The 141,873-nt window shown below is 42.8% G+C and overlaps 7 protein-coding genes across 14 annotated transcripts; 4 read left to right on the top strand and 3 right to left on the bottom strand.

Annotated features, from left to right (window-relative positions):
- Positions 1-17,364: 17,364 nt before the first annotated feature.
- smim20 (small integral membrane protein 20) lies at positions 17,365-19,227 on the bottom strand. Of its 2 annotated transcripts, XM_085266808.1 has the most exons (4): positions 19,095-19,227; positions 18,495-18,551; positions 17,791-17,878; positions 17,365-17,642 (listed from the first exon to the last, which is right to left on the bottom strand). In XM_085266808.1, the coding sequence occupies exons 1-3, from the start codon at positions 19,201-19,203 to the stop codon at positions 17,835-17,837; spliced, it is 210 nt and encodes a 69-aa protein (XP_085122934.1). In that variant the 5' UTR covers positions 19,204-19,227; the 3' UTR covers positions 17,365-17,642; positions 17,791-17,834. The 2 variants fall into 2 exon arrangements, with proteins under 2 accessions (XP_085122934.1, XP_085122933.1); XM_085266807.1 differs by lacking the exon at positions 17,365-17,642 and having other exon boundaries at positions 17,680-17,878.
- A 41-nt stretch (positions 19,228-19,268) lies between these two features.
- On the top strand, positions 19,269-25,828 carry man2b2 (mannosidase, alpha, class 2B, member 2). 2 transcript variants are annotated; one of them, XM_085266806.1, is made up of 19 exons: positions 19,269-19,567; positions 19,662-19,808; positions 19,944-20,049; positions 20,388-20,560; positions 20,652-20,767; positions 20,871-21,048; positions 21,601-21,799; positions 21,929-22,119; positions 22,270-22,441; positions 22,602-22,738; positions 23,309-23,562; positions 23,669-23,860; positions 24,005-24,248; positions 24,328-24,438; positions 24,526-24,718; positions 24,872-25,018; positions 25,107-25,219; positions 25,324-25,441; positions 25,539-25,828. In XM_085266806.1, the coding sequence occupies exons 1-19, from the start codon at positions 19,433-19,435 to the stop codon at positions 25,637-25,639; spliced, it is 3,027 nt and encodes a 1,008-aa protein (XP_085122932.1). In that variant the 5' UTR covers positions 19,269-19,432; the 3' UTR covers positions 25,640-25,828. The 2 variants fall into 2 exon arrangements, with proteins under 2 accessions (XP_085122932.1, XP_085122931.1); XM_085266805.1 differs by having other exon boundaries at positions 22,599-22,738.
- Positions 25,829-26,231: 403 nt separating this feature from the next.
- Positions 26,232-31,463, top strand: LOC146580192 (uncharacterized). Of its 2 annotated transcripts, XM_085266802.1 has the most exons (8): positions 26,232-26,455; positions 26,776-26,847; positions 26,926-26,997; positions 27,996-28,189; positions 28,445-28,514; positions 28,630-28,795; positions 29,061-29,258; positions 29,432-31,463. In XM_085266802.1, exons 1-8 carry the CDS (start codon positions 26,441-26,443, stop codon positions 29,545-29,547), a joined length of 903 nt encoding a protein of 300 aa, XP_085122928.1. In that variant the 5' UTR covers positions 26,232-26,440; the 3' UTR covers positions 29,548-31,463. The 2 variants fall into 2 exon arrangements, with proteins under 2 accessions (XP_085122928.1, XP_085122929.1); XM_085266803.1 differs by lacking the exon at positions 26,776-26,847.
- LOC146580191 (protein FAM43B) lies at positions 30,280-34,839 on the bottom strand. Its single transcript, XM_085266804.1, has 3 exons — positions 34,607-34,839; positions 32,268-32,978; positions 30,280-32,056 (listed from the first exon to the last, which is right to left on the bottom strand). The coding sequence occupies exons 1-3, from the start codon at positions 34,620-34,622 to the stop codon at positions 31,971-31,973; spliced, it is 813 nt and encodes a 270-aa protein (XP_085122930.1). The 5' UTR covers positions 34,623-34,839; the 3' UTR covers positions 30,280-31,970.
- A 17,406-nt stretch (positions 34,840-52,245) lies between these two features.
- On the top strand, positions 52,246-62,673 carry sat2a.1 (spermidine/spermine N1-acetyltransferase family member 2a, tandem duplicate 1). The gene is made up of 6 exons (XM_085266801.1): positions 52,246-52,623; positions 52,914-52,965; positions 56,219-56,302; positions 57,341-57,442; positions 57,534-57,574; positions 57,745-62,673. Exons 1-6 carry the CDS (start codon positions 52,561-52,563, stop codon positions 57,910-57,912), a joined length of 510 nt encoding a protein of 169 aa, XP_085122927.1. The 5' UTR covers positions 52,246-52,560; the 3' UTR covers positions 57,913-62,673.
- Positions 62,674-65,275: 2,602 nt separating this feature from the next.
- Positions 65,276-76,938, top strand: tnfsf12 (TNF superfamily member 12). The gene is made up of 6 exons (XM_085266799.1): positions 65,276-66,046; positions 67,455-67,536; positions 69,699-69,758; positions 69,908-69,931; positions 70,025-70,152; positions 72,778-76,938. Exons 1-6 carry the CDS (start codon positions 65,795-65,797, stop codon positions 73,051-73,053), a joined length of 822 nt encoding a protein of 273 aa, XP_085122925.1. The 5' UTR covers positions 65,276-65,794; the 3' UTR covers positions 73,054-76,938.
- A 6,222-nt stretch (positions 76,939-83,160) lies between these two features.
- On the bottom strand, positions 83,161-137,278 carry chd3 (chromodomain helicase DNA binding protein 3). 5 transcript variants are annotated; one of them, XM_085266795.1, is made up of 41 exons: positions 137,159-137,278; positions 136,418-136,604; positions 133,771-133,898; positions 133,478-133,666; positions 133,253-133,380; positions 131,314-131,552; positions 129,945-130,084; positions 129,670-129,799; positions 127,534-127,703; positions 125,633-125,902; positions 125,322-125,525; positions 123,698-123,921; positions 123,487-123,618; positions 122,724-122,823; positions 121,517-121,708; positions 121,226-121,426; positions 121,000-121,137; positions 120,472-120,593; positions 119,625-119,798; positions 118,483-118,624; positions 118,145-118,276; positions 117,814-117,931; positions 113,650-113,774; positions 113,325-113,556; positions 112,790-112,974; positions 112,455-112,632; positions 112,110-112,196; positions 111,686-111,771; positions 111,120-111,253; positions 110,811-110,955; positions 109,909-110,071; positions 109,642-109,799; positions 107,788-107,998; positions 107,535-107,651; positions 107,310-107,444; positions 105,716-105,824; positions 103,810-103,942; positions 100,884-101,079; positions 99,883-100,046; positions 99,390-99,516; positions 93,578-94,232 (listed from the first exon to the last, which is right to left on the bottom strand). In XM_085266795.1, the coding sequence occupies exons 2-41, from the start codon at positions 136,578-136,580 to the stop codon at positions 93,964-93,966; spliced, it is 6,390 nt and encodes a 2,129-aa protein (XP_085122921.1). In that variant the 5' UTR covers positions 136,581-136,604; positions 137,159-137,278; the 3' UTR covers positions 93,578-93,963. The 5 variants fall into 5 exon arrangements, with proteins under 5 accessions (XP_085122922.1, XP_085122921.1, XP_085122920.1 ...); XM_085266796.1 differs by lacking the exons at positions 93,578-94,232; positions 137,159-137,278 and adding an exon at positions 83,161-85,436; XM_085266794.1 differs by lacking the exon at positions 137,159-137,278 and having other exon boundaries at positions 136,418-136,875.
- Positions 137,279-141,873: the final 4,595 nt, after the last annotated feature.

Here is a 141,873-nt window from a genome sequence, read left to right as displayed (position 1 = left end):
AACTGATGCTCGACTTCCTTGTAAATTTTTCTGTCAGACATGAATACAAGGTTTGTTGGACATCCATATGCCAGGTTTTTTTTAGGAACTATGCACACCTACTGCTACTATTCTTCAAGTAAAATTGAATAAAGCATAAGAAGGATGACTGCTTATCCATCACGTGTCCATGTGATCTCTACCTTATGCTACATTGGGAATTATCTCATGTTTTGATTGTACTTTTATTTTTCTTCTTCCCAAAGACTCCATATCGATGTAAGAAGGGCAAAAGAAAAAGCTGACACGTGACAAAGGTGTCAACAGCACCAAGTGTGAAATATTTGTTGTCTCTCTGCTGTTGCTCTCACCCTGCTTTCCTGTAGTGCAGAAAATGGCAGAGAAGAGGTTCAGCAAGACAGGCAGGCTGACGGAGAGACAGAAAGAAAGCGTGAGACAGAGAGAGAGAGAAAGAAAGAACGTCTGTGTCGGTGCCAGAGTGCAGTATAAGGTTTCCTGAGGGTTGTTTTCCTGACTTAGCCGTTCCGTAAGCCCTCCATCCACCTCCCCTGTTACACACACACACACACACACACACACACACACACACACACACACACACACACACACACACACACACACAGCTCACTTCTCCTCAAATCACGCTACATATCGCAGGAGATAGAGGCTTTTGGAAAAGTGAGCCTAGTTCCCTTGGGCTATTCCCAAACCAGTGCTCGGGTTACACCACCACCTTCCAGAGCGCAGTTCCTCAGTGTTAGGCTGAGTTTACTTAGGCAGACGCCTCTCTCCTCAAAAACGCTGCACAATCACCCCCAGAGCACTTAATCTCTGTTATTGGAACTCTGCTCCTATCAGTCCCCTTCCATCTAAATATTATTGGAGGCAGAGATAATAAAAAGTTGCAATAAATATGTGAAATAACACTGAGAGTGCACAGCAAGTCCACTTCCTTAGCCGTTTACATTTGAAATGAATGTGCTAATACGAGAGGGGTACATATGTAACCGCTGGCTCAGTGGAGCGGCTTAAAAATGTTAGTGTAAAAGTGAAGTTCCTGGTTCAAAAGCCACAGTTGGCTGTGAGTACTGGTAAAGCTGGTCAACGAAAGTGCGCTTCACAGTAAGGATGTGTAAGTAAGGCCAACGTCAAGTTGGCCTTGACGTTAAATTGTCTGCGCTCCATTTACGGTTAATCTGATTGCTCGCTCTGAAAGATGGCTCAGAGTCAAAAGATGCATCATCCTTATGCAGCAATGACGTGGTTTCCCTGCAAAAGCAACTGACAACTGTAGTAACAACAAAGGTGAACAGATAAGTCTACTGCTGGGCATAGCTGGACTGGCCATCGGGCATGGGGATTTTTTGTTGTTATGGGCCGATGATTTTTTATTTTTTTGGGTAACGGTATAAACAATGAAAGGTGGTGGATTGGCCAGATGCTGGCCGGTGTGTAAAAATAACTCGGTTGTTTGGTGGTGGCATCGTGGAGCTTCCACAGATTCAGTAACATTAGCAAGTGGTGGAGGCCAGATGAGGGAGAGGGGAGGCAGGAGGAGGAGAGACCCGAGGCGGTGAACTGAACTTCAGGTAAGAAGTTATGACCTGCAGTCTATCTGGGTCAGATATAAACCAAGTTTAGGTGGAGTTTATTTTCGTTATGCTGACTTTTTACAGCCAGTTACAATAATTCATACTGCGTATTAGCTAGCATGACAGAGTTTCTATACAGCTGGGTCGGTGCTATGATGTTACTGATAGTGAACATTATTTTATTCATAAGGTTAGTCCGTAGAGTTGCCAACCGTCCCGTAAAAAGACGGAATCGTCCCGCATTCAGAGAAAATATTACGCGTTTCGTATTGAGCTGAAAAGGAACACAGTTTGTCCCATACTTCAGCTAGGATGGAAAAAGACACAAAGCTGGATTTATTCTATCTTTACGCTGTCAGCTGCCTCTTCTTTGCTCATTCTCTCCCCCTCCCTCTCCTGTTGCTACTTCAATCATGAAACTGATCAATGATCAGCTGATCGGCTTTTCTCTCTTGTTTGTTTATCGCCCACTTTGCGCCAGAAAGAAGAAACCAGCGGATGTCACGCTAAACAGGTTAGAATTTATTTAATATTAATTTCTAGGATCAGCTGATGTTTGCTGGAGCCACAGCTGCAAAGCTGCTGGTCATGATATCGGTTTGTATATCTGGTGAGAGGGAAACGTGAAGATGAAACCAGGAGATGTCCTTACTGAATCATCAGAGCTGAACAGGTGATGGAGAAACAGGTTTACCTTTTAGGTGACATGAATGAGTTGAAGGGAAGTTATGAACTGTTTCTGAGAGACAAATAACACCAAGATCCTTTTCTAAGTAGCTGACAGCTGGTAACTGTGCAGGGGCGGGTCTAGCAAAGTTTTGCCAGGGGGCCAGGTAGGGCATTAACAGGGAAAGGGGGGCACAAAGAAATGCGTTCTTATTCTCATTTAAAATGTCTGGCTGTTATTAAATAATTATCTGAATCTTACAACCAAAGTTTTTATCTGACGTAAAATGTATAGAAATCATACATATACCAACAAGACTGTACATCACTGTCACAACAGCGTCTGTTTCATTCAAAGGCTTTTCCTATAATACCTGGGGGGCCGGTCTCTAGTCAAAATGCCCAGGCCGATTTTTTGTCCCAGTCCAGCCCTACTGCTGGGGAAAAGAGGATAGTCATTTGATTTATTTCACAGAAAAACTAGCCTGCAGGGGCTTAACGTGTTTAGCAAAACTTATTTACAAACAATGTACACGTAACATACATGTAATGTTAACAACATGCACGTAATGTAGACGTATCGCAGGTGTAACGTTCACAATGTACATATACATGTAAGGTAGGCGCCATGTCAACAAAGTACACTTATAATGCACATAATGTCAACAACATTCGCATACGTAACGTACATAAATCCATTTTCAGATCTGTTTCTACATTAAATTTATAAATATAGAGCCTAAAAGCTATAAAGATGTTAATAATCATTGTACCCTAGGGAGTTTATATACTGAGTTTCATCAAGACTGATTAATGTGTCTAGGAAGAGTTAGGAAACACACATAGAGAATTTCAGCTTACTTAGAAATATTTTGAAATTTTGAGTAAAAATATTTAAGATAACTTGAAATTTGGATTTATTTTTCCAGTGGTGGAACGCTTCCATATTTATCTGCATTTATAATGGCGGATAATTCAAAACAACAAATAACAGTGCTATATGTATAAATAGTAGACCTTAGTCATGGACCAATTTTAGCTATGTACAAGTCCGTTGGTATTGTATAAATAAACATAAGGCTTTCAGATATAAGTCTGAAAAGTATTGGCCTTACATTTTTTAAATGTCGAGCAGACTCAGTGTGCCCGCAGATTCAGACCAAACAGAAAGAGGCTGATTGAGCTGTTGCATCCATGGATGTTGCAATTCCACTTGAATGAAACACTTTCCTGGGGGATGGGGCATGACTCAAACTGTTTTTGCCCCACAGACTTTACTCTAAAATAATCAAATTCAGAGTTCTTGGCTTGGCAAAAAATGAAATAATAAACATTTATAATCGAAAGTAAAAACTGACTGTGCTCAGAGTTGGAGGTCAACTAGAGAAAAAAAAATAGAGAAAGAACTTACATCCCTGTTGTTCATGTTTGAATAGATGTTACGCTGAAAACATTTGTACTTTTTCATTCCGGGGTAATATTAACTGTCCATCAGTGTCGTCAGGTGAAATTTTGAGGCTATGGCTATTTAGAAGCTGTCACAGTCTGGCAGAGGCAAACTGTAGGGAGTGAAGAAGTTGGACCCAAGTGCGTACACGCAAAATAACAAGACTTACTATTAACTGAAAACGAGCCGTTTATTGAAGGCTGATTTGAGCAATGAAAAACTAAAGCAAAGAAAAAACTAAATCATAACCTAAACTGGGTGAGCTAAACATAACAAAAAACTGACCGAAAACTGACCAAAGCCAGAGCAAAAGAGAACATGGAGCTCACAAAAAAGTCCAAAACAAAAGTCCACAAAAGACACTGGAGCTCAGGGAGCAGTTCATAAACATTTCAGGGGCCGACCCAGAGGCCGACAGCACAGGAGTTCATGACCGAACAGTTCAGGCGGCCAGCCACGGGTCCAGCAAAGGCGATGGAGCAGATCAGGGGGCCGGCCACGTGGAAAGTGGCGGTGGTGAAGCAGGCATGGATGACCAAACTTTGATGACTTCGCTGATGGTCGACGGCGGTGTGGATGTGGATATGACCCCTTGGGTGGATTGGTGCGTTTCCATGGACAGGCTGTTTTGACAGGCCTTGGAAACAGCCATGCTGGAGCACAGGACGTGGGGAGCGTTGGACATGGCTTGGCGGCGGACGTGGGGAGCGCTGGACGTGGCGCGTCGGCAGGACCGGGCGTCGGCAGGACCGGGCGTCGGCAGGACCGGGCGTCGGCGCTGCAGGCAACTGCGTGGAGGCCACAGGTGGTGGCCCAGGTGGCTGGACGGCCGCTTCGGACCCCCCAGCTGATGAGACATGATGCTGGACGGGTCCCTCGGACCCTCCAGCTGACGCGCCAGGACATTCCAGCACATAAATTTTTTTTTTTGTGTTTACACTCACTCTTTCAAATAGATGCAAGTAAAACACAGCAGAAAATAAATAAAGTCAAAGACTAGAGGTCCTGTTGCTCTACTTTCACCTGTAAAGCAGGAGTAGAGTAGGCGGAGGTTTACGCTGGTGCAGGTGTGCCGCGGTCAGTTGAAGAATCCGCGAGTTTCTCTGTGAGTTTCCCATTACGTCGTTGCGCACTCGGTGCTTGCTTGGAAGTTTAGGGTTTTTTTCGCTGTAAAAAGAAGTTTTCTTCCCACGCATGATGGACACTAATGTTTTTGTCACTTTTTATGGAATCAAACTCAAAATAAGGTCAATACTTCCACGCTTTAAACGCTGCACGCTCATACTCTCTCCCACAGTCGATATATGATGCACTGTTGATCTGCACACAGCTGTTGTCACCAACGGCGCACTCGCTTACGTCACTGTCATGAGACATTCTCGCAAAAAAATCACGGTTTTAGTAACGCAGTAACGCAGCGTTCCTACGGGAAAGTAACGGTAATCTAATTACCGATTTTGCAATAGTAATGCTGTTGCCGCACAGCAAGAAGGTCCTGAGTTCAATTCCAACACCAGGCCGGGGTCTTTCTGTGTGGAGTTTGCATGTTCTCCCCGTGTTTGCGTGGGTTCCCTCCGGGTACTCCGGCTTCCTCCCACCGTCCAAAGACATGCAGCTTGTGGGGATAGGTTAATTGGATAATCCAAATTGTCACTAGGTGTGAATGTGCGAATGAATGTGAGTGCAAATGGTTGTTTGTCCCTGTGTGTTAGCCCTGCGACAGACTGGCGACCTGTCCAGGGTGTACCCTGCCTCTCGCCCTATGACAGCTGGGATAGGCTCCAGCACCCCCCGCGACCCTGAAAAGGATAAGCGGAAGCGAATGGATGGATGGATGGATGGATGCAATAGTAATCCCTTACTTTACTCGTTACTTGAAAAAAGTAATCAGATTACAGTAACGTGTAACGCGTTACTGCCCATCTCTGCTCACCACATGACCCTGGCAGAGTGTCAGACTTTGAATGACTTAGTTCAGGTACATGAAAAATGCCAATAATATCATTGTCTATGGAAGCATTGCCTAGCAGTTCATAATCAAGGCCATTAACACTGGAGCTGGCCACAGGATTAATGTTCATGGATTCAGTCTCAAAAAATACATTATTTGGTTCCACATCCCACAAGGATGTGGGATCTGAAGGCAATTGTCTATGGTGTGAAGATACGAAATGTGCAGCACCTGAAACTACGGATACTGGATGCCTGTGCTGGCATTTCTCCTGCGGTGTTGCTATCAGTGTGTGATGAGTGGAAGAAGAGGGTTGCATTGTCAATCCAACACAATGGGCAGCACATTGAACACATTTTATAAGTGGTCAGAAACTTGTAAATAACTCATGAAAGAATAAAGCTATGTTGAAACCAAGCACACCATTGTTTTTCTTGTGACATTACCAATAAGTTTGATGTGTCACATGGCCCTCTTCCTATTAAAAAAAACAAAAGTTGTATCCAAGATGGCCGACTTCTAAATGGCCACCATGGTCACCACCCATCTTGAGGAGTTTGCCCCCTCAGATATACTAATGTGCCACAAACAGGACTTTAATATCACCAACCATTCCCATGTTATTACGGTGTATCCATATAAATAGCCCACCCTGTATTAAGGCCTTAGCTGCACAGGCCTGGTTAGCAACCATCATGGCACCATTGGTCACATGGGAAAAATGTGTATTCCCTAAGTCGTTGTGAGTGATCGCTGGCTGACTCTTGATTAAATTGGTGGCAAAGAGGGTGCTGTACCAAAAACCTTCTTGTGATCGCTTAAGGTGCTAGCAGATTGTTGCGGCCACCCATAGCTTACATGGAAGACGCCGACTTGTCTTCAAACACTCTGCATTTGATCTCTATGCAATAGTCAAACTTGGGGGGGGGGGAAGCAAAATGTGTCATGCAAACCAGAAACGTACAACATTCGAGGTCAAAGTACAAGTTTTGCCTTACTGCTGCAACCAACACATTTCAAAAAGTGGAGCTTTTACTTTGAAGGCAAGGAGTCTTGCTTGCGGTCTGAATCTGCAGTTCTTTAGAAATGGGCCATTAAACCTCTGGAATGGTCTTCCCAAAGCCCCAACCTTAAACCTATTAAAGAAATTGTGGATTACGCTTATAATCTATCTGTGCCAGAAAACCAACCAATTAAAATGAACTCTACCAATTCTGCCAAGAAGAGCGGTCAAACATCCAGCCAGAATTATTCCAGAAGCTTGTCGATGACTACCGAAAGTGGAACAAATATTAGTGGGGGTGTATGTATATCCTTGAGACTGTGTGGATTAGAGAAAATCCAGAATATATTCAAATTTGTGCACTCAATTCTTGTTTTTTAAAGTCATTAAAGATGTATGTCGTACAATCATTCCATCCTGGAAAAAGAACAATTCAAAAAATCTTTAAAAGCCCCAAATTACCACCGACGATGGGTGGGTGTAAACTTTTCACCTTAACTGTAACTAATATATGATGGCTAACTGGATAGGAGACGTTCATTTTTCTTAATTAAAAAAGTACTCTACTGAGGTACTTCTCCCAGTAACGCACTATCGCAATAAATTGCCTCTAACATAACAAGTTTCATATAAAGTTAACATTGGCCAACACTGTTAACCATTATACTTGCACAGAAATGCTTTGCATAATTAGTTTCAGTCTTTGCTGTCTGTGGTTTGTGTGATACGTTCCACACGACATGCAGTAGGTAGCGGGAGGCAGACACACATCACTGTGCAGTAGTGCACATTAGGACTCCAGAAGCCACAAGTACAAGTTGGTTTTCCTTCTCTCTTGTCTCCCCCTTTCTCCCCCAGAGCCAAACCACACTTTCTGATACCTCAGCCTCTGTCCAAATGATTCATTCAACCATCCGCCCACTAAAGAAACACTGAAACAAAGAACGAATGCAACATAAAACAGCCTATACTTTTCCAACCGCATGCTTTTGCACACACAGAGTAGCAAAAACACACACACACGCACACAACATGCACACACTTGCGTGCCCGCAATACAGAAAAAGACACACATTCACTCAGATACAGATCAAATACACACATATCAAATTACACAGTCTTGTTCTCCATATTCCACATCATTCCATCTCCATCCACGCAGACAAATGCGGCATCTTTTCCTGCATTGGAGCCCAAAGACAACACCGATCCTGCCGCCGCAGGTCTCAACCCACTTCCAGCCCCGACCTGAGGTGACATCATTCCTCTGTTTCCCCTCTCTGCACCCATCCTGCTCTAATAAAGGGCTGCGTTCCAACACAAATCATCCAGCCTTGTCCTTAATGACAGGGTAGAACTAAGTGATGCCAGGGGGCAGGAGAACTGGAGGTACTTTGGCCTGGGATGCTGCCCGTTGAGGATTCCTCCCTGAAACATGTGGTTTGCTTCTCTCTCTGAATGGAGCTCAGACGGAGGCATGGATGGATGAAGAGAACAGGGAGCAGGGAAATGGGAGACCACAAAGTAAGCTCATAGCCCAAAGGGAGAGATCATTTGTAGCTCAGGTGGGATATGATTCTGCTTTCATGTCAGGGTGGCTTTCTTCTGTGGATGGCATTAAATAGCAGAAGTATACCCTTTGGACAGAATATGAGGATGAGGTTTACACATGCAATTCAATCGTTTTTGCAAATTTCCTACTGACATCAGGACATATGGGTGCTATTTAATCTTGTGGTTGGGTTTAGGGTTATGCACATGACATGACCATGGTTTATTTTTGACCCTCCGTTGCACGTACAGGCGAACAAATGAAGGAAATAATGAAGTTCTTCGGCAGTTGTGGAAAGTGAAGCCTTTCCAAGGCTTTAAAGTGATTTGAAAGGATCCAATAATAGGATTTCCACAGGCTTGAATTAAAATTTATGAACCTGTCCTTGGTGGCTTGACTATTGGGAAAACATAACATGCAGAGTCTCTCTGAAGGTCTCCTCTAATAGCACATCCTAAAAGAACTCTTTATTAAAAAAAAAGCCTTCAAGTACTGTCTGGACTCATCTGAGATAAGTCCGAAGTGTCTAGTTTTGTGAAGTCAGTCTTCTACTTAGGACTAAAATTAAAACTAAACTAAAATCAAAGTCCAAGACAAGCCTCAAGTCATATCTATGTTATGAATCACTTCTCTGCAGTCTCAAATACGTATGAACCGCATCAAGTCATAGGTGGTTGCGGCCAAGAACAAGTCATATTCAATTTAAAAACGATTTGGGACGAGCCGAAGCTAAAGTTACTCATGAAGAGTTTGAGACGAGCGTCAAGCCCAGCAATAATCTTTCTGCTTTTACATCGCGAATCCCCGATGACAAAATCATTCAAGCTGCAGCTCTTGCAACGGCAACACTCAAGTCGAGTCTCAAGGCTTTCAAGTCCCGACAGATACGTTCACATTAAGTCACCGCAATTAAGGACGGGTCCGAGATGAGTCTCATCTTCCCCTTTTCTAGAAAAGCCGTAGCGCTGCAGAATCTGAACGCTGTTAAATGCCTTTCTGCTGAAGACGCCGATGCCAAACCGCCAGCACACGCCGCAAATTTGCTGGAAACTGATGACATCAGTGGCTCCGGGAGGGGCTACGACGAGACAGCCGGAGAGTATTCGCAGATGCAGCCCACAGATTCTGCCCATCATGATTATAATGCACGATATCTTACCAATAACACAGAATCATACTGCGACCAATACGTAACAAACAACTCTCTAAACCTGACAAAAAACTATGCTGGTTCTTAAGGCATGGAGTTCCTGGAAAACACATATTAATACAAGACATAGTCTCCGGCCTTTGGGCTTTAAGGACAACAGAAGGACTTTCACAGCACTCAGCTGAAACGTCCTTAGTTTTGTGACTTCAGTTTGACTTCTCAAATGAACTTTCAGGTCTAAAGCCCTACAAGCACAGATGTGAAACTTAAAGTCACACTTTATTTTTAGTTGTCAAGTGAAAGATACAAACGGAGGTGCTACAGAAGTTTCCGTGTCACCACAGGGCAGAATGTGCAACAATGACATTTAGAAATTTATTTCATGGCGTGCCAGAATGACAACTGGGCACAAATTAGGACACGCACTCGGTGGATTGACGACTTTAAAACAAGGGCCTAACTGCATTCAGCGATGTACACAGTTTTGACACTTCGGTATCTATCAATAAAGATGTTGGTTGACAAGCATAAGACTATTTTCTAGGTGTTTCCAAGTGTAGCTGCATAGGCAGAGACCACTCTCATTAACTAGTGACGCAAACACATCGACTTTGTTCTGACAGCAGGACTGAAATATGACAGAAACCACTCGTGTCAGAACAGAGATTCAAGAGTTATTCCTAGTAGGCTTTCAAGAGGTAAAGAGTTAAGCCTGAGGTCCCTCGTGGTTTGACTGTTGTCTAATCATTATTAGACTTCAGTTGTGCTTTTATTTTTATATCTTTTCAAATGTTATTTGTATTATGTTGTCTCTTTATGTGAGTCCCATATTTGTAATTGGGTTCTTGGTGACCTGGCTTTACAAATGAGTGTCCCTGTAAACCACTTAAAATGCACCATATAAATAAAATGTGACTTGACTTGGAAAACTGAAGTAGTTAAAAATCTAAATCATGGTTGTTCCAAAATTTAAGAGACTGTGTGAATCCTTAGAGATGGAAGATTGTCTTTTTACGAGGCTTGCAGATTTTTGTGACTAAAGGAAGATAAATGCATTAAACAGACAGAGTAGATCCTGTACCTGGGCAGTAATACAGATCACCGGCCTTTCTAATCATCATCGGGATGATCGACTTGGTTGCGTCAGCGCGTTCCTGCTCTTTGTTTGATATCAGCCACATGTGGGCCTGCTGCTTGGTGCTGTGCTGTAAACCTGTCATTATTCTGGGTCAGCTCCATAAGGATCTCCTTCAGGGCCACCGTATATGTGCACAAGGACGCAAACGCACACTGCAGAAGGATTCCTCCTCTTTCCTCCATCTCCACAAGGGAATGGGCCAAGACCTGTGTGCCTGTGTTCCGTCAAGACGTCCAAAATTCCATGACTTTCCCAGAATTCCCATACGAAGCCAAGTCATATATTCTGTTGTCATCCACAAGGCCCTAATAAAAACCCACGGGGAGCACAGGGGCAGGATCTTGTCTGCTCACCCACACGCCATTTACACTAAAATGAAAATACACTCCAAATATGACTCACCGCACGCCCCTGCGGTTATTTAATATCCATTAAAACGATTTAATTCACTTTAATACAGTGACTTGTATGCATAGAAGTTTGACTCCTTGAATTAATTAACATTGTGTGTAAACCACTAATAATAAGACCCAGTTCCTGTAGCTGAATATTAAGAAAAAATAAGAGGGTATTGTGAATATTTTCAGCACTATGAATCACTCGGTCCCGTTGCACGGCATCTCCAACTAAAGACTCAGTGGTTATATTAGATCATAATATTACACATTTTTAATCGAGCTTTATTGCATTACATGCTGTTAAGCGGGCTCTGGGAAACGGCATACCTTCTGTATTGTTCACAATATAATTTTTAAATGCCGTCTCGGGGTTAAGCTGTTTATTTTGATATAGTCCCTCAGATGGAGAGGGAGTAAAGTGCCGTGCCAGGAAATATGAATGAAAACTGGCCTGCCCAGTTAAAAAAAACAACAAAAGTAGTTTCAAAAGAGCTTTCCATGGGTTTTTTAATGTAAGCGATGGCTTTGATAGGCTGCAGACTTATTTTCACAAATGAGTGTGTCAAATATTGAGGTTCCTAATAAATCACCCTCCCTCTTTTCTCTTTTCCAAACCTTTCCGAGAGGCTTGGAAGAACAGCATGATTGCTCACAGCTCTGACCCTCTTTGTCAGTAACCTTGCCTAAGTCAACAGTGGCCCCGCTGCTTTACTGCATAAGAAATACTGAATATCATATTTGGGACTCAAAGACGGAAACCTGCTATATGCCTTGATTGACGGCCGAGCCTCACACGGGCTCAGACTGCGATGCCGTAATGGTGTGTGTTTAGGATGGGTGACAGTAACGTTTCAAGCGGTGTGTGCGTGTGTGCGGTTTTCTGTTAATCAGACAGTTTGACTGATTTAAATGTAATTGTGGTTTTCAGCGTTTTGCTTCCACATCAACAGAGGGAACATGGGGCTACAAAAGAGGAAAAGATGGCCTGCGATGATGAGGTCTGTCCATAACAAAAATTTTCCTCTCCTCTGCAAAAAAAAGATGTTATAAAAGAAATTTGCGTATTTTTTCCAACCTTAAACGTATAATTAATTGCTTAAACATTTCCTCCACTGATCCATATGTTAACAGGAGCCAAAGCGGCGGGCTTTTGGCTCTCTTTGAGCCGCATTTGAGAATTTCCTACTTACCTCATTTCAGAGGTGTTGCTCAATCACATTCACTGCCTGTCTGAATAGCCATGAAGAAAGAAGACCCAAATGAGTTAAACTATGAGGATTATGAAGTTCAACTGGTGTTTCTTTAACCCCCGGAGACCCACAGTAAGTTAGCAATCTTTGCAGGCTTTCGTGTTTTGTCATTTTTACAGTTTTACACATCCAAGAACAAGCAAAACATCAGCTAATTGTATACGACTGGACTTGCATACACTTGCAACAGGGGATATTAGCCAATAAAAGAAAAACGTACATTCACAGTCACTTTATTAAGGACATCTGTTCAACTGCTTGTTTATGCAACTATCTAATCAGCCAATCACATGGCAGGAACTCAGGGCAGGCAGGGAGACACGGTCATGAAAACCTGCTGAAGTTCAAACTGAACATCAGAATGAGGAAGAAGCATAATTTAAGTGAATTTAAACGTAGCATGGTTGTTAGTGTAAGTATTTCAGAAACTGCTGATCTGCAGGGATTTTCCCACGTGTACATGTTTACACAGAATGGTGTGAAAAAGAGAAATATCCAGTGCGTGGCAGTTAAAATGCTGATTAAAGGAGGATGGACAGACTAGGAATAGGAAGGCAACAGTAGCAAAATAGCCACTCATTGCAATCAAGGTCTGCAGAAGAGCATCTCTGAACGCACAGCACATTGAACCTTGAAGCAGATGAGCTACAGCAGCAGAGGACCACACTGGGTGCGAGTCCTGTCAGCTCAGAACAGGAAACTAACGCTACAGTTCAAACAGGATCATTAACACTGGACAATAGAAGACTGGAAAAACGTTGCCTGGTCAGATGAGTCTCGATTTCTGCTGCAACATTCAGATGGTAGAGTCAGACTTTGGGATAAACAACATGAAAACTTGGATCCATGCTGCCTTGTATCAACAGTTCAGGCTGCTGGTAGCGCGATGGTGTGGGGGATATTTTCTTGGCACACTTTAGACCTCTTAGTGCCAACTGAGCGTTTAAACAACGCGGCCTCCCTGAGTATCGCTGCTGACCATGTTACATTATGAGAAAATATTTTTTTTGTGATGTTATGTTCTAAGTTGAAGGCGTTGTATACGTTTTTGTTGTTTAAATTTAGATGATGAGGATGTAAACCTGAGGGGGTAGGGCTAAATAAGTATATACTTCTGCCTACTCCTTTTCAAACAACTGCATGGAATGGTTTTATGAAACGTTGGTGAATGTATATGTTTGAAATAAAAAAGAACTGAACTGAACATTAAATTACAGCAGTAAAGCAGCCTTTATTACCACCATATTACCATCTTCTTGAGCTTGTTTAATGTAACATGTGGTATAAAAGTGGCATGAATATAATTCACAGTAATGTCAGTTTATGTTTGCAAATTCTTTGTGAACCCTAAATCTCATAAACAGTTAAGAAAATAAATGGGTGGATGGATCACAGGTTTATGCAGATTCATACTCTAGGGAGCATTGTTTAGACAAGTTAGCTATCCCCACATGGTGAAAGGTACCCTCGAAGCTTTGCTCCAAAATACTTTTTGAAGTCGTCATTGGTGAATTATTGGATAAGAGATCATCCCAGATATTGAATTAGTGCAGTTTTGCCATTGAAACTGTTATTCATCCAATGATACTGATGCTCAAAGCTGGTCCATCCATCCATCGAGCCAGTTTCTTCCACTTATACAATGGGCGGAGAAGCGGGGTACACCCTGGAGAGGTCACCAGTCTGTTGCAGGACTAACACACAACACATTCACACCTTTTGGCAATTTAAAATCACAAATTAACCTAACCCTACTAAGTGTACTGTGAGAGGAAGCTGGAGTACCCGGAGAAAACCCACACAAACACAGGGAAAATATGCAAACTCCACATAGAAATTACACGTGAAGATAGTGGATTCAAACCTACGACCTTCTTGCTGATTACAGAAAAACAAAAAAAAGTTCTGAAAAAAAAACAACAAGATTTCTTGCTTTGGACTGTGACAGTTAAAGTGGATGTAAAATTGATTTGGTTGCAGTTTGTAGCAGAGCTGAGAAACTGTGAGCTCTGAAAATGTCATGCCTCAACACTCATGTACGTTACGAGGCCTCAAAAACTTGCTGGAAACAATAAGACAAATCAAAAGCACCAGATTTCCACCAACCCTTATGTACTTTTCAGGCCTGTCACTGATACAAAGATTAAATTGCGCATGGCTTCATTAAATATATTGAAGTTAAAAATGGTGTCTTTCTAAGGAGGGGTCAGGTTGGAGGCGCACACTGTTTTTAAACATGGCTAAAACTATGTTTAAAAAAAAAGCTCAGGATGACTGAAGTGCATTTAAGTTGAAAGCATGAATTGTGCTAATGACTACTCTGAATAATGTGAAAATTACCATGCCACAAAATGTAACTGTTACTAATTACTACATGAATGTTTGTAATGAGTTCGGCTAATAACAGACTGCAAGTGGCAAAAACCACAGAACATGTTTTCACACGTGCACTGCTGGGTGGCCAAACGGCCATGCAGTCTGTTTATAACCAGTTCCTGTAAGATTGCAGCAGGAAACAAGAAGCACACATGATGCAAAGACAATGCATCTTTGCATCATCTCTATTTTACCATTGGCTCTCTGCGCACAACCCCACCGTCCCCTTTTAACTAAGAACTGACACACCGCAGCAATGAACTGCAATGCCTTCACGACTGGGCAAAGGGGATGCAACCTAAAACAAACCATAATTATCGATTTGTGGTCCTGCTTGGGGCAAAAAAGAACATAATACAAAAGCACACACAAGATGTTTAGAGTTCCAGTAAGTTCCACAACCACAGTTTAGTCTCGGGGGGATTCTGGGTTCCTCTTAGCTGAACTTCTTCGCTTTCTTTCTTGAAAGATGCATGCACACACATACATATACACTCCTGCATGCAATAAACGTAACACTAGCTCACAGGTCTTGGTGTCCATGGGACAGTTTGCTCTGCCGGCCTGCTGTGGGCCGGGCCTGCGTCTTTTGCCCTAGACGTTGCTTCAGACTTACTATCTGTTTCCACAGCCGTGCGCCTGCTGACCCAAGAATGCGGACAGCACTCGGGTACATTGTTTTACGAGGCTTAGCGGCATATGCGAGATGTGAAATGTAGATGCTGTTAATTTTTTGCGATAAAGCTAACTGTGGGGGTATTTTTGTACCAGTGTGTGATACATTTATTTTTAAGTGATAATCTGACAAGGAGATTCTTGTCCTTTCACATTTGGCATCATCTTTGGTGAAATTTAGTAACTGCTCAACTGATCTGTATGCACCATTACCATTACCAACATATGGAAAGTTAGCTACGTTGCTAACTAATCAAGTCAAGTTGCAGACAAACTCAGACTGATCGCAATGTGTTGGCAATCTAATTTATGAATTAAAAAGCAATTACTGGCAATCATTTACCAGTCTGTCTGAGAGTGATAACAGTCAGTCCAACTTGGACTCCAATTGTTTGGAGACAGGTTGCCTCCCACCAGTTAACCTCTTCCAAAAATGGTCATCCAGAGGTTGAGGCAGTTGCGTGCTCAACCTTTGGACAGTCAGTTGGGTGCTGCAGCTATTTGCAATTTGCCGAACCTGAACAAATTCAAGCAATCACTGTGCAACCACCGATTTTTCCTAGTTGCAAGGAGGTTCGACTGAGTTGTAAGCGTCTTTGTTTACTCGTGTACTGCATAAACTGCGAAACATTTAACAGGAGTCATCTTCCCAAAATGTCACACTTCCTGAAAGAGAAACAAATACCACAGTTGTGTCGTCATATGTGCCAGCGCAACGCTCTGAGAGCTTTCTGATGTTCTCGCTCCGGTTTTCCACACTCGATATAGTACGAGGTGTTCGCTGCTCGTATTTTACATACTTCTCCACCCTTTCCCGAACACTGCTGCTGCCGCTGCAACCCCTTGACCTGTCTGTCGACCCTTGTTCCCATGGCAATTAGTTAGAAACCTTTGCCAATTATCGGCCGCTCTCAAACTCGGGCTTAACAAAGTGCTCAGAGCGGCCGACGGCGTGCCACCACTTTCCTAAACCCCCTCAATAGCTGAGAGAGATTTGTGTGATGGGTTAATAGCGGGATAGTAAAAGCACTGCAGAGGCGACATTGTTGAGTTCATGTTGGTTTATAGTGCGCTGTGACCCTGCTGAACGTTTTATAGAGAAGGGTGTCTATCATGGGATAAGGGCAGCATAAAGAGGACTCCACAACTAGCAGCCATAAAAGCCTGGTACATGCTGCACAACCTGTTACACACTGCCAGGCGAGAAACAGAGATAGAGTGTCTTTCTATCCTGCGTGTAGGTGACGCGTCCCCTCAAGAATGTGGTTCTCTTCCTCTCGCCGTTTGCTTCAATTTCCCCCTCTGCCTGCTTACTTCACTCGCACAGCCGAGGAGCTGTCGCTTGAGGAATCTGGAAAACACCAGTGGGGAATGAGAGGAATTTCTGCTTTTCGTTTTTCCTTAACCACCCCCTCACTCCTTTCGCTCTCTTTACTTTGGACGCCTCTGCACAGCCGGGCTCTTGAGTTTTCTCTTGTTTCTGAATGCAGCCCAACAATAACAACCTCTCATAAACAATGGGGCTTGTTGATTTGGGGGTTGTGAAGGAGAGTGGCCGTTGCTGGCCTGCGCTGTCAGTTTTGCTGGCAGCGGGCCTCGCGAATGGCCCTAAAAGCTCGAAAGTACAGGCTACATCGAGGACTGTGAAAGATTTAAGGGCAACTTTAAATATGCCCCATCTCTGAAGGACCATAAACACATGCTTTAGTTCTTTCTTAATCTATCTTTCTTCCAGAAGGACTTTGATGGACCAAACTCTGAAAGGGGGAAGCTGGTCAATGTCAGGAAACCACAAAAGTACAGGAGGGGGAAAAAAATGGCAGTTTTGGAATTCTCTGCTTTTACAGCACCCGTGGACTCGTAAAGCCAGTCTGGATCACATCGAGTAGGATTTGAACAAGAGGATGGTGGAGCCGTGCCCCGTCCTTTCAGCCTATGGGCAAAACATAGCCGGTCACATGTCATTTAAACAGCAACAGTTAAACCCCGCCTGCGTGACAGGGAAATGATAATACAGCGATGTGTCCTGGAATAACTCTGTCTCTACTGTTTCCATTTTGGAAGATGATACCGCACATTTCTGGACATTGTCCCTCATCTGCTGAACCGATTTAATGACTCTCACATCAACTAAATCAAAATAAAATGTCAAAAGGGATTCCTGTGAATGAGATGGGTAAACAAACCACTGCATTTTATTATAATTTCCTACAGGCTGCATACCAGAGCAAAGCTTTTTTGGAAATACAATGGTTTTTCCAAAATATCTCAGATGCACAAACAAGACATTACACAGTCCACTGCCTTTAGCGGGAACACACAGGAGTGGTGCACCCTCATGTGGGCAACAGGAGACCAGCAGGTGGCTCTAGGTTGAATTTAGGGTAAAAACAAAACAGCCATTGTTTTGTATCTGTGCTTCTGTGTAGTTAGCCGTCCTCCATCTAAACACAATATAATAAAAAGATATCCACGTTTGGGTTCTTAAGTAGTTGATTATAGTTTATTTAACAGGTAACTTAACACTCAACAGTCATTCACTCACACACACACACACACACACCAAGCACATATCAAAAAGACACTCTGTACTCAGAGTCTGCAGCAGCGTCTCAGTGAAGGGGTCACTGTGGTCATCATTTGCTTGCAGCCTTGAATGGATCAGACCATATCTTCATACCTTCAGACAAAAAAAGAGACACAGAGACAGAGAGCTCTCATTAATAATAATCAGTCTATCAGTCATGGATTGGCCTCTCCAGATGCTGGACCTCAACATCGTTGAAGCAGTGTGAGATCATCTTAACAGACAACAGAACAAAAGGCAGAAACATCCAAAGAAGAGCTTTAAATGTCCTTCAAGAAGCCTGGAGAACTATTCTTGAAGACTACTTAAAGAAACGACAAGAAAGCTAACTTGAGGCAACTGCTGTTGTGATTTAGCGCTATATAAATAAAATTGAATTGCGTAAGAGTGTTCAGGCTGTGATGAAGAATAAAGGTGGTCATACCAAATAGTGACTTTCAAACTCATTAGGATTGTACAAACTCTGTTTTTGCCTTTATATACTGTAATTCCATGTATGTTTGCACAATAACTTACTGAAGCCGTTTCCCATTTTCGTTGCAAAATATAAAGAAATGAGGAGTGTTTTAAGACCGTTGCACAGTACTGTACTAGAGAGAAAATATAACAATAGCGATCCCCTTTACTCTTAAGATATATGTTGTAATTCATGAATTTGTATGTACAGTATGCAAGCTGTACAAACAAGCTGATAACAGCTCACACTTACCCGCAGGCTGCACATCTGCCTGGTTGATCCCTGCCCGGTTCACCTTTTGGACTTCTCCTAGCAAGGACAGAATAACAGAGCAATTTGGGTAAATCTGTTAAAAAAAACAAAAAACAAAACAAAACAACAACAACTTGCAGCTAAAGTCACTGATATAAACAATTTCCTTTGTTTTTTTAAACACTACAGCTGGTTATTACCAGTCTTTACTGTCTTCATGTCCCATGTATGTCAGGACGACAGCTCTCCATGTACCTGATAAGGACTATATTTGTCTTAGCTGACATAACTTCCTTTAAAACAGGGAAGAAATGTAGCAGTATTAATGTAGTAGCTGGATTTATTCAAGTCAAATAATGTTCATAATCACCTTTGACTCTTAACGGGCGCTCTAACTGAATGTATGTGTTAGATTACATGAGTTACCTCAATGGCACTCTTTATGCTAGCTAAGCTAAACAAACCTACACGGACTGCTTATCATTTGTGGAGTAAAATGACATTTAGCTCAGCCGTAACTAAGGAGAATTGTAAACGACATTAGGCCAGGCTTTCTAAACTAATTGTGTAACTAAATGAAAGCAAAGAAAGACAACTTACTGTACTCGTCTTTGTGTGTGAGGGGGTAAAAAAATATGGGGTAAAACGCAGCAGCAACGGCCGTCACAAACCCTCCAAACACCAACATTATTTTCGTGTTTTTAGACATTTTCTCTGCTGGGTAGAAAAATATCGCTCTCACCTCCAAATGTGCGCACTGTTTACACTGACTGCTTCCGGTGAAAAGGTCACTGGTGCCTTTAAAAAAAAGGCGACACGACAAGTCGGCGGTTTGGCCTGTCTGGGCTTCCGTCGTCACAGTCACATGCCGTAGCACAACAATAATAAGGAAGTCAGCCAAGTTATCTAAGCCGTCTTCTCTCGTATGGGATTCAAAGATGGGATTTGTAACGGCTGTCGTGTTTGCTGTTTGCTGCTGGTTCTCGCATGGAGTGGCAGGGCAAGAAGAGCCGATTCAGACGTTTGTGATCCCTCACAGTCACATGGATGTTGGCTGGGTGTACACTATCCAGGTAGGTGTCTTTAACCCGGCTAAAAAGTTGAGATGCATATAACGCGCAGATTGGGCTTTAATCTGGGTAAATGTGTTTATAAATGTGAGTGCAGGAGAGTATGCACGCCTATGCAGCTAATGTGTACAGCAGTGTGACTGAGGAGCTGTCAAAGGTTAAAGAGCGCAGGTTCATCGCTGTGGAGCAGGAGTTTTTCCGTCTCTGGTGGGACACCGTGGCCTCGGTCACACAAAAGAAACAGGTGAGGATATATATTCACGGCTACGTGACTATGGAGGGTACACGATAACGCCCCAGAAATTAAACATCCCAGCTGTTTTCTCTTAGATTAACCCTGCTGTGGTTTTTGTGCAAACTCCTCTCTCTTTCTCTCCAGGTACGACAGCTTATCAAAGAAGGTCGTCTTGAGTTCATCATCGGAGGTCAAGTGATGCACGATGAGGCTGTAACTGACCTGGACGATGACATCTTGCAGATGATGGGTAACGCCACACACTTCCTGCTCCTTCAGTCCACAGCTGCAGCAATAACATACAGTGGTTCTAAAGATGTGAACAATTCCTGTTAAAATATCAGGTTTCTGTTGTTAAAATAAAAATAAGACCACAATAAACCACACATGTGCACAGTTTAGTTTTATTTATTTATATAACACCACAGTCACAACAACAGTCACCTCAAGGTGCCTTATATTGTAAGGTAACAACCCTAGAGTAATAGTGAGAAAACCCCAATGATCAAGTGACAGCATATAAGTAAGCGCTTGGTGACAGCGGGAAGGAAAAATCCACAGTAACTGAGAACCTCCCTGCTGTTTCAGAGGGTCACGGCTTCCTGTATGAGACGTTTGGGGTGCGTCCTCAGTTCTCATGGCATGTGGATCCTTTCGGAGCCTCTGCCACCACCCCTGTACTGTTTGCCCTGGCTGGATTCAATGCGCATCTCATCTCTCGCATTGACTATGACCTTAAGGATACCATGCAGAAAAACAAGGTAGCGCAGCATAAAAACAACAGTCACATGGTCGTCTCAATCTGTGCTCCAAATATTTATAGCTAATCTAGTTTTATGTTTTCCAACACAGAAACTGCAGTTTGTATGGCGAGGCTCTCCCTCTTTGAAATCACAGCAAGAGATCTTCACTCACACCATGGACCAGTTCAGCTATTGCACTCCATCCTACCTGCCATTCTCCAACCGGTGCTTCATTTTTAGCTTCTCTGGTGCCTTATGTTACATTTGTGGTCGTCATTAATACGGTATATCTTTAATAACTATTCTTGTTCTTCCTCTTATGTCTCAGGTCTGGTTTCTATTGGAATGGAGTTGCCTTGTTTCCGGACCCACCTAAAGATGGAATTTACCCCAACATGAGCCTACCTGTGACCAAGGAGACAGTCCATGCTTACGCCAAGACTATGGTGGAGAACATCAAGCAGAGAGCAGCGTGGTTTAGAACTCATCATGTGCTTTGGCCATGGGTAAGTCAAAAAGAACTGTAAATCATCCACCCGCCCATCCATCCATCTTGTATCAAATCCAAGTAACAATCTTAAGGGATGAAATGCAGTTCGTCTAAAGCCCCCAAAAAAGGCAAGCTCCAAAAAGTGAGAACCTCTTTGTAGAAATGTTAAACTTTGGGTTAGAAGCATATTTAAAGCTTGCAATACAAAACTAAAGAACTTCTTTTCTTGTTTTTAAAGATGTTATCTGACAAATAATGTTGCTTGGTGTGGGTAACGGCACCAATAAACCATAAAAGAAGCAATCTTTTATTTGTTCAGAGAGACTATGACCCTAATCAAGCTAGATATTGTTAGCTGATGACTTACCACTTCACTCTCTTTTCCAAATATGATCTGTTACAAAGAAAAAATGGGAAACTTCAAAACAAAGTTTCAAAGTGGGACTCTACTGTGGAAGTGTCCATCTTTTATATACAGTCTATGGTAAACGTATCTAAGGTTCGGGACAAAATGTAGGAGTTAGTTTTGTGAAACAGCCTACTCACATGTGCGATCGTCCCGTTTTAGGGCTGTGACAAGCAGTTCTACAACTCATCAGTACAGTTTAACAACATGGACCCTCTGATGAAGTACATCAACCAGAACAGCAAAGAGTTTGGGGTAACAGTCCAGTACGCCACTCTGAGTGAATACTTCCAAGCCATCTACCAATCAAATCTAACCTGGGAGGTGCGTGGGAGTGAAGACTTCCTGCCATATTCAACTGGTAACAAATCGATATCCTAACACGAAACGGTGAAGAGGTCCTCTTCACATAAAGTACTGTGTATTTGAAAACACGACACGCTGTCTCGTACAAACTTCATGTAAATTGGAAATGTGTCGCACTTTTTAGAGCCCTACCAGGCGTGGACGGGGTTTTACGCCTCCAGAAACGTCCTGAAAGGCGTGGCGCGACATGCCAGCTCAAAGCTGTACGCAGCAGAGACCCTCTTCGCCCGCTACCGAATCAGTTTCCCAGATGGACCTGTGGCCAAGGACTGGGCCCTGGACAAACTCGGAGCGCTGCGCTGGGCTGTTTCCGAGGTACTCCTGAAAAATAGTGAAATAACAAATACTGCAAGACTTTGAAGGTCCAATAAATATATACGGATTAGAAGGCAAAGCAATCATCATGCTAAATACTTCTCTGTAATTAAGTTTGAACATTCAGTTTGGAGTGGTTTGGTATTCCAGGTGCAGCATCACGATGGCATCACTGGCACGGAGTCTCCCAAAGTGGCTGACATGTACCAGCAGCATCTCCTGCAGGCCATGATGGGAGCAGAGGAGCTCCTAGCTGCTCTCTTTCTGTTGCCCCACAACCTCATGAGTCCCAGCACCCTTGGCGAGCACTACCCTACAAAAGGTTTCAATAATCTGATATTTCTGCAGTGCTTCCACTTTAAAAAAAAGAAAAAGTTTTTATAGTAATTAACTGAGCTAAACAGAGCACTTTAGCCAGTGCATGTCTTCGCATGTAAAAGTCGAAAAGGAAGTAAACTGCTCATCGATTTGCTCTGTAGCAGATGTTGATCAGGCTTTGGAGCAGCATGTCATCGTTTATAACCCTTTGGCGTGGAACATCACCACAATCGTCAACGTAACCGTGACGCAGCCGAGCGCTGCCGTGTTTGATGATGATGGACAGCCCGTCCCTGCGCAGGTACTGTTGTTTTGATGGTTTCTTTATATGTTGATAGGTGAATGGGAAATATGTGCAGAGATTTACAGAAATGTGCAAACATGCATGAAAATGCAGTATATGATGGGGGGTATCATCACTTTTACAATAGATGGAGTACATACTGGTCCTGATGCATCTCTCGGGTGCTCTAAAAGGTCTTTACTGGGGTTTTTGCATATTTCTTAAGGATGTAATTTCCAGATACTCTTCATCTTGCTGAAAGCTTTTAAGGCCTTTGTCCTGCATTTATTAGTTTCCTCACATTCTTTAAGATATCAGGTTGAGATGTGCCAAGTTTTCTGCTAATATCTCTTTGAGGAGTCACGCAACACTTTTGCACAGTACCGTATGTTGATAGTAAACAATGCTAAAGCAGAGTGTATCAGTACCTATAGAAGCATCTGCATAGCTAAAGCTGGCAGCATCAGCCATCAAGTCCTCTTTAATTATATCAGACCAACTAAGAGTCAAGTGATTAATTTTTCCTAAATGAGCAGTTTTATCTGCATTTGTATGTATTAATCTCAACTCTTCCCCTCTCTCTTTCAGATCCAGGGGTCAGCACACTCCAATGCGACCTACGACCTTTTCATCGTAGTGGAACTTGGAGGCCTTCAGTACAGGAAATACTTAATTAAATTCCCAGAGAATTCCAAGGCTTTTGAAGCTAAGGCCGCTTCGTTCGAGAGACGCAGCGTGAAGGACCGGGCGAAAGCAGGGAGGCGACTACTTCCTGTTCTCAGCGAATGTTACGAACTCTTGTTCGACCAGGACACCAATCTACTGCACAGCATCACCTATCTGTAAGGGTTTAAGCCTCCATCAGTTCATAACTCTTGTTCAGCTGTCATACTTCAATGAACAGAAGTTGTTTTCACACATTTCTGCAACTCTTTTCATACACGGCAGTGAGGAGAAAAGGAGAGTAACGATCACACAGGATTTCTGGGAATATGATGCCAATGGAGACGTAAAAGCAGGGCCAATTTCTGATAACTACATCTTCAGCGCTAATGGTTCAGCTGTGCGGGCCTACAAGGCTGTGGAAATGGAGATAATCCCAGGGAAGATTGTCACTGAGATCAGGCAGTACTTCTACAGGTGAGCAACAGTGACGAGTAGTTTATCATCTATTTACGTAGGTTATATTTTTTGTTATGGGAGTTATCTTGCTCTTCTCTTACTGCTAAAAGTACCACTAGTTGTTATGATCATGCTCACATTTTGAAATCTTCCGTGTTCTAGAGAGGAGAGCGATAAAGACTACGCCTACTCCATTACCACTCGTGTCCCAGAATGCTTTGGGACCAAGCTGCCGTGCCACAGGCTGGAGCAGACCTACTCTCTGGGCCCACTCAGCCTCAACACAGAGGTCGTACTCAGGACCAGCACCTCAGTGAAGAACAACAGGACTCTGTACTCGGACGACAATGGCTATCAGATGATGAAGAGGACATACAGGAAATTCACAAACAACACTTTAGCACGAGTAGGTGTTTTCAGGAATGCCTTTCTTGAGACATTCTAGCACAACATGTCGAATAATCTATATATGTCACGTTTTGCAGAACTACTTCCCTATGGTGCGCACGGCTTACATTGAGGATGACCTCAGCAGGCTGGTGCTCGTCAGCGACAGAGCTCACGGTGTGTCGAGCCAAACTGACGGACAGCTGGAGGTATAGAAAACAAAAAGACGTGCAAACAAGCTGGCCGTGCAGCCCCTTCACCCAGAAGGCAACCTAACATCTCCTCTTCTGCTCCAGGTCATGCTCCATCGGCGGCTTTGGAACAACTTGCAGTGGAACCTCGGGTACAACCTGACTCTAAATGACAGCTCTGTTGTGAGGCCCACGCTGTGGATGATGCTGGGCTCTGTGAGTGCCACCTCAAAGCTGTACCAAAGGGAGGCAGTGCAGCTGCAGCACAGACCTGTCGTCATGCCCATAGACCAGCCTCGTAAGTGCTTACCACATGCAGTGGTGGGCCACTAGTACAACCCTGCGAGTCATCATCCTCATCTGTGGTTTTCATTGTCACGTCAGTAAAATGTCCATACAAGCAGCTTAATTTCAACCTTTCACACCACTTCTCAAACTCTTGTACACTCAGAGAAGCCCTGGCAGGTGAAGGAGCCCAAGCGTGGTTCTCTGTTGCGTTCGGTTGTTCTGCCGCCCAACCTCCACCTGCTCAGCCTCAGCGTCCCCGGGTGGAACTACTGCTCCAATCACAGCGTTCACCTCAGCCACATACAGTCAGGTCAGCTGTGAGAAACTGTGGGCTAGTATTTATTACCGTTTTGCAGATTTCCACTGTTTGATTTAATTTCCGTGTGGCCTGCATCCAGGTAAAGATTTGCACTCGCAGCCAGACTATGATCGGATCCTGTTGAGAATTATGCATCTCTTCGAAGAGGGAGAGGACCCCGAGCTTTCGAAGCCGGTCACCATAAACTTAAAGGTGCAGATAAAAAGAAAATTTAATACTGACAAATGAAAAAAGTTGAGATTTTCATTTTTTTTTTTTTACTCTTGTTTATTTTGTTTTTTTACAACGGTGAACAGGAAGCTCTGCAAGGCATGGGCGAAGTGAAGGGTGTGGAGGAGCGTTCTCTGACAGGGACCTGGGATGTCACCAGTCTGCAGAGGTGGAAGTGGAAAACTGCAGATAACTTGGAAAACGGTGAGAAACACAGAATATATCTGAACTGATTCAGTTTTTATAAAAAAACAAAACAAAAATAATCCCTTCACCCATTTTTGCTTTCTCTCTCCTTCAGACAACAAACAGCAGCGGACGCGGGATGACAATTTCACTGTGACCATCTCCCCCAAAGAGATCAGGACCTTCTTTGTTCACTTTGTCTCCAGGAACTTTTAGGCTGAGCTTTCCTTTGTCTTCTGTGAAGATCACCAAGCTTTAGCTAAATCACAGCAGCACAATATAAAGCCTCTTTATCCTTTGCTGCACTGTTCACTAATGCTCTTTTTGCACATGTGTTGATTTGTTGATCAGATGTGAATTTGCTGTGCCTGTTGAATCAGAATAAAATGATTGTTTTGGTTCAAATGTCTGACTTCACTCTTACATAAGTCCTGTAGCCCATGTGTAGTGCCTTTGTGCGTTTTCCTCTGACTTCTGGCATCAACAAAATATTTCCTTCCAGAGAAAATGTCCAGTGCTTCTGCAGATCAGCAGTTCTGACCAACAACCGTGACTTTTTAGAGTCACTTAAATCCCCTTTAGATTCTCAGTTTGAACTTCAGCAGCTCACCATGACCATAACTGCATGTCTAAACCTATTCTGTTGCTGCCATGTGATTGGCTAATTAGATACTTACATATTAACAATCAGTCGAAAGGGTGTACCTAATGAACTGACCACTGAGTTAAGTTATTTTTGTGTGTTTCAAGCATCAGTTCTATAAAGTTATAGCTTACTTGCAGTACGCAGATACGGCCGCTAGGGGCTTCGTTTCCCCCAAATTGATGCTACTGACAGACCAAGAAAGGCAACACCCGCTGAAAGCCGAGGCTCTTTGTGCAAATCTAAGCGTTCATCCAGAAACGAAGTGGCGTTAAGCAGCAGAATACACGGCTCAATGCTGACATGCAGCAGCTTATAGAAACACAGCGTGCGCGCCTGTGAGGGAGACGACGACGTCCGCAGTTTGGCCTAAGATGAGCAGCTCCGGTGTGAGTATCGTTTACCTCACGATGAGCTGTGAGGGGTTTGTGAATCGGTGCGATTTTAGAGCAGCCCGATCCATTTTTATATCAGCATGCCACTCTTTGTTCTCAGCATGTGTCCGTGCTTTGACTCATTTCACAAACGGAGGGTTTATTGTCACTAATATTGATGGGGGTGCAGGGTGCTCCTGCAGGGTGAGGAGGAGGCGTTGCAAGTGTTGCTATGATACCAGGCAGGGAGAGGGTGCTGATGCCCGCTGGAGTGGTGCCGTCGTTTTTATCGTTATGTTCAGATCGCTGTGCTGTCTGTGTGCATGTGTGAACAGAAACGAGAGAGGGAGCAGAAGAGGAAACTGCAGCACTTCCTCGGTGACCTTGCTTTGCTCGGATCCTTGCAGGTTTGGCCACACCAGCATGCGCGTGCACGCTCGGCTCACCTCTCGCAAAATCACAAAATCACATTGCTTCCTTTGCAGGGTTTTAAATACTTCCAGCCTTGGCTCAGGGGGAAAGAGGAGTTGCTGCTGACAGTTGTTAATGAGGATCTGGTGAGTTTCTGTAGAGAAACTGGGTGATTATATAGACTATACTGCCAAAAGGTATTTGCTCATCTGTCTTCACAGGCATATGAGCTTGAGTGTCATCCTGTTCTAAAGCCCTAGCATTTAAAATGATGTCAATCCACCCTTTGCAGCTATAAAAACTTCAACTCTTCTGGGAAGGCTTTCCACAAGGTTCAGGAGTGTTTATGGGAATTTTTGACAGTTCTTCCTGATGCACATTTGTGAGGTCAGACACTGCCTGGCTCACAGTCTCCTCTCTGATTAACCCCAACGGTATTCAGTCGGGTTAAGGTCAGGACTCTGTGCAGGCCAGTCAAGTTCTTCCACACCAAACTCTCTCATCCATGTCTTTATGGACCTTGCTTCATGCACTGGTGTGCAGTCATGTTGGGACAGGAAGGGGCCATCCTCAAACTGTTCCCACAAAGTTGGAAGCATGAAATTGTCCCCTCCACCAAACTTTAAATTTGGCACAGTGCAGTCAGACACCATCGAGTACCATCTCCTGGCAATCACCAGCCCCAGACTCATCCATCAGATTGCCAGACGGAGAAGCGTGAATCGCCACTCCACAGAACGCGTCTTAACTCTGCAGAAAGTTGGTGTGCAGAGGTCATTCGTTGAACCCGCTCTTCCACTTCCACTTTGTTATAATACCACTAACACTTGACTGTGGAATGTTTAGTAGTGTGGAAATATCACAACTGGCCTGGTTGCACAGGTGACATCCTATCACAGTACCAAGCTGGAATTCACTGATCTGAGAGTGACCCATTCTTTCACAGATGTTTGTAGAAGCAATCTGCATGCCTAGGTGCTCGATTTTTACAAAATTCAATGGTTTGGATGGGTGAGTGAATACTTTTGGCAGTACAGTCCAAGTGAAACATTCACACACCTCCCCAGTCTCACTGTCTTATCTAGGGCACATCTATGATTTCTACAGCAGCTTTCTCTCCCTTTCCCTTTATTTTTGTTCGCAGGGTTGGCGTTCCCCAGGCTTTATGGTGTCCAGAGCCTCCTCCTACTCCTCCACCAGCAGCTGTAACAGCAGTGATGTCTCTCCCAGCAGCAGCTCTCCCAGTCTGACCAGCCGTAGCAGCTCCCCCCTGCCCGGGGAGCCTCCGGGCCCACGAGGCTCCCGGTCACATACCAAGACACAGCCACAGACTGCCAGGTGATTGACTGCAAGTTTGTGTGTGCGTGTGGATAGTAACACATATGTGCTTGGGTTCAGAGGGCAGCTTGGGTTGTTTGAGGCATTTTAAGAATTGCAATATTTTTTATTGTGCATCGTGGAAAGTAATCTCCTCCTAACTGGGTAAAAAATGATACATGTAAGAGGATTTAGATGTGGAAGTATGAGTAGAAACTTCCTACTGGCTCTCCAGGTTTGCATGAAACTGATAAATCATTGGAGCTCTTTCTGCAGTCACAGGGAGGCCTGCATCGAGGAGCATCTTCTCCCAGCATCTCCCAGTGAAAGGGAGATAGCAGTACCCGTAAGTACCTGCAAGGAGGCGAAGTGCAGAAGCCAGTATAAGCGTTCTTCTCTTGCCTCTGTTATTTAAATTGCTCACTCAGCCTCGCAGCCCACACTTTGTCCCCCTCTAACAGGAGGTCAACTGCACTCTGTTTCTATTGGCCGGCTACGTCAAATACGGACGCCCCTACGCGTGGATACGCTCCAATCACGAGCGCCTAGTCAACATCGGTGGCACAGATTCGATGGTCAAAGACACGCCCATGAAACTCAAGTCCATTGCAGACTGGCAGACGCGAGGTATGGAAACAATGTGTGGAATCCTAACAGGAGAAAGTTATTGTTTTAGTGCACTGATTCAATAATTACACCATTTTCCATGAGCTAAATCAGATGCAGATGTGTCTGTGCTGCAGCTCGAGCCTCGCGGAGATCAGTATTTACGGTGGATTAGGGCCGTGGAAAAAGGCTCCTAGTGCTTTGGTTAATGCATATATGTTTATGTGCAGTGCATGACATCTCACAATAAAAACATCAAACTTTTCTTTCTTTTGTCCTTCGTCAGCAATTCGTGTGTGGGACGTTGTCAGTGAGCTGGTGTGCCTCTGCACCGTTCCCTCTCCGTCCAACCCGTTCGCCCTGGACATGCGTTACATCAAAAGTCTTCCTCTCGCCGAACGCTTTCTTGTCACGGGAGCTCTCCTTAACTTCCTGGAGATGTACGTGGTTTACGGCAACCGGGACGAGTTGCATTATGATAAAGGTGCGAACCTTTATCACTCTTGGTTTACTATACCAGCAGGTGGTGCTGTTTAGCTATATTTTAAAGGCATGAAACCTGAAGCCTTTCTCCTAACATACTTAGCTTGGATACATAATCATTTAAGAGCATTGCTGAGTGTCCGTGATGATGTTTTGTTTTGTTCTTCCTTTCAGTGGTGGAAGAGGTGAAGCCTCTCAGGCGTCTTCATGTACACTCCCTGCTCGAGTTGCAGCGACTTAGAGAGAGCTCCGGCAGCGCCGCGGTGCACGGCTCTTCTGCAGAAGAGTGATTCTGATTGTTTGCATATACTGTGAGCTACATCAAGCTGGCCTTTTATTAATGTAGGAACAAAAACAAAACTAAACAAAACAAAAAACTAGTAATCCTTGTGAGCCAAAAGCTCAGAAATCAGAGTGCTCTATGTGCTTGGTGCTTCTGTTTGCAAGGGGCAGCCAATCAAGAGAAAGATGGCTTAAAGGGGGAGGGGCTAAAGTATCTTGTTGGTGCAGAGGATGAGGTGAGGGGCTGCACGAAGCCTAGTATGAGAGAAATAAGGATTATTTTGAACTGTAAATCATGCCATGGTACAAAATAGGAAGGAAGCAGAAGCAGGCTATCGGGGAGCTCCGTATCATTAGGAAAATTAACTCCAAAATATATGGACTTCTTCACTTTTCCTCCAAAGTGAGGCATGAAATTCTCAAACGCTGCAGTAACCCATGCAGATGGAGATGAATCACCTTTGGTTGCAGGTGTCAGATATTAACAATTTTAAAGAACTAGAGAAATAACCCTGGGAAATGAGTCACATGACTAAAATTCTAAATAAATCCCAGGACATCTGAACGTGCTGCCCCGTAACCCCTAAAACCTTCAATCTCTTCCTCTCCACCCACTCCCACATACTTAAATCGGTTTTCATCAGACCAAATATAGCATTTTAAAACTGGAAGCCTGGAAACAGAATGATTAATCGAGGGTCAGAGTAGTAAGAGTACAAAATGCACAGGCAAACAAATGCTTTATAAAAAACTTTTAATATTCCATAAAATACATATTTAAATATGTACGACAACATAAAAACAGAACACTCGTTAAATACATCTTAAAAGCGGGCACATCGACGCCTTTTCTGAGATGAGGCTTGTGCCGTTTGTAATTAAAAAGTCAGGTACATCATGTTAAAATTAACCGATAACAACCTGGTTGCACATCAGTCAGGAAAAAAAAAAAAAACCTTCCCTGTTTAAAAAGAAAAGACATTTTTAGCTTCGTTTTGGTCAGAAAACAGAAAATGGAGTTAACAGTAACCTCTGGCTTCATCAACAATCCTCCTGTCTCTCATGTTTGTAAACCTAGAGATAAAAAAATTACCATCATGGCACAAGTTACGCAACACGGCACACGTGTGTGACCAGAACGGTCACTCTAGATGGACTCCGGCACCTTTTATGGCTTTTATTGATGTGAAGGAGCAATTTAAAAAAAAAAGCACGGCGTGCTGTTTACCGACAAGGCTGCTCAATATGCAAAGTCACGGGTGGACAAGAAGAATTTGGGGTTTTTCTAGGAAAGAAAGGCGCCGCCACCCTTCATCTCAAGTTTCCCCCCCTATTTGGAATGCAGGTGCATGGCCCGGCATTCCTCACGCAGGCTTCACACAGGAACACAGTGTTCCCAGTGTGGGACACAAACAACCAGCAAGTCACTGCTGAGGCTTCCCCACCCCTCACATAAATGCTAATTATTTATTGCTAAAGACAATTAGGACCTTTTTTTGTTTTGCAGGTTAAGCAGAGACTTTTTAAAATTATTATTATTATTAACACCTCTATTCTGATAATGTCCATTTTCCCTCCGGCATGCATTACACTGAGAACTGACCTCATATCAATAAAACTTCAATTTCCTGAGTGAGATCATCTTAAAAAGGACTCAAATGTGCTCAGACTAATTATGCATATCACAGACTTGGTGGGGAAAGGAAAAAACAAACTAAACTTTACTTTGGTATGACATGCCCGCATTGTCTTAGTCGTCTTAAATTTGTTCATCCAACTACAAAAGTAGGGAAAAAAAACAAAAACAAAAAAAAGAAATGCTCATTAATGGAACAGGCTGAAAAAGAAAATAACTACTTCATGACTCTGTCACATGTGTCACTTAAATATAAATAAATCTCGAAAAAGAAAAAAAAAAAAAGGACTTCCAGGTTCTCGTGGTGCTTTTCCAGTTTTGCCGAGGGACTGTTTGGCCAAGAGCAGGTACTTGGTTGGTTTAACTGTCTCTTTCCAGCAGATCAAAGTCTTTGGTGGCTTCAGCATCAAACAGAACATCAAACAAGCCCAAAAACAAAATTAAAAACCCATGACAGACAGTTTGGGTATGTCCCAGTCTAGTCCTCACACAGCCTTGCGGCCTGTCACAGTTCAGTATCTTGTGCCCGGTTGGACTCTGCGCTTGCAAAAGTCCAAAGGCAACTCTGCCCAGTCAAAAAGAAAAAAATCTCCTATCTCCAAGTCCTCACTGATTACGGCAGCATCCACCCATGACCAGTCCTTATATCCAAATATGGACCTTTCTCATGTCTCATTAACATCCACTGTGGTCTTCATTGTATTTTTCAATCAGTCGCTTCCCTTCAGCGAGGTTGTCAATAAAGTGGTCCCACATCTGACCACAACAACAAAAAAAAAGAAAAAAGAACAGGTTTCAGTTCAAGCTGTCAGAGGACGATCCTCTCCTGGTGATTGTTCTCATGGGGCTGCGGGATACAGAGCCTCTCTTCCTCCAGCGAACTGTGAAGGAAAAGGACAGAGTCAGGGATGTTGGCTTGGCTGCTGCAGCTGAATTATCAACAGTGAAAGCCAGCCTCTAGACAGGCCTAGGTTGTCATTATCTGAGAGAAGCACACTGTGTGATTGTTTGGGTAAGTTGGCACCAAATAAGGCTAGCTTGAGTTTAAAGTCTTCCTGGTTCAACTTTTATGTGGCAGTGCTGAATTCTCACCTTTTCCCAGACCGGCTGGCAGCGTGGAGCTCTTTGCTTTGACTTGAGAATTGGACGAGTCCTCTGCAAGTTTTCCTTTCACCTCTCCCGACGGCATCGTGGCCACGCCGGTCTGCTGCCAGTCGCTCATCGCCCGCTGGAAGGAGAGTCCCAGACAGGCGGTCATGTCCCGCGCTCGCTCCGCACGGCTGCACCAGAACACCCGACACTGCAGCTGCTGCCCCCGGTGCTTGCAGATGTACAAGAAGACGTTGGGCCGGTTGGTGTCGGCGGCGCAGTACGCAATGTCCTGCAGGTAGGTCTTCGTGAGCTGCCGACCCGTGCTCAGCTCTTTGACCTCGACGTATCTGGGCCGCACGACAAGGGCGTGGTCCTTCCTGAGCTTCTTCCCGTTCGCGATACCCTCCAGCAAGTGAGAAATGGCCTCCTCTGCTTGCTCCCGGTCCAGAGAAAAGATCTTTTCCGTCCCCAGGTAGTGCACTTTGAACAGAGGGTCGCCGTGGGACAAGGACTCCGTCTGGTCGCGGCGGAATCTGCGCCGCAGCTCGGCGGGCGAGTTCTTCAGGGTCTGCATGAGGTGGAAGGTGCTGAGGGACATGATGCGTTTCAGGCTGGGCTTGGAACTTTTAGTCGTAACCGGGTTCTCGTCAGCGCGTCTCCCAATCTTCCACCCTCCTTTAAATGGAGCGTGGCTGCATCCACTGCTTTTATCTGAAATGAGGCAGACGAAGACGGTGACGTTAGCAAATCCAGAGACGACCGATAAGCCGAGCAGGGGGTAAATCAGGCAAAATGAGAGGCTATGTACTTTCTAATAAATTAAGTAACAAAAACAAGGTTGCACTTATGATGCAAAAAGAGACAAGTCATCACAACTCGCAAATGGGAAAGAGACAAAGTCACCAAACAGGTTTGGTTACAGAAGTTGCACAGTCAGTGAAGTATTCAGTCCCTACAGACAGACAGCACCCATTAAATATTTACAGACAGGTTTGCCTTGGGCTTTGCTGTCACTGTACTCTTAAGAAACAAACACAATGATGGAACTGGAAACGTGCCAGAACAAATGGAAGATTACTGTAAAAAGCTAAAGTGACACAGGCAAACACTAGGGCCATGTTCAAAACGAACTGTGCATTGCAAACTCAATTACACCACTTCTGGAGGACATAAAGGCTTTTGTGATCTTGCAGAGAAATAAAAAATAAAAAAGTCTTATGCAACCACATCTGGCCACCCATTGTCTCTCCTATCCTACATACCGACAGAGCTGCCTGCTCTCCATTGTGTTGCTCCTTATATTTTTTCCTCTCCCTTTTCTTGGCCATTCTTTCAACATCCTAGCTCCCTCCTCAGAAGTGACTCGCACAGAGAACCGCCAACTGTTCTAAGGTGGTGGCCATTGTTGCTCAAACCCCTGCGCAGGAAACAGCTTTGCATCCCCCCCCCACCCCCACCTAAGCATTTTTCCCGCAACACAATGACATGCTTATGAAAAGTGTGTCATCTCATGAAAGAGCTGCAGGTTCAGCCTACAGCACAGCAAAGGTAGAGCCCAAACCTGCAGGTTTTGGTACAGTTACATATGACCAGTGCACACATGGACAGGTACAGTTAATTGTGTGGGTCCACACACACACACACACACACACACACACACACACACACACACACACACACACACACACACTTTTGCATTTAACCGAAGTCTCTGACGCACAATCAGAGAAATGTAATCCCAAATTTCCATCCAGGTAACACTTTACGTGCATCAGAATACACTGTCGTTTTCTCGTGCACGCAAATATAAAACTAGCTCATGCAAATATCTACAATCTCTGGAAGTGGAAAGAACATTTTGTTTACATTTACCCCGAGCATGTGAGCCTGTTTATTTCACGCAGAACACGTTCATAGATGCCCGGAATAACCCTCCATCCAAAATAAGTGGCACGTACGCTTTGTGATGCTTTCGTTTGTAGAAAATAAGAACAGAAGACTGTCAGTAAGCAGTTGCTTCAGTTCCTCGCTCAATACATCCAAGCCGAATTGACAACCAAAATCTAAAAGATGATTGAAAATAACTCAAAGTTAGCGTGCGAAGTGAATATTATTAGAAAAAACGAGATAACTCTAAAAGAGCTGATTTTGCTGCGGGGTTCGGCTAGACCCGACGTGTCTCCAAACTTGGGCTTAAAACTTGCTGAGAAAACCCTCCTATATTTGCTCAGCAGATATTCCCAGCAGAGTTTCAACACCTATCAAACTGTTGTTGTTTTCTATACATCGTTTAGAGCGCTACACGACAACCAAATTACTTGTTAGGACGTGAAACTTACCTGGCTTCAGTTTCATGCAAACGACGTTTTGGTGCCGCTCAGGTGAACCGTAGCGTCCCGTGATCTCGGGCAGGTGAAACTCTGCAATCCTGCACAGAACTGTGCGGCTGTCTGTAACCGCAAAGCAACTCCGAAGCTCCTCTCTGTGTGAACTCTGTGCGGTTAGAGAACTGACTGACTGACTGACTCGCACCTCTCTTCTCTGCTCTCTGAAACGTTGGATGAGGCGAGCGCCCGTGGGACCGCCGTTTTTAAACAGCGCAGGCGCGAGCACGTCACACGCGAACGAGCGTTTGCGTCCGAGCAGAGCGGGGGTGCTGTGGTGGGGGCCACAGGGCAGTAGCGATGATTTATAAGAGAGGGATTTACAGGCAAGACGGGGCGGGCAACAATAGACCCGCTTTCACTTACTGGAACTGTTGTCTTAATTTATGACTTATTTACATTTTCACTGTAGTATCAGGGCGGTCAAGTACCCTGGATTTTCTTTTATATTTTTCTCACAACGGGAAGCATTGTCATTTTTACACACACTTCTCCAGAAATAATAATATTTTCACATTATATAGAATATGGGTGACAACAATAAAAAAAAAAAAGCTCTACAGTGCACAGAGTAATCAAAAGCAGCGTTATTTAACCAGGCAACCTGATCCACTGACCCAGTTTGTTATCATGCAAATATAATCCTGCACATTTAGTCACGAAATGTGGAAATTAATGATCTGATGATCTAAATTTCCCTTTTTTGGTCCAGGTTCTCACTTTTAGAGAGCTCCTTTCGTCCAAGTAAAGGTCAAACATCCATAGATATTCAGTTTGAAATAGGTATTTCACACAGCTTGTTTTTAATTTTAATTTTATTTCTGTCAGTCTTGCCTTTTTCATTTGCTGGAATCTAGAGGAAGTGAATGAGGACACGCAGACGGCTGGTGTGACAGCGGTTGATATGGAGCTAGATGATCCAAGGAGAAGAAGAAGATTAAGACTTGCTATATTTCTTGTCATTCTCCAAAAGTAGGTGAAACTAAAAAAAGAAAAAGTTGTGATATTTTGTGTCACCGTGCTCCTCCAGCAGTTTCACATTTCTTTATTTAACCACATGTGCAATACCACACTGAGCAAACATCTGAAACCCACTAACTTTCGTTACCATCGCATTGCGTCACAGCCTCTCTAATGAGGATCGTTGGCCTTGCTGGTTCAGATCTGCTCTGGGTGTTTATTCTGGGGGCATTTCGAACAGTGGCAGAGGAAAACTTTAAACGGTTCCATGTGTCCGTACATTTGTGCGTGTGTGTGTGCGGCTGGGTGTGCCTGACGCTGTGAAACAGTAGGGCCTCTGTTTCTGCTGGGTTTGGCCCAACAACAGCTAAGTTCTGGACGTCACACTTGCCTCAGTACCTTAGCGGGACACACAGAAACTATTCTTAGGGCTCTGGTGACATAATGGATCATCTCAGACATGCACCCACCCACCTACGTATGTTACACCGGGAGGCAAGAACAGACTCAGCATCCATCCAAGACGTCCCGTAGGAAGGGGTGCAGCTGCAGTCCTTGAGCATGTAAAGGCATGTTGCACCATGTTGCATTGGAGAGACTGCTTCTTTGTTCCCCCAGTTGAGAGGATGGGGCAGCACACAAAGCATGACAATCCCCAGCAGTCAAAGACAAATTATTCTTTAGATTTTACAATTAGCCACATAATTACCAGGGGCTCTGGTGGATACAGGCACACCCAGTTCTTCAAAAACCAGTTGGCGCCTCTTATTTCAAATCCCCCGACTCCTGCTTGTGACTGAAACCAATTAGCGAGTCTTTGAAGGAGTAATTATAAGTAATTGTTGGCAAACAAAGGCATCCTCAGGAGAACGGGCAGTCCAAGATACTGCAACACTTCACTAACAAAACAGCTGCTCGAATGGTCAAAGTCAGCACTCTTCACAGCTGAGCCAAGACAGGATTCAGGAATTTGCACTTCCAATAAGACAGTCAAAGGAGCTTGCAAAGAAAAGCGTCTGGACTTCTTTAAATTACTTGAAGACGTTTCACCTCTCATCCGAGAAGCTTCTTCAGTTCTAAGGTCAAATGGTGGAGAGTCCCAGATATAAACCTAGTGGGAGTAACCCCCCACAGAGGGACAAAAGGACCCCCTGATGATCCTCTAATCGCCTGAGCCAAGGTGTGGAAGCTATAGAAATGGATAATGAGTGACCCAGACCTGAAGGCCATTCCAGTTCCAGTGAACCTGAAACTTGAAATTAGGCTTTGTTCCAAAGAACAGGTTTCTGTGGTCACTGGGAACAAATTGTTATGAGAGTTGCCCTCTTATTTACAGGATTTTTTGTAACCTCTGTCCTGGTTGTCATGCAGCCTCATAAAAACGATAGATGGACCATCTCTGTAGTTGGAAACTCAGTAAGCAGAAAACTTTTAAGGAAGTAAAATTACACTGTAAACTTGAATCCATTCATGGTAGAGCTGTGTTATGGCCAGTTCTCCTTTTTCCAAGTGCTCTAAATCAAATGCCATTTATTGATGCCTATCTGCAGCGCTCAACAATGAAGGCTGCATTCCAGTTTGCTATCTGTGAGTCCCATTGAAGCGATAGCGGTTCCTCCAGCCTCTATCGCAGCAAGCACTATAAAAAGAACGCTAAAAAGAATGCTGTGAACTTTTACCTTAAAACGATCCTTGTCAGATGCCGAGCATCACATTGGCCTGAAGTAACCTACCTGTTAGTCTGGCGTCAAGGCTGAAACCCTCCAGGTACAAGAAACAGAATAACGTGCTGACGTGACCCAGAGATATGAAAAATGATGCTCAGTGACTCAGTGTTTCAAGTTTTGCTTTAAGAATTCCATAAAGCTGCTGAATAGATTTCTATGAAATTTACTGAGGACAGATTTTTATTTAATACCTTCAAGTTCATGCGGAGGATATGCACAAAATCACTGGGCCACCTGCAAATTACAAATATAAGAACTGCTCAGGCATGAAAACCCATTACAAGAAGCTCCCGGTGGACACCTTTAATGCTGATGTTTGACATGCTAATACTCCTATGAAGGCCCACAGAGCCGTTATTATGGTGGTAGACTCTAAGTCTTTTTAAAAATACTTCACTAAAGCGATCAATAGTAGACTCAGAACATGAAAACAAGCATAGAGCACAGAAGGTACCACTGACGTCTTTTTACTGGGGGAGTAATTCAAAATATGGTTGCAGAGAATTTTAATTAGCCTACCAAATTATTTGTTTATTTATTTATTTGGTTGTTTCAAAAGTCTATATAAGACAAAATGTCAATGCCATTAATACATTTAACTTAGAGCTTCTGTATTTACGTTATACTTACATTTAAGGAAATATATTGTACCTTGTATCTGTTACTTTGTATCACATTTGTCGTTTGCAACTTGTTGCTAAGTCCTTGACCAGGAATCGCATCATATGCTTCCAAAAAACCTTCGAAATCCATTTTATCCAAATGCGAGCATCATGTCAGTGTGACAGCAGTGCCTTTTTCTGCCCGCTTTCTTACTCGAGCGCCACACGCATTGGTAAACTGTGTTCAGTGATAAACAAGTTCACCTGTAAGGGGAAGTTGGTTGAGGCGTGGAGTTATGAAAACAGGAATGGTAACTATAGATTTATGGGTCGTCTGTTGTGTTGCGAAACATCTGCTACAATAGACAACATGATAGGGGTAGATTTTTTGTCCATGTATGGTATGACAAGTGTCCCGTTTGACGAGTGCGATCAAGTAAGGCACAGTGATGTTTTGTAATTGCATCAGAGACGCCTTACATAACTTTGTCATTCTTGAGTTGTTTTGAGAATGGACTGGGTCATGGCACGGAGAAAAACAACAACTTGTGTTCCTTGATGTTAGAATAGCTGCTCTAAATGATGTGCCTGTGAAGTGGAGGGTTATAGCAAGCATGCTACTACATAATGGACTCAAAAAGGAATCAACACATTCAAATCTTTTAACGCTGCCGACTGTCTTTGGCACTTTACTGCAACCATTTGCATCACTGCCATTCCTGCTGCTGTTGGTCGTTTCCACTACTGTCCATGCAAATGTCTGCTACTGCACTTGCACTACTGCCACTATTGTACATAGATTTGATTTTTATATATTCCCTTAAACATCATTTATCTTTTCTTAAGTCTTCTTTTTATATTAAGGTGAGAGAGAAGCTGAATTTCAATTATCTTGTACTTTCTGTACATGGAGCCAATAACAATAAAACATATCTTTCTAAAAGCAAACAATAACAAAACTAAAGCTAGGTATGGAAAGGTGAGGTGTTGGTTCTAACCTTCGCTCATTTGGTGAGAACTGACTGCAACAAGCATGACTAGACATTAATACTGGCACGTTAAGACATGATCAGCAATTTGTAGACACTGATAAGACTGTGATTATTTCAGATTTCTTCATGCACACCATCACACACACCATTCGTTTACATTGTTATAGGAAGGAGTTTAAGGAAAGGAAATAGAAATGGTAATTTATATATTCTGTGTAAATGTACTGTTAGCTCGGACATATGCTTTGATAGGCTAATACATAAACAGTACGACCAGTTGTCCCCTTATGTTTTGCTACTCTCAGAAGTCCTGGTTGGTATAAAATTAAACCATAAAAGATTAATATAACGTAAAAGATACAAACCTAAAACCTATGTAGGTCACAACGCAATGCAATGCAATAACAACAACAAAACCATAAATTAAATACAAATATTAAATACATTTTTTATTACAAAACTACAGTGATCACATATTTGGAAAGGTAATTAGTATCAGTAACATGGCCTAACTTTACTCATGAAAAATATAAATAACACAGAATTTCTGTGGTGGCGCAATAAAAGTGAAGCAATTAGTCCAACAGTTATTTACATACTTTTATGGGTTTGACACATTTAAGTGACGAGAGGTGGTCTTTCACTCAGAGTGATTTAATCAGGAGGTAAAAAAAATCCTTTATCTGCTTCAGGTCACACCTTCCCGGACAAGTGAAACAGGCCTCTGGTTTCAGAAGGAAGTGACTCTGTTTTTCAAAAGAAGTTACTGGTGGGGCTTTGTTTTACAGTCTGGCTTCACAGTCAGGTTTTACTGTTATTTAACCAAAACTAAAGGAAATGGTTTAAGAAGAAGGAAGAGAAGAAATGAGGTGTTTCAGCATATGACAAGGATTGAAACATCACAAATGTATAGTCTGAGGAGGCTAAAATACTGTATATTTGTTGTATAGCCAGTTGAAAATCTATTTAACCTCACACAAATCCCTTTTCTTTGTTTAGTTCTTTCTTTTTTTGTGGCCTGAAGCTAACACCCATACTGTAGGTTTTAAGGGAGAGGTAATTTCCTCAGGATGTTACTTAGCTTATGTAAGTCAGTGTGTTTGTAGTTAAGATATGCCTCATGCAAGCTTTAATGGAAATGCAGGATGTTTATGGAGCTGATGTTTACTGTTTGTAGTCTGTGAAAATAGCAGGGTATTTGCTAGGTTAATACCACAATGCAATAAAATATAGTTTTTATGTAGCATAACATCAGAGAAATGTCTAAAGACTCACATGTCATTATAACAGCCAGGAGGAAAAGTCTTCTTAAAATCGTATTTTGGGACAGCGCTAGCAAAGTATGGATCATATTTGACTGGTCAGTCTCTACAAGTTGTTCCATGTCCTACTAACCAATGAAATTTAAATAAGAATTAAAAAGAGCTGCCCAAATAAAATAAAGACATTACCAAGATGGCTACCAATGTGGCTAAAAGGACTATTATAATATCCAAGTACTGAATAACCTGCAGACATTGTTAAGACAGGTGAACAATAAATTACAATATGTAGAATGGCAAAATAAAGGCACAAATAACAGTTTTTCCATTTCAGAGCAAGATACAATAGAGCTCAAGCAATAGTGTTTACCCCAAATTCCTTAAAGAAGATTTAGCAAACGTAGCAAGGAGAACAAGATTAAGGCATAATTCATTTGGGATCACAAACATTGACTTCTGTTTTCTCTTTATTAAGCAGGAGATAGTTATCAGCCACATAACTTTTAATAGAGTCAAAGCACATCTTGGGACTTAAAAAAGATATACAATCGAATGTCATCTGCACAGCAGTGATAAAAAATGTCTCTAAAAGCACTCCAAATATGCTGAAGAAGGAGCAGATGTAACAGAGAGAGTAGAGGCCCCAAAACAGAAGCTTGTGGCACACCGTAGACGAGGGAAGTGGAAGAGAACTTAGGAGTAGCTACAGGAAAAAATTGTGAGGCAGATATGATTAGAACCACTCAAAAGCTAACGCTGATACACCCAGTACGTCAGTCAATTGAGCACAGTTTAATGATCAAACGCTGGGGTCCAGTCTCAGCAGAGCTGATTGGAAACCATAAGAAGAGCTGTTTCATTGGAGTGAGCTCTATAAAAGCCAGATTGAAATGTATTAACTTATTGCAGCTTGTTTATCCAATAACCAAGTCATATATCTCACATAGTCGTTGATAATAAAGATGTGCAGATGCTTCAAAACCATTAAATCTAGCTGTTTCATTATTAAATCCAAGCTCTAAAATCATCTTATTCTACTACATGCTACTCTGTGATGTAGCACTTGTGCTATTTAGCAAATGTTAGCATGCTAACAAACATAACTAAGATAGTTAGAAACGGTAAACATTATTGCTAAATATCAGTATGTTAACTCTTTCATTGTGAGAACTGTGCCTATATGTAGAACTACACTCTCACCTAAAACACAGTAGTGCTTTGAGACAAATGCTAACACGACATGCTAATTTTAAATGTTAGACCCAGAAGTTCTGTGTAAACGTCTTAAAAAGCATCAAGCCTTTAAAAAAAAAAGAGGCTGGGGGCTTACACTATTTCAGGCAAGTGGTTTAAATGCTGTGGCCTGCTATATTTTTATTCGTGGGCATTTTTAGTGCACTGTAAAAGCTGCATAAATTAGCAACAACACACAAATTCAGAGAGTTTGTTGTTTCAAAGTTTTATCAGGTTTACCTTTGTGTGCAAACATGAGAGACTGCTTAACATTTTTGACAGCAGGGCCAGTTTGCATGTTTGCATTAGCAATACATTTTTACGTATGCTGCTGTTGACTGTAAACTTTGTAGACCTCGGTTTTGACTATTAATTAAGAATGAAACGGTGACAGGAAATGTACCTCTTGACAGACCTGGGATCAGAAAGGGAAGCTGGGAGGTTTAAAGAAGAGTTATCACTGGACTAGACATATGAGACTCAGGTCTATAAATAACACTTAGTTGTTTGTGTTGGGACTGAAAGCTGTAATTTATCCCAGACTAACAGCACAGATTTAGGGTTTGCCAGGAGCTTACCATGTGAAACCCGGAGCTATAATTGCATCTTTACCTGGACACTGGCATGGAGGCACGCCAGAGTAATAAATCCCTTTCTTTCTCTGATTTACAGGAAAGCTAGTTGTCTATTTATCATTTCCCGAAAATGAACCTGCAGGGCTATTGTTTAATCTTCTACCGAACATCCCACTAGGCGAGAGTCCCATGGCGAGAAAGTAGCCAAGTCGCCTGACCTTCACAGGAATCACATGACTCAGGGCTGTGTGAGGGATGTTAGGAAAGATAGGCTGACCGAAAAAAAACAAGTGACAACAAAAACCAACATCTGCCAGCTGACCGCTCCGACACAGATGTCCTAATAAGGCATTTTAATGGGCCCGTGTGGAGCAGAAGGAATGACACCATGTCTGCTTTTTACTCACCTAGTAATCTTTTACATGAGGGTTACATCAGTCTGCTGATGATGTCATTTCCTTTTTCTTCCCTGCTCAGTCTGAAAAAACTCGTGCAGATTAAGCCTAACTCCCCTAGGTCAGACAGGAAGATGGGTTTGTCTGGGGGAATTCCTCATATCATGAGGTGTATTTTCAAGACTTTCTTGTGCATTTTGGTCCACCATGAAACTTTATACCAAAAAGAGAGATTGGCCAATTATGTAACATCCCGGAAAAAATAAAACTTGAGACACTTCTCAGTTACCTGTTCATGATAAGCACCACAAAAGACACTGAGCCACTTGAATAGATTTTATCACAATACTTTCCCTGAACTTGGCTTTGCTTTCCTTCTCATGAGCTTATTATTGAGGGCACTTATTTTGAAAACACACACACAAAAAGTCCAAAAATGGAGTTTATGGAAGCTGAAGGAGGCATGTTTAATCTCTGGTTCCTCTTTTGTTTTGTCTTTATTTCAGCCGCATCCGTTGCTTATTTTTCTCTTTTTTAGAACTTGAAGAATATGGTGTTGACTGCTTTGTTATGGAAATGCTCTTAAACTCAGGGACCAATCAGAATTTAGACTAAACAGGAAGAGGAGGTGGCTTCCTGTTCTGGCTACCGTTATTTGTGAGTGGAGTGTAACTGAATTCCAGTGTACTGGGACAATTTGATTTCATCAAGCTATTGTTTGTCTTACTGTTTGAAACGTAATCCAGGTCACATGGTTAAGACCCACGTTTGAACTGTTAAAGTAAACATTTTTGAACGAGCTTCACTTCCTTCCTTAGAGCTGAATTAAAAGATCAATTCCAGATCTGAAGTCCCAGATATGAAGATGGGGGAGGACGGGGGAAACAGCTAGTATTGACAGGCAATTATGATGTTTAGTTCATAAGGCCTGTGTGTGTGTGTGTGATTGGGCTTGATCTTGTGCAGGAAGAACTCTTTGCCCTTTTCTCAAGATCCACCCATCCAAACCACATGAGTGAGCAATGAAGTCATTGGTCACCGGAAACAGGAAACAAAATGTGAGCACATTTATAGAAAAACACGTCCAGCTATCTTTGTAATAACCATTTTGAATTCTAGACCATCAGACCGATTACGTTTTTGCGAAAGTTACCATGTTTATCACAACTCGTTGAGGCTTAAAGCGTTATACGTATACAGTCATGGAAAAAAGAAAGTACAACCTCCTTCAGTTATAAGGTTTTATTTAAAAAAAAAAAATCGTCTGATCCTGAAATTAGGTCAATATAAAGTCAGTGGAACAAAACGTGACAGAATTTAACCAAAGCTAAACCAAAATGCAGAAGCAGTGCCATAAAATAATTGAACCTCACGAGTCACGGTCTGAAAATTCTCAAAATATCAGTAAGACAGGGATGAAGCTGGTGAGAATGAAGATGGGATTATTACACAATGCCATACTTTTGCCCTTAAAGCCACATCTACACAGCGAACGATTCATTTGTTGCGTTTATCTTTAAAGCTGATGGTTGGACACTAGCGGATATGCAAGTTCCAGTTGCCTAGGCAACCCTAGGAAAGTACTACCATGTCATATGTCAATAACCCTCCTGTATCCTGCACCCTCATTGCTTCAGTCGCTACCTCAAAGCCAAGAATAGTTTCTGTCAAAGCCCACCTGCTTGTAGATTTTTAGCTGTAGCCTGTCCTGGCTACTATCACTGAAAGGTGTTGTTCCACCCTGAACAGGATACTGTCTGAGTTCATGACATCTTTAAACAACTTACAACATATTCAATGTCCCATTAGAAATCATTTTTAATGTTTCCCTTCCTCTTAAAACGGTTGCGTAATGACACTAACAGGACTTGACTGTAAAGCTTTTTCCATATTGACCTTCTGAAGTTGGCATAAAAATGCCATCAATTCTCTTTTTATTCAGGGGTGTGAATAATGCCAGTGTTATGTATGACGTCTTCTATTCATTATTCTAAACAGAAGACCTTGGGTTCTTCTAGTGCTTGTGACTGCTGGATGACAGCGAGTGACGGTTAACACCATCACTTTGCATCATGTCCTTATTAAAAATGGTACAATTTTACCAGTTAAAAAGAATGAAAGTTTTTAACTGTCTCAAAAGGTGTATTTGCCATAAAAGATGGTACTTTTCCACAGTAATCACTTTGGAGAAGTACATACAGCGCATCAGGAAAGTATAGTATAGTATTCACTTGTTACAGACTTATTCAACAATGGATTAAATTTATTTTTCACCTCAGAATTTTACACACAATACCCCATAATGTGATAAAAGTTGGCATAACATTCTTGTAAATTTATTAAAAGTATAAAACAAGATATAACATGTACATAAGTATTTACACCCTTTGCTATGGCACTCAAAAGTCAGCTCAGGGGCTTCCTGTTTCCCCTCACCATCGGTCAGATGTTTCCACATCTTGATTAGAGTCCACCTGTAATAAATTATAATGTTTGGAAATTATTTAAAAAGGCAAACGTCTGTCTATACAAGGTCTCATAGCTGGCAGTGAATGTTAGAGCACATGAAGTTGAGCCATGAAGTCCAAGGGATTGTCTGTGGATCTCCAAGACAGGATTGTATTGAGGCACAGATCTGTGGAAGGGTAGAGAAAAGTTTCTGCAGCACTGAAGGTGGCCAATTAGCACCGTGGCCTCAGTGGAAGAGTTTGGAAGCACCACTCAGCCAATCTGAGCATCGAGGTAGACGGCTCTTAGTCAGAGAGGTGACTAAGAACCCGATGGTCACTCTGACAGAGCTCCAGCGTTGCTCTGCGGAGAGAGGAGAACCTTCCAGAAGGACAACCATGTCTGCAGCACTCCAACAATCAAGCCTGTATGGTAGAGTGGCCAGACGGATGCTGGATGCACTATAACTATTATAATTACATTGTTCCAATATGAAATTGTACCTCAGCATCACTTGTTTAAAATGAGGTCATAAGAGATCAAAACCCTTATTGTAGCTTGGCGCCAGCTATTATGATAGACATGTTCTGGATATCGCCCAAATTAAACAACTTCCCGGAAATGTGTCTTTGACACTTTATCTAAAAATATCTGCAAAATCAATGCAACCATCTCTATTTATGTCATTGTTTCTAAAGGACTGTTTGGCATAATGTGGCACAATGTAACACAATATGGCAGTAATATGTCAGTAGAAGGATTTCGTTGAAGAGGAAGGAGCTTTCAGTGAGTGCTCATTGTGTTTTGGTGCATTACATCCCTTTGATGATCCATCAGCAGATCAGTTATGAAATTCTGTGCAGCCGCTGTTTTTTTTTTTTTTTTAATTGGTCATTCACTGGTCATAACCAAAAATGTTCCTCTTTTTGTTCCTTTTTTTGATTGACCTTTTCGTATGACATCATTTTTAGATTTGCTTGACTTTAATTTGAGCTTGAAGGAGGTGAAGTGAAAATGGAAAATGTTTCAAATGTCTGCACTGACAGCCACAAATTAAAAAAATAGCCTGACTCCTGCAGCGAGGGTATCTTGTGACTGTGTTATGCTGTGGGGTGGTACTTTTAGCAGATCGTTTTCACTTATCTCCTTACAGGGAAGCACGTTACCACATACAGTTGGTCTGAGTGATCATCCTTGTCTTATGATGACAAACGTCATTTCGATGTGAGCAGCCTCTTCAAGGACGACAAAGAGTTAAATGGTTTAATGAGCAGGACAAGCTGTGAGTCACTGTTATGTAAACCTAATGAGGGGATTTTTTTTGGGAAAAATGGTGTTCATGCCACCAGTGGAGTTTAAGAGATGTCACTCAGGCCTAGAGACCAGACAGCAACCATCTAGCATCCTCCTTGCAGTTAGCAAGCGTTTGTGTGATATACATTGCTAAAGCCTCAGTCAACAGGCCTACAAGTGGTCAGGGAGCCCCGACTAAACGCTGGTCACTAGGAAAAAGTGTATATTTCACAACTGTTTGCTGTTGCCTCCATGAAATTAGTTGAAAGGAGGTGCTGCCGCAATCTGCTTTGGTCGCTAGCAGATTGGCACAGCCACATGTAGCTTACATGAAATACACCGATTAGTGTCCAAATGTTCACAAACTATTCAGTAAGCAGTACTGACCCTGTGAAAAGTGCGATATAAACCGTAAATAAAGACTAAAGGCTTTTTCAAGTTTCACTACAGCTCAGTGAGCAAATGGAGAGTTTTTTGCAGGCTAGTCAGGTCGACTGTGGCAGTCTGCTAGCAACCAAAACATTTACAAGAAGATTTTTGGTGGTATGCTCTTTCTGATCAATTTCTCTTGGTGACAGCCAGAAAACTGTAGCGACTAATTGCAGAATACATGTGTTTCTCTTATAACCAGTAGTCGTTAACCAGTCTCTAGGCCTGTGGGTGTGTGTATCCAAAGCCTTATGAAGACACTTCAAGAATTAACTCATGTTCAAAGATATAGATTGACATTTTGGGAAAAATTGTTTGTTTCTTTTTGCTTTTTTCATGAACTATTTGAGAAGAAGATTGTGTTTATCTCTCTAGCCAGTTAGCTTAGCTTAGCATAACAAATGACGATAAGGTGAACAGCTAGCTTGACCGGAGATGGTATAAATGCACGTTATGAGACGTGACACTCGAAGAAACCTGATAAGAAAGAAATCTACAAAGCTAAAGATGGCAGTTGTACTGCTTCTGTCCCCAAAGAGCCAATCCAAGAGCGAAAAAGGTACCAGTTAAAGAATCATGTTCAAATCATGCCTTGATATGTTGACTGAAACCTCTATGCGTTTGTGTCCCAGTGACCTCTGAAATTAAACATTATAGTTTCATATGACTGCCTAAATCTAATCCAAATTGGCTACCAAGTTTCAGGACTTGCCTATAAAAGGATATTGGCCTGACTAGCAAGCAAACATGTAATTTAAATGAGCTTTAGATGTTGTAATAGATAAATATTGTTGCCTTTAGGCAGAGAAAGTATACAAATCTCTCCTAAGATAAGCAGCTCCTGGCCAAAGCTGCAGGGACCAAGCTAAAAAAAATGCTGTGAAGTAAAGACACTGCATACTGCTTTTGTATAATTACTTTCTCTACACCACTAGTAACCTACAGCTAAATAAGTATGACATGAGAGTTGTGTTGTTGCGCACCACCAATGCTTTTTTCAGGGTTTTTGTAGCATTTGTCAGCGGCGTAGAGCCCAATCAGTGGCCTCTTTCCCACTCACACTGCACTGACTAATGCAGTGTTATTGCTTCTGACTGCATGTGAGTCCTCAAGTGCGTCTGTAAAAACGGTCAGTGGCGTCTGAAGCACGTCATCAGCAGCTCCAGAGAGGCCGCTGATGAAAACGCTGGCAGCGCTCCGCTTTTCTCCCTGCGTCGTATGAAAGGAGCCGTTAGTCAGCCTTAAAGAGCCACGCAGCTATTAATAGACACATAGGCTGCCTTTTTTTTCCAGGAGAACAAATTTGAAGCCAGCCCAACAAAATCCCCCTTTCTCTGCTCATTTCCTCCCCACCCACTACTCCGCATAGAGCCGTGTACTGTGACAAATCACTAACAAAATGTATTTTTAGCCCTCAAGCAAACCACAGTCGCTTTTATTTATACTGTAATGCATGCAAAGAGTTAACATATAGGCTCAGAAAGCCTTAATGTGAGATTATACAGCAGCCTCGCTGAGATGACCTCTGAATCATTCATTAATTATTAGCTCAAACCAGATTTCACACTTGACTAAGCCAGCTGTAGTTTTTGTGTAGTCTGTGTGAAACGCAGGTAAGATAAGCTTAAAAGGAATGTTTTAGCTGTTGTTTTGTCACTCATTACAGAGGCATGCACAAATGATGATTGACAATTAATTAGGCAACTATTATCAAGGATAAGTGTGACACTACTGTAATGGGGTATCTTTATGACAGGTGGTTTTAGCCCGCTGTATCAGGATGGGGCTGCAGAACTAACTGGTGACTGTCTGGGTCCAGTAGGTCAAAGGTTGGGGAGGCAGATCAATGATATGAAGGTTGTTGGTTTGAGGTCACATGCTGGCTTCTCTCCTCTCCCTTGCTTTAATATATAGCAACTGTAATTTTATTAGAGCAGATAATGGGTGGGATTTTCACAAGCAACAAGAAAGCGTGTGGACTCTCAGGAGGGGAGGGGTTTGGTTGCTTCAGAGCTTTGGGCGTTTCGAAATGTGGAAGTGGGTGACTTTACAGGCCTGCAGGAGGCTGCCCACCCAGTATGAAGTTAAAACAGGACTGGCAGCTTTTTCCCTGTGTCGCAACCGGCTGGGAGAAAAGCCACCGCCCACCTGTGTTTGCGTTTTATTTCGGTAAATGTCAGATGCAAAGTAAAAGAGCCGTTAATACATTCTTACGCCATTTCATCCGTTTTGGCTTCTGGTTTAAGTGACACCTTATGAATGAACATGAAAAAAATAAAAGGCTTTGCTGATTTGTGAGCAGGAGAAACTTGACGTGACCACAGCTTTAAAATAAGAGCCTCACGGCATGTTGTGGAGTGTAAATCAAACAGAATAATTAGGTGTTGTTTGCTTGTGGGTGAGTAAAAAGCCTCTCCTGACATCGACCATCATTACACAATCATATGTTTTCCACAGGAACGCAACAAGCTCCCATGGAAAACATATGATTAATGGAAGATAGACTCCAATCTTTATAAGAATAGCAGCAACAGTATGCACAAATACTTGTTGCCACCTAATTTACTGTGTCAAAATGTCTAAATCCACTACTAAACTAACGCTGTGAAATAAAAAAAATTCATCTTCCTTTGAGCTCCCATAGAGCAGTAGAAATCCAGTGCTCAATACTCAACTGTCAAGTACAACTACCCTGAAACTGCAATTAATTACAGCCCTGAAGTATAATAAATGCACATACTCAGTGTTTGTATCACTGTGAATAATAAGGCTGTTAAATTCCAGTAAAATATCACTCAGAGGGGCTTCAGCAGACTTTGCCCACTGGCTGTGGGTATGCATTTGCTGACATGGCTGTTGAAACTCATCGTTTAGCAGCTGGTGTCAGAGAGTGATCTAACCCATGTGGTATTTTCCCTGAACCACTTCTGTTTTTATGAGCGAATGCCATTGTGAGTTTGACGAAGAGGGATGCTTGAATCGGGGGGAAATGCATTTCACAGCTTTGATTCAATTCTGTCAGCGTTTAACAAAAAACATTCACTTCGTGTAGTGAAATAAACGCAGTACAATAGCAGAGAAAGAACATAACAATGAAATGGTCCCCTGTGAGAATGCACTTGGTGAAAGTGGGAAGGAAGAACATTTAACAGGAAGAAACCTCCAGCAGGGCCGTGTTCAGGGAGGGGGGCAGCCATCTGATTGGTGATTGAAGGGAAAGGGAAGAGGGGGGGAGTAGCATAGAGAGACCATGAAGCACACACAGGAGAGAGTAGACAAACATTAATAACATGCAGCAGAGGCATAACTGTTATCAAAATGAAAGTTTAAAGCCAAATCTTAAACTACAGAAGGTGTAAGCTCGATTCAACCTGAGAGCCGGTAACACAGGAGAGCAGCCTGACAGCTGAAGACTCGCCTCTCTTTGTACTTTGTACTTTTCAGGAAGCAACTCTTAAACCGATTATTGTCTTAATTGCAGCATGACGATCCTTAATCTACTCCAGACTTTCATAACGCTCCCACTGAGATGTCGAAGGCGTTTTCAGTTCCTCTAACTCTGCTCTCTCTCTTTTTTGTAGGGAACTTTATTCTGTTTCTCAACCTTCGTCCTGTGAGAACCAGCATAAAGTCATGAGATCATCATTATTTCTGGAGCTGTGGTTCACAGTTTGATTACATGTCCGCACTCTGCATCATCACATCTGAGCCTAATTTAACTCCGTCTGCCCGCTTCTGTGAATTTTTTTTAGCTGACCTTAAAAAAAATAAAAATCTCATAAGTTTTGTAGACTATGATTTAAAAAAATAAAACGAATCCTCCATCCACACGCTGTCACCCACGCAGAGGCCGCTGTTATGTATCAGCAGTGGGTGTTGAACCACGCAGACTCGCTGCCTGCTGCTTTAATGCGTCTGTGGATGAATCTAGTGTACTTTAGTTTGATTCTATGAAACTAGAGGAGTCACTGTGACTGCACTGAGAAGAGCAGCACCCACAGAGATGGAGCTACAAGCCAAACTCCAAAGCCTCCTTTTGCCCCCTAGAGGCTAAACGGAAAAAAATTTACTTGCTGATATTTCCGTTGTTTGAGATGGAGCTAAATTACCCTGTTGGTCCTAATGACCCTGAACATGTAAACTTTGATAAGTTAAAAGTTTTTGCCTTGATTCGTTGTAGAGGCCAGGCTGGGTTAGCAGCCAAGGAAAACAGGTAATTGTCCTGGAGCCCAAAACTCTCTGAGCTCCCCCAGGGTCAATGTTTACTTTGCAGCAATTACCTTTTTTAAATCTATATTTTCAGCTTTGATTTGTGGTAAACTTGTGCGAAAACATGGACCTTTAAACTGCCGTACAGTATGCAAGTCTTTGATGGATCAAGCATCCTCCTACATTAACTGAAATTAATAGCAAATCCTGCAGGTGTAGCAGGTTTAATCCAACAAAGAGGGAGGAAAATGCAAGTGATTGAGTGAGGCTGCTGTGCATTTGTAGAGCTAATAAATGTAAAGCTGAAAGGAGACGGAAGGTGTTGAGCCAAAAAAGTGATATCTGATGTTTCTGTGTGTTTTTCATGTGTAAATCTTTGCTTATATTAGTAAATAGATTGTAGTGAACAGGGTTTAGATAATAGGATATATATAAAATAATGACCTGTTTTGCAAGTATCTTTATGTCTCTGCGTTATAGTAAGAGATAAGATACCTTTATTAGTCCCACGAGTGGGAAATTTCATGTTAAGGCTGCCGACCAATTGCCCGCAATGGCGGCGCCATCTTACCCTCCGACCATACATACATTACACAAAACATCACATGGGGAAGACGGGTCAGAGAGGTATAACAATGGAAAATGCACCACATGAGGAAGGATAAGGAGAAAAAAATAACTCCCCCCAGACTGAGCTCCAACAGGGAGATCAGTTTGAGAACAGAAAAAAAAAACACCTCTGCACGAAGCACATGAAAAAACTCTTAATACACCAAAGAAACACATGACAAGCAACAGGGGTGGGTAAAGGGTGAGAGACAGCCAGTGTAGACAGTGCATCTGGGCCTGCAGCACATGCGCTGGTCTCCTTGATCCACCGTCAGCATCGGAAGGGAATAAGCGTCGAAGGCGTTTGGAGGGGGGGATGAGTGTATATCTGCATGTGTATATATGCGTCTGTGTGTGTGTGTGTGTGTCCAGAGTTCAGCTGAGACAGTGTCCTTCGCCCTGCCGAGCTAAGTAAACAGTCTTCCAGCCAACCCAGGTGGCCTTGCGTAGGACAGGAAGAACAGTCAAAGCACAGTAAATGAGACATTGAGTCTCAAAGGAACTACCTGTACAAAATAAGGTTCAATAAAAAATAAATATTGTTCCTACATGATAATCAACCCAGTGCTTTTTGGCCACTTAAACCATCTGTATTTACCTGCCTTCTTGGAAGATCTCTTTATAAAAAGACACTTTTAATATCGATAAGACTTTTTAGCTGAATAAATAAACATGACTGGTGCTATTGTGTTGTTTGAGGCTCAAAATGATTTGATATGATTGACACGTTTCACAGATTAGTGAAAAGTCATTTACAACAGTTTAAATACGGGAAAACACTTCAAGGGGAACCGGTGTATGCTTTTTACGCTGGGGCCCCCTAGAGGATCCCTCTGGCCCCTGCAGGAGGCAGAGGAACACCAATAAAGCGAAAAGGATGCTGCTCTTGAAAGCATCCGGAAGCAATCTCTTAAACGACTGCAGCTAAAGCCTGTTAATGGACGTCCTCTAATCCTCGGGTGCACTTTCCAGTCCGCAAGAGGAGCTGACTCACTCCCCTGTCACCTCCTACCTGGAGGAGGGCGCTCTTTATTCAGTTTCCATCCTCCGTGGAGAGGCTGTGGCGTGCTGGTCCAGGCTAGACGAAGAGCTGGGTACTTCTCCAAGTGCTCGTCATCCGTGCTCCGACAGGCCGGAGCAGCACTGTGAGCATCACCGCATCACATCCACTCGACATGGACTTCTCCATACGCGCGGCCAACCTGGACGACTGCAAGGACATCGCGCGGATGATCATGGTGAGCGGACACGTGCACGTGCGCGCGTGCGGTCCAGCTGTGTGTATGACTCCGAGGACATTATTAAGTAGCCTGTAGTGGCTTACGTCAGCAGGGCTTTTCATAAACACGGTGTTGCTGTTATTATTAGATTAGTGAGATATTATCGGATGAACTGTGCTCGTCCTGCTCGTTAGTTTCAGGCTAATAAACTGCCTGTAAATGACATGTTTACTACCAGCTGAGCAACACTGATGTCTGGGATGTCCTAATAAATGATGGCAGCTGATGCTATTTTTGTTTATGTCCAGGAACTGGCAGAGTATGAGAAACTGGCAGAGCATGTGAAAGTGACCCAGAAAGGTAATGTATGTAGCGATGTCTCAAGTTTTTGCCTTGATTTTATCCGTAATGCTTAATAATGATTAAGAGTGTGTGGTTATTATAATGTAATTTATAAACGTGGACATAAATGTTTGGTCTTGCTTTATAGGCACATATATAATATCTTTAATCACAAATAAATTATTACATCGAGTAAAACCACGTTATTTGTTTTGGTATCATTTAGAAAGTCTGGGTAAATTAATTAAAGTTTTTAAAAGCAGCTTTATACACATACAGATTTGTGAGTGTGTTAATGGAGCTTTTATAACTACTTATGTCAGATCCATGTTTAATTCAGGCAGTTGTCATTAGTTCAGTATTTTGTGTCACCACATCTGTTGTGAGGACCATCTATACTTTACAAAGGATTTATAAATGCCTGAAAAGGGGAACTTCAAGACTCAGTCTTTGGGAACTTTACAACACAAAAAGTCAAAAGAACTTTTTATTCAAAAATGGGGCGACTGTGGCTCAAGAAGCAGAGTAGGTCACCTACTAATCGTAAGGTTGCTGGTTCAATCCCCACCTGCTCCAGTCTGCATGCTAATCAGTTGCTCTCTGATGCAGTGTGAATGCTGCAGAAAGCACTTACATAGAAAAGCAGTGCTTGTATGAATGGGTGAATGAGGCAAGTTGTATAAAAGTGCTTTGAGTGTTCAGTTAGAGTAGAAGTAAGAACCAGTCCATTTACCAACATTGCTCATTTAATATTTGCAGAACATCAAAATGTAAGTTGGACCACAGTCTGAGATTGTAGAAGAGAGAAAGAGACTTACTGAGAAGCGAGAGCCACAGGGTATTTTAAACTAAACATATTGAAGCTTCTTTTCATTTAAAACCAACATCAATAAGGTTATCACAAAGCAATAGTGAATATATCACAGAGCATCACAAACAAGTGTAAACACCATAAACAAAGCATCCATCATATTAATGTGTCAGAGTCCCCGGGCCATGGGCTCAGGGCTTTGTGTTCCTCTAAAGGTTTTTGTGTCTGTATTTAGTCTGGCTCCTTTTGTATATTACTATGATTAGTAGTCTTCCTTGAGTATTTTATTATATCCTTTGTAGTTTGTTTATATTTTAGTTGTCTTCTGGGCTTTGCATTATTGGGTTATCATCATTTGTGGTCCCTGTCTGTTCTCTAGTCATGTCTCCATGTCTGTCTACACTATGTTTGTGCTCCGTCTCTGCGGTTGTCTAGTCTCCCTGTTAGTTGCCTCAAATGAGTCTTGTCTCCTTAGTCGGTCATGTCTCTGTGTTTGTTTGCTTTTCTGCGGCAAGTCATTATGCCTTGAGTCTGGGTTTCTGTCTCTGTGTTTATGTTTCCTGTCTCATTTTGTCAATCTCTCATCCTGTTCAGTTTCACTTCCTTTGGTTCTTTAGATGGATTCTGTTCAGCTGTGTTCCACAGGTGTCTCCACTCCATCACTCTGCCCTTTGTCACCTCGTCCCTCATTCCCTCTTGCTGTATGTCCCGTACGTTCAGTGTCTTCTGGGTAGTTTCCTAGTTAGTAAACCAGCATCCTAGTATCTGCTTAGTTTGAGTTCTTTTGTATTTTTGATCCCTGTGAATCCAGCAATAAACCTAAATTTTGAGTTCAGTGTCACTTCTGAGTCCTAATCTTGCCAGCTACACAGCAACATATGACATAATTTGAGAATGCAGGAAAATGTTTTCTGTCTTTTAGAATTACTTCTGTTCATTCCTCAGGTTCAACTTTCCTCTCGTTTGCAGTTAGTTGTTGTCAGTTAGCTATCTTTAGTCAGAGAAGTGCTCCTGAATTAAACACATAAGTTGTCAGCTGCCGAGCCTGTAGAGGTCTATGTGTCCCCCCTTGGCTATAGCCCCCGAGATGAGCACTGACCACAACCAAACCAAGCCAGTCACACTGAACAATGTTACAGGCAGAAGAACATTCTCCTCAGCTTCAGCAGACTCTTTCACATCTGTCACATGTGCTCAGGGTGAACCTGCTCTCATCTGGGAAAAGCACAAGGTGCGAGTGGTGGACCTGCCAATACTGGTATTCTATGGCCAATGCCAAATAGAGGCCATTGAACCCTCAAGCCTTCCTTGTGAAGTCTGTTTGTGATTGTTTGGTGAGAAACATTCACATCGATTACCTGCTAAAGGTCATTGTGCTGCTCTGGCATCCTGTTCCACTTTGCACAAAGGAGCAGTTCCTGGTCCTACTGATGGGTTAAGGGCCTTCTATGGCCCTCTTTAGCTCTGCTAGAGTAACCGCCTGTCTCTTGGAGTCCATGCTCTTGAGACTGTGTTGGGAGACACAGCAAACCTTCTGGCAATGACATATATTGATGTGCCATCCTGGAGGAGTTGGGACTACTTGTGCCACCTTTGTAGGGACCAGGTATCGCCTCATGCTACCTGTAGTGACACTGACCCTAGCCAAAGGAAAAACTAGTGAAAAAATAGTCAGAAAACATGAGGAGGGAAAAATATCAGTGGTCTCCAGCTGTCAAACCATTCCTGCTTTTTTGGTTAATTGATTGGTTAATCAAATCTCTCAACTCTCTCTGATTGGTTACAAACTTTGACTCTCATTTCTCGCTCTCTTCAAATAGAGGTTCAAATTGTGTTCTTGGCCTTATAAAAGTTAGTTGGACATATCAAGCAGTGTAAATGTTGGAAAAAATCAATGTTATTATTTATTTAAAAAATAGTAAACAATCTTCTTCTGCAGCTGTAAAGTCAACAGTGTAACAAATAAGCCAATAAAAAAAGACATTTTGATTAATGCAGATTTCAGCTGCTTCAGGGGAACTCAGTTGTGGATGTGAAAACTACCAAAGGAAGTGCAATGAGAATAAATACACAGAGTATGTAATGTGGACTTTATCGTCCAGATGAAAAACTCTTCTAACCAAAAAATAAAGTTTCTGTATCAAGTATAGTTTGGTGTTCAGTTATATTTATCTAAGCCCAGTAGATTTTATCACACTATAATAAAGTATTTGTCTGTGAGCCATTTGTTTCTACCACCAGGTAACAGCTTTTCCCAGGAAGCTTCATTCTAAAATTAGGAACTATGGACCTTTGAGGAAAAACCATTGCACTGTATTTTCCAACAAAAGGTCAAGAACTGGTTTTAAAGCTCTCTCTTAGCTAAGATTACATTTTGATAAAAAGCCTCAAACTGTTAAATGCAAACTGAATTTCCCCTTGTGAAAACACCGTGTAACAGTATCTATAATTTCCTTTCAGACTTGGAGCAGGATGGCTTTTCCAAGAACCCGTTCTTTCACGGGATCATCGCTGAGGTGCCAGAACAGCACAAAACCAAAGAAGGTGATCATGTTACGCCCAGTTTTCTCACACACTGTTGCGATCTACTGTCTAACAGCTGTAACCCGGTTACTGACACAAACTTAAAACTGATGGGTGACGACCCGCTAACAGTAACAGAACCTTACCAACGGAGAGAGCGAGCAGGAGAAACAAAAAGGAAAACGCAGGAGTGAACTGTTGAGGTATATCAAGTAAAGCCAAAAGGTCAAAAACCAAGCTAACTGTAGACTCAATAGCAAGACTTCAGCACTATAAGATACAAAAAGCTAAACAAGTTTAACATTTTATATATTTCTGTATAATTACTTGTGTCGCACTAACTGGAAAACGGTAGCTACACTTAACACAAACATTAATTGCCATATAGCGTTCATTTACATCATCCTGCATATTTATTACTCATGTTACCTAATGTAGCAGCACACAGCACATGTACCCTCCCTCCTTAAACACTTCTTACATAACAAAGTTGAAGTGCTTTTCCTAAGAATGCAGTAATTAGAACATTATACGCTCTGCTGCCCAGCTGTGCTTTTTCCTTCCATGACACGGGCCTTTTTCCACACAGTCACCGCTGTCCACTATCTGAAGGCTTCAACTATCAGAGGCTATACTGAGAAGTAGCTACTTATGTCTTGGGTCTCATTAAAGTTGTGCTCCGCTCTCATCAGTGCTGCTTTGAGCTGCCTCCAAGGAACCAAAAACAAAAAAGAGAAGTAATAGTGGTTAAAATGACCTAACCAGCCTCACCACTGGGAAATGTGAGGTTTCATTTATAAAGATTGTTGCACATTAACTGTGAGCAGCACCACGACTCATATCACTTTTTTCACTGATGTGAGGGAAATGATACATATTTATGTGTTTACAGTGTAATGTAAAGCATTATGCTGTTAATAATCACTGTGCTAAATGTTCAGAGTCATTCACTCAGTGGGAAGGAGCACCAAAACGAATACACAAATTTCATGAATACTGAATTTTGCTTCTTCTAAATAACAGTTATTTTTACATGCTCAAACTGTTTTCTTCTTTCAGGGCACACAAAGATCGGCTATGCACTTTACTTCTATTCCTACAGCTCCTGGTCAGGCAGAGCCATTTATATGGAGGACCTGTATGTGATGCCTGAGTTCAGAGGTACAGTACAGCCTCTGAGAAGATGTCTCATCATCACTGTGTCCTTATATTTGCAGGAAATCTCAAGTAATGCACATGATCTGTCTTTCAGGGAAAGGTGTCGGTAAAGCACTAATGAGCAAGGTGGCACAGGTGAGTGAAACGTGAATAATGGAGAAGGTAAACCTTGAGCATTTTCCTGTTTTCAGTATTTGCAGGAAAATATGCTGAACAGTGTCTCAGAGGCAGCATGCAGAAACAGCTTCCATGCTACATCTACAGCAGTCATTCCTGTCTTCCTTCTTGTTTTTGCTCTCCTGTAGTTGGCTCTGGCTGCTGGTTGCCACCAGCTCAACTTCACCGTCTTGGACTGGAACAAACCATCGATGGACTTTTACCTCAGCCAGGGCAGCTTCGATATCACTGCTTCCATGGGCTACCACTGCATGCGCTGCGAGGGGGAGGCGCTGGAGCACCTGGCTCAACCTTAACCCAACCCTCATGACCTTTCGTGACCTTTGCAGCCATGAGGTCAGGCCACACACTGCAGGGATGGAGCACCACTCAGTGGCCTCTTTCCAAAACTTGACAAGCTGATTTTTATTGACTGTTTGCTAATCCCTGCCTTCCTTAACATTCTAACTTTAAAGCCATTTAGCAATGTGTTGCATATTAACTATAACATTTTTCACCATTTTTATGCAGCAAACGTCACCTACATGTTGGTAACTAGCCTTTACTTTACGGATCACTTAAAGTTGGTAGAAACACACCCCTACCACAGTATAATATTTAAGAGATATAACTTTTAAAATACCTGTCATTTTAATGGAGAGAGACAGAATACATATCACATAAGAGTTCTAAACGGAATTGCATATTTTCATTGACTGAAATAAGTATTTGATCCCCTACAACCCAGCCAGAATTCTGGCTCCCACAGATTGGCTGTGTGTGGCACACGGATTACAGTCAACCAATGAATTAATGATTCCACATTTCAGTCTCTCCACCACCATGGACAAGAACAAAGATCTGTCAAAGTCAATGTCAGGAACAAGATTGTAAGCTTGCACAGGAATGGGATGGGCTACAGGACCATCACAGATAGAAGACATAAAAGAACCATCAGTCAGCCTCAGCCTAGATCTCCATGCAAGGTCTTGCCTCATGAGCTGAGGATAATCATGAGACAGGTGGTAGACCAGTGCACTATTAAAGATCTGAAGGCAGTTGGGACCACAGTCACCAAAAACACCATTGCTAACACACTACTCTCTAATGGACTGAAATCTTACAACACTTGTAAAGTTCTTCTTTTCAAGAAGGCCTGACTTAAGTTTGTCAGCTGAATGATTCAGTGAAAGCTTGGGAGAAAGAAAATCAACTCAACCTGCCATGTTTGGAGGAAGAGAAATGCTGAGTATGACCCAAACACCACCATCCCCACAGTCAAGCACGGAGGTGGAAACATGCTACAGCTAAAGGTACAGGACCACTTCACTGTACCATGAAATCTTGGACAAGAACTTTGTTCTCTGAGTCAGAACACTGAAATGAGTCATGGATGGGTCTTCCAGCAAAAAACCCCAAAACCCACAAAGATAAAAGACCAGTGTTTCCCAACCTTTTGGAGCCACAGCACATATTTCACATTAGAAAAAGCACAGCAAACGCTACCAAACAAAAATGTCACGAAGAGCATATTGATCATTTTCCCATGCACACCAGGTATAGTGGAATTGGCTCATTTGTCCCCAGTATACCTCTTTCTTTTTTTTTGACCACTGCAAGGGCCGGAATCTTCTCCAGGACCCAGATCAAACTGACTACTTTTTCTTTTCAGATATTTATCTATTGCTATTGCGCGCTGCGTGGTCTCACAGCATGACTATCCGGTTGTTCAGTCTGACGTCACTAGCCGTGTCTGGGCCTAAACTCCGCTGCAGGTCCATATATCAAACGATCACTATGGCATTACTGAGAGTTGAAAAACTGTCTAAAGTCTTTCATCTTTAATAAAATGATCAGCGTTCTGCTCTACCAGGTGTAACAATTGAGTTTAACATCCAGGCATCGATTAAAACGGAATTTATGACATTTAACGGAGTTAGAAGTTAGCAGGGAGTTAGCTCGCTAGCTTCTATCTAAATACAATATAGCATGTCCTGACTGCAGGGTTTTGGAAACAAATTAAAACGTACAGCTTTCTTATCAATTCCAGCATAAATGAAGACAGAAAACTAAACAGCAGTGACGTTTGTAGGGTTACTGAAGTTTGGCTAGCTGGTATATAATGATGTGCTACGTGACCGCTAGCGACACAGCTATGTTAGCATAATATAAACAAGCTAACTTTTTTTCCACTCGATAAAAGTTAACGTGAGTGTTCTCGGTGGTCAGGAACAAATGTAATCGCATGGCAGGATGCTGTAAAAGGACCAAACTTCAGCCAGGACAACAACTGAGATAATCCATCCACAATACGAGGTTAGCCATTCATATACTGCTGCATGGGCTGGGCTGTAGTTACATCCTAAGGTTTTAAAAACTGAGCTTAAATAAATGATTAGCGGTAATAAAAGCCGAGGGAGGTCAACAGGGATCACTGACTGTTTTAGGAGCTTTTTGAGATCAAATAGAAGAAAATACATAACATTAAACATGTTAACAACACAAAAGCCATATTAAACGCAGACTACTTTAGGCCCGGAAGTAGGATTCGTCGTGTCATCACTGAACAACCGGATTATGTAATTTCTTCTTCGTCTTCTTCTGTTTTACTGGCAGTTGGCAACCCATTTAATTAGAGCAGGTAGTTGTACTGCCCTCTAGTGGAAGACAATGTAATTGTTCTGCCTGTTACTCAGGCTGATCGCTTAGAGTACTAATCAGGTGGAACCAGATAATTTTCCACAGCATGCATACCTATGTGCCGCGGCACAGTGGTTGGGAAACACTGGCCTAGACAATCTTCAAGCAGCAGATGGATGTTTGGGTGATATTTTGTCTCTCTCCATTAAAATGAAACTACCATCAAAGAGACTATTAATTTCTTTGGAAGGGAGCAAACTTACAATTCAGCAGGGGATCAAATATTTAGTTCCCCCACCATATATGAATAACATAAAATTAATTGTCTGATTTACACCAATATTACACATACTTCAGATGATGTTTTGCACAGTTAGTGCCTATAGAATAATGACACAATGCCTGAATTTCACTATAAACTTGTGAAACGTGAGGCTCTCTGGTCTTCTCCGGTACCTGTTGACGAGCACTGGAACAACTCTGTCTCTGCACTGTGGAGAAACTGGACAATCACTATGCCGGGCAGGGATTTAGCCAATGGTCATTTACTTTTATGTTGAAAAGAATATGCAGTGTCAAGTGTTGGAATGGGGAAGAAATGCGTGCAATACATTTAAAAAGTACAATACAGAGACACTGAAGCTGTTTTGTGTTTGTGTGACGTGTTAAGAATTGTGTGATAAATGATGAAACATTTAGACAACAGGGTGTGATACATGTGTATGTAGTGACATTTTAGACAACTTGTGACCTAAGGTATAAGATATGATCTGAATTTTGTTGGGGTTTTTTTGCACAAAGATCCTCAAAAATCTTATGCATCGCAACACTAAGACATATGTTCAGTGTACGACTGTTTTAAAGGTTTTTTGTATCGTATCCCTTTAAATTTACTCTAACGACAGCAACCAAAGAGTCAGTCACCTCTGCCTCTCGTCTTCCAGATGAGGAGCGCTGCGAAGCTGTTGTGAAGCACAGCGTTGGTATTTGCACTGTTTTCTTCTTTTTTCTAGCTGTTTATGTGTATTGAGGTCTTGTGATGAGAGTGTACACTAAAGGAATCAGCTGGACTCAGACTAAAACCTCCATCTTTGCAGCCAGACGTGCGGGACTGGTTTCAAAGACCTGGACGAAGCCTCGAGTCAAACAAAAACAATCCATCTGGTCGTATTTGAAAACTAAGAGAAAATCTTGGACTGGGCTCAGTGCACGTCTTTGAACCTGTCTCGCTAAAATGAAAGCGGCGTAATTCTGGTCTGCACTTCTGTTTTATATTCAGTCTCAATTTTTTTTCTCTCAGAGAGGGCTTCTTTCCAGCACTTTAATGAAAACAGGCTGAGCTGGGGGTTATATTTGGTTTGTTTTCTTTCTTTCTAAACAAGTAGAAACCGCTGACCGTTCTTTGTTACTTTTTGCAATTTGCATTTACAAAGTAATTCACTCTGGAATGCATGGTATTTTATTTTATTTAGTTAGTTCGCTATCCATCTTTGGGACATCGAAATATTGCATGTCTAATGTGCAAAATCTGCAGCCTAGCTCAGTTTTGCAAAGTAAATCTTTGTGCTGCTACAAAGTGCATTTCCACAAAAATCCACACAGAGTCCAAGGGATCACGAGGGGATCATTATGTCTTATCTGCAGCTTCCCATCAGAATTTCAGACCAAGTGCTATAAATTATTCGGTCTCAAACTGTTTTCCCAACATGGATTTCCCAAAGCACTTCAAAATCAAAGTTCAGCCCGTGTTCCTGTCAGTCACGACTGCAGTAAATCTCAGAAGAGACGCTTTGTGCATAAAACAGAGAGCAGCAGCTCACCAGTTTAATATTTTTTAAAATGTTTCCTCAGTTTTTAGTGTGTTGAATGTGTGTGTGTGATTACAACACTGTGTAATAGCAGAGGAGGCAACCGTGACGCATTCTCATTTCCACGGCTGTGCGGCCGTGTTATCCAGTGTACCATAAGAGCTCATATCAGTGTTCCCGGTGAGGTCGGTGTCTTTAATGTCCTCATATTTCCAATGTCGTCTGTGAAATTACCGAAAATAAAAGTTGTGTGGAAACCTTGTGAATTAAGGCTTTTCGGGGCATTTTCGACTTCATCCGCTGAGTTTTTAAAAAAGAGCTTCATGAGGTGCATAAATTCCCTCGGCTCACAGAGGAGCAGTAAATTCCTCAGCTGAAGTCAAAACACTGAAAAGAAAATCACCAAAAATGGATCCATAAGTTTTTCATCTGATATTCGAAGCCATGAAATTGCCACAAAAGGTAGATGCTTGAATTTTGGGTCATTTGCTGTGTGTAAAAACAAACAATGAATAAAACACTCAACATGTACGAGAGTCAGTGGTTTCATGCTGTGACTGTCTTGAAAACCAGAAACTGTCCACCTGTTGGTTTGATTAGAGTAATAAAATCTGTCAGAATTCAAGGTGACGTGCATGTGTAGCTGCGCATTTCTTCTTTAGTCTGTTTGTCTTTCTTTTATTAACATCAGACGTATAGATTTAATATTACTACAAAGTAGATGAGCTGTGCTATCCAGAGCTAAAACTTTAATGCAGCTCAATTTAGCCAATAGGGGGCGTACTGACATCACCCATTTTTAAAAATCCCAGTTTGGTGTCATTTTTTCTCCAACTATGCTCAATACATACTATGCAAAAGTCTTGATTTAGTCCTGATTTCTTTGTGTTTTACTTCCGAGCAGCCAGGCTTTGCAGACATTCTTTGAAGTGCTCTTGAGGAATAGTTCTCCAGGCTTTTTGAAGCTCTTTCAATGTTCTTCTTTGGCTGCTTTTTCACTCATTTTCAGTCCAGTCCTTGTATTTGGTCATCATCAGAGAAATGTTTGGTTTGTTTGTTAAGCCACAAGACAAACATATAAATCAGTCAAGACTAAAAAAAGGCTCTTTAACTCAGGGACTGAAGGGACGAACCACTGCTGTGTCAACACCAAACAGACAACTTAGCAAAGAACCAATTTTAAATTGTACTTTTAGGCACAAAAACACATAATTTGTTCCCATTTCTTTAGCTGAATCTATGAAAAATATCAAGGATAACAAAGTTTGACAGACACAAAATAACATGCCGATTCCCAAAGAGCCATTAGCCAAAAACTTAGCACATCTCTGCACGGTGTGCAGTGTGGCCTTAAAAACAGCTCATGAAAAAGATACAGTTATGAGGTACATTTAGATTTTTATCCACCATGCAATACTGGAAAGCATCTGAGCATGACCCAAACATACTGCCAAAGCAATAAAACACACAGTGGGACACTATCAGCCATGGATTGGCCTCCCCAGAGCCAGACGTCAACATCATAGAAGCAGTGTGGGATCATCTTGACAGAGAACAGAGTTCAGACTGTGTTGAAGAATAAAGATGTTGTAACAAATGTTGACTTTCAAGATCGCTGCAAGCGACCAAACTCTGTCTTTGACTTTTTACACAGTTTGGAATACTTTAGCCTCCACATAAATATACAGACCTCTGCTATATTTAACAGGACATGCACAGATCAAAGTACAAGTACCTGCTGCTAATAAGCCATGAAAAGCTAAAACAGAAAAGTCCACTGGTAGTTATTCAATTTAACTGCCTCAAGGCGCTGCAGCTCACATTGTTCTATTCGCCATGTGAGGACGAGTCACATTTCTGTGGAGTTTTAACCATGAGTAGTGCTAAGCAGGGGTATTTCTCAGTCCCTGTTTGGTGACTCTCCCACGCATCCCATCCACAGTAGCTGTCATAAGGCAGGGTACACTCTGGACAGTTCATCACATGACTCTGATACATACACTTGTGAAATGGAGACGTTCCATGTTTTTGAATCATATTCAACATTTCATCTTCTTCGATACAGTGCCTGCAAATAAACGTGATATACTAGGATGCAAACAAAAAAATATATATTTATCAATAGATGTAACATTTGCATAATCGTCCACAGCGCTTGGCATCTGCTTGCTGAAATGTTAGACCGTCCTTCCGTGCAGTACATTTAAGGGTTTTCTTTCATTCCTGCAAGTGGGCCTTTGCGGATTTGCTGCGTGCTCCTGATCAACATTCACTCTGAATCAATGACTGCAAACTCACCAAAGTTTGAAGCAAGAAACCCCAAATGAAAACATTTCCACCGCTATGCTTTACAGATGGTTCTTCTCCTGAAAAGCCACATTGGGTCCAAACAAGTCTACTGCTCCTGTGGCCAAACAGCTCTGTCTTTCATTGGGCTGCCCAGAGCATGTTATTCCAAAAGTCTCTGTGTTCACCTATATGTTCACTGGAAAACTGTAGATTTATTCTAATCTTTTTGGGCAGGAAGTTATTTTAACCCTAACCCTTCATTTTCACACAAATGTGCACAAGGATGCTCATTCTCACATACGTGTGCGTGCGTTAGACGTTCAGATCGGCAGGTGAGGTGCCAGCAGTGCTGTCCAACAAAGGCTGGAAAGAAGAAGAAGAAGACAGTATGTGAGCAATGAAAGGTTTGTTCTTCTTTAACAAAAGCATCAGCGTGACTCCTCGGGCTACTTTTAAATTCAAGTTTGATTTTAATTTACTGTTTGATATGGTGCCTGCTGTGTGGGGCCTCGTAAAAAGGCACTAGAGCTCTGAAAAGCGCCTCATACCCCTGCTATTTTAATGAACAGCGTCATTTTGTAAATGTGGCTTCAGCAGCGTGCTTGTTTAAAATGATTCAACGCGCTCTCCAGAAAATATTTTAGAAGTTGCAGAGATCTAGTGGTCAGGACACAGTGTCACCACGTGAAATTCTCTGAAGATAAGAACCTCTGTGCTTTGTATAGAAGGAGCTGGTACTCCTGTTTGAACCCACTGTCCTTTTGTTCCCTGGAACGGTTTATCTTTTTTTCTTTTCTTTTTATAAATTCAATTATGAATGAAAACTTTGCTCTCTGGCTCACCTGTTGATGGCACAGTGGAAACCAAACGTGCAGCGTGCAGATCGTGAGTCTATACAGCCACCGTGTGGTTGCACACGGCACTGTCGCGGACATGAATGGCACATATTTGGAGTTGATGAGAGTGATTTGACAAGCAGCGGAAGCCTCGCGTAAAGCTTTCCGTGCGCTCCCCTCGTCGATTTTCACGGCGGCTGCCAGCTGGTATCAAAAATTCAGGGCGCAGGCAAAGTTCGCCTCCAGCAGAGAGTGTGTGGCTGCGTGTGTGTGCGTCTCTCTCAGCGCGTGTGTGTACATTCATGTGTGCTCGGTCTGTCTGTCTAATAGACTGACCCCCCAGCACGCCGTTTAAAGGGAAGACAAGAGAGCTGAGTCAACGAATCACAAGGAGAAGGATGCAACAGTTGATGTGCGCCAGTTGCACAGTTTTCTTGTATTTGGAGACGGCCTGCACACACGGAGGATGGTGGCCGTGATTTGATCAGATGTTTTTGCTGCTTTGCTTTCAAACTCATCTGCCAGATAAAGCTAAAAGTTAAAGAGCAGATCCTACAGAGCGGTCACAGCCTGTCCTCTTATTGCCAGACTGGACATTTGGACTGAAATGCATTTGGAGGGACTTCATGCTCTGCTGGAATGGAGTTGAAGCGGGGGATTTCGGATGGTCTGCGGCGGTGATTAGCAGCGCAGTCTGCACCAATATGCATCGGATTCTGCAGAGGAGACGAGTACGCAGGCTGCGGGTCGTCTGGGCTTCTCTGGCCCTGGTGGCTCTGTCTCTGGCCGCATGCAGCGCGCTGTTTACGGCGTGGACTTTGCGACAGACGCGGGACCTGTCTCAGTCCTTCAAGATCCTGCAGGACCGACTCGAGCAGGTTTGTGTCATACTTTAGAAAAAGACCTTAATAATTCGAGCGTGCAGACAGCCCCTCTCCGTTTTTGCACCAACAATAATATTTACTCTCCTGCAACTTTTTTTTTTTTTGAAAGACCATCAAGTGTTTCTTATGTAACTTCTTTTGTGGCTGCGGTTACGGGAATCTTGGCTGGGGGCATATGGACAAATCCACACTTCACCCTCCCCCTTTTCTCTCGCCCCTCGCACGTAGACTACTTATTCTCTCGCACCATTTCTCTGCTTGGCACTTTTATTACTCGGCAATAAACGCAGTCAAATTGTGCCGAGTTGTTGCTTGTTTTTGTGTCCGCCTCCCCCTGTTAACCACCTCCACCCCCATTCTCCCCGGGTGGGGGATCATGATTAATTACTCTGGTGCCAGTTGTGCTCCTTTTTTTTTTTAATCTAATTTTACTGGAAAGCCTCAGCTATTTGGCGTATGCCCGCTCACCCCACTGCCTCGAGTCTGCCGGGGACTCGAGGCGTGAAACGGGCTGCACGATAAAGCGTGGCAAGTGTAAATCATTTTCAGCCCGCACAAGCAAACGCTTCTAAATCTCCTGCAAAGTGCAGCTTTCCTAAACTTTTTTCCACTCTCCTTCTTTTTCTGTTTTGCACTTGCAGCAAATATCCGACACCAGATTGCATCACAAGACAAATAAATTTCCTAAAGGAGCCAGAATGGAAATTCTTCTTGTTTTTTTTTCTGTTTTTGAGTTCAGTGTATTTCACAAAACCAGATTGCAATGGATTTTATATCAGGAGAAAGAGAGGGGGGGGCAAGAAACCTGCACATAACACAAATACCCCCCAAAATTGGACACGTGGAGTGTTGCTGGAGCCCTCCCCAAGGGGGCCCCTGTTCTGTCCATTTGCCGTTAGCCAACTTCTGATGAGAGCCCAGTGAGTGAACGTCTGGAGGGTGCACTGCAGCTCTCTCGGCCTGCTTTTCCACAGTAGCAGTAAATTTAAACATACTTCTTCCCCCCTCCTCTGGAGCAGCTTCTCCTCTTACTCGATTTAGGCCTCCTTCGGTCACCCAGTGGAGTCTCCCCCCCAGCCACCTTCCAGTTGAGGGTTTAAATCCTGTCTGGCTTGACAAAATCAATTTCTTTCTTGCGGAAAAAAAATGACATGTGAAGAATTCGAAGTGCTGAAAACATGCATTAGGTGTCGCAACCAGTCGCTGAGGAAGTGGTAGATTTACAGCTAGAATGGCAGCAAAGGGGGCAGGATACTGCCAGAGACAGTCTGCTGCTTATGTGGCTGGCAGGAAATAAAGGCTGTCTGTGGCCGTGAGTGGGTTCTGTGCCAGAAAAAAAAAGTTATGAGAAAAATAACTGGCCGTTTGTTAATAGCTTGGTTTTTTCTGTGTGTTTCAACAGGTCAACAAACAGAGGAAGGCCATTGTTCAGCTGATCCTGGAGAAGAGAGAGCTGCTGGTGGGGCATCGAGTGAAGAGAGATGGTACTAGTGCTGTGATATACTGCTAATTTGGTATCGATCCCATACCAAGTAAATTCATGGCCAGTGTTTCAGCAATACTTTTAACCTCTAAAGGCAGCTTATGTAGCAGATTTATGAGATGAATCATCAATTTGCTAATTCCTAACACATTTAAATGGTTAGTGATGAGTAGTTACTAAGAGAAAACACACCTTTCATCTTTTCATGTATTTTGAAAGTGATTTTTTAAGGACCTGGAGTCTAAATGTGTCCATCTCTAAAGCACATTAACTTCTGTTGTTTAAATGTGCCGAAGTCTGTAATTAAAACAGACGTTAGGCCATTTTTCACAGTAGATGTTTGATATTTTTCCTTTTCCAATAAAATTATTTAACACAATTCAGTTGGCTACACACTGAACTTAGTAGGACATTAATGCGATCCTATCGCGCCAATACCAGCATTTGTATCGATACTATCGATATTAGGCCCAATCCGCCCAAATCTAGATGGTACTGCGTCTCGAAAGCCTGCCAAAGCCTGACATTTTTCTTGCACTGCAGCACCACCGGCATGTATAAGACGTCCTGTCCTTTCAGCTCTCCATATTGCCACAGACACAGTCTCCTTACCAACTGTTGTTTTTTTAGGAAGAACATTTAACGCAGAGCACTGGCCAGTCTTGGCCCCACATGCCACTTTGGTCAGGTCTCGCGGGCCGCAGGCACTACCCGCTGCTAAAAGTTGACACAGGAAAAAGTAGGCAGCTGGAAGACTGTTTCAGAAATTACAGGTCTGACCAGAGCGGCCTCGAGTCCCAGAAAAAAAGCAGCTGGCGCGGGCGCTGGGGGCCTTGTTGCACGCTTTCGGGCAATGAAATTGATTTTTTTCCCCACCGCCAGAACACACGACTGACACAGCTATGATTTGTTGTGAAAGCGGTGATATTTGATGACCTATCATTGCTGTATTTATAGCCTCTGCTTGCGTCACCATCACGGGACTGCTTGATTGTCCACGTTTTGCCCGAGAGTGAACCCACACGAGGGCTTTTTAAAGGGGATTAGAGTCTAGATTTCACCAGTGTATCTGTATTGATATCCTCTAAGTGCTAGCTTATTGGTTTTAGTAACTAATATCTCATTAAACTGTCAGAAACTCATGGCTGTCAATGGAAAAAAAGAAGAAAAACGAGGGAATAAGAAGAGCAAACAGCTTTTTCCAGTCTTGCCTTTCAGCAGGACACTGCTGTTATGTTCTCCTCTGAAAAGACCGACAGCTTAAGTCGAGAAAATCTGGCCAGCCTGAGGGCTTTACGCTCGGCCATAGCAAATCCAAAGTCCACAGGGTCACCCACGTGTGAGTTATTTTCACAGGGGCTCAATATTCCCGAATGATGACGGTGGGGGGCGTTTGGCCCGTCTCATCCTGAAACATAAAGTGTGTAATTCACAGTTCATACACAGAGTTGTATCAGTGTTTGAAATCGGCTGGATTGTAAGGCAAAAAAACCCTAAAAAAAACTTTTAGTGGGGAATAAGAGCAGGCGGTCATCAGTGCTGTGCTTTATTTATTGCAGCTATCTGAGCTTGTTCTTGGATGAAGCTGGCTGTTGCTTCACTCTGTCTTGCTGCAGCCAAAGACCCTCTTTGACTCTCCTGTTCCTGCACTTCATTTTTCTTGCTTAGCCTTTTAGTTCTTCAGCTTTGCCTTTTAATGCCTGTCCTTTTCTGCTTTATCAGTCACTTTCCCCCTGTCCATCTTAGGGGTTTTATTGGTTTTCTAATTTTTTTTCACCCTTCCTTCCAATCAGATCTCTCCAGCCTCCTTCCTTCCATCCAATCTCTGTATTCAGTATTTTCTACATGACTGCGACCAACTTGCTCCAAGATTAGCTGCTAAACGTGTGTGTGCGTGTGGTGGTGAGGAGGCACGCGCTTCTGACCGAAAATAATAGTTTGAGGAAATATTATTGAAGCACGTGAAAGGAAATCCTTTACCCATCTGCTAACCCTGTTAGAGCCAGCCAGGTCTGGATCTGAATGGCACCAAATTAACGCTTCATGTTATTAGACAGATAGAGATGGGGATGATTGCTTTGTCCAAATAAATTTTTCAAGAAAAAACCCCACAGACGTCATTTTTATGTGCATTCAGTCTCCTTTCCTGCCTCCCTTTTACAGAGAGGACGTCGAAAGCAGGGAGGAGTGGAAATGGAAGGAAAGCGGCGTCTCATTTTGAGAGTAAGTGGCTTGGCAGATCTCTCGTAGCTGTCTCGTGTAGCATCTGCTGAAGTGTTTTCAATCATATACCCCTATACGATTGCACTCATAAAATCTTAATTCACTTTCCCTTTTCCTTTTCTTTCAAAATCGCTTTTGCTTTCCGTCAGTAACCAAAGTCTCCTCTCAGCAAGGTAAGAGTCGTAAAAGTGAAGGACAGAGGTTGATCTTTGAATCTTTTGTCTCTGAGAGGAATGACCTGGGATGTGTGTGCGTGTGTCTAACAGTGGGAGAAGGTGGGGTGATCAAGGGCTGGGAAGAGAGGACGCTGAATATGAGTAAAGCGGTGAGGTACAACAAGGAGCAGGGCACCTTCACCGTGGAGAAAGCAGGCGTCTACTTCCTGTTTTGCCAGGTGAGTTTCTGCTGGGAGCGATAGTTTATTTTGAGCTGCAAACTCTGCATACAAGGTGTGGCTATTAAACAAGGAGTCTGGGCTTATCTAAGCTAACCCAGCATTAGTCTGGGACTGTCTGGCAGCCGCACCTCTACCTTAAAGCTGAACCAGTCACAACTTTTCCATTAATAATGCCTCAAATGAATGTGGGCAGTATTAAAGGCAGCTCAGTGGTGTGCTTTGAACCCAGACAGAGCGCCTCTGAGTGGAGTTAGCATGTTTTCTCTTTACACAAAAGAAAAAAACACCAGGTTAGTCCTGCCTGTTTGTGTGTGATAAACTGTACAAAATCAAAATGGTTCCCAGTTGGCAGCTAGCTGATGTACACAGTGATATGCAAGCAAAGATGAAGTAAAGATCCAGATATTTCCCTCAGGTTCTGGTGAACTGTAAATAAAAGATGCCCACATCTTTTTTTTTTTTTTTTAAAAGTTCAATTTTCCATCAGTGTTAATTTCATTGTCAAGTAATTTCTCTCAACGACCTTTTTCATTGAGAGAAATAATTTTACTGATGCTTATGTCTGCGAATAGGAACGAGATGAAAATATTCTGGAGAGATGAGATCCAAAGACAAATAATTAAGTTGTAGAAAGGCAGAACGTGTTTGGCAGCGATCCAGTGGTTAGATGCTAACAATCGATCAGCCCTCGGGCAACGGTACAGCTTTTTTTTGGAAACAGAACTCAGAAATCTCCCTGTTTCTCATTAAAATGTGACAAAATGTTAGTGCTTTTGAGCAAAGACAAGAGCAGACATATGGACACATTTCACATTTGATGTCAATAAAAGTAGGACACCAAACTACGCCACACTTTTACGCTTCATATTTTAATCAACTGAATCACCTTTAGATTTAATATTTACTATAATTTTATGAGATTTATTCGATTAAAACTGACTATGACTTTAGACTTATGACTAAAATGAAATCAAAATTTGCACTGGTTGCTGAAGAACATAATTGGACTGGAGCCGATCCGCTTGCGCTAGCTAGCTTAGTTAGCATACCTTGCTAACTAAGCTAGCTATCTAGCTGTTCACTTTTAATATAAACCCTTCAAAGAAAATTTGGTTGCACAGTATTAATGTCCTCTGCTTAAGGTTTTAAAATTCATAATGCTACTGTAAAACAATATTTTTGCAGTAATGTTACAAAACAAAAATCACTGGCTAATGAATTATACCTCACAAGTTGTTAGTCAGCAAGCACACCTTGGCTAATCCTCCTTTCTGGAACTTGGTATGACAAATGTTTACTTAAGTTTTTAATTCAAATGAGTGACTAAGTCCATAAACTCAACAGGAAAGTGTTTAAAGAGGTCAAGAAAGAGACATTTTGCCTTAAATGTATATAGGATTAGAATTATTTTTGTACCTGTATCGCCCCCTGGTGACTATTAAAAAGAACACAAGCTAAGTTACTTCTACATTGGCTTCACTCTTTAAACCCTGAGGCTTTGTACTGTTTACAGTTACGCATTAGCCAGTATGTAATGCAGCAAACAAAGTCGACATTGTGTAATGTATTTTTAGGGAATTCAGTTTTCGCTGACAGTGAATTATTTCCTGGAACGGGCAGCTCTGTTTAATTCCTTTTATGACAAAATGATTAAGAAACCCATATTCGCAGTAAGAGGAGTACACTCTTACAGGAAACAAATAAAAAAAATCAAAGTCTTTGTCATCTGCTGGTGACTGATGACATAAATTCATCTTTTTTTAACTTTTTTTTTTTTACAAAGTCATATAATGAAGTACTTCATTATATGACTTCCCTTTAACCTGACTTCTTCTGAAACCACATACTGTGTCATACTTCGTGTTTGCGATGGGCACATCCATCTTTTATATACAGTCTATGTAAAAGACCAAAACAGAGTCAAAATGAAAATGTTTTGTCCCAAAGGTATAAATGCAGCTTTAAAGTTGATTAGGTATCTTTATATTATTTCACAAAATTCTATATTTTTATCCTGCCAACTTAATTTCAAAAAACAATTTCAGACTATGGTTGGGTAATAATTTAAAGTGAAATTAAAGTAAACTGAAACGGGTTCATGGGATGGTTAAGACAAAGTTCAAACACTGACGATTCTGAGAAAGATGAATCCAGCTGAAAACATCTTAAATAAAACAGAGATCCAGGTTAAAGCATCACACCTATAAAAATACATTTCTTACTTTTAGTCTGGTGAATTAGGCTCCAGCCCCCCTGTGACTCTGAATTGGATAGGTGGAAGAAAATGCATGGATGGTTGGATAGTAGGGTGAATTAAAAAAGTCTGCATGCAAAGCTAGAAGCAAGCTTTATTTAGCTCGAGCAGTCATAGTGTAGATGTATGAATCATGTTTTTGGAGAGCTGGGTATCAGGTTTTGGGTAATCTCAAGTATCCAGGCCTTCCTCCTTGTCAGGCTGACAGAAGTCTGGAGAAAATCTAAGCAAAAGGAAAAAAAAAAAAAAGAGAAAGAAAAAGTCATGAAATCCCGAGACAGTGTGCTTGGGTTTCACATGAATACTCCAGAAACAAGTTCTCCCTCTGCTGACCTGTTCATGAGAGATCATCTTCTCTGTCCATTCAGGTGTTGTTCAACGAGCAGCAGTCTCAGTACGTGAAGCTGGACGTGGTGACCCTTGGCTTGAGGGCTCAGAAGCTGCAATGCATGGAAGGCTACGGGACAACCCCCTCTGCCGGGCCGCACCCTTTCCACTTCCTGAAGCCCTGCCAGGTGTCCGGCCTCCTGCGACTGGACAAAGGCACGGAGCTGCAGGCCATTACGGGCCCGTCCTTCAGACTCCACAGCGTAGGCAATCCCTCCGCCTCGCCTCACGTCTTTAGCATCTTTAAAGTTAACTGAAGCGCACTGTGGAAACTTTTTGTTTGTTTTTGTTTGTTTGTTTTAACGAGTAAACAGACTCATCAGAGAACTAACTTGTTTTTGTGCGGACAAGATTGTTTTATAAATGGTGAAGCTGTCATAAGCGGTCGAGGCATCGCTTAATGCTACGGCTTCTTCCCAAAGACGTTAATTTGAAAGACAAACCCTGACATTTGGGGAAGCTGTTGTGGATTTTTTTTCCCTCTGGACTGCAGAGCTGTTTTGGAACGCAGATTTTTGGAATAAAACCAAGGCCCGCAGTGAATGTCTGCTGAGGGAACAGATGTGATGGGAGCTGTTCTGTAGATAAAGGGCTTCATATAAAAAAGAAGAAGCAGAAGAAAACTCCTTGGATGTTCATCTTAGCCTGTGTATTACGCTATAAATTGTGCCTAAACTCTTTATAAGACTATGAGTAAAGCTGTGCATGCACCTTCCACTTCCACAGCTGAGAGCACATCTGCAAGCGGCCTACACGAGTTGTCATATATTTTATACAATGTAGCGTCAGTGTGTATGAAATCTTACAAATCAATTTTGTTTCTGTTTATACTGATTTTATAATATCAATGCAAGCATTTTCTTTAAATACTTTGGATATATTTTACACACATTTTACATTTTATCAAGGAGATGGTTTTTGGCGGTGTTTTAAATGCCATGGATGTGAATTTGTTATCTTTTTGTAAGGTTAAAATGATTGTTTGTATACTTTGTTGTGCAAGTTATACCGAGCGAAGCATAGAGCTTTAAATATAGCTTGTCCTTACTCCCTCTTCTTCACCTGATTGATGACCATTTTTCAAGAAATAACCTGATAAAACTGTTAATTATTCAGCCAAAATACAGATAAAGCTGTATTATAAATGAAGTTAATACATTTTCCTTTTTTTTTCATCACGTTGGCAAAGTATAGATGCTTATGTAAGTTATTCACAAAGAACTAACAGAAAGAACATCACAAAAATGAAATGCACTGCCATGAAATTGGTACACGCTTTCATTCACCCCTGAGCGAATTCATATAAAAACAGCCGTTTCCTGTCAGCCTCAGCTGGATGTTTTTGTTTTGCAGTCATCGTTGTGGCTGATGATGGGTCTTTAATGGTCGACTGCGCATGTAGGCACAATCGGTTCACGTACAGCAAACTCAGTGTTATCTTATTTGGCAGAAATCTATGCATTTTCTGTTCTTTGTGACCATTTGAAAAGCTTTCATTAATCCAATTCAGGGTCACAGCAGTGCTGGAGCCAATCCCAGTTGCCATAGGGCGAGGGGTGAGATAAGTGGCCCCGAAAAAACTAACAAAGAAACTGTATATGCATGACTAAAACCCAAATTTTCAACAGATAATCTTATTACACTTAGTGATTTCCTTTAAATCTGACTGAAACCTCTTAGAAGGAGATCCAAATACTTTCATGCCTGAGAAATCCTCTGTCATGGATATTCACACCTCTCAAATGAACCTGCTCATGTTAGTAAAACATTTTCTACTTTTATTGAAGATGCTACCCTGCACCTGAACACATGGAGCTTCACAAAGTCATCTCCAAGTCACAAAATAGATTATTAAACCCTTCTGCTAATCAGCCCTCTCAATGCGGTAAACAGTGTGCAACATTAGCACTACTGATTGCAGACCAGTGACGTCCAACCAGAGATTCTTGTACACCAGGATATAACTCTGCAGTTTCAGAGAGGTAACAGAAAGCCATTTTCTTACCAAGTGTGGCATTGTAGGAGCGCTGTGAGAGGACGTGCACACCTTCGACACCTCTCTCTACACAGAAAAGCCCCATGCACAGTCTGATATCCTCGTGTCAGTGTTGTTCCTACATCATCATAATAACGCTGGCCCAGGATCAGCATTGCACCCGACCAGTGACGTTGTCTGAGTTAGTTAGCATTCAGTTAGCATTAGCCAAAAAGTTAGCTAAGTTAGCAAACCAAGATAAATAAACTAAATTTGGCTAACAGCAAAACTAACCCGATAATATGTTTGTTATATTTTATAAATGAACAAAGAAAACACTTGAAATGCTGACCATTTGTTTTAGAAGAGAGGTTTATTTTAACAAAGGTATGGTTTTACTTTTTTCTCCATATTTTAAAGTTATGCGATCACAACAACGTGCTTCGTCAGTTGCAATTTTGATACTGGACTGACATCATTATGATAATGCAGTGAGAACACCAACACAGGGATATCAGACACGTCAGCCTCCTGGCAGATTCAAACCCAGACGCTTCTTGTTGTAAGGTAACAGTGCTAACCTTTGCACCACCATGCAAGCCCTAACTAATCTACTACATAAGTTAAATGCTAATAGGTTCAAAAAGTTAGCTGGTACTGAAATGAAGAGCCAATGAAAGTTTATATCAAAAGGAAAGAAGCATCGGGACAAAGTTAAAACATGAAAGAGCAGCGATGAGGCTGCTGCTAAGGGCTAAGCTAAAGGACCCACGACAGCAAAAGCAACCACATATGTTACTTCACATTTATCATTTTTGTATTTTAACCAGTTAGTAAATGGTTAAAACAGATACCTAAAAGTAAGAAATAGTGAACTGAAAGTTATGGATTAACAGTAGAGGGTAAATACCAATGGGCTATATTGTGAGTGTTAAACAGCTAAAATTAAGTATAAATTAAGAAAAGGAAATGAATGTCATCTATCCATTTATGCAATATGGATAAATGACTTCATCACCCACAGTATGCGTTAATATTGTAGTATCAGGGTCAGAATTTAACAAACTGGCCCTAAAAACGGACCCTTTATTGTATAAAATTATTTATAACAAAGGCAACCAGTGAAAGGGTTACCAGAGCTCATCTGGGCACTGTGGGTATGCATGGGTCTGACAAAAACGACTGAGAGTCATTGCTGTAGTCTGTCCTTTTACCCTTTTGTGGCTTCATTTTTATTACAGTGAATTTATAAAAGCCAGATATTAAATCAGTTGTGTGACACCAAAAGCAGAACTCTGCAGAAACATGGAAAAGATCCAACATCAATTTTCAAGGGAGTCGTTCCAGGTTAACCTCGGAAAAAAAGAAAAAAAAAGAGAGTTCTGGTTATTTGGTGTCTGACTGCAAAAGAGAGGTGAATGGTGTCAAACTGAAAGTTACATTTAAGAGTTCAGTTTAATATCTAAAAGCTTTTAGTATTGGGTTTGTTTTACTTTTATATCCTTCTGGAAATATAACTCCTTCCATTCTCTCATACGCTGCTGGTTTCCGTAATATTCCTTGCTACAATGCAAACAGTGTGTATTTCTAGCCGTGGGTTTCTGCACTCCCACTCTTGTTTATAAGTAGTTTTTGTGGATGGACCACATTGGTTTCTCCTCAGCACTTTACTGCAGCGATCGCAGCGTTTTTAATTGGAACCAAACATTTATGTTTTCAAATGGAAAAAAAACGTCCGATTCTGCAGTGCAGACGATATATCCTGTTTGATTTCCTCATCATTTTCCTCTTTCCTCTTTATGTCTCAGTCATCCCCCCCTCCACATCCCTGTGCACCTCATACTTCCCTGTCAGCACCAATCAGACTACACACACACACCAACAACCCTCTAAATTTTCACTTCCTGAATCTGAACCTGAACCACATAGCTTAAAGTCTTTTGAGGAAAAACATGCCTCATCCCACCCCCGCCACCACAAACACACACACAACACACACATGAACACTTCCCTGCCCCAATTCCTTTTTCTCTAAATGTCAAAGTTTATCGCCATTTCGGAAAATTCTGTAATGTTGTGAAGACGTTCTCTGTAAAATGATGATGTATGCATTGCCTAAACATTGTTACGTTTCCACTTTGTTCACACTTTGAAATAAACCTTCCTTACTGTTTTTGAAAAGCTCAATTTCTTTTAAGAAAGAGACTCAAAAATAGGTTAATGGGAAGCATAAAACAGCTAACAAAGCATAAGCCAATTTAGAACCATTATCCTGCTCAGCCTTGAATATTGGAGAGGAGAATGACTCCATACATGATGGAAAATGGATATGTGAACACCTTGATCCAAAAGAGAGGCATTCCATGCTTCACGGGATGCCTGGAACACAGAGGAGTCCTAGGCCAGATGACACATGAAGCCAGGTCAAAGAAAAGCAATCTGACAGTAGTCTGGCTGGACTTTGTAGACATTCCTCACAATCTTGTCAGAATAGCCATAAAGTATTACCACGTCCCAGACCGCATCAAGGGAATGATCTGTAGCTACCTGTGAGGGATCAAGCTCCGCTTCAAGACCACAAACTGCATCACCCAGTGGCAGCACCACGAGAAAACGATTGTCACTGGTTGTGCAGTCTCCCCCAGCCTATCATCCTGTTATGAACCTCATGAAAAATGTAACCAGAGACTCGGCGAAGAACTGAAGCATCTGATAACAGTGATAAAGGACTTCGTGGATGACCTTATAATCACAACATCTTCCCATGTGCAGGCAAAATTGGTCCTAACCAAGCTTGATGAGGTGGCAACACAGACTACGATGACTAAGGGACAGCAGCAGCATCCACAATACTGAAGAGAAAGCATAGGGGTGGTTGAAGACTACTGATAAATCTGGGCTCCTGGGGAAGTTTCAGACATGGCTGTATCAACAACGCTTGCTTCCAAGGTTGATGTGGTTTCTGATAGTGTATAAAGTCCAGCTTACAGCAGTGGAAGGAGTGGAACGAAAGATCATTGAGCACCTAAGAAGCTGGCTCCAAGTTTTACTCCAGTCGGGCTCTACATCTGGGCAACTACAACTACTCTGTCATCTCTCATTGCAGAGTTCAAAGTGGCAAATGCAGGTTTGCCTTCATCTTCAGAGATTCAAGAGACAACAAGGTCAGAGAAGTAGGTTAAAAACCACATCAGGACAAGAGTGGAAGGACTCTAAATCACTGGTCCAAGAGAAAGGAATCTTTAAAATCCAACTTTATTCGAGCACCCTGTGCAGGATGACAAAGTCTGGGCATCACATGCTTCCAAAAATCTGGAAAAGTTTAACTTAACAAAGAGGAAAACCATGATCCAGGCAGAAATGAGAAATATGGAGGAGTACCAGAGGAAGTTAAGAGCAGTCAAGCTTACCTCCCAGGGCTCAGGGGCAACGTGGGTCAATCAACCCCAAGAGGAAGGTGACTTGGTGTCATGGTCCAGGAGAGTGGCTGTGTTTTTCCACGTTTCCACTGAGTCCCACCTCTGGGCGGAGCCCTCATCCACACGCCTGTCATGCTCATCTGTCTGTGATCCAGGATAATCAGCCATCAGTATTTAAGACCAGCGCATTCAACTTTTCTTCACCAGTTCGTCTCATGATCTACGTTAGTATTAGGCCTCCTTTGCATCTTGTGATTTCTCTTGTTCATGCTAACTTATCCTGTTCTCCTTGTGTTTCTAGTAGCTTCTCGGATTCACCATACTCCTCATTCGCACTTCTTTTCACTCACCTGGACGCTGGTCATCTCTGGAAATGCTAACCACTCCCTCTCATCTGTCTGGACACTCACCTGCCCAGTATTGCTTTTTCCTAGTCACCCTCCACTTGCTAGCAAAAGACCCTTGTTCAAGTTCCATGCCACACACGATTCCTGACCCTCGTTCGAGTTCCACGTGCCACCCACAATTCCTGTGTGTACTGTTTTCACTTGAGTTTAGTAAATAAAGTCCAGGTTGATCCCATTGCCCTTTTCTGAGTCTGCATTTGGGCTCTTTGACACTTGGGTTGACTTATGGAGGTTGGAGCCATCCAAATCTGCACAGCAGGGGCACGAGAGATGACCTAATGTGCAAGTTCTACAGGAACCCTGGCACATATTGTAACGTCGGGTTGCGTTTAGTGGTTGAGAGGAGGCGGCAAAACACTTAGCAGGGTAGCCAAAAGAATACACACTCACGCTGGCGTTGGGAATTCCACAGTGTGTTCTTTAATATACCTTCTCTTCATCAACCATATAAGCCCGGTTGAACGGCTGCAGCTTAACAAACATAGCGCACAGTGTTCGTACAACCCATAACGTTGCAAACAAAGGTGTCTGGAGAGGTAAAACATAAAATCCGTCCCTCCTCATGCACTAGCGTGTAAGCACATGTTCACACCATCACAGAGAGAGAGAGCAGAGCAGTGGCACAAACTGATGACACCATCAACCCTCGACTTGGGTGTCTTAAAGGGACACCACACCATAGTGGCTGTTACAATATCTTATTAGTGTACATGTCTGCTCTTAACCAAGGCAGATACAAGTGGTGCCATGACAAGGTACTGGCTGCACTCGCAAACGTCCTAGAGCAAGAGCCCATCCATACTTCTGTCCATCCAGCCATCTTCTTTTGTTTATCTGAAGTTGAGTCACAGTGGCAACAAGCTAGGCACAGAATTCCAGTCATCCTTTTCCTCAGCAGTGTTTTTGTAGTTCCTCCTGGGGGGGTCCAAAGACACCCAAAATTATATATATTGTGGATCTACCCCAGATGCCTGAAAAAAAATATAGGATGGTTGCGTATCCATGACTTTGCCTCTTTGGTCACTTACTCAAAGCTCATAACTGTAAATTGACCAGTAAAGTTTGACCTTCTGGCTTGGCTCTGAAACAATTTTTCAAAAATTCTTATGTTACTCCTTGTCTGCTTGATGGGACCAGCAGTTTTTACAGTTTGTTGCACCTCACCAATAAATAGTAAAATATGTCAGTCTTTTTGGTTATGGACACCTTGTCATATAAAGTAAGTGAGCTTGTTGCTGGTGTTACCTGTGAGTAGTTCAGCTCAGGATTAATTTTTATTAGAAGTTTGTATTTCACCAGTATGTCTCATTTTATTGTTTATTATTATTGTGTAGATGTGATATTGTATTGTGGCATACTTTCACTTTTGTTGCATATGTCATATTTATATTAATGGAAACAAATAACCAATTGTTAATAGCAGGAAAGCAGATATTAAATTATTTGGGCAATTAATAAATATATTAATACATTTTGGGCTTTCAAGATACTGATTACAAAGTAATGTACAGAAGAAAACTAAATACGTTAGACATCAGTACATCGACATCAAATGTAAAAAGATGGGTTCTGACTCGATTGACCACACTGATGAGCGTTAAAAACAAAAACATCTACAAGCCCAAGATATAAATGTAAAAATACACGAACAGTACAGAAGAGTATTCACCTGAGATGTAGAGCTATCTGCAGAGGGCTTCCCAGTGTGTACCTCATGGGAGCTGAAATCATCTCCAGACTCTCCTATTAGGGAGTACAAAGCTCCTATAACAGTGAACGCTCGTCTGTGAGCGGCAGCAGTCTGTTCTGAATAGCAGAGCAGGGTGACTCTTCACCTTTTAGTCATTGTGAATCACCAGTCATCTGCTCCTCAAGGTTGCTGTGCATGTGTGCGTGTGGGAGGCAGAGGGGCCTGCGAAGGGGAGACACTGAATCAGCGCGGCGTCCTCAGAGCTTCCAGACTCTTGCAGCATCCACCATCAGAGCAGAGCGACTAAGACAATTGGGTGTTAGGTGGTGTTCACACAAATTAAGTGATCGTGACTGTGGTATTTAAAAACTGAGAAGAAATAACATTTAAGAGCTTTAAAATGCAACTTGCTCACTTCACTGCCTTCCACATGAAACTTAATATAGCTAATGTTTGCACATTTAGATACTGACTCCTCTTTTATTTTTTCTACTCGATGAAAAAATAAGACTCAGTGATTTGTTTTCACTGATTCCATTCAAAATACTGCATCAACGAAAATATTGTGATGCTATTTCATATTTTAGTATCTCTCTTTCTCTAAAATGTACCAATGTAATAAAGCCAATTATTTTGACTAAAATAGCTTTGCTTGCTGTGTGAAAAGACTGAAGGTTTACAGCTCCGTGAGGCTGAATACGGTAGATAAATGGCTTACTGCACTATCAAGCTAGGTCCCTGTTGGAGTGGCATGGAGTTTGTAGTCTAGCAGAAAGAAGCCAACTTCATCATCTTAGACTGCAGACAGCAAAAGTCTTTTTAAAGTAAAGTGTGTGTGTTAGTCCCCATAGGGAAATAGTTCCTCTGCATTTAACCCATTCACCCAGTGAAGCAGTGGGCAGCCACCAGTGCAGCGCCCGGGGAGCAGTGTGTAGGGACGGTACCTTGCTCAGGGGTACCTCAGGGTAGCCGTTCAGTGGAGTCGAACCCCCGACCTTCTGATCATGGGGCCACCACTCTACCTACTGAGCTATCCCTGCCCTGAAATAATTTCTGTGAGATAGAAGCCACTCCAGTCAAAAGTAGCATTGCAGAAACTGGTACTGGTCCACATAATAGTACTCAAAGCTCACTGATGCCACAGGGCAGAACAAAGAGTACAATTATGAGACAACAATAGTCTGAGTTCGCCCATGAGAGCAGAGGACCACTGGAGAGGCTGAATTGTATTAAGAGGATCAAAATTCACTGATCTGAAACACAAGATGGGACAGGACAATTGCAACACCTTCACATTCTGTTGTAGATTTGTTGATGTGCTGTTGCACAACCAGTTTCTGCCAAGTTTTAGCTGTCAGTCAGATAGGCTTACATGTCCTCACATATACTTTGGTCTCCGGAGGAGTTCATGATTGACTTGGTGATTGCAAGGTGCCCAGGGACTGTGTCTGCAGAGAAAGGCCAGACTGTCACCTCTCTACCACCGTGCTGACAGTTGCTTTGTGCTGCTATGTTGTGTTTGATTTTCTCCAAGCACTGTGCATTAAGCCAAACATCTGTACTTTGTTCTTGTCTGCTCATTGTTCACAATGTCCCAGAAGTTCAGATGTAACTTCATTACGAAAAGAGTATTAGGGCCACATTTAGCCCCCCCCCCAAAAAAAGATTGTTTTCAGAATAAAATGAAAATTTCAAGAAAGAGACATTGAGGTCATAGTTTGAAAACAGGTTGAAAACATGGTGCAGAAAGCTGCATCTGGTCAGAACGACCTCACCCCCCCAACTTGAAAGAGTTGGCCGGATTTGTACAAACTGAAATATCCGGCAGTGTACAGATGCAAGGATGCTGATGGTTACACCCTTGTGCAATAAAGAGGATGATGAATCACAAGACACGATACGACAGACGATCATTTGTTTCACAAATTTATCTAAACAAAGCATTTTGTAGAGCGGGCCCCAACCCCTAAGCCACACACTGGTACTGGTCCGTGAGTCGTTTGGCGCCGGGCCGCGAGAGTTGAGGCTCGGGTGTGAAATTCATGTTTTTTATCGTGTTTTAGCATTATTTTTTAATCATTTTTATCTTTAACTCGGTTTCCCTGAGTCTTTTCCCGTATCTTTTTTTTTTTTTAGTACCGGTACAGGTTTTATTTTGTTGTATTTATCCGCAACACCTTAAAGGCCGGTTCGTGAAAATATTGTCGGACATAAACCGGTCTGTGGTGCGAAAAAGGTTGGGGACCGCTGTTGTAGAGGGTATAGGAGCCGTGGTAGTTGTTTGGCTTGAAACGACAACTGTAATCTCCACATTTTGGCTTTTTTCTCATTTGTTTTAGTTAACATGGAGCTAATACTCTGTCGTACTTCACAAACATAAGCTTCTTTTTTGAAGAGGCTCCTGAAAGTCCTTCAAACAAGCCATAACTGTTCAGTCTTTTCCTAATTGTGTTGTCTTGAATCTTAACATTTCGCATGCTAACTGAGGCCTGTAGAGTCTGAGATGGAGCTCCTGGGTTGTTTTTACAGTTTCTTTGAGCACTGCACTGTCTGAGATTAAGGTGAACTTACTGGGATGGTCACTCCTGTAAGACCGTGGCATTTATTTATTGATTTTTTTTGACACAGCTGAATGTTTCAGACCAGTAAACTGTGAAAACTTCAGCTTTTACATCACAACTATTCAACTGCATTTAATTATCAACACCTGGCTGCTATGTACTGGCTTAGTTCCTTCGTTTTTCACAGAACTCTAAATGCACGTGTTGTGTTTAATCATCCTTTCAATTCAATTCAGTTTTATTCATATCGAGCCAAATCACAACAACAGTTGCCTCAAAGCGCTTTTTACTCAATGAAGTCCACAGAGAGAATTTTTTTAATCATTTCATTCAGTTTTATTACAAACAAAACAAAAAAGGAAAGAAAGAAAGAAAGAAAAAACAAGGAGATGCGTCATCATTGAAATGTTTTCACTGCCATTCATCATTTAATCGGCACCAACTACATACACAGTGACACAAAATACCCAGAAATCAACACAACGTTTTGGAAAGAGGACAAAGTAAAACCAGAAAAAATGAACTAAGTGATTGATTTGATGTAACATTTTAGTTCAGGGGTTGTAAAACATTTGTAAAATGGACTCTGACTACTTCCTGGGAAGAGTTAAATGTATGGGATAAATGAACTCCTGTCTACCATGATTTTTTTTGTTTGTTTGTTTTTTAGGCTTTTTAACGTAAAAGAGGGGATGTTGTAGGATTAACAGGTTGACATCAGGTTCTTAATTCATTTTAATGACTTTACATTTCTTTATTAAGGCTTTTTATTAAATGATGCGGTATATTAAGTGGAATTTTTCAGCATGACTGTATTTTTCCTAGAGTTAGATAGTATGCATTTTCATTTTGCTCATAGAAGCATTTAGGGTTACACATGTCCCGTTTTCTATACACGTACGTCATTTGCAAGTCCCAAATCTAAAATGGAAGCGAGGGGGGAGGAAAAAAAAAGTTTTCATGTAATATATCTACTTCTGAAGTTAGCTCAACTTCTTCGTTTACAGTCTTTCGTAATCATCGGACGAACATGGCGAAGAGGTGCACCGTGTGTCGCACATACTGTGTTGTTTTTCATAGTTTCTTGTTACAAAAAATGTCTTTTGGTAGAAGCTCTTTCTCAAATAGCAACGGCGAGAACAACAGCAACATCGACAACGACAATACTCATAATCGCGAGAGTGAAAACACAAGAGAACACGAATGAGCTGTTTAAATATGTAAATTACTGTATATCACAGGATTTTGTAGAACGAAAAAAGAAACTTGGAAATGAAAAAAATACAGAAAAAAAGGGTTGATTGAAGGGGGCACGGGGAGGGAAGGAAAGGAGGGAGGAGTGCTGAGGGTGGTCGATAGGATTTAATAACACTGACTTGCTTATGAAAGGTTATAAACATTCATAGGAGGTTTCTGAAAAACCTTTTTCTGGAACAAACCCCCCAAATACCTCAAAGCTCTGTACATAAACTAGGAACGAGGGGAAGCGGGAAATACTTTGTGGTCAGACGAGTCCTGAATATATGCATCATACCTTTCTGCGTGTGTTTTATCGGAACATGTACCATCAAAACAAAGTGAAGGTTAAAAAAAACAAAACAAAAAATGAAAGAAGAAGAAGAAGCCGGAGCTGTGCTTGGAGCTGCTTGGACTGAGACATCGGAGATTCAGCCTTTCTCTGAGAGTTAGAAACAGTATTAAAACGACTGTAGGCACAGCTTGACGTATATATATATTTTTCTTCCTTTCTCACGAGACAGCATTATTGTGATTAGAGCATGCTTCAGGAGGGGGGTGGGGGGTGGGGGGCAGATGGAGTGCAATGGCAGAAATGAGTTTAGTTTCACATGCAGCTTCCTGTCGTGGGTTATAGGAGCAGAAGGGGAGGAGGAGGAGGAAGAAGAAGGTTACATGGTCTACTTGAGAAATCTAAAAAGGTTTCTAGGGTTGAGGTGGGTTTAGCGTTGTGTTTGCGTGCGTGCGTGTGTGTGTTTATGCTTGCATTTGTGTGAGGTTAGAAGCATCCCTAAAGGAGGAGGAGGAGGAGGCCGCTGCGAGGAGGCCGTTTATGAGGAGTATAATGGTTTGAGGCAGACAAGAAAAGGTCACAGGAAGTTTTTTGAGACAAGTTGGACTGCGTGTACTGTCGGTGTGTGTCCGTGGACAGTAAGTGCACATGTGCGTGAGTGCTAATGTCCTCTGCATGTGTGTGTCTGTGTGTGACTTGAGCTTTTTAGGGAGTACCAGCCAGCAGAGTAACATTTTCGAGGACTTCTGCGTGTATGCGTGCGTATGTGTCAAAGAAAGGAACTACAATCACTAGCGGGTCAACAAGTTCACCCTCAGTCAGTCAATTACTTTGTGATGTGGAGCTCAGCGACGCTGGTTTCACCGCCAGAACTTTCTAGGAGAGAAATCAAAGGTGTCTTTGCAGCAGACGGATTTCAGTGTGTGAGTGTGAGCGTGTATGCGTGTCTGTGTGGTTTAGTCGTCGATACAGATGACCTCTCCGCTGCACTGCTCCCGCCGGTTGACTAACAGCTCTGCTTCCCGCTCCTTCTTTACAGACATGGGAGGCCCGTTCAGCACTGCCGGATGGTGACGGTGGGGGGAGAAAGAGACACGAGTTCAGTTTAAGCAATTCGGCATGAAAAGTCTTTTCTGTGACGGATACATCTGACTTGAAGCCTTGTGCTCGTTCCTAACTCGATGCAGAAAAAGAAAAGCAGATTCTTGTGTTATTGAAAGTGTCGACAGGTTTTACCTTCAATAAATCACTGTGATTTGGGTTAAAAGTGCATTCTGGATGCGGGGCTGTTGGAGAAAGAGAGCGATATGTCTTTTCGACACAAAAACAGTAAGAGGGCACTGCTCTTCCAAATCATTAAGAGGGGAGTTGTGGTGGGTGCCTCCGAGCCAAGGGAGAAGCTTCCACATTATAAACGAAGCGTGCAACGGCGACACCAAAGTGCCAAAAACTGCAGTTCCTGGACTTTCTACAGACAAACTCAACACCATTATAAAGGATGTTTTGGGACTGGCACAGTGCAATGCAATCCACAGTTTTGCTCTCTATGGATGGTTCCCTCTTTATGCCAACTGTGAAGTTGGTTTAGGTTTTTATAACTCGTACAAGGCTTTTTAAGGTAAGCTAAAGATCCTGCAATAATACAGGGAAAACCCCCAGGTAGGTGCTTTCTATCCGGTTGTTCAGTGATGACGCGACGAATCCTACTTCCAGGCCTAAAGTAGTCTGCGTTTAATATGGCTTTTGTGTTGTTAACATGTTTAATGTTATGTATTTTCTTCTATTTAATCTCAAAAAGCTCCTAAAACAGTCAGTGATCACTGTTGACCTTCCTCGGCTTTTATTACCACTAATCATTTATTTAAGCTCAGTTTTTAAAACCTTAGGATGTAACTACAGCCCAGCCCATGCAGCAGTATATGAATGGCTAACCTCGTATTATGGATGGATTATCTCAGTTGTTGTCCTGGCTGAAGTTTGGTCCTTTTACAGCATCCTGCCATGCGATTACATTTGTTCCTGACCACCGAGAACACTCACGTTAACTTTTATTGAGTGGAAAAAAAGTTAGCTTGTTTATATTATGCTAACATAGCTGTGTCGCTAGCGGTCACGTAGCACATCATTATATAGCAGCTAGCCAAACTTCAGTAACCCTACAAACATCACTGCTGTTTAGTTTTCTGTCTTCATTTATGCTGGAAGTGATAACAGAGCTGTACGTTTTAATTTGTTTCCAAAACCCCGCAGTCAGGACATGCTATATTGTATTTAGATAGAAGCTAGTGAGCTAACTCCCTGCTAACTTCTAACTCCGTTAAATGTTATAAATTCCGTTTTCATGGATGCCTGGATGTTAAACTCAAATGTTACACCTGGTAGAGCAGAACGCTGATCATTTTATTAAAGATGAAAGACTTTAGACAGTTTTTCAACTCTCAGTAATGCCATAGTGATCGTTTGATATATGGACCTGCAGCGGAGTTTAGGCCCAGACACGGCTAGTGACGTCAGACTGAACAATCGGATAGTTCTCTGGTTGAAAATATCTTGTTGATGTCAGAGTTCAGAGGAGAATGGCCAGACTGCTTTGAGCTGATAGGAAGGCAACCTAACTCAAATGACCACTTGATACAACGAAGGTACAGAGAAGGACAAATCTAATGCAACTCCTCTCTACTAAGAACAGGAAACTGAGTCTCAATTTCTGCTGCAACATTGAATCAGCCTTGAATCAGTGGTCCAGATCGGTCCCCTAGTACCAACTGAGCATCATTTAAACACCAAAATCTGGACCAAAATCTCTGACGGATGTTTCCAGCACCGTGTTGAAACTGTGCCACAAATAATTAAAGCAGCTCTGAAGGCTAAAGGGGATCCAGCCCATTAGGTAAGCTGTACCTAATGATGTGTGGTGAGTGTGTATAAGTCAATGTTTTGCAACATGGTGCAATTCAAAATCTTACAAACAGCAATTTTCATTCTATTGCGGGGCGATCGTGGCTCAAGAGTTGGGAGTTCGCCTTGTAATTGGAAGGTTGCCGGTTCGAGCCCCGGCTTGGACAGTCTCGGTCGTTGTGTCCTTGGGCAAGACACTTCACCCGTTGCCTACTGGTGGTGGTCAGAGGGCCCGGTGGCGCCAGTGTCCGGCAGCCTCGCCTCTGTCAGTGCACCCCAGGGTGGCTGTGGCTATAATGTAGCTTGCCATCACCAGTGTGTGAATGCGTGTGTGGATGACTGGATATGTAAAGCGCTTTGGGGTCCTTAGGGACTAGTAAAGCGCTATATAAATACAGGCCATTTTTTTACCATTTCTATTTTTTGGCGAATAAGTCCCACCCAAGTGTGATTTTTAATACTTTTAATGAGAAAACTTGCATAATACAGTACATCAATATATCATTTTACATATCCAGTATCAAGTTTGTTTACAATATTGACCAAACCTCAGAATGCATAACTATTAACCTGGACAGAGTGAGGGCAGCAATGAGTAAACACACACTTTATCCACAAGCACGCACACGGTCACACAAGGACACAGATGCACACACACACAAGCACACATAAAAATTAAGTTCTTTGCACAGCTGGCCAGCAAAAGGATCTGTGCTTCCCACATTTGCGCACCATCATGAATCTGCTCAGGGAGTACAACGGGGAGTTTAGCGCTCCTTTCGAAACAAGGCCAAGAATGGACCAAAAGAGGTCTGACTTGCGCCACAGGGAAAGAAGTGCCATAACACCCCTGTGCAGATCAAAGATGTCATACGAAGTGTATTGAAGTGAAGACGTTTGGTGGGGGTGGAGGGGTGTTGAAGCCGTGTGCGTCTGTCTGAAACCAGAGGGGGGGACCGCTTATGGGGAAACGTATGGCATTTCGCCAGTGGAGGCCAACAGAGGAGATCAAGAGAATGAGCCAGTAGAGAGTTAGTGTGTGGGACAAGCAAAATCTGATAAGAACCAAAACAAATCGAGGTAAAGACTGGGTGAAAGAGCAGGAGAAATGAGGAGTTGCATAAAAAAAAGAAAAGCTGCAGAAGACAGAAGACTGTTCAAATAATGAGAAAACACTCTCTCTTTAATGTTCTTACAGCAAATCACAGTACGCCTTAAAAATCTTCAATTCATAATCTTTAATGAAGGAGTCATCAAATCAGAACAACAACTCTGGTTATTGTGTTTTTTAGAAATCGGTACTTAATGAGTGCACCTCGTGGCAGAGTTGCACCATATTTGGACACCAGGGACTCACAGGAATGGACCAATGCTTGTTGTTTCTGATTTTATCTCAGTGAGAACAGCCTCACTGCTGGCTGTTTACGCTTCGCTTCCTGCTGGCGCTCTTTCACTTTAAAAGCACTGCCATGGCAAAAAAGCAGGGAAATCTTTACTATTAATTAGTCACATAAACCCAAAACACGTGGATGTCCCAAAGTCCTTTTTTTGTTGTTGCTGTTTTTGATTTTGAGCTTTGCTGGTAAATGCTGAATGCTGCGCCTGGTCGCACTGGTGGAATTTGTCAGATTTTATAAGTGTGAAAACAATCACCGTGAGATAATGCTGCCAAAAAAAGCCAAAGGAAAGTCATTAAATATAACCATTAAAGGTAATTAAATGCTCGACATCTGAATCTTTAATTTGAAAAAAGGTCTACCCAACAACAACATTTCAGGTTTCACCTGCTGAAAAATGGGACTCAGTTCTAAAGATTAAGGACTCTGAACCCTCACAAACCCACAGCACCTCTTCAGCAGGGCCCAAAAAAGGCATTCAAGGTAAAGAAGGAGTGGAGATAAAACAGGAGGAGAAATTCAATGAAGCACTTGTACTATACCAGATAAAGATTCCCTCAGCGATGTCTGCAACAGTGTACATGTCTTTCTGCTGCCAAAGTAACTCTGCAATACTTCAGCTCTATCTACTCAAGCTCCTCCCCTTCCCAGCCCCCCCAGCGTTGTGTGCAAGCTCTCAGAAAAGCCATCTTCTCCTCAGCCTGAAACTCTGGACTGAGCTGGATGGTGCATCTGAAATCTAAAAGGCAGTAAAAATGATTCCTGGCCAACATGTCAGTCTGTGTCTCTCCCTTGTAGGTCCTGCCTACTCTTTGATAGAAGTGAATGCTGCCAGGTTGGCAAGAAAAGCAGCATTTTTTCCCCTCGCTGAAAAGCTTTGCGTGAGTGCATCAATACAAAAACCTCTCACCAAGAACAACCCTGTGTCTCTAAACTGTCAACTTTTCAGGAAGTAAAAAAAGAAGAAAAACAAAACAAAACACAAAAACGCGGGCTTGTTTTTTAGAAATCTATAGAGCCCAACTGAGAGAGAGAAAGAGAGGAAAAGTAAGACGTGCATGTAGCAGGAGGTTCACATACAACTGAGAACGAAGAATATGCTTCTGGAGGTACAAATCGTAAAATCGAGCTCTGAAACTGTGAGTGGTTTTATTTATAGGCTAGAGAAAGGACATCCCCACTCCAGAAAATTGTCAGGAAATAAAGATTATCCCCCAAAAAACATATTGGTAAATTATTCTTTACGTATCCTTCGTGACCCTGAATCTTTTTCTATTCTCAGTCTTACTAATACCTGAAGCCTCACAAATAATTTCTAAACCTCCCTCAGGTGGCTGTGACAAGGAGGTAGAGCAGATCATCTACTAATGGGAAAGCTGTTGGTTCGATTCCTCGGGCAAAATACTGAACCTCAAGTTGCGCCTGATGTAGTCATCAGAATGTAAATATGTCGGCTACAAAGCGCTTAGATGTACAAAAAAGAGGTTGTGTGAATACAAGTAGAGCAGAAAAGTGCTATATAAGAATCAGTCCATTCAAATGAATGTGACTGCCATGTTATCTGACTACTAATACAGACAGCAGCCTAATGTCTCCAAACACATATTTGTGTTAAGATGTAGACTCTTTCCAAGGTAGAAGATATTTGATACTGGAAGCTTTCTGGCCTTCATTTGTAGTTTGCTTGTCCAGAGTTTAATGATTAACCACATGTGAGCAGGCTTCAGCTGCTCACGGGCGCAATCTGTGTTAAGATATCATCAGCCGATATTAGCTAATTGACAATCGAACGATATCGACATTTATAACGGCTGATAAATTTTAAAAAAGAAATGGAAGAACCATCATTAGCCATCACTGACGTTGCATAGTTTTCCCACCAGAGGGCCTTCTGCAACATCCCTTTTGGCAATCCGGTCGTTAAGTGATGACGTGACGAATCCTACTTCCGGGCCTAAAGTAGTCTGCGTTTAATATGGCTTTTGTGTTGTTAACATGTTTAATATTATGTATTTTCTTCTATTTGATCTCAAAAAGCTCCTAAAACAGTCAGTGATCCCTGTTGACCTCACTCGGCTTTTATTACCGCTAATCATTTATTTAAGCTCAGTTTTTAAAAACTTAGGATGTAACTACAGCCCAGCCCAGTATATGAATGACTAACCTCGTATTGTGGATGGATTATCTCAGTTGTTGTCCTGGCTGAAGTTTGGTCCTTTTACAGCATCCTGCCATGCGATTACATTTGTTCCTGACCACCGAGAACACTCACGTTAACTTTTATCGAGTGGAAAAAAAAGCTAGCTTGTTTATATTATGCTAACATAGCTGTGTCGCTAGCGGTCACGTAGCACATCATTATATACCAGCTAACCCAACTTCAGTAACCCTACAAACGTCACTGCTGTTTAGTTTTCTGTCTTCATTTATGTTGGAAGTGATAACAGAGCTGTACGTTTTAATTTGTTTCCAAAACCCCGCAGTCAGGACATGCTATATTGTATTTAGATAGAAGCTAGCGAGCTAACTTCCTGCTAACTTCTAACTCCGTTAAATGTCATAAATTCCATTTTCATGGATGCCTGGATGTTAAACTCAATTGTTACACCTGGTAGAGCAGAACGCTGATCATTTTATTAAAGATGAAAGACTTTAGACAGTTTTTCAACTCTCAGTAATGCCATAGTGATCGTTTGATATATGGACCTGCAGCGGAGTTTAGGCCCAGACACGGCTAGTGATGTCAGACTTAACGACCGGATAGGTTTTCAGAACGCTACAAACAACAACCAGCGGATCTGAGCAGACTTCGGGCAGAGCGTAAATGAATAACTAGTGCGAGTGAAACCTGTTCATGTTTCGTGTGTCTGAAAAAAAATAAATAAATCAGCCGATATATCGGATTTTTACATCACAGACATTAGTATCGGTGTTGATCCTATATATCAGTCAGGCACCCGGAGGAACATGTTTCCTAAAATGCAGTCTCATAAAAATCAGCTCATGACTAACGATAGCTTAGCTGTTTTATTAGCTTTAAAATGCATCCACTCCTGTAAACATGAAGTCTTGAGCTACAAAGTTGTGAAATTATGGAAAATGTCCCTCAGTGGTGAAGACACTGTAAGTGCACTATTCTGTCATTTTAGCTCTGTTCCACCACGATCACTCGCTGCTCCCGGGGATGGGCAGGATGCATATATTGTATTTATTTTCTCTGAAAACAGCTGCCTGCAGCTGGAAACAGTCTTGAGAGCAGTCACTGAACCAAAACAGAGCTAAACCGAAAGGTGCTAAAATACTCCCGACTGCTGAGCCGGACGATATGTGTGCACTTCACACGTACAACATATTAATGCCATCTTTTCTTTAGATAGAAAATACCAACGAGAGCTTCAAGTCATAGTTTTGCTTATTTTAGACTGAATTGCAATCAGGATAACAGACTTTAAGGTATATACTGACTGATCTAAGATGTTTAGCTTATTTTCTAAGAGCAGAAAAACATATTTGAACAAAATACTTTAATATTTCTAGTAAGCTATCCAAAGTCGTACTGACATCAAACAGGCATGTCAAACAGTTGGCACAAATCACACACATTCACACTCATTTCTTAACCTACAGACATGCACGACATTCTCATTGCAGGCCGCACTGCTACCACACTTCTCCGGTCATTAAGTCCTTTAAACTCAAAGGGAAATACCACTCAGTTTTAGCTGAAAGCAATCCAAATTCATTGCTTTTTCCCTTTAGATACGAGGCAGAATGGTTCATCTCTAGGACGCCACACAGCGCGCACACCAAGCTGGAAAAACGATGACACGGTCCAGAATGTTTTATTTTCTCGGGGTTCAGGGGACATTTTCCAGCGTGGAATCCATCACGCTGTCACAGCGAGGAAACTCAAAGAACAAAAAAAGAAAAAAACGCCTTCAAAGAGAGTCTCCCTTTTTTCTTCGATGACAGATTACAGTCTTCATCTTTTGGGAAGAGCCGCTCATAAATTATGATCTTTTGTATTTTTCAGTGATTAGGCTTAAAAACAGGAAATGTAAGTACTTCATTAGAGTGATATTCCCCTTCAAGTGACCCCCCCACTCCCCCCCAAAGAAAACGGGTGCAACAGTAAGTATGCTTTCTAATACAGTACATGTCTTTGCTGTCCATCAGTTTGGGTTAGAGCTGCCAACCGCTGGACAAAGGCATCGTCTCAGTTTTTACATCTATGCTTCTTGTTTGGACTCAGGAATGCGAGAGAGGGCAAGAGAGTCCATGGGAAGTCGTGTTTTATACTTAGAAAACTTTTTTCTTCTTCTTTTTTTAAACTTTCGCCCCTCGATTTTGTTGTTTTTTCTTTGCAAGATAATCTCGGTCCACTTTATCTCGCTCGCTCTATTTTGAGTTTGGGTTTCATCTGCCTATACTCAGCAGATAAATTCACTTGTTTGCAGGTTTTACAGGTTGTGTGCGAGTTCCAGAGCTTGTAATATATATGCATATCTGAGCGTGTTCGACTGAGAAAGAGAGACGGAGGAGTTGAAGACTGCGGAGGAATGAGGGAGTACGGGGTCAGATCGAGGGGACAGCCTTGTTCAGCCAGCCAGCGAATGAAAAATTGATCCGGAGGGAAATCTTTTTCTTGTCTCAGAGGGAGAAATAGAAGAGCTAAAGAAGTCTGTATAGGGAGGAATTAAACGAAAAAAAGATCCTCTTTTGTTGCATTGTTTTTTCTTTTTATTCGGCGTCTAATTTAGAGTTTTTGAAATCCTGTGATTGCATTAAGCAGCTTTCCCAATCCCACCCCCATTCTTTTTGGCCAAGGCCTTCAAAGTAAGGTTCGTTTGTTCCAGATAAGTACTCTCTCTTTTTGTCTCTGCCCCCACCACCCCCACCACCCCCCGGGCATCATTAGTGCTTGATCTCAAGGCCAGATTTTCACCTCTCCCTTGTTATTTTGGACTCACTCCTTATGCAGTTGATTGCTTGTTTTCTTTAGTGGATCAAAGTGCCGCCGCTACTTTTCTTTTCACATTTCATGTCCGCTTGTTTTGTGTTTTTTTCCTTTCTGCCTCCCATCCTTATTCAATCCATCCAGCGATCTTTTCTTCTCCCTTTATATCCCTCACATTCCAGCTGTGTCAAAGTGCTCTATCCTTGGATCCTTTTTGGAAACGCTCTCATGCATTCGGCTTCTCGTCTCATTTTTGTTACATTCCACGATTGTTTTTCCATCCAAACGTCGCCCTGTTTTTATTGTTTTAGTGTTCACCTCCCCGTTTTTGCCCCTCAGGGTTTCTTTGGTCGCCCGTTGCGCGGCAGGTTCTCCACTGTGTTGCTGAGGCGGTACTTGACGATGATGCTGTGCACCGTGGATTTAGGCATCCTCAGCTCCTGCCCGATGGCCCCCTCTGACTTTCCGTCCTTCCAAAGGTCCACCACACGCTGCCGCTGCACCACATCGTGCTCCTTGGTCTTCTGGCAAACGCTGGCAGCGGTTGGCCCTCCGGTGGCTCCACCAGCAGCTCCCCCGGTGGCCCCAGCAGCGGCGGCGGCTTCTGTGGGGGCAGACAAGCGGCAGACTGTAGTGGAGGCTTGGAGAGGGGAGAAGGATAATGTGACACTTAACTGGTCCCTGTAGGGATTTGCTCTTTTAGTTTGCCTCCCTCCTCTCTGTGGGGGGGGAGGTCGGAGGTCAGGGGAGAGCTACCGAAGCTGGAGTGGTGGAGGGGTGGGGGGAGCTGAGGTTCAGTGTCCTGCTCAAGGACACTTTAGCAGGATGGGTACTTGCAGACACGCGTGCTCCACTCCATCTGTTTAATGTTTACGCCTCTAAAGGATGAAGTCTGGTCTAATGTGTGGGACTCCTTCTAGCACAGATGTGTAGCGTCCTGATGGCAGAAACAGGCTCTCCAGAATGCAACTCGAGTTATTGTGCAAATGCTGACAGACTGCCACGTGTGAGACATCACCAAACAATCCTTCGTCAGAGCATTGTTACGTTTTGTTGCGCGGTTCACAGAGTGCAGCTAAAGTAGTAGATGTGCACTTAAAGTGCCACAGCCCGAGTATTTTTGGACATGTTTTGTGTACTCAAGTGTGGGAGCTTCTCTTGGGGAAGTGCGCTGTTAATGGAGGGGGGGGGTCGCAGAATCAGAGAATTGTTATTTTAACTCCGTCCATTTCTCCAGCTCACTTTTTTTCCCTCCCCCCCTCCCCCTTTCGGGCTCAATCTAAAAAGGTCACGACGCAGCGCAACCCCAATCAAGACCGTAAATGTGGTCTCATTTGCTGCATGCTTGTGCCCCGCTGCGGTGCTCGAGACTGCAGCCCCCAGGCCCACGCTCAGCTTCAGCTGCAGTCTCGCCACGAAAAGGCCCCCGGTGAGCAAAAAAAAACCCCCACGAAGCAACACAGCACGCGTGTGACTATTTCTGAAGCAGCCGGTGCTCGGCCCAGCCCTCTGCCAGTTCACAAGTCACAACACGAGGTTTAAACAACCAAACTCGTGCGGCTTTGGTCCCTCTCAAAATACCTTGGTAGAAAGTCCGAATGTTTTCTTGGCACGGGCCGAACCCAGACAGCCTGAGCATAATGACATTTTCAGAGATAGGCCCTGGCTCTCGAAAAAGCAATGCTTTTGACAGATGTCTCAGTCTGCAATTACAAAAAAAAAAAAAAAATCAAGATACACCGAGTGAGAGGGACAGGAGAAGCACTTGGAGAGAGAGAGAGAGAAAGCTGGCTATTGCGGTTTTTAGAGCTAAAGCTATTGGGGAATATCAGGTTTTACCAGTTATCTCTGCCACATCGCCGCTATCTAAACATCTCCAAACACGAATGCACATGCAGAGTAGAGAGCGCGTCTGGAGAGCACATGCTGTTACCAAACTAATTACGAGAAAATACATTCTGGAAAAACTGCCAGCGAGCCCTGACAGACTGCAGACGAGGAGAGCTGGACAAGAAGTCAAAATAAAATAGATTTTTCTTTTTCTCTGCTTTTTTAACTCTTAAGCCCTTAACTCAATAAGTAATTAGAGCCACGGCAGGACCCAAGAAGAGAAAATAAACAGGCTCCTTGGGGCAGGTTTGATAGCGCTCCGGCTGTGCTTTATCGTTGCACAATGTGTCATTAGATCCCATAAGTGCTGAGCTGAGTATTGAGGTTTCGAGGCCGGACATGTTAAGAGATGAGAACGCCTTAATATAGCAGCGCAGCACGCTCGTGTTTGATTTGGGTAATGTCTATTTCAGGTGTCTATCTGGCAGCCACATCAGAAAGCTCTGCTGCAGATGGTTTTTTCCGATACGGACTCCTTTCTGGATTTTTAAGGTTTCACAACTAAACCTGCTTAGGGGTGAGGGGGGAGATAAAGTGACTGTTCAGAGTGCCTAAAAGGGCGCTGCTTTAGAAGCCATCAGGTAGCTCTTTCAGTCACACGACACGGCATTAAAATGAAACCCAAGACTCGAGCAATGATCCGAAATCTACGCGTAATGCAAAGACATCCTGAAATACCCGATTCCCCAGGCACGCTCATTTCAGCGAGGCCTCTGCAATATTTTTCCATTTTCTTTTGCCTAATCTTTTTCCACAACAACATAACCATATATAGCTGGAATTCCTTAAATGACATCTTTAAAAATAGGAGCAGCACTTTGGACCGGTTTTGTCCATCAACGGCGCACGTTGCCAAGTAATCAAGTTCTGATCTCTGCGGCCAGATCTGGGCTTCTCCGTCGGGGTGTCTCGGAGGCTGGAGTTGGCGCGCACCCTTTCAAATATGAAACTATAAAAAGTGTGACCGGTGGGATTTGTCTGCTTCTGTTTTCTCACAGGTTTCTTTTGCCAGAGCAGATGGTATAAAAACAAGGAGGACATTAAACAGTGAAAATGAATGGCTCAGTCACGCTAGAGAAAAAAATATGACAGCAACCTCCTTGAGCCTAGGAAAAGTCAGCGGTTGCCCGGTGATTGGATTTTATTTTTTTTTTCACATCTGGAAACTCGTTAGAAGTAGAAGCAACTACCAACAGACTAACCTCAGGGCAACAACTTTCAGTTTGAAGTCGATTGCACAGGATGCCTGGTTGGAGGCAACCTGTCTCCAAACAACAGATTGGAGGTTAGCCAGCAAGACATCAACCTGAGTCAGTCTGCACTGATAAGCTCAACTCGTGTGCAATGCATCTCTTTGCAATAGGGGACTTGACTCAACGCATCTGCATAGTACTTATATTCCTATATAAAAGAAAGCCTTTCTGAGCACCTGTGATATTTTACAGTTAAACTGCTGTTCTGCAGTAACTATGTCACTATCTGTGGAGAAATGTCTGAATTTCTCTTTGGATGTCAGTAGTTAATGTGAATTTCTGAGTATGCAGACTGCAACAGATTTGCAATGTTCACTGTTTCCACCGTTAATGATCATATTATCACAAACAGGTTGAATGTAACTGTCAACTTAATCCAATTTAATCACAAACCAATGCAAACTGATTTGGTTTTCTTTCTGTTTTATTGCTGCCCGACTCACTAAAGTTTCTCTGAGGATAGCAACTGACTGCAAGTAGCAAAAGCCCAGGTTCCCATCTTTGAAGCAGCTATTTGAAAGGCAACAAGACTGAAAGCAATTACAACCATTCATTCCTCAGTGTGACTGTAGCGTAAGGATTAAACCCAGTTAGTGATGCAGTTTAGCAAAAATAAGAACGCTAAAAACTGTTGCAGCAGATTCTGAGATTTAGCCACTAGTAATCAGTAGCATGGGTGAAGCACTTCCCATAATGCAACACAGTACCATCTTTTCATTATACCCTTCATGCCTGGTTAATTACTATAGCTTTCAAGAACTCTTGAAAGCACTTTCTCTTTGCTTTCTATTTTGAAGCGAGCTGAGACTAAAAGATAGTTGTCTGTCACGCTGATCGCTGTGTCAGATTACACAGAGGCATAAAATCCTGCCACTTTATGACTGACAGACATGACAGACTGCACCCGCTGAGTCACGCTTGTCATCCATCAAAACATGTGTGTAAAGAGGTGCTAGCTTGTAATTTCCAGGATAGCAAGGAAAGGAAAAGGAACAGAAGATGGCAGCTGAAGCAGTCATTATAATATTGAGTTCTGACCACACAGGCAACATAATTCCTCTTTTGCATTGTCATGATTACAGCTGTACAGAGCTCAGCGGTAGAAAAAAATATCTCGACAGCTGGAAAAAGCAATCTGAACCGAAGGGAACCGTCGTGGATGACACCAACACATTTTTAACATGCTAGAGCGACACTACAGGAGGCTGTCAGGCATGGAGCCTCGGTTTTAGTCCGTAGGCGAACAGACGGCCCACATCGTCTGGATCGGCCCACGATCGCAGCGTTATCATGTAGTCTGAACCTGGCATTAAATCAGCTCTCCTCAGGCCAAGAGCAGCTGGTGTATAAAAGTGCACTAAAGTTTTCAGTGAATGTTTGGCATGACTGAGTAACTAGACGCTGTGTGCGCTCAATACAGCTCGTTGGCACGTTTTTACAAATCTGTAGATTTTGCAAACGGTGCCTGCTCCGAGCCTGAAAACAAAAGCAGAACTTTGGCCACATCGTGAACAGAATTTAGAATTTGAAACCAAGGTGGAGTCTTGAGAAATATCAGCGTGTGACTGCTGATAACAAGAAAATTATGAGTAAGTAAGGTAAAAAACACAAAAGGAGCCACCAGAGCGAACAGATCTGTTTACAAATGACACTGGTTAACAGATTTGTTTTGAGTTCTGCTTCATGAGACGTGGAAAAAACTGCACGGTGGTTGTTTTTCTTGGCTTTTAAAAGATGACTGTCTGTGATTGTAAGGCAGCATTTGCAGTCATTCATTCAGACAATGACTCGGAGCAGCTCGGAGCGGCAGGAAGAGATTTGACTGAAAATGATAAACTGAGAGAAGCTCAACAGCAATGAGTTACCTGCGACCATAAACTCTGAGCTCATTTTAAACCTGTGCGAAGTGTGAATTTGCACAACCCCGACCACAATGATCCCTTTGACATCACCAGAGTAATTTTCTCAGACTGGATCCAGACCCAGAAATAAAAAATTTAAAAACAGCACCACGGCTTCCCACAGGTTGATGAGAGCTCCTCCCGATGAGCAGACTGAATTTTTATGTGGAAAAATCGATGGGAAATTACTAAGACAAACTGAATGTTGCGCCTGAGCCAGCAAAACCATCTCCACCGCTGTCAATTATCAGCACGTTAACGAAAAACAAAAACAAACATGACTACGGCCACTTCAGATACAGATTTAATGCACAAAATGACTCTAAAGAACCCTTAAACTGACGCTGCGGCGCTGCTTTGTCCTTAAACATCCTTAAATCACGTGCTGTGATAAGAATCAGTTCCTGAGCCAGAGGCAGAGCTGCACTGACACAGCAACAACACCTCCGCAGAGAAGCATAAATCTGAGTAAAAGTCATCAGCTTGCCAAGTGTCAGACAGATCAAACAAGCTTCTTCTTCTGTGCTATAATTACTGAAGCCCTAATGCCTCGAGATGTTCGATTATCACTCAGTAACTCACCTGTTTGTCTCTCATACGTCCACAAACTGCATTTTCTGCTGACAAAGCTTTTTTTTTTCTTTCTTACTGTCATATTAAGTACACACTTTGGTGCTTTACAGCTGCTACAGTGTCAGCGGCGCCTCAAACACTGACCTGATATGAATGATCCGGGTGGCATCTGACTGTAATTGGCCCCTCCCATGTGTAGGGCGCTCGGGGGCGCGGGTGTGAAGGGGGCTCCGTAGTTCTGAGGGGTTGCGTAGGGTCCTGGAGGTATGGGCTGTGGAGAGAGACCGTGGGAAAGACAAAAAAAAAGGTTTTCTTTAGAAATTCTGCACGTGGTGATTTTAGGAAAATCATAAAATAAAACGAACCCCCTTTTGAGTCGTGCAATGTGACCAAAATAAAAAGTGCCGAGTAAGCAGCTGGGGAGTTAAAAAGTGCAGGTGGGTGAGGATAATGGGCTCTATGTTTTCATTGGATGTCTTCCATCTATTATTTTTCCACTGAGGGCTGGCAAAGCTCGAGCAGGTTTCAACCTGTCAGCGTTTGTGTGTGTGTGTGTGTGTGTGTGTGTGTGTGTGTGTGTGTGTGTGTGTGTGTGTGTATGTGTGTGCTGTATTTAGAGGCAGCCTGATGTGCTGACCGGGGATGTGTGCGTCTCTGTGCCCTTGCTGGCCAGTCGGCTGAGGATGCTCCTCTCTGACATCTGCAGGCGGGCGGCGATGGGTGGGACTCTGGACAGCGTGGCCGGTAGCCGAGTCACGTCGGCCTTCATGTCGCTCAGCAGCTCCTCCAACTGGTTCAACACTGCAATGACAACAACAATAAGAAGACCACAATAAGAAGAGCCACCGACCAGGTGCTTCAGCTTCTCATTTTTATTTCGTTTGCTCAAAATCTTCAATTAATATGAAGAAATGTGCTTTTTTTGGAAGGTGGCAGTTCAGGTGTTTCACATCCGAGGCTGCTTCTGTGCTATGAAGGTCAAGACCATAAATAGTCTGCTTAAGCAGCTTTATTTCAACAAGCTGTTGCTTTTCTTTCCTCAAATGCTGAGAATAAATGTTTAAATAGCACATTGTTGATGCTGTTTTTGTAAGAGATTACAGTTCCCATCCTCCGGTATCTGCCCTCTCTGTCATCGCACCCTAACAAGTAATTAATCACCGTCCGCAGCGGTGCTGATAAAAAAAAAAAAAAGGTTTTCGCCTTCATTGCGTTCGGGTCTGTTAAGACGTACGAGACGAGAACAAGACCAGCAGTGTGCTGAGCGTGTTATTCTGTCGACAGCGCGATATAAACATGGACGGGCTTGCAAAGGAGCCAGCGAGGAAATGTTTGGAGCTATCACTTATCATTGTGTAAGCTTATCTGCCTGCCGTTTTTTTGAAGTCAGCTCCAGGCAGAGCGATACGGTCAACTCAGCAGGAAAAGATTGCACAACAGCTGCTGCGAGATACGCCGATCTTTTATCCCCCTCTGATTATCTGCCTGACAATCTTCCCTGCTTTCTCTGAATCCGTCTGCGTGCCTCTGCGCAGATCTGCTTCCCCGACGCAAACGTTTGTGTTAGATTTTGTTCGCTGAACAACACGAAACAATTTCCTCGCAACTCTCGGTGCCTTTCATCCGATCGCTCCTGACCTTTGTGCAGGACAGCGTTGGCTGGCTTGTTTCCCGCCAGGGACTCCTTGCTGAGGTGCTGGTGTGACTCCGCCAGGCACTCCACCTCTGCAAAGCGTGCATTGAGCGCCATGGCCGGGTGGCTGGGATCCTGGGTCATGTTTAGATAAGCTGCCCGCCGCAACTGCTCCTCTATCACCAGCGCCTGCTCCAACAGCTGGAGGATGATGGATCGGGAGGAGGTCAATGGAGAAAGAGCAGAGAAAGGACTGTTTATGAATCCGAGGTCACTGAAACCGCAACATGTATATGTGCTTTGCTATGATTAAAAAAAAACATGTAATTTAAAAAAAAAAAGTGATTTAAGAGTTGTACTGATTGTGGTTTGCACTGTATTCTGGGCCTTCCTGCACACTCTAGGCTCCAAAATGACAGCGCGGTGATGAAGTGCACTTCAACACAGATATCAAGTTACAAAAACATTACAGAGCGCTAAAATTTGCCACTTCAGTTGGTCTGCAAAGCCTCCAGGGCTCTCTTGTTGCGTAACTTACACAATAGTTCCACTCCCAGTCTGGATTTTAATAATGTACCACAGCTACAATTTAGATACCGTCACTGTATTCAGTTAAAGTTAGTAACTTCTATACTCTTGTTCCATATGTGCATTTTATTACATTTATCGTATGTTTATCTTAAATGGAGCTTTAAATAATTTAAAAAATCATATAAAAAGTTTTTAAAATCTAAAGTTTGGTTATAAAATCAACACAACAGGCCGTAAAAGTACGGCTGAAGCAGATCTAGTACCTGAGGAAAAACTGCTTGTTTAAGTTTTTGTTTGTGTATAAAAAAAAATGTAAAGATTTGCTTCCATTATTTATTTATAAATCACAATCTTAATTTAATGTAAGTAATTTTGAGGGTTGGACTGTTGTTGGGTCAAACTGGCACTGTCGAGATCGCAGCTGGACCAGTTTATCAGCAGGCTGATATTATCTGCCGTTATAAAAGGCATTTATAATGGCAAATAAATGCACATTTAAAAAGGAGAGAATAGATAATGGATTGCATTTATATAGCGCTTTTCTAGGCACCCAAAGCGCTTTACAATTCCACTATTCATTCACTCTCACATTCACACACTGGTAGAGGCAGCTACAGTTGTAGCCACAGCTGCCCTGGGGCAGACTGACAGAAGCGAGCCTGCCATATCGCGCCATCGGCCCCTCTGGCCAACACCAGTAGGCAGCAGGTGAAGTGTCTTGCCCAAGGACACAACGACCGAGACTGTCCGAGCCGGGGCTCGAACCGGCAACCTTCCGATTACAAGATGAACTCCCAACTCTTTGAGCTTTGAGCTAGATGATACAAAGACTACGAGTGTTGGTGTTGCATAGCTTTTCCTTTAGAGAGCACTTTGCAGCTTCACTACTGGCAACCCATGTATCTGTTAAGCTGCAATCAATGAGCAACTGAGCCAAACAGAAACTGGCAGTGAATCAGTAAATAAGTAACTATACATAACAAATATTTGGGAAATCTGTTTATATTTTTCAACTCTAAAAGGAAAAAAAAAATCAGCAGATATATATTGGAATATCAGACTTTTAACTCACCAAATATCGGTACCAATATCGGTCGGGCTCTAAGGAAGGTCCCACATGGGTAATTGAGAGGGACTTTTGTCACATTTTTAAACCAATCAACCAATTTATTAATGGAAAACTTAATCAGGGTGAACACACTGCATCCTGTCCTAATGGTGGAAATGCTGCGATTAACAATGTGCCATCAACACTCAACAAAATATGTTTCTAAACATAAAAAATACATAAAAATACATTTATTTGTAATTTAAAACACCATGTTTGTTTTAAAGGTATGATATAAATATCCTTAAACAAAAGTTATCTATAATCACACAAAGTGTGTCCAGATCAAACGAGAAAAGTCTATCAAGACTGATAATGATGAGAAAACACTGAATGAATCAGCACATTATACTTACTGGCGTAATTTGACAGTAAGTATATAACCACACACCTGATTGAAAAAATACTGCTAATAATAAGATGTGACACAAAGTCCTTATTACATTCTTAATAATGCAGCGTAATTAATAATTCAGACAGTGGTTAATTAAAAACAGTGAATTAATAAACCAGCGTCACACTTAGCCAATAAGAAAACTGACAAAACAGATGACCTTTGCTCTATTTATACTGAAATCTACAAATCTTCTCAATTTTCGTACAAATTTCTTATGTTTTTTTTTTAACAATGTCTTAGTTGGCATACTAATAATAAAGGCCTCTCATGATTAATCCAGCTTCGTGAGTAAATGCACTTTATGTGTGTATGGATATCTGTGTGTGGGTCCTGGTAAAGGGAGTTATTTGTAGTAAATGCATTGCAAAAGCTGTCGTGTTACACAACCAATTACAACTAAGACAGCGTGATGAGAAATCGTTTTATTTTCTGCTGTCCTGTGCATTCTCGATGGCAGGTTTACCCCCCATGAAAGCCTACAATAATTTAGCGAGAAAATAAATGAGAAACGACGAGGCTGAGGCAGAAAAAGCGATGCAGTAAATGAGGATGTTGAGTGCAGGATCTGAAACATGTGCGCCGCTCAAAAACAGGATGAGAGCTCTTCCAGAAATGCAGCGGTCAGCAATACCATTCAGCTAATATGTGGGTCTAGGGGCATCTGTCATCCGACCATCAACCGAGTCAAGTGATCGAAGACACTGGACCGCAAGGCTTTTTATAGCGACTGAAACCATCCGCTGTCGTGTTCACGGCACACCACGTTCCCGCATACGTGGTATGAATTTGTATTCAACATGTGAGACCTTTGAGAGCTTGGAGGAAACTGACATTTATAAAATGTGCGAGTCTAATGTTGAACGCAAGAAGTGAAGGTTTTCGTGACACATCTTACCTTGAAGCGCCGAGCCAGGAACTTGTTCTTCATTTCCAGGAAGTTGCCTTTATTCGCCTGCGTCTTGAAAGGCTCGTTGATGATGGCGAACTGGGGATCATTCTGGATGTCCTGCCACCGAGCGTAGCCGTGACTGGCGCTGAGGTCAAGGGTCATGTTAACAACACTTTGGGAATAAGACCATAGAAAGTATCTAACTAAGCACACAACATCACCCTGAAGCTCAACAAGGAGCACTTTTAGACATTTGGTGCATTGGGGAGAAGTATTAACAACATGGGACAGATTTGGAAAATGTGAAGGAGGGCATTAATCTTTGTATTTATGTATTTTAATTATTTAATCATTTTAATTGTATTCTCATAGATTTTGAGATTTTCTTTTTCCTATATCAAGACATCTCAGGGAATAAATGTTTAGTTAAATGTCTTTACAAGGACAGAAAGTGGAGTTTGTTGGTCCGGCGTGGTAAAGATCAAAGTAGTCTGTGTGTGGCCCTCAGTGTAAAATGAGTTTGACATCCCTGGCTTAAAATAAAAACTAGAAAAAGAGAAAAAACTTAATTGCAAACATCTGTAGTTTCATCAGAGGTTATAGGATCATTTGTGCTGCTTTCTTATAGCTATCCTATGCTAACCTAATACTGAGTTGTATGAAAAGGAGGAAAGGTGGCCCCTGTAGCCTGCAACACACATGCAGTTAATGGATTGCCTTCATTCCATCTCTAACCATGTTTTTCGGTGGCTATGGCTCAGGAGGTAGAGTGGGCTCTATGCTAACTTTAAAGTTGGTGTTTTGCATGTCAAAGCATCCTTGCAGATGATGCAGAATCCCCTGATGCCTCTATTGGAGTGTGAATGTTAAACAAGGTGCTTAATTAGATAAGCATAGTGGTATATAAGTACCTGCTAAGCACTAACTTTGCCATTTTGGAAGCTTAACGTAATTGCCTTTAAAGCCCAAATCAGATAATGATGTTTAATGGCTGCAGCTGATCGGTTTAGCTTTAAAGCATGAAGGCCAGAAACAAAGAAAAAGCAAGTCTTACTCTGTCTAGAGTTATAAAAAAAATCCACCTTTCTTTACTTTAGTTAGTTTAAAGTTAATGAAGAAGAAACAGTAAATTATTTTCTTAATATCTTCAGCACCACACAGAAAAAATTGACCACTTTTGACCTTTACTGCAAGCAGCGAAACTTGATGCTTAAAAAAGAAGCAAAAGCAGAAGTGCTAAAAACTTAAGATCTCACTTAGGACTGACTCCAAAAGTGAGTCAATTCCTTTAAATTCCTATAGACGTCACGCATCGGCTGGTATCTGTCCATGTGATGCAACCACACCATTGGGATGCAGCTTACTTGGAAGCAAGCGAGCCTCATTTGATGACTTTGCACAGGAGCCTCTTGCTCAAGTTCGGCCACTTCTGGCTCCAAAACCAACATGGCAACAGCCCAAATGCCACACTCGGGCTTTAAAATAGAAGTCCACAAAACAATGGCATTGCACAAAGATAAGTAGCATCTTCTAATCTTACTCTCACACAGAATGAAAACAAAGGCGAGTTTCCTTCCAAAATGGAGCTATTCTTCTAAGCGTGTTTTTTTACATTTTAATTTCACCTCTAAGCAGACTTCAGGCAGACTTCTATTTCAGTCTATACAGGCCTCAGCATCAGCTTGTAGAATAATGAAACCTGAGTTTAATGTGAATACTCCACAGCCTTAATGACCATAATAGAGAGAGCAACATGAACTAAATGACCCTCCACATCAGTGTCCAGCAGACACACAGCTTGCTGTTTACTGAGGTCTGGCTGGCTTGTTGACTTATTACGCTGGGCTTCTGCCGGCCGATAGAAAAATAAACCCGCCAGGTTCATCGCCTGAGCAACTGCCATCAAGGATACATCACGATTCCCGCCAACAGCCAGAAGTCGTGCCGGCGGTGCCAGATCTCGTTCATCTTCCCCGAAGAGATGGCAGCCCGCTCCTCGTTCTGCCAGAGAGTGTGCAGCTCTGCGGAGAGAAGCGAGCACAAGGTAAAGAACACGAGGCGGGTTTACACGGTGCGCCCAGAGCTTTTCTGGGTCCGCGATCAAGGAGGAGATAATTCTGGCTCAGTGCTGCTTTTGTACTGAAGCTCTGGAACACAAGGGGAATGTTTTGCTCGTTCGTTTAATGTTGTTTGGACTGCTTGGCAACGTTTTTGGACAAACTGGATATTTTCACCCTCACACCTTTTTCACTTGATTAGCAGGGGGGGGGTGTTTCAAACACAAAGCCAGTATTCAGACAGAGAAAGTGAACTGAGAGTCGTAGGACAAAATGCAACAGATGTAGAGAAGTCTTATTATCTGACAATGTTTTTTAAATATCTTGTTCTAGTTTTGGGGAAGTTCATAAAAGAAGTATCATAGAAATATGAGCGGAAGCATGACGCTTGAACAAGCTTTATGGAAATTCCTATGAAATTTAGCAGAACACTTGTTCACACATGTTTCCTTGATTGTTTCTTCTGATTACCACTGAAACACTTCCAAAAAAAAAAAAAAAAAATTTACACAGGAGAATAAAGCTGCTAATGAAGGAAATGTTGATGCATGACATCATATACAGTAGTGTGAAACAGCCTTGACCCCCCCCCCCCCCCCCTCATTTCTTTAGATTTTGCTAGGAAAATGGGAAATACCTGCAGCAGTTTGTTAAAACGTGCAAATCTACATGAAATACGGTGTATAAAGCAAAAACGAGAGTTTGTGCGGCTTCTTGAAGGACATTCAAAGCTCAAAAATGATACATTTCACTCCATCAGACCTGTTTCACTGATTTTTCAGTCCAGTTCTTGCGTAATTTGGCATGTCCCTGCTTTTTCTCGCTGCTTCTCTTTCCACCCTTCCACTGAGACCATTTCTGATAAAGTTTCAGTGAACAACAGAGCCAAGTCAACTGAAGGGCCAGATGTATCTCTGAGGTCCTGTGTCAGGGCTCTGCTGGATTTTTTCCTATTTCTTAAAGACGCTCTGGGAAAGAATCTATTTGGTGCTAAAAAACTTTTTTTTTTTATATCTGTCAAACTATGTTTATAGATTCAACTAAAGAAATGGGAACAAACTGTGTTTTTGTGACAAAGTGTGCAAAGACATACTTTAAAATTGGCTCTGTGCTAAGTTTTCTGAATCACAAAATTGGTTCATCACTTGATTTAGGGGCCTTTTTGTGCTCTGGGCTAATGACTTATATGTCAGTGTCAAGGAGCTTAAGGGTCAAACAAAAAAAAAACATTCCTCTGAAAATGGCAAGGTAGAAGAACTGTTTTAAAAATGAGTGAAAAAGCAGCCAATGTCCAAAGATAAACTTTGAAACACCTTCAGAAAGCTCAGAAAACTATCGCGCAGCACCACTTTAAAAAAATTAAAGAAACTCCGGCTCCCTGGAGGCAAAAAAAAAATAAAGAAATGAGGGTTGAATCAGGATCTGTATTCCAGATCTGCTGTAACTAACCAGTGAAGCCACCGTCTGCGATGTTGAACATGAAGCGAGGTCGCTCAGTCGGGGGCTTCCCGTTACCCTTCGGCGCCTCCTCCTTCGCTGCTTTGACTTCTTTTCCAGCATCCTTTTCACCTTTGACCTCCTCTGCTATCAACGACAGCAGTAAAAATGTTAATTAGTTTGTTATTGCAGCATACCGTTACACGTCTAACCACCAGGAACTGAACAGACACGCACCTTTCTTCACATCAGACACTTCGGTCTTATCCTTGGCATCTGTTGTTTCCGTTGTGGTAGGTGTTCCCTCCCGCTTTTCTTTTTCTTTCTCTTTCTCCTCCCCAACCCTTTCTCCTTCTGCAAAAACAAAAGGACCTGAGTCACATAAACCTGTTTTATGTGTTTGTGCATGTCAAACTTGAACTCACAATACAACAAAAAGTCTTATAATGTTTGGGCTTATCAAGTTTCCTTTTCTTTTTTTTGGGTTCACCTGATTTCTCCTCTTTAACTTCTGAATCCTGCTTAGATGTGTGTTTAGTCTCGTCTTTAGTCTCCTCCTGTGCTTTCTTCTCCTCTGTAGAGGCAGCTGGGTTATCGGTCGTGTCTTTCTTCTCGTCCTCTTTCGTGTTGCTGTCGTCTTTGCTTTCAGTTTTTTGAACGGAAGACACATGTTGCGATGTTTCTTTTGTGGAGTAGGAAAGCTGCGGAGAATAAAACAATGCAATATCACATAATCTTGTTTGCAGTCATGTGCCAAAATCTTCACGCCAGAAGTAAATACTGTATATAAAGACAGCCAGTTTGATGTCACCAAAGTCACGAGAGTGAATCTGAGTAGTGCAACTTCTCAATCACAAGGCAGGACAATCCTAAAACACACCCTGCTTTATTATCTTTTTCACTCTAATGCTGATCATCCTTCTAGCCATTTTCTCCCGCTTATCCAATTCAGTGTCATGGTTCGGCCTATTCTAGCAGCCATAAGGTGAGAAGCGGGTCACACTATGGACAGATTACAGGTCGCCGGTCTCTTGCACGGCTAACACAGAGGGGGTTTCAAGAGTATTCACAGTCACATCCAAACCTATGGAAATTTCACAGTCACCAGTAAACCGAACCCCACTACCCGTAGTTCTTTGGACTCTTGGAGGAAGCCGGATTACCCCGAGAGGGCCCACGCAGACATGAGGAGAAAATGCAAATTCCACACAGAAAAGAACCGGCCAGGTGGCCCAGGACATCGTAACAGTCAAGTAAACAAGACCCCAGTCACACAGGCCTAGAGACATGTTGGCAACTACCAGTCATTAAGGAGAAACGTGCTTTCCCCAAACACGGTGGTAAAAACTGTCAATGGAAGTGATGGACTTGTCTGCAAACACTGGTAAACTGCTCTAAGAAACTGAGCGTGACACAAACTCGACAGGTTGAGTTCAATTCAATTCAGTTTTATTTATTTGTCACTAAATCAGAACAACAGTTGCCTCAAGGTGCTTTATTTTGTAAGGTAAGGAAGGACTCTATATTAACAGAGAGACAGCCCCAACAATCAAACAACTCATTTGCTAACAGTTGGAAGGAAAAAGTCCCTACAAGCAACCATGGCAATCTGCTAGCAACCAAAGCAGTCACCGGGAACCACTCCCAACCAGTCAGGGGATACGTTTCCCTAGCAACCAGAAGTTGTCACATCCCATATGGCCAACAACTCTCGAGCATATTTGCAGAACGTCCCGTGAGAAAGCCCCACATTTGCAACCAGAAGAGTCGCCCTCTGCTGGCTGTTAAACAGAACGCAGGTTAAGATGCACCATAACTGGCTTTTCAGTCCTATATCCATCTTTTATATACAGTCTACGGTCACACAGGGAGAAATCTCTTCGATGGCCACAATAAATCTTCTAATTAGCTTAATAAATTTATACAAAAAATTGCACAATTTGTTGTGGAAACATGCTACATCAGAGAAATAATAAGGTAATAAACAGACCACCTGTTCATTTGCCACTATGGCCTTAATAGTCTTAAAATTTGAGTGGTGGAATATTTTTTTTGTGTTTTTCTGTCTTTTAAGCTTTAAACTGAGTACCATACTGCATGAAACTGCTGATACCGTGAAACTGATTGCATAGATAATTTTAAGACTGCAATGCCTGCATGTAAAATATAATTTTTAATTTTCAGTGAAAGGAGGATATGTGCAACAAATAAGAGATTTGTGAAATAAGTCAGAGGTTTTACTGACAAAACAGAAATATGCATAAATATTAAGATTATTGGAATAATTGAGAAGACACTGTACTGCATGCAGGTTTTGATTTGCATTTTGAGGACCAAGTCCCACCTCTGTAGGGTCTGCAGTTTTGTTGCCATCCACCTCTTTCCTTTCGTCCTTCTCCTTCAGTTTCTCTTTTTCCACAAGGGCCTCAACGTCCTCCTTGTCCTCCTCCTTTTCTCCCTCCTTCCCATTCTTTTCCATCTTCTCTGCAGGAGCAGGGGTCGCTGCATTTGTTCATACACGTAAAATCATTTGCACATTACACATCAACCATGCTTTTATTTACGTGGAGCGCCCTCTGCTGGCCGCTGTTATTGGATGTTTTTGGGTTACCTGGCTTTGAGGTGCACGGTGTGTTGTTATAGCTGGCATCTGGGGTGGGCGTGGCGGTTTTCACCGCAGGAGAAGAGGCCCTGGAGGAGGATTTGTCTATGCTAACCTCAGACTTGAGCTCTGGAAGACTCCACCGACCGTTGATGTGCTCAAACTCCTGGATCTGAACACAAAACATGAAACACTCAGTAAAAAAAAATAATAAAAAACTTGGCACCCACGCACTTTACCTAATACCACCTCCTTTAAACACACCACCTACATGCCCTGTTTGCCTGGCAGTATATCACACAATCCCTCTGGCACAGATAGCAGATCAGGATGTGTACACGTTTAAACAAGTTGGACTGAAAACTGGAAAGAAGATGTTTCGATAAACTAAGATAAACTGAGAAAGTGGAAGCAGCAAAGAAATCAAAGGGTATTTAGAGATGTAATGATTGATCGTTTCACATGAAAGAGGTCTATTTCTTCTTTTCTTCAAAAACACCTATAAACAAAAAAATCTGGATGTGCTTTATCATCATTATATTTATCCAAACTTTCTTACATACGATTTGTAGTTGCAATTATTCTACGTTAGTCTTTCAGCGTATTTACATTCAGTTGGGGAATACACATTATCCCCTTGTGACCGGTGGCTGACAGATGGTTGCCGCCTGATCTTTAGGTTTGTGTGACGGGGCCTTATTAAAAGAGCACGAGTTTGTTTGATTGTACTCCAAACAGACACACCAGTCGTATTTTTTCCATACCAAATTGCGTTTCCTGGAATATTAAACCACACATCTTGTTATTAAAGTGATTCCCCCAGAGAATACTCTTGAGGATGAGAGCTGTCATAACTTGCATCATTCACCTCATCTGTCTGCAACTAGGAAAGGCAACAGGTTTCGTCTAACCTTCTTCTTGAGGAGTGACATGACGCCAATACGTGTGAGAACTGGCTGTCGACACAGTCCTTCTCTTGGGACGCCATCGGCGAACGTCTCGGCTCCATCGGCGACGGGCTCACACAAGTGGCGCATGAAGAGAGACACGTAAGCTCTGGGAAAGAAGAAGGCAGAGATAGATGATTGTTCTTTGCACTGCAGAGTGTTTTAAGATGTGCATTTCGTGCATTTAATTCCTTGTGAATCTACAAAATGATGTGTAATAATTTTAATTTTGTGGGTTTTGGTCCTCCGTGTAATAAACTGTCTGTTACTTACTTGAATTCTTTCTCAGTCTTGCCTTTAAGGTCTCTTACAAGCCACTGAGAAGAGAAAGCATCCTGAGATGGCATCCCCCAGCGCATTACAGCATTCAGGAAAGCTTTGCGCTGGCGTGTGTTAAAGCCCAGAACCTATTGAAAGAACAGTTTATATATGTGAACTACTATTATCCTAGAGCTTGATTGAAAATGCCAGAATGAAAAACTTTTTCATAATCTTGCAGACACTTTTGTGTTTTTAAAACCTCCCAGGGCCTTTTCTGTTTAAGTCTGACTCTTTGATAATGCTAAAATAAACTCTAAGTCCAATCTTTAACAGTGCAGGAGATCATTATCACGTCCATCATAATCAGGATGATGAATGAGCTTAGAAGGTTCAGAGCTATTGAAGAAGTAATTGCTTTGCCGCCATCTCCAATAAAGGATCATTCGGTTTTTAAAGATCGCTGAAAAAATAACCGTGAATGCTAGTTCGCTTTAAAAAAAAAAAGCCTGACAGATTTCAGAAATATCACAATTTAAAATAAAACAAATGAGTAAGACTAGTTCCAGAGCTGTACAAACCTCAAGGTTGCCTCCCACCCTGGCCAGAAGAGGAGGCAGAGGTTTATCTTTGTCATTCCTCAACTGCCGACGTGATTGCCGTCGTCCTGTGCAAAAAATTAGGCAACAAAAATGACGCACGTAAGAATATTTGCTACAAAAAAGACAGATGCGCTCAATAAAACATGTTCTTTATTTATTTTTACATTTTGCAACCCGGCAGTTATTCGTGTCAACCAAGAGTTAAAAACTTCTGATAAGCCTGAAGCATTTTGGTTTGAATTTTTGGCAAGCCAACTTGTTCTGCTCTGCCAGGGAACTGTAACAACTAAATCAAATTCAAGCTGTAATTCAACACAGGCCTGAGAGCGTGTCCTACAAAATATATATTTCGACTTTCACAAGCAGCTCTGCTCGATCTGATGCCTCCGATTCTTTTCCTTACCTTCTGGCCGATCATCAAAGTCCTCGTCCTCCTCCTCAGAACCCACCGAGTACTCGGACTGGTTATCTGAAATGTCAGCATGCCACTCTGAAACAGCACACGGTGGTCTGTCAATAGGCCAGGCCCATTCACTTCCACTGTGCAAGTCATAACTCAAAAAGCACACACACATAATCTGAGACCTCATTATTTTTCTACTTCGATCCCCAGATTAACATAATAAATCTTACATCCATTCTTAGGTCCACGTGAACGAGGACCCATGTTCACATCCAGGGCTTCCTACTCCTAAGCATCATTCTGTTATGTGGAGTTTCTTCATCTTACACGAGACTCGCCCCCTACCTTGGTCTTCCTGTGCAGCATCATTGTAGTTGACAGGCTTGCGGTTCCTCTTTCCTTTACCAAGTTTGCTTGCCAGATCCTCTTGTTGCTGTTCGTAGTGATGCCGCAAAAGCTTCTCCCAATAATCTGGGTCCACGTTCTCCTCCTGTTTGATTATCTCCCGCTCAATCTCCTCGATCTGCAGCATTAAACATGTATGTGCAAAGAAATGCTACACTTCATCTCTATTTTTCATCCATGTGAGGAGAAAACGATGTCTCCACTCCAGACCTTTGCACAAGTTGCACATTTTTGCAAGCAAAGATACAATAAATGGGTATTCAATGTGTCCTCACCTTATCTTCTTCTCGCACCATGTACTGGGCCACTTTGAAGGAGCTGAGGTACTCGTTCATGTTCTGGACATCCGAGTCGTCTGTGTCGTCTTGGCTTCGGTCCAGCAGCCTCTCGATGGCGGTGCTGTCATAGTGAATGACGTTGCCCTCGTCCTCAACTTTATCCCCTGAACTGTTCTTCATGCCTGCCAAATGTGGAGTTAAAAAGCGAGCAATTGTTTCTATGGTTCTTCCAACACATTTTAACAAGTAAAAATGCTCTTGTCAGTTATTTTAATCAATAACACCAGAACATGCCAGGAATGCCCTGTGGCGAAACCTGTCAGAATGAAAGGCATTAAACTGAGTGTATTTGACAAAATAATTGAATTCAGCAGAATAAGCCTATCAAAACATGCCCTATTAGAATCTATCCCAATCCAAGCCAAACCCCTACTTGATTACATTTAACAGACAATCCTAGTTTTATTTGACTAACAGATCCAGCTCAGCTCGTGGACGTGTTATTTTTAGATTCAACAGTAACTGCCGTCACCTTCCCCCTCGTCCTTGAAGAGCTCCTCCGTCCCAAACTTGAGGATGTCATCCAGCTCCTGCTTGGTCATGGAGCCTGCCTTGGATCCCAAACCCGGGCGCACCACTAGGTGGGTCAGCATCATCTTCCTCTTGGCCACCTGGGTGATACGCTCCTCCACGCTGGCTCGCGTTACGAAACGATAAATCATGACCTTGTTGGCCTGTCCGATGCGGTGAGCTCGACTGAAGGCCTGCGAAGGAAGCGATGAGGTAATTCTTTAAAGAGGCAAAGTTTTATGAAGTAGAGATCACTTCGCTTACACGAAAAGCCGACCGAACGGCACCTGAATGTCATTATGAGGATTCCAGTCCGAGTCGAAGATGATGACAGTGTCCGCTGTGGCCAGGTTGATGCCTAAACCTCCGGCTCTGGTGGAGAGCAAGAAGCAAAACTGGCAAGCACCCGGAGCTGGAAACAGAGAGGGCGGAGAGCGTATGTGTGAGAGGGAAATAAACAGGAACACTTGTAGGACAGTGTGTAAAAGAATCACGCAAACATGCTTTACTAAAGTCTGCAGTAAGCAATTTATCAAAGACTGCACTGATATTATCACCTTAAAAAGGGGCTCTATTTTGAACCTTATGTGGCTGTGATAGCTGTAGCTGGAAGTGTTCATGTGTTTGGAAGCAGAAGGGGTGATGCTGTCAGAATGAGCTCATAATTGGAGCGGGTGGATGCGCTCAAAGCTGTGAGCACGGGGCCAAAACATTCATTCTGTCCTGGAGCTCTTCAGCCTGAATGTTTAGAGCTGAGCCCCAAATAGTTCTACTGTTCAATAACACCGATATAATAATCAAACAGAGCAGAACTCAACTAACTTAGCTGGACTACAGGGAGGAAAGGTGAAAATCCCCATTTTCCAAATTGTATGCGTAACACATACAAGGATACATCTTGTTTTACAGGCTACAAGTTGCTTCTTTTTACAGTGACAAAGTCTGAGCATTTACAGAGTGCAGAAAGCTCATTCCTCCAATACAGCGATTTTATCTACGCTTAAATGCTTTGTGATCTTTGCACACACTCCGATGCACCGGGGCTGAGATCGATCCACCAACCTTCCACCTGAGCTACAGCTGCCATAAACGAATCGCTGATGCAGGACGATCTTACAGCACGTAACAGTGACTTTGATGAATCTCGGCAGCGTCGCGAGGCATTCATAAAAGACAGTCGCACCTGCCTTCACACCTGTGGGCAATTTAGTGTTACCAATTAACCTATCATGACTACCTGCATGCCTTTGGACTGTGGGAAGCGGAGAGAACCCACGCAAACATGGGGAGAACATGCAAGAAAGACCCCGGCATGATGGTGGAATTGAACACAGGACCTTCTACTGTGAGGCGACAGTGCTAACCACCGTTCATTACTGCATACATGGATCAGGTTCTGACAGTAAAACAATGTTGTCTTCTACAAATCACTCAGATCAGCTGTTACACATACGATTCATGTTTATCTGGCGGGATAGATGCAAGAATTTAAGTCCTGCACCCCTCCTGAGCGGTCAGATTTATCCCAAGCATGGCTGTCTCTACCTCCGAACCCACACGGTCCCCAGCAATTTCTATAAATATATATATATATTTTTTTAATCATACAGATTCTTCTTCTGCTGCCTCTCTGTGATTTAAATTGTCACTGTGTTTCCAGAGAGAAAAACATGAAGAAGACAAGGTGCCAATTTTGCTCATTGGGTGTCACAAGGCTTCTAGTCTAACACCAGGCGCTTTGTTGCTTAATTTCCCCCTTCTTCCCATCCACTCTCCACTATCCAATAAAGGTCACCCCCCACCACCACAAAAAATAAAATAAAATATCTCAACAAAAAAGGCTTTGACATCATGGGTTTCACTTTGTGTGTGTGGGTGTGTAAATGGTGCTTTTCTACTATATTTGACTGCTTTATACAACATACTTCATTCACTCAGTCACACCCGTTGACACAAGCACTTTTCCACAGCTGCGTGCTTTGTACAGGGAGTGCAGAATTATTAGGCAAATGAGTATTTTGTCCACATCATCCTCTTCATGCATGTTGTCTTACTCCAAGCTGTATAGGCTCGAACGCCTACTACCAATTAAGCATATTAGGTGATGTGCATCTCTGTAATGAGAAGGGGTGTGGTCTAATGACATCAACACCCTATATCAGGTGTGCATAATTATTAGGCAACGTCCTTTCCTTTGGCAAAATGGGTCAAAAGAAGGACTTGACAGGCTCAGAAAAGTCAAAAATAGTGAGATATCTTGCAGAGGGATGCAGCAGTCTCAAAATTGCAAAGCTTCTGAAGCGTGATCATCGAACAATCAAGCGTTTCATTCAAAATAGTCAACAGGGTCGCAAGAAGCGTGTGGAAAAACCAAGGCGCAAAATAACTGCCCATGAACTGAGAAAAGTCAAGCGTGCAGCTGCCAAGATGCCACTTGCCACCAGTTTGGCCATATTTCAGAGCTGCAACATCACTGGAGTGCCCAAAAGCACAAGGTGTGCAATACTCAGAGACATGGCCAAGGTAAGAAAGGCTGAAAGACGACCACCACTGAACAAGACACACAAGCTGAAACGTCAAGACTGGGCCAAGAAATATCTCAAGACTGGTTTTTCTAAGGTTTTATGGACTGATGAAATGAGAGTGAGTCTTGATGGGCCAGATGGATGGGCCCGTGGCTGGATTGGTAAAGGGCAGAGAGCTCCAGTCCGACTCAGACGCCAGCAAGGTGGAGGTGGAGTACTGGTTTGGCCTGGTATCATCAAAGATGAGCTTGTGGGGCCTTTTCGGGTTGAGGATGGAGTCAAGCTCAACTCCCAGTCCTACTGCCAGTTTCTGGAAGACACCTTCTTCAAGCAGTGGTACAGGAAGAAGTCTGCATCCTTCAAGAAAAACATGGTTTTCATGCAGGACAATGCTCCATCACACGCGTCCAAGTACTCCACAGCGTGGCTGGCAAGAAAGGGTATAAAAGAAGAAAAACTAATGACATGGCCTCCTTGTTCACCTGATCTGAACCCCATTGAGAACCTGTGGTCCATCATCAAATGTGAGATTTACAAGGAGGGAAAACAGTACACCTCTCTGAACAGTGTCTGGGAGGCTGTGGTTGCTGCTGCACGCAATGTTGATGGTGAACAGATCAAAACACGGACAGAATCCATGGATGGCAGGCTTTTGAGTGTCCTTGCAAAGAAAGGTGGCTATATTGGTCGCTGATTTGTTTTTGAATGTCAGAAATGTATATTTGTGAATGTGGAGATGTTATATTGGTTTCACTGGTAAAAATAAATAATTGAAATGGGTATATATTTGTTTTTTGTTAAGTTGCCTAATAATTATGCACAGTAATAGTCACCTGCACACACAGATATCCCCCTAAAATAACTACAACTAAAAACTACTTCCAAAAACATTCAGCTTTGATATTAATGAGTTTTTTGGGTTCATTGAGAACATGGTTGTTGTTCAATAATAAAATTATTCCTCAAAAATACAACTTGCCTAATAATTCTGCACTCCCTGTAGGTAACGAAGTACAAATACTTCCTTAATGTACTTAAGTGCAATTTACAGTTGTTTATACTTTACTTTTTTTTTCGGACTACTTTTTACTTTTACTCCCTGAATTAAAAAAAAATTTATGTACTTTTTACTCCTTACATTTTCAAAACAGACTTGTTGCTTTTGCTTTACCGCATTTGGGAGGTATTATTTCTATGATCATCATGCTAAATCTTGCCCTCAGATTCTTCATTTTCTTAAACATTGAATCCCAAAAGTCAAATGAGGAGTTGAGCGTTACCAACAGAATGTTTTTGAAAGTGTTTTCCATATTTCTTCTTGTTATTGTGCAATCAAAGCAACATCATCATCATATGACCCTCGACCTAAATGTAGAGAACCATCTGAATCCTGACGACGAATAAATAAATAAGCACTTTAATGACACGCTTTGTACATCACATTTAAATTAAATTTGACTTAACAGTAGTTTTATTAATAATGTGTAAATTGCATCATTTTAAAATGCAGTATATTGCCTGCACTGTAAAAAGGTTCTGTAAAACCATTATGGCCCCATTAGTGCTGAAGGAGAAGCTACCGAGGGCACACTCCCTTTAAGAGTGCAGTGGTCCCAGCTTCCACAGGCATGCTTGTTACGGTTGGTTTCAACAAGCTAAAATAAATGTGGCAGAAACACATGACTTCACTGACTACTGCCTGTGTCAGTCTTGTACATACAGCCTATTGGTATAACTGTCTCGTATCGTTTTAAAACATTTTAACTTATATTTTAATCAGCAAACTTTCTCGGTTAGTCTGTCGCAGCATTTTTGTTATTTCTGTCAATTTAATGAGTCTTTCTAGAGTACTGCAAGGCAGCGTGACACCTACTCATCCTTAGCTGAGCTCACGGTCAGCTTACCGCACTTGATCCTGTGTCTCACCGTTAAAGCGGTCGATGGCTTCTTGCCTCAGCGCTCCCGTGATGCCTCCATCAATTCGCTCGTACTTGTAACCTTCATAATCCAGAAAATCTTCAAGTAAGTCGAGCATTTTAGTCATCTGAAAACGGAGGAGACAGAGAGGTAGAGAGAGACACCGGCATGTGTTTTCATGAATACTTGATTACCCGTGCAGCCGCACAGCTGGAATCACAGCCTGCCGCTGAGCCTTCTGGAGATGTCACGAGACCAATTTAACATCTGCGCAGGGAGATACCCATCTGGTGTTTGCGTGTGTGAATGCGCGCTCGTTTGTGTCTGTGTGAAGACGTACCTGTGAGAAGACCAGCACTCGGTGTCCCTGCTCTTTCAGCTTCCTCAGCATCTTCTGCAACAGGGTCAGTTTCCCAGAGGCCTTAGTGAGGGCTGACCCTTCATAAGCACCGCTGGGTGTTTTCGGGGATTCCTACAAACACAAAGAAGATACAGTATGACACAGGAGCTCTTCCACACATTACCACAGGGTGTCCCTGTTAAGCAATTTGCTATTCATTTAAAGCAAATCTTGGAGTAAATGCTGAAATAATACAGGAAACTTAAGCAGCATTAAATCTACTCTTTCTGTGGATCAAGAATCCCCAAAGACAAAAGTGTCCTTTTGTTTCTTCTCACCATTGAGGCAACGGGGAAGAGGTAGGGATGATTGCAGCACTTCTTTAGGTCCATCATGATGTTGAGCAGCGAGACCTGATTTCCTCCGCCTTTCGAGTTTAGAGCTTCAAAGTTTTTGGTCAGAATTAGCTTGTAGTATTTCCTGCATTTAAGAAAATCCAAGAAAAACACAAAATCGTGAAATGATTAGGAGTGTGTCAACACGACGTCAACAACATTAGATGGATCTATTAAATCTTTGAATTCTCGCATTTCACTGAGTCCCACTGACACTGGTGGAGGAATTCCAGGAGCCAGCTGTTCAGTTTTAAGATGCACAGCTGGTTCATTTTTCGCTTTAATGTGGTTGATTGGTGCAGATGTGAACAAAGTAATCGCACATGAGTGAGGACCGAAATAACAACAAAAAGGCCATTGGATGAGCGAGCAACTGGTTTATGGTGAAAACGTGATCCAATCTCTAGCCGATCTTGTTGCAGTCAGGTATATTGAATACAAATGTTAGGAATAACTGCTCCATGTTATTCACTAGTCCAGAACAATGTTGCTCCTGCTCTGAACACATCCGGCCAATAAGAGGACTGAATGCTCTCATGTGGTTTGTAGTGTCACATTTTGGTCTCCAAGAAAAGAAACCAAAAGAAAGGAAATCATGAGAAAAATCTAAGAGTTTACAAACTCTTCAGTTCTTCAATTCTGTATTTCCAGCTTTGTGGGAACACCTCAACTCTACCGAACACCTTTGGGATGAACTAGAAAGAGTCAGCCTGTCTGATCTGACATCAGTGTCTGACCGCCCAAATGCTTTTCTGCATTAACGGACAACAATCCCGCAGACAGGCTCCAACATGTACAAAAGCTTCCCAGGAGAGTGCAGAGGGGTACCAACTCCAGATTAATGCCTGGCTCCTGTTGTTTATACAATGTTTATATAATGTGTAGATCAAGATGAAGTCTTTTTAAAACCTTTTTCTCCCCTCCAACAAACACTTACAAACAACAGAGGATGTATAGACTAACTGTCGCACTTGTACACACAAACACACCCTTTCAGTTGAATCTGACCTTGGTTTTAGGCTACGGAAGATGCTCGTCTAAGTGCTACAAACGTAGATTTGTATCTACATTTGTCAGTGTCATACTTCTGCATAGGGCTCAGCTCCACTCTGACAATCAGCTCGGTCTTGGCGGGCATGTTCTTGAAGACGTCGGCCTTCAGTCTGCGCAACATGTGAGGCCCCAGCAGGTCATGGAGCTTCTTGATCTGGTCCTCCTTGGAAATGTCAGCGAACTCTTCTAGGAAGCCCTCGAGGTTACTGCAAAGAGAGAGAGAAGAAAATCTATCATAGACAATTCTACTGCAACTAGAAATAAGAACAGATGAATTAGTAGAGCTACAAGTACTGGGCACATTACTGTTTACAGGTAATGAGATACGTGTACATAATAGTAACCCCTGTAAACCTAAGCATTAGGCTTTAGACTACTCCAAACACTCAGTTACTATCTTTTCTACTTTTGTGCTGAACAGATATCAGCTTCATTTGCTTCTATGGACGCAACGCTTACAAGCTTTTGTTTGAGGGAGCCAGACGAGGGGCAGCCAATCAGAAGAAAGTGGCCTTTCAAGAGTGTGGCCTCAACTCTTTATAATTGCTAGAAAATTGTCAGTGTTTGTTCAAACACCTGACCATTTTATAATTAGTTAAATATTAATTTGCATACATGAGATTTATTTGTATTATACTTCTACACTCTCACAAACACATAAAAACTCATGTGTTAAATATGACACACTTAACAGAGAGTAGGTAAAACAGCTTTTTCTAACAGGGGATGAAGTGAATGGGCTGCACCAAAAGCTAGAACAGATTCATTATTTTTTAAATTAATGACGACTCATGCAAAGCTACTCTTGTAGGACCCCCTTTTAAAATTAGGTGTTCATGTAGTGTGAAGGTGTGTGCTTTACAAAGAAAGAAGTCCTACTTGAAGCGGTTAGGTGTGAGGAAGTTGAGCAGGTGAAACAGCTCCTCCAGGTTGTTCTGTAACGGAGTTCCTGTGAGCAGAAGCTTGTAGTCGATCTTGTAGTCGTTCAGACGCCTGAAGAACTGGAAACACAAATAAGGAAGCTCAGCGTTATTTAACTCTCAGTGGATTTTTCTAAACTCTTCCACATCATTAAAAAACAAACATATTTGACTTAATTTCACATCAGTTTTATTTCTATAGTGCAAACTCACAACAATAGTCGCCTTAAGGTGTTTTATACTGTAAGTAAATATCTTATATTGCATAGATCTTATAATTAGTTGTAATTAAGTCATTATGGCATGGACCCCAACTTCCTGAAGAAGTACAGCTAATACTTAATCTATTACTCTCATGATAAAGTACATTAAACGACCTATGAAAGTAGTTAAGTACTGTGGGACTAAAGTGTTGCCATTGCATAGTTTGGCCACCAGAGAGAGGTGAAGTGCGTTAATGTGGACTCATATGCAGTAGCTGCTGTACCTTGGACTGGTTGTTCTTAAGGCGGTGAGCTTCATCCACCACCAGACAGGCCCAGTCAATAGACTTCAGCGCCGTTTGGTCGATGGTCACCAGCTCGTAGGAGGTCAGCAGCACGTGGAATTTAATAGGAGCTTCTCGCTGCAGGAGGACAAACAAGGGAGGAAGGATGAGTGGACGCCACTGTCGATATCGTGTTTTCCCGCTACTGCTAACGATCCCTCCTTACCCTCAGTTTGAAGGTCTTCTTTCCTCCCTTGACGGCCGTGTCATCAAAGGAGAACTCGTTCTCTCTGATGATGGCTCGGCTGTCCTTGTCTCCCGTGTACGTCACCACGTAGAAATCGGGGGCCCACATCTCAAACTCCCTCTCCCAGTTGATGATGGTGGAGAGTGGAGCGCTGACTAGAAATGGACCCTTAGTGTGACCCTGAAGCGAGCAGAGAGGGAAATCAGTACCGTGTTACACAGCGAGACTTTAAACAACGTTAAAGGAAAAAAGCAGAGATAAGGTCAGCACCTCTTTGAAAAGTGAATAGAGGAAGACGATGGTTTGGATGGTCTTTCCCAGCCCCATCTCGTCCGCCAGGATGGTGTCAGTGCCCTGAGCCCAGGAAAACCGAAGCCAGTTCAGGCCCTCCAGTTGGTACAGATGTAGCGTGCCGCCCGTTGACGTGACAAAGTCTGGCTGCTCCTCGTATTTTATTGTAGGCTGAAGGGAAGAAATGAGAAAACGGTGAGGAGATACGATTGGGTTAACTGGAAACTCTAAATTGCCATAGGTGTGAATGTGGGAGTGAATGGCTGTCTCTGTCTGTGTGTTAGCCCTGCAACAGACTGGCGACCTGTCCAGCGTGTACCCCGCCTCTCGCCCTAAGACAGCTGGGATAGGCTCCAGCTCCCCCGTGACCCCGATAAAGGATAAGCGGAAGCGAATGGATGGATGGAAATTCCTTTACATTTCCTGAAAACATCTGGATTACCAAGAAAAAACTAATTTCATTCATCAGTCTTTGTTTATTTTCTGTAAAGGTTTTGACTGAAAGGTCAAATTGTGTCTGTTTGTTTGTATTTTGACTTATTGTGGTTTAATGCGCACAGATTTGTACATGATAAAAAAAAAATACTGGCGGTCGCCAATGCTACCACTCAGCCTCCTCGTAGTGTTTCCTGTGACTGCGGTATAAATTTGAAAAATCCCAGGCAATCACTGGGATTTGAACTCGTCGGAGATTTTTAGCAGATGCACTTATGGTACAGATTTTAAACTCCTATGTAACCTACTGAGTTGTCAGATTTACAAACCTCTCCACGCTGAACAATTATGAGGTTATGAATCAGAAACTGTTCAATAATCTACATTTTCAAAGATAGTTTTGAGCAATATTACCAAGAGAGAGGCTTAGATATGCAAAATGAGAAATATTGGAAAGTGTGGTTATTCTCCCATGCTGCATCGGACAGCTTTAGTAAAACTATTAGTAAAAATAATCGAAGTCGGTTCACCAGTGGTGTGCTTTTATACAACAAAGATCCTTAAATGTGTACAATTTAACACAAAAATAAAGGGAACACATTGTAAGGGAATCCTTACAGTATAGCATATAAAAAATGTAAATCTGAATTGCAGTATGTGATTGTTCTTATAAGAAACATTTAATAACTTTATAACAAAAAAGAGTGACTGGCTAACAGCAGACAGCAGCTGCACACTTTACAATACTCACATCAGTGAGTGGTGAGCCTGGAGACTCATCTTCACCCTCATCTGAGTTCTTGTTCCTTATCTTCCTGGGTTTGTCTGGGTCCTCCTTCATTATGGCGTCCCTGTTAAACAGCAGCAGAATTATTGCCACGTCGCTGACACTAAGCTGTTCACTCTAGCAGGGATCCGATTCATCAAAGGGAGATGAGACTGCACGTATACGTGGGGCAGGTCTCTGTGAAGCGGCTGAAAAACACTAGCGGACTTGCTTTAACCTCCTAAGACCCGAACTTTTTCATTGCACGAAATTTTAATTTCTCTTTGGGCTGATTGAGACCTGATGAATGTAAAAACAACGAATGATCTTTTTACCTGATGTAGTTTCTGAGAAAAGTTATATCCACATATGAGGAGATTTGCATTAAATTTCGATAGAACATTATAAAGTCACAATTGATGTGCAAAACTTTTTATTTGGTGTCTGAACACAGCAGCATTTTTCCTGAGTACAAAAACAAAATGAGAAACAGCAGTTGTGCCGCTATGAGCAATATGGTTGCAGGAAGACGTATGCCTGTAACAAAGTCAAAAAAGTAAAAGATTTCAGAGCATGAAACACGAAACATTTCAGGTGGCAGTGTAATGTCCTCGTAACTGCATATCAGGCCTTTGTAGAGCAAAATTTAGTATTGTGGTCTGGACAACCCAAAATGTGATGCCCACATATGTGGACGGCAGGTTTTAGGAGGTTAATAAATGAGAAATACAGCTTTAAAAACAAATACCTGTGTTTCCAGTAGCTGGCCTTGTAAATTGCAAAGTCGGGGATATCCATGTCGTCTCTCTCCCATGTACACTGGTCGTAGGCGAGGTCTCGCCACTTGACCAGGTAGTGGTATATCCCCTTCTTATCCACACTAGCAGGGAGACACATGATCACAGTTAGTGGTCCTTCACAAACCTGACCTCTGCGTGCTTGTGTGCACGGCTCTTTACCTGTGATTGATGATCCGGTGAATCATCATCCACTCGGGCTTGATGCCATATCTGTAGTATTTGTCCTCCATGATGGCATACTGGGGGTCTTTGGCCCTCCTCTTCTCGCTCTTTCCTACTCCGTTCTCATCCTCTCCCCCCGAGCCGTAGTCCAAGCTGGGAGGCTCGTCCATGTCCGTCTTCCTCTGGTAGTTTCTATACATGACCGAGTGGAAGATCTCCAGCTGATGAGACAAAGACATTAGTTGGTCAGATGATCATTTTTCAGGTGAGGACGTCCTAGATTTGTGGTTTTCAAAACCATTTTTTTTCATTGTTTAGACTTGGAAAAACGTGACCCTCGTCATATATTTTATTCTAAATATGGAGAGCAGTTGTTTATATTTCAGCCACGGTTTGATTTCCATTGTTAGATCTTTTAAATCTGAAGCATTAGAGACTCAACACAGGAGAACAATCTAAAAAATGTAGAAAGCAGTTTTTGCTGTTTTGTTTCATAAATCTGGTGAATACAAAAATGCTGAGTAAACACTGCAAATGACATGCTGAGTGCAGTTTTTAAAGTAGAAAGGAAATTTAAGGGAATAATAATCTTTAGTGATGGTGATGATGTACGTTCATTTACAAATACCATCTATGGCTGTAAAAACAGTCGCTAAAATATGTGTAAACAGTAGGACCGCCCTGTGAATAAAGCTTCCAAGGATCAGTTTAAGATTCTTGGGGTCGAGCATTTGCTTATGCAGATAATCGAATGCGCTGCACTCGTGGTTCGCCTGATAGCGCCCATTCTGTCCCCTTTAAGACGCCTGTGTGTGAAGTAGGTCCCTTGTTGAGGGAAGAGTGTGCGAGAAGCGGCTGCAGCCACAGAGATGATTAAGCAACAGTTACACATGATATACATAGTTTCAGTGTAACAACAATCCAAACAAGGTCCTATAAAGGGCCGTTTGTGGGTGGTCTGGTGTGGGCTTTCTCTTTCATACTTCTCCTCCAGGGTGGGCAAGCAAAAGTTATTTTTTGTGGTTATTAGCTAATGAGCCAGGCTAGAGTCAAAACACAACTGCATTTTAACCTCTGAAGGACACGTAACAAGTAAAACTCTAACTCTGTAAGTTTAAATATGTCTTTTAACAACAACAAACCAGGCTGACTACCTGAGACGGCTACTTCATTGGTTACACCTTGCTGGGCTGGACCCAGTTTAGCCTTCAGAACGACTTTAATTCTTCACGGCACAGATTCCACAAGGTGCTGGAAGTCCACATCGTGTCTACGTGTCTAAAGGCATAGAGTTGCTGCCATGTGTTGACTTTTTAGATATTTTTGTACTGGTATACCTGATGGCCAGTGTGTGTATAAGAAATATCAGTTATTTTATAGGGAGCAATACTGTGAATTTAATTTAATTACTTTATTTATATTTTTGCTACGGCATGTTGTCAAAGGGATGTACATTAGGCTGCAGGAGCTTGATTAAAAAGACAGATGTGTGCTGTCTGGTTCATTACTCTGACACGTGTGTGGCTAAAAAAAAAGAAGAAGAAGAAATATTTGGACTGAGGAGGGGGAATCCCTAGAAAACAGACTTGCCATTATTTGTGGTTGTGACTTTCAGACTCACCTGCAGCTCAGTGATCCAGGTGCAGTGCCAGTAGGACTGTCCGGTCAGCTTTACAAAGAACTCCCTCTCTGCCCTGCCTTTCATTGGTGGCGGTGGCGGGGCGTCGGGTGGAGCGTCGGGAGCGGGTGGAACAGGAATGGGAGGTGGAGGCTCACCCCATCGCCAGTGGAGGATCTTTTGGACACGTCCCTTGATTGGCGGACACTGGAGCAAAAATGCATTTTTAAAATCGCATCAGTTTATTTAAGCGAGAAGATGGAAATCTGTGAGGTATAGATTAAAAAAACACTGTGACAAGAGCATCAACTGACCGTGCATCGTGGACACAGCCACTCTCCGTTGGGAATCTCCGGCAACGGCGGGTTCAGACAGTGGATGTGGTAGGAAGACGTACAGGTGTCGCAGCACAACAGCTCACCTCCGTCTTTACACACCCGACAGAACTCCATGTGGTCGTCATCTTCCTCCTCCGCCCCAGTGGCGACCCTCACGCCGACCTCTGATATCACTCTGTCCTCGCTGTCCTCCTCAAAATCCTCAAAGTCTTCGTCTTTTGCTTCCCACTGGATTCCCTCTTTTTCCTGAAAGAAAGCGAGAGAAAACAAAACTGTTAAACTGAGGAACATCCTGAACACATGAAGTAAAAGGAGCTTTCAACAACCACAAGATGCTTATTGAGAATTTTGTGGTTACATATTAATGACTCACAGAAAAAAATTAAGCTGCTAATGTTGCCAGCTGTTCATTGCACTGAGAGTCCTGGCTCCCATTGACTCTTTTAGCCTTAAGTGGGAATGTGGTTGTGAGACATAAGATAAGCGGGAGAAGGACCTTTGCTGGAGCTGCTCAGGTGCTGTTTTAAGTAGGCCTCCGTGACTGTGAAGGATGGAGTTTGTGAAAAATAGACCACTGCTCCAAGTGAGCCTATTCTGGGTGAATAAAGGTTAAAAAAAGAAATACCTGATTTATGTAACAGCTGCAGTATGTAACCCATATTTGGGGTCTACTATCCCTGTGCAACACTGACAGTTAAAGTAAATGTCTGCTATCTCAGTCACTACAGACCCAAGCTTATGTAAAACACAGTTTTGGCAACTACTGTACGATATTAAAACCGGCATTTGCCAATTTGTAAATGTAGCCTGGTGACATATAGGGAGCTCACACTCCGGAGGAAAGCAAGCAGCTTTTCGCCTTGCTGTGCAGAATAAAATGAGAATGTGAAATCGTTTATTTGCAAGAACCAGTGACTTTCAAACTGCAGAATGGTTACACGGCATTACAAATCATTGCTTTTTGAATAATGCATACATATTTACAACATGGCATTTGATTGTTGAAATGTTCACGATTAATGAAGTGGAAATTTTGACTGTGCTATAGCACCTACTCGGGGGAGTCGAAATTTTCCAAAAAAAAAAAGGACCAGAAAAAATCCCCAACCCTTTCAAAGTGTAAGTATCTCACTAGCACGTCAACAAACACCTTGAGTGTGACAGTTATACTGCTCTGATACAGCTCTCCTTCAAATTCAATGCCAGTCTACCACTTCTTGGTATTCAGGGATGCTTGACTCAGATAAACCTGACACTTGCGCTGAATAAACAGCAGGTAAAAAGCTTCTTTTCAGCTTCCTGTTTGTCACCAGTGCATGCCCTTTCCCTCTTTTTCTCCGCTCCTCCAGTCAGTTAGCTAAATGACATTTAAGCGCAAGTATCGCTCACTTTGTTCACACTTTCGATATCAATACCAGGTCGTCCCTACAGATAAAAACACGTGACTCATAAAGAAACTAAAAAGCTAAACCAGTCGAAACAATCACATAAAATTCTACACAGTGGATTTAATGCAGCAATTTAGTGAGCAGTTTCACAGCACCTTAACTGACTAATCTCAGAGATCTGATACCAAGACTTCGCAGCATCTAGAAATTAGCACTGAGCAATATTTGTGCCATTGCTGAATAGATTACACCCACATTTGGCGACAGTTTTTTGTTGAGGCAGGATGTCTGCACGTAGCCGCTTCCCCGCTCAGATTTCTGATAAGCTTAAAGGGTTTCTACTCATCTGATCCTCCAAGAAAACAAGCTTTAACTAACAGTAACAGGTGTTTTTGCTGCTCAGGTAGCCACACAGCTCGGAGATAAGTTGTGGAATAAAAACGATGCAAAGGAGACGGGAAAATAAAAAACAGGAGCAGTTGTACTTACACAATGGGGACAGCTCCACTTGCCCTCGGGGGCCTTGTCCAGCTCAGGCTCAAGGCAGACGAGGTGGTACGCTCGAGGACAGGTGTCGCACAGGATGATCTCCCCGCCCTGCTGACACACCTCACAGTAGTCCTGGTGATCGGTCTCGTAGCCATCCCCTTCCTCTTCACCTGGGAAGGGAGATAGCAAGCACAGGGCGAGTTGACAAGCACTGACAAAAGGTCACAAACCATTTCTGTGTTTTTCACCCCAAATAACTGAACTGCTCATTTTTCACTTCCAACTATAACCATGCAGTTTCATGTGTAACTTAAAACAAGTGCAGTCAAATGTGAGAGATGTGCGTGACGTTTTCAGGAACACGGGGTGAAGTTTTAGGTACGTGCTGCATGTTTGAACTTTTTCAGAACTAAAAGAAAAACTGAAAAACGCAAGTGAAACACTTGAAGCTGCTCGGATTTGCAGCACATCTGCACGCTTGTAATGCAGAAGGTTTGCAAATGATCAAGTTTTGGCCTTCTTGGCAAAATGAAATCACGCTACCAGACGTGACAATAGTCAGATTTAGCCTATGGATGCACGTGTAATGAGTTTGGATTAAGTGCAGAGTCTCAGTTTGCATTTGAGGAGTTGAACAAAATAGTGCATTCATCACTGAGAAACTGAAGTCATTTTTGTACACAGTGCCTTCTTTCCATGGCCTCAGTGTAATTCACACACACAAAACACACCTGTCTATGAAAAAGGCATGTGTTATATTTTTACGTTATTTCTTCACTAATTCAAAATGTAAAAGGTCTTTCTTTATTCCAATAGTTGCATTTGTAAGCTGTTGATGTGAACTCACAGCATGTGATCAGCGCAAGTGAAACAAGTTCAACTTCAAGATTAGAGTCAAACTTATATCAATTTTGGCAATTTAAGAAACTACTAAATGGGAGGTAATAATACTGTAAACTAACATATGAGGGACTGATAAATACAATAGATGGTTGCCTAAGCAACATAAGGAGACCTGGACGTCCAGGAAAGACAACAGTTGTGGATGATCATAGGATCCTTTCTATGGTAAAGAAATGTCTGTTCACAACATCCAACTGAGAAAACATATCAGGAAGTAAGCATATCTTAACTTGAGAACAGATTTAATGAAAAACAAACAAACAATAAAACATAAGCTATCCCAGAATATGCAAAGGACCAAATTATGTCTAAAAACCCCTTTCGAGCAGCTCAGGAACAGCATTTTTGGACACACTAATCTGCCCCAGAATAACAGAAGAAAGAATTGTGAAGGCTGCTCCTTCTGCTCATAATCAACATAATCTGTGAAACGCGGTAAAGGCAGTGTGACGAATGGTTACCCGCAGCTTCCAGTGACACTGGGCACTATTGTTTATTGATGATGGGACAGAAAACAGAAGCAGACACATTAATTCTGAAGTGAACAGAGCTTATTGAAGGTTAACAAGTGGAATCATCTGGAATGGCAGAGCCAATCACCTGATCGCAACCCGATCGAGCACGCATTTCTCATCCTGAACACGCAACTGAAGACAGAGAGACACATTAACAAGTAACTAAAGACAGCTGCATGGGGATGTCCATGCACTCCAGACTACTGAAAATCAACATTTGATTTTTTTTTATGTTTTATGTTTATGCATCTCCAGTTTTGTGTTATAAATAGGAGACTATAAAAAGTCGAATTATTCACTTTGTGCAGTATTTTTGTTCAATCTGCACGCTGTCTCCATTTTAACCAAGCTCCAGTAATATGAATGTTTTGTTAAATAGCTGCTAAAAATATACTCCAAGAGTATACAGACTGTAACTGTATTCATCTGCAGCTGGAAGCACCTTCATCCTCTGCCTATCTCATCCCTCACACAGTTCAGTCATCGCTCCACTGCTGTTAATACTGTTTCCCAGCTCAGGTTCATCCTTTTAAATACACTTTTATCAGCAAAGAGAGAAGATTATTGTCTGAACCAGAAGAGTTGAGCTGCATTATTCCTTTGGATTCCAATAAGCCAAAGTAAACTTAACAGTGGAGCTGTAAGATGGATGTGGACAGGGAGGCTGTACATCATTTATAATTATGTGCTGTACGTATAACAAGCAGGCTGCGCTTACTTTTCTTCTTCTTCTTGGCAGGCCGTCCGCGCTTGTTCTTCTTCACTCGGCCAGAGCTGTCAGAGCGAACCGAGGAGCTGTGAACGCTGGAGTCCTCCTGCTCAGACTCGTCCTCATCCATATCCTCGCTCTAGCAGAGCACGAGAAAGCACGGGGGCAGTGAGTGAAGGGAGGAGAGACAGGTAACAAGAAACAGAGGAAAACAACAGGGAGCGACGCTGTTTTTAACTTCCACCGATTCAGTGTTTCACGAATACTCTAAACTTCACACTCACCGAGCAGCTCTTCTTCCTCTTGGCACTGATAGGTGATAATTTAATACGGATGGGTGCCATCTTTTTAGCTTTGGCTACAGCTGAAGCCTTTTTCTTGTCTGGAACTCGAGGACTTTTACTGCGCTTCTTGTAACCCGGACCTGGACAGACAGCATAACAAAGAAGCTGTATCAGTGAGCTGTATCAGAAAAGGGATAGAGGTAAATGAGAGGTTAGCATTAGTTTACTGCTCTCCATTAGCATGTACAGCACATGTGCAAAAGTCTCGAGCCACCCCTCATACCCTTAGATTTTGCCAGGAAAAGGGGAAACAGGTGCAGCAGTTAGTTGAAACGCGCAAACATACATGGAAATATATTTCTATTCAGTTTGAAAGTCAATATTTGGTTTGACCACCTTTATTCTTAAACTCTCTTAGTCAGCTTTCCTGTAATTTCTTTAAGTAGTCTTCAGGAATAGCTCTCCAGGCTTCTTGAAGGACTTTCAAAGCTCTTCTTTGGATGTTTCTGCCTTTTGTTCTGTTCTCTGTCAAAATGATCCCACACTGCTTCAATAATGTTGAGGTCTGAGCTCAGAGGAGGCCAATCCATCACTGATAGAGTTCCACTGTGTCTTTTTCTATCCAGGTATGTTTTTACAGCATTGGCAGCGTTTTTTGGATCATTGTCATGCTGAAAAATGAAGCTGCTGCCAATCAGATGCTTTGCAGGTATTGCATGATCTAATGGATCATCTACGTTCATAATTCCACTCATTTTGACAAGATCTCTGACACCACTGGGTGAAATGCAGCTTTAAACCATGACAGTGCCTCCACCCTGTTTATAAAGATGGCTGTAGACACTCACTGGTATACCTCTCTCCTGACCTCCTCTCTGTATATCAACGATGATTTGACTCAATATTTTCAAATTTGGATTCATCACTCCATTAGACCTGTTTCACAGTCCAGTTCTTGTGTAATTTGACATACCCCAGTCTTTTGTCCCTGCTTCCCTTCCTTAAAAATGGCTTCTTGTGCAGACAGCTGACACTGGTTAGGTGTTAGGTGCCTTTTTTAAGCATGATGATCAACAACTCAGTGTTAAGTAGTTTAAACAAACAAATAAAACCATTTCTCTGAAAGTGATCAGGAACTAGGATTGAAGTAAAAATTAGTTTCCAAAGAAAGATTTTGAAATACTTTCAGAAAGTACATTTACATAAAAGTCTGGCTCCTTGGAAACAAAATCTAAAGAAATGAGGGGTGGTTCAACATTTTTGCGCAGTTCTGTAAACCTAACATCGGTCAACATCTGCTGTGTTCATCGTGTGCCTCTAAAACATCTCGTTGCCCTGGTCCTAGTACAGGAATGGGAAGACGACAGACCTTTGCCCTCTTTTGTCTTGGCTTTTCTAACAGGTGGAGGCTGAGGTGGCGGTTCAGGTGAGGCGGTCGCTGCAGAGACCTGCTCGGCAACAGCGATGGCAGCGGCAGCAGCCGCCGCCGCCACAGCTGCAGCGTTGCCCTTGAAGGGGTTGTTAGAGCTAAACTCCCTCCACTTGACCCCCAGGATGGTCATCATCTTTGACATGGGGATCTTAGGGTTCTTCTTGGCGATCATCGGCCTAAGAGAGAGCGTTGTGAGAGTGAAACCACATAACCAAAATGAATAAACTTTCACCTCCATCAAGAGAGCCAATCACCAGGTTCATTTGTCAATTAGCTTTCCTACCAGCTGCAGACAAGTTGGCTGAACAGGCGCTGGGCATTACACATTACTTATGAGAGTCAAAGCAGGTATGAGTCAGCCCCAGAGACCGAGGCTCAGGCTGCTGCTGACACAGTGTTACATGTAACACGGGGGCTGCTGTCTCATTTATACAAAGCTGGGATGATAAAGACACGGCTGCCACAGGGGGACAGAAACAAGTAATAGTAGTCAACCCAGGCTACTGGCGTCTGTGCTAACAGACACTTAACAGGAGCTCTTCTTCATTAAGGAGGAAGCAGTGTCACCAAAAAGCATCAAATCGTTTTGACATTATTATTATTATTAAGGTTCGTTTGGTATTAATAGGTTCAATTCCTGTCAATGAAACAGTTTCATTTCCATGTGTTGTAGAATCAACCATATATGGACGTTTATTGATGTTTCTATTGTATCTAACCATCCGTTCTACTGCTTATTTGGGTCCTTGTCCCAGGGGGCAAAAGTCAAACAGAGTTGACTAGATCTCCCCTCTCTCTGTCTCTAGCCACCGCCTACAGATTAGGGACCATAATGAAGCAATTCAGTCATAACATACAATGTCTTCAAGACATCTTGGATCAGGCCTGAGGTCACCAAGCCCAAAATACACCTCACCACGAAAGCCATGAGGCACCTTAACTCAGAGCATCTCCAAGATGAACAAGCTTCTCCTCGAGTTTAGAAATATTTCACAGACAGCTCCTTTCTGTCTGTCAGCTAGACGCCAGGTAGGAACTTTGCCTAGAGGCTCAGCTCTGTCATCACCACAACAGACCAGGTGGGCACCCGTATCACCACAGCTGCTCGGGATCAAGACCCTCAAGCACCTGAACTCTGTAAAAGTTAGCCAGCCAAGCCGAGGACTCCTCACTCTCCTAACCAGCCTCATCACATGAGCTGAGCAGTTACAGTAAGCTTACCAGCAGATGTAGACACTGTGGGGGAGTAAAGAATAAAAACAACAAGCCATAAGTCTGTGAAGGTTCTCAGTCATCCAGGTCATCGTAGTCAAAGGAGCTTGCAAAGAAAAGCGTCTGGACTTCTTTAAGTTGCTTGAAGATGCTTCTCGGATAAGAGGTGAAACGTCTTCAAGCAACTTAAAGAAGTCCAGACGCTTTTCTTTGCAAGCTCCTTTGACAACAAGCCATAAGCACATTGTCAACATCCACATAGTTAGCAGCAGCACTTCCACTCCCATCAGATCAGCTAACGGGAATCTGACTCCACTCTGCAACTCAAACAGAAGTTAGAATCAAAAGATTTCCAAACTGCACCCCTGCAGTGCAAAGTCACAGCGAGTGTGCGGAGCTAATGTCTTTTGAATACAGGCGTAATGACACGACATTTCCAGACAAACGTTCCCACAGGACGTCAGCACTCTTACTCGTCTTTTACCCTGAAAAGCGAGAGAAATTCGAATGTCGAGCACCTTTTTTCCACCTGACGACAGCTCATCAGAAGTGAGTTGTCTGAACCTATTTAACCATCCAGTAAACCTAATCTGTGGAGCCTATTGGGGAAGGTTTAGCTGTCTTGATGTCACCCACCCACGTGAGAACAGAGAGCAGGCCGTACCTCATGAACTGGCTGAAGGCTTTGTAGTTGGTGAGCTCCCTGTAGTCCTCCTCTGTGAAGATGTGATCGACATCCTCCAGGCCCCACTCCCTCGCCAGCTGCGCCGAGGTCTTCTGTTCTAACGGTTGCTGAGAAGAAAGCAGAGCATCAGACCGTGAACAAGGGTGGACTCGTCACCGTTGATCACTGTTGGGGTTTTTGGGAGTCAAGCGAAAACGTCTTTACCTTCGTTGTTTCCTCCTGACTGCTGTCTCGATCCCCATCGTCTTTTTTCTTTTTCTTGGTTTTCTTCTCTTTCCTTTCTTTATGTTTCTTCTTTTTCTTTTTCTCACCAGATCCATAGTCGCTGGCAATGCTGTCCGAGTTCTCGCCGTAGTCTCTTTCTCTGTCCGAGTCTCTCTCTACATCACTGTCCTGTGCATGCAGCGAGAGATGAAAAACAAAAAAGGAAGAAGAGCAGTTAAGACGCTGTAATGTGGACGTCAAACTTCCAAAATCCACAGGCCGAGGAAACTCACGATCTTCTTGCGTTTTTTTGCTTTGACAGGTTTCCCTTCCTTGTCTTTCTTTTTTGTGTCCTTCTTCTTCTTCGGCCGGCCTTTCTTCCTCAACGGGACCTCTCTGTCTGATAGCTCTGCCTCTTCCTCTGAGGAGGAAGAGAGAGAGAGAGAGAGGGTTAAGAAAGCGTGGAAGAAAAGACAGCTATCAGAATCAGCTGAACATTAATCTTCTCAAAACGCTCCCCGACAAGCCCGCTAATCCCAGCTGACCATAATTACACATGACAAAGGCTGCACGATAGCCACACAGTGGCATCGCTGACCTCTGACCTCGTCTGAATTGTGACACATGCTAAATTAGATAGTTTGTCAGAGCGCTCTAAGTAGATTTGACAGCCGGTTGCTGCAGCCTGGGGATGTAATTGGTTTATGGCAATGCAAAGGGTGATCATTACCTTTGTTAAAAAGAAAAAAAAAAGAAAAACAGAGCCCTGGGGGAGGAAGTGGTGGTGGTGGGGTTGTTGCTGATAATCAATGGATACATCCTGATGAGTTGAGGGAGGATTTAAATTTATAAAACTTTTATTTCAGGGAAGAAATAGTCTGAAAACCTCAGACAGCTCAGAGGGGACTGAGCCACTGTGCAGCAACTGAAACCAGCTGACATTATGTGGCATAAGACCTGAAAATGTCAGGCCAGTTATTCCCGATTTTACGTGGGAATCATCGCAGCCACGGGGGGAGAAAGGAATTTAACCTGCAGGCCGACCTGGCTTGCAAATGACAAGAGAAACACAGGAAGACGAGGGCAGATAGCAGCCCGGGCTTCGCGGAGAAAGCAGCAAAGCGTTGAAGCATAACCAAGATATGGGCTGCGGTCTCCGCCAGCCGCTCGTCCCGTTTCACAGGCTGCGATTTGTCGGTTTTTATTGTCTGCCTGCCTTTGTTGGTGCGCGCTCCCCCCCCCACCACCAGCAACAGCAGCAGCAACAGCCATCCCCTCACCTCCTCCTCACTCCCACCCCGTCCACCAGCCAACCCCACTTCCCGCGTCTGCGTGCAGCGTTCAGCCGCCGAACGCACGCCGGGGGCGGCAGCGGCACGCACGCGGGGCTCGGTGATTCAGAGGCCGCCGGAGCGGTGAACTGGAACGACTTCTCTCCCGCTCAGGCCCCCTGACCACCGCTGTGACCGCTGCTGGAAACAAGGTCGCGATGGGGCTAAGGTCCTCCCGCCGGGAGGCCTCGACACTAATTTATCTGTCTCGCACTGCGTGACAGCAGGTCCACGGAGCCCTCGAGCTAATTAAGTACAAAAAAGAGCGCAGTGGGATGATTTGTGCAGGCTGCCGTCCTGACACTCGGAGCTCCGAGCTGACTTTTAACTCTGCTTCAGTCACATCCAAACCAGAGCTCACAGTACAGCCCACGACGGCAGCTTTCAGCCGTGCATCTGATCTCCACTGTTGCTGTGTGGTTAACCAGCCTCCACTCTCTGCACCCTTCACTTTCACTGCCCCCCCGTGCAAGTTCACTGCCACAGAAACTTCCAGAATGTCATTTAGTCAATCATCGCCTGACGCGATCGATATTTGTATGTTGCTGCTGCTGCGAAAGGGGGGCGGTTAAGAATCAGAATGGGACACAGACACACTAACACCCAGCTCCGAGGCGCCAAACATGCCCGATAATAGACGTTTAATACGGGTAACGACCGAGCAGGTCCTCCGGAGCTGAACGCAGTATGGGTACCTTTTACAAGAAAACGAGCAGCATGCGGGCAGTGCTGTCCTGTCCTGACCTATCACAGAGACAACCAGGCAGTTTGTGCCTCTCGTCGCGATTTCACACACTCGCCCGGCTCTGTGACTGCATCGTCTCCCCAGACTGCTATCAGATTTATACATAGCCTCCGGCCAAGAGGAGAGTCCATGCTAGCGTGTGTGCCAGTCCTTCAGGGCGACCTCATTACCCCCGCAGACCTCTGCTTTTTAAAAACAATTTGCAAGTCCTGCACGTCCAAGAACCCCACCAATAAAAAAAAGCAAGGGACTATTTTTTTTTCTTTTCAACAACTTTTCACGACTGTGAAGTGAGATCGCGACGAAGTGAGGGGGGGAGGCAAAGCCACAACAGCGGTGCCAAGTTCAGTTTAAACTTTTGCTGGGGATGCTAGACGCAAAGAGGAAGTGGAGTGAGGACAAAGTGCAAAACACAGCAGAAACACATCAGTAGGTTGTGTGTGTGAGTTTGTGGCGTTTTTGTTGCAAACTGGACTTGTGTTTGCACAGCGCGCTCTCGCAGCTGCAAATATGGCACCTACAGCAACGTATAGCTGAGTGCGGCTGTCTTTTTTTAAGAGGAAGGAAAAAGTGTTAAAGGAGGCTTTCTTTCTTTCTTTTTTGTTGTTGTTGTTGTCTGCGCGCACTCGAGATCTCGCTGCTTTCTACTGTACCGATGTGGACCTGGATGGGATGTGTTGGAGGAGGGGGGGGGGGGATTAAAAGAAAGAAGATCTGCGGGTTTCGGACACTTCCATCACGCGCTTTTCTATCTTATATTTGTGCCTCTAAGAAAAGCAGCAAAAAGCGCGCGTGAGTGTGTGTATTTCTTATTTCGTGTGCGCGCTCCCGACCTGTCCGCCAGTTTCCCGTTTTTTACTGTACCTGGCGCGGCTGGTGTTGCAGTTTCCCGAGGCGCCGCCGGCGAGTTTATGTCGCTTGCGTTCTCGTCCAGGTCCCCGTCGTCGTCTTCTTCATCAAAATCTCCTCCCTCGGAATTAACCACCATGCCCTCGTCTTCCTCACAGGACCGGAGAGGAGAGGACATTATATCCCTGTCATTGGATCCGTCCTTGTATTTAAAAAAAAAAAAAAAAAGAAGGAGGGAGAAAGAAGAAGGAGAAGAAGAAGAAAGGGGGAGAAAAAGCGCGTTCTTGTCCGATTATATGATATTTATTTAATATTCAAATCGGCTCAGGAAAAAGTGGGGGGCGTTTTGGAATATTTTACACCAAGGCAGAGCAACAAAGATGGCCGCCCTCTTATATTTATTTTTTAACAACCCCCCCAATAAGAAAAAAAAATCCCCTTACATAAAAAATGGCTGACTATATTATTTCAGAACGCACCCCCTCCTCCTTTCTCTCTCTCTCTCCTTCTCTCTTTCTCCCTCCGCGCGCCCCCTCCCTCCTCAAAAACGTACACATTGTTACAAGGAGCAAAAAAAAAAAAAGGGGTGTGTGACTGCATGTAAGTTACATTGTTACTTGTTTGTTTCTTTTCTCTCTCTGACCCCCCACCTCCCCTCCTCTCTTTTTTCCCCTCTCTCTCGCTCTCTCTTTCTCTATCCCCCTCACCCTCCCCAGCCCCTCAAGTCCGGATCAGTCACGAATCCGACAGACTTGCCTGGTGTCACTGTCACTTGCCAGATCACACGCAACAACTCTCGCTTTCTGCATTGCAGACCCCGACACAAATCTATCAAATATGGCCACCTTATATTCTCCGGAGCCCCCACCGTTGTGCTTCAAAAAAAAAAAAAAGAAATTATTTTGGAGCAGCAGCAGTAGGGTTGGGCACGCGCTTGTATATATACTTGTGTGTGTGTGAGCGTGTGCGTGTGTATGAGTGCTGGGGAGGGATTGAGAGAGAGAGAGAGTGAGTGAGAGAGGGGGGTTGGGAAAATCTGCCGCAGCCATGCCCAGACTTACATCAGATTGTATTGCTTAAAAAATTAACTACTTGTGGTGGGGATGGAAACAGGTCGGGGTACGCAAAACCGCGTTTCCACCTCTAGAAAGCACCGCGAGAAACGGCTCCAAGTGCGCACGCCGTCTCTCGCACCGGCGTTTAAAACGGCCACGAGAGATTTTCCGAGCTCTCGCTGTAAAGTCGCGCTCTCGTTACCGCCGAGCTGTGACAACTGGATGGCAGTAAGGCCATGGGAATGCCTAGACCCCGGCCAGCCCTCGGGGCACTTTTGTTTTGACAAAAGGAATTTTGATTTGCTTTTTTTTTTTTTTTTCCCGCATTCAAGCCTCACATAGAAAATCAGGGTCAGGCAGGAAACTGTGACTTCACTAAAGATTCAAATATATGGTTTAAAAAAAGAATTTACATAATATCTTTTTAAAAGGCGCATTATGTTTTAAAATACATGATTCCTATTTCATTTAAAAGAGATATTGAATAAATAATGAACAAATTACACATTTCTTGCAATCTCTTGTTTCCCAGTGAGCCGATATCTAGTAGCAGTAGACCCTTGGTCCCTTTAATATCTCAGCACCTGTGTTCCAATAAGCTGCTCATGTCTTTACTGTTTAATTCGCTTCAGCAAACTGTAGTCAGCCCTAGAGTGTGTGAACATTTGTTCAGAGTTAGAGGGAAGAGTGTGAAATTTTATTTATAAAGTGCTAAATCACAACAACAGTAGACTCATATAAAGGTAAAGGGTCTTTATCTTTATATGAGGTAAAGGCCCTACAATAATACAGAAAAAACCTCAACAATCACACTACCCCCATGAGTAAGCACTTGGTGAGAGTGGGAAGGAAAAACTCCCTTTTAACAGGAAGAAACCTCTACCATAACCGGGCTCAGGGAGGGGCAGCCATCTGCTGCGACCACTTGGGGGTGAGGGGAGGAAGACAGGACCAAAGACGCACCGTGGAAGGGTTTTATATGTAGTAACATTTGCTTTTTGTATTTTCAGCCTTTATTTTGAAAGGATAGTGCAGAGACAAGGCAGGGCAAGAGTGGAGGAAATGGCCAGGGGGCAGACTCAGACTGTGCAGCTGCAGCAGCCTTTGGCATACGGGTCACCTGCTCAACCAGCCCACAGTTAAAGGGCCACCCGCCCAGTATTGCCTGAGGTTTGAGCTACCTGAGGAGGCCTTGGGGGGTCAGGCCACACCAAAGTCAAAAGGCCTTTTACACTCCATTCAGTTTGCATGCTGAGCACATGCAAATAAAGAAATGCAAGCATTGTGAATCCAGGCTCACTGTTACCTCAGTGAACCACCTTTCCAGTCTTACTGACCACACATTGTGGTTTACACCATAAGCCACATGTACACACATTGACACACACACACACACACAGATATGTCATCCACTGTTAAACAACCTAAGGAAGTTTTATATGAAGATAACTGAAATGTTGCAGTGCAAGCACGCCTAAATCTCCCTGAACCTCACCACGATACAACCTTCTCTAACCCTCCTGTTGTCCCAACAGATCTGTAAGTGAACGCAGGAGGGGGGAAATGTGGAATTATAAAAGTGTCCGAAGCTGAAAGACATCCCGACCACACAGGCAGCCTAGCCGTTGTGACATCTCATAAAGCCTCCGCGTCTCCAAGTTCAGCGCTCCGTCTATGCTATCTGTCACTCTGTCAGCTGTGGCTCCCACACCAATAACTGGGTATCGTGTAAACAAGCATTTCAGTTACGCCTCGCCTGCTGAGCACGCTCCTCCTCCTCCTCCTCTCTCTGCTGCTGCTGCAACAGGTGCTCGAGCTGCTTCGGCTCAGCTCGTCCCGCGCCCACAAATGAGAGGAGAGGAATTTAATTAGTGTCTGATCCAAAGGCCACATCTGCCAAGAGAGAGACGGCGCAACGCAAGACAACATGGGCAGAGGAGACATGTCTGTGTGTGTCAGTGCAGGGAAAGTGTATCACAGTGTGTGTGTGTGTGACTGGAGTCCCCCCATCCACCCACCCACTAAGCCTCTGGCCACTGAGGTGTCTGCGGTTGCCAGATTGAGAGGCTGGTGATGTGGAAGCTGTGTGTGTGTGTAGCTTACATACCCTAACCCACACTACCTATGTGTGTGAGTGAAGTATCTGTACTCATAACCGTGCATGTTTCTCACTATGCTATTGCAAAAGAAAAAAAAGGGTGAAAGCAGCCAGGGCTCTCATGTGCCGTAGGCCCTGACATACTGCGCTACTCTGCTGTGACTACCCGCCTTCCCCCTCCCCGCCCACCCGCCCGCCGCTACCAACACTCCCCGTGTCCGTTTGGCAGGGAGACATGTCGAGGATGAGAGAGAAAAGCCTCCCCTGGGTGCTGCGCTCCAGCTAACCCAGATTTTATGCAGTGTGACACACAGAGGAAGACACCGGCTCCTGAGCTCCATTCAGAGCTGAGCTGTCTGAACTGAGGCGACCCGGGGAGCAGATAATGCTTAAATAAGAGGCGTGCAGCGGGGGCCAATCCAGCAGGCGCTGGTGTGGGATTGAATTAGCAGCAGAAGAAGTGCTGATCAGTTGAGTTTTGGCTCAGCGTATTCCCTGACCAGTGAAACACTTGTACCGGTAATAAAGTGATAAAAAGTAAAGGTGGGACACAGTGCTTTTTGGGGTTTAATTGTGCCAGTTAATGGGCTCCAGTTGTGGCCGTCTACATTGAGAGATGATGATTTATGGGAAAGTTTTATCAGAGACATAAGAGGGAGAGGGTGATGAAAAACTCCTGAACTATCTAACTACATCAAGACTGTAAAGGACATAATCAGCAACATCCACATCCACCAGATAAAGTGTGACACATCGAGGTTTAGGGTTAAGGCTTCTTTGGACAGTAAAAGAAAGTAAATCCTCACAGGTTTACTTTTAACTCATGAGGCATAGGTCATCATCTGTGATTATCATTCTAACCGAAACTATTAAAATGTGCCATTTTAAGTGTCCCAAGAAGCTGGGACGGGCTCCAACTACAACGCTGAATCTGATAAGCAGAAGGAGCTAGATGGATGGGTGTGTGGATAGGATGTGGTTCTCTCCAAAACACAGCACTAGGGTTAGGGATGCCATTGATAATGACTTTAACCTCACATATTAAAAGCTTTTTAATGTGGGTGCTCCTACACTTCTCTGCAGATGGGTCAAAAACACAAAATAGCCTTCTTTTGCATGCTATGCGTGGAGTTTTGAAGGATAAAGAGGATACAAACCTTTAGTTACGACTATGATGCCAGTCATCCCTCTTCTAAGGATTCAAGATACCATCAGCACAGTCAGCAGCAAGGCCAGCACTCACTGCCACTACAAGAAGATCTGTGGATTATGACTTTAGTTCAGATTAAAAAAAAAACTATGCACACCACCTAGCTGAGGCTCTATTTTCACTCTCATTCATTTCATTCACATAGAGATGCGTCGATATACAGTGAATATATGATGAAATGCTGCTGCACAAGAGTATATCTTCTACAAAATCATGCTTTTTTAAACATCAGTAGTTACATCTGTTCCGGGTCGTTTGCTGAACAGTGTTTGTCTGATCTTATGATATTGTATCTTAACTTGATCTTTCCTTTCTCGGGAATGACTCACATAAATCTTGACTCTAAATTCTTTTTAAAGTCTTTTAAAATATTTCACGGCGATAATAATTAAAAAAAAAACGCAGGAAAACGTAGGAACTAAATAGAAAAGAAACTATTAGCCCCTCCTTCAAACTCTACTTTGAGAGAAAAGTGCAAACCAGATATTTATATTCACATGCCAACATTCCAGTTTTACATCATCTGTCTTATCCAGTGTGTAACATTTAATCTATGCAGTCATTTAGATTTAGATTTTTGGCACTTGAGAAAAAGAGGTTTACTATCATAGTGTTTCTTCTTCTCTCACGCAGCTTCTCTGTTCTCTTTTTCCTGTAAGTAATTGGGTTTCATGGTTCTGTTAGATGTTTGGCACCGTGGATCTTTTGCTTATTGGTTCCTCTACAGTGTGTGTTACAGTTCATTTCATTTGCAGTTATGCTGACAGCCTCTGTCTTTACTTTTATTTTGAGTCAAATTAACTTGACTGCTTTTATTTGTTCTGCAGATATTGCGACTTTGTTGTTATTGTGTTGCCATAATAGTGCAGTGAAAATGATATTTTTGCGACAATCATAACCACTGTAATGACTTTAGCAGTTTCTCCCCAGGTTTTAAATGTGGTACTTTAGAAAGGATTTTTAAGTAACACTTGGTAAGTTATACAAGTCATCTTTTCAGTGAAGCTCGTGGGTTAAGCAACGCGTACAAATCAGATAGAAATCTCAGTGATTTTATCAGTGTTTTTAAAGCGATGTGTCAGGAAATGAAGGGAAAATGATCCTGTAG

Source organism: Mchenga conophoros, linkage group LG3 (genome assembly GCF_057382185.1).
Source record: "Mchenga conophoros isolate Kocher_MC1m ecotype Shallow Benthic linkage group LG3, M_conophoros_male_GT1.1, whole genome shotgun sequence".
NCBI classification, from domain to species: domain Eukaryota; kingdom Metazoa; phylum Chordata; class Actinopteri; order Cichliformes; family Cichlidae; genus Mchenga; species Mchenga conophoros.
Note: the sequence above shows the minus strand (reverse complement) of the source record. Positions and strands in the feature narration are given on the sequence as shown.

Coding starts and splice junctions, on each gene's coding strand:
- sat2a.1 (XM_085266801.1), top strand. CDS start 52,561: ATGGACTTCTCCATACGCGCGGCCAACCTGGACGACTGCAAGGACATC. Junction 57,443..57,533: donor TGTGATGCCTGAGTTCAGAG/GTACAGTACAGC, acceptor TCTGTCTTTCAG/GGAAAGGTGTCGGTAAAGCA. Junction 57,575..57,744: donor TAATGAGCAAGGTGGCACAG/GTGAGTGAAACG, acceptor GCTCTCCTGTAG/TTGGCTCTGGCTGCTGGTTG.
- man2b2 (XM_085266805.1), top strand. CDS start 19,433: ATGGGATTTGTAACGGCTGTCGTGTTTGCTGTTTGCTGCTGGTTCTCG. Junction 20,768..20,870: donor TACCTGCCATTCTCCAACCG/GTGCTTCATTTT, acceptor CTTATGTCTCAG/GTCTGGTTTCTATTGGAATG. Junction 23,563..23,668: donor CTGCACAGCATCACCTATCT/GTAAGGGTTTAA, acceptor CATACACGGCAG/TGAGGAGAAAAGGAGAGTAA.
- LOC146580192 (XM_085266802.1), top strand. Junction 26,998..27,995: donor CAGTTGTTAATGAGGATCTG/GTGAGTTTCTGT, acceptor TTTTGTTCGCAG/GGTTGGCGTTCCCCAGGCTT. Junction 28,515..28,629: donor AAAGGGAGATAGCAGTACCC/GTAAGTACCTGC, acceptor CCCCTCTAACAG/GAGGTCAACTGCACTCTGTT.
- chd3 (XM_085266795.1), bottom strand. CDS start 136,580: ATGTCCTCTCCTCTCCGGTCCTGTGAGGAAGACGAGGGCATGGTGGTT. Junction 133,667..133,770: donor CAAAAAAACGCAAGAAGATC/GTGAGTTTCCTC, acceptor CTGCATGCACAG/GACAGTGATGTAGAGAGAGA. Junction 121,709..122,723: donor CAGGCTCACCACTCACTGAT/GTGAGTATTGTA, acceptor TCTTCCCTTCAG/CCTACAATAAAATACGAGGA.
- smim20 (XM_085266808.1), bottom strand. CDS start 19,203: ATGTCTAAAAACACGAAAATAATGTTGGTGTTTGGAGGGTTTGTGACG. Junction 18,552..19,094: donor CACACACAAAGACGAGTACA/GTAAGTTGTCTT, acceptor TGTCCTTGCTAG/GAGAAGTCCAAAAGGTGAAC. Junction 17,879..18,494: donor GGCAGATGTGCAGCCTGCGG/GTAAGTGTGAGC, acceptor TTTTGTCTGAAG/GTATGAAGATATGGTCTGAT.
- LOC146580191 (XM_085266804.1), bottom strand. Junction 32,057..32,267: donor GCCAGCCGGTCTGGGAAAAG/GTGAGAATTCAG, acceptor TTTCCTTCACAG/TTCGCTGGAGGAAGAGAGGC.
- tnfsf12 (XM_085266799.1), top strand. CDS start 65,795: ATGCTCTGCTGGAATGGAGTTGAAGCGGGGGATTTCGGATGGTCTGCG. Junction 67,537..69,698: donor GCATCGAGTGAAGAGAGATG/GTACTAGTGCTG, acceptor TCCCTTTTACAG/AGAGGACGTCGAAAGCAGGG. Junction 69,932..70,024: donor CAAAGTCTCCTCTCAGCAAG/GTAAGAGTCGTA, acceptor TGTGTCTAACAG/TGGGAGAAGGTGGGGTGATC.